The 144,179-nt window shown below is 36.5% G+C and overlaps 1 protein-coding gene and 1 pseudogene across 2 annotated transcripts; one reads left to right on the top strand and one right to left on the bottom strand.

The window, feature by feature from the left end:
• Positions 1-34,225: 34,225 nt before the first annotated feature.
• LOC141515236 (small ribosomal subunit protein uS5m pseudogene) lies at positions 34,226-35,714 on the bottom strand (annotated as a pseudogene).
• An 11,186-nt stretch (positions 35,715-46,900) lies between these two features.
• XDH (xanthine dehydrogenase) lies at positions 46,901-123,534 on the top strand. Of its 2 annotated transcripts, XM_074209664.1 has the most exons (37): positions 46,901-46,977; positions 47,069-47,220; positions 54,288-54,345; positions 56,307-56,403; positions 57,756-57,864; positions 60,255-60,381; positions 62,417-62,478; positions 70,610-70,678; positions 71,227-71,313; positions 72,903-73,044; positions 75,035-75,127; positions 76,520-76,671; positions 77,993-78,086; positions 79,283-79,392; positions 84,846-85,030; positions 85,171-85,342; positions 87,269-87,352; positions 88,100-88,269; positions 89,438-89,561; positions 90,151-90,270; positions 90,621-90,717; positions 95,918-96,042; positions 98,235-98,368; positions 98,494-98,581; positions 100,095-100,181; positions 101,352-101,543; positions 101,687-101,832; positions 102,200-102,281; positions 103,619-103,714; positions 104,981-105,109; positions 106,015-106,089; positions 108,531-108,583; positions 110,685-110,799; positions 112,683-112,748; positions 115,192-115,380; positions 116,883-117,059; positions 119,250-123,534. In XM_074209664.1, exons 2-37 carry the CDS (start codon positions 47,179-47,181, stop codon positions 119,301-119,303), a joined length of 4,002 nt encoding a protein of 1,333 aa, XP_074065765.1. In that variant the 5' UTR covers positions 46,901-46,977; positions 47,069-47,178; the 3' UTR covers positions 119,304-123,534. The 2 variants fall into 2 exon arrangements, with proteins under 2 accessions (XP_074065765.1, XP_074065764.1); XM_074209663.1 differs by having other exon boundaries at positions 46,917-47,220.
• Positions 123,535-144,179: the final 20,645 nt, after the last annotated feature.

Below are 144,179 nucleotides of genomic sequence, written 5' to 3'. Positions count from 1 at the left end.
CCTCCCTAGCTGAAGTTCCAACTGAAGAAGAAGTTTTGGATGCCATTATGCTCCTTTAGTGTGACAAAGCACCTGATGCTGATTTTATTTCAGTTGAGACTTACAAGGTGGAAGGTCCATTGCTCATACAAAAGCTGACTGAAATTTTCTGGGTCATATGTCAAGAAGAAGTTATTTCACAGAAATTCAGTGATGACTACATTGTCCAACTTTATAAAGGGAAAAGGAATAGGTTGTCCAACACAATCCCAGAGGGGTTTCTCTCTTGCAAGATTCTTAATAGATTGATCCTTCACCTGCAAGATAGTCATTTATTTGAGAGTCAGTGTAGAAAAGGGCCAAGGAATGCTTGCTGTACTATTAGGCTTCCCAACAACTCCAAGAGAAATGACAGGAGCAGAACAGTGGTCTGTATACAATGTTTTTAGATCTGACCAAGATCTATAAAACTGTTAATTATGAGGACTTATGGAAAATTATGTCAAAATTTGATTACTCAGAGAAGTTCATCTGCATTGTACATCAATTTTATGACATCATACTTTCCCAGGTTCTGGGTAGTGGATGATGCTCTTGTGCTTTCTTAGTCACCAGTGGACTGATTCAAGGTTGAATCTTTGCTTTCAAGCTTTTTAGCATGATGTTTTCAGTCATGTTGTCAAATGCCTTCAATGAGAATGAACTTGACATCAAGGTCAGCTACTGCACTGATGGCAAATTCTTCAACTTGAAAAGTCTACAAGTCAATATCTAAGTGGAGGGAGTATTGGTGCATGATCTTCTGTTTGTACATGATGGTACACTCAATGCAGCCTCTGAAGCTGAGATGCAACAAAATATGGATCCCTTCTCTGCTGCTTGTATTAATTTTGGTCTAATAATTAAAACCAAGAAAACACAGGTGCTCCCTCAGCCTGGACCACACCATCCATATGTGGAACTATCAATTATAGCAAATGGAGATGTTTTGAATACTTTGGGTAAGTTTACTTACCTTGACATCATTTACATATTGATAGTGAAGTACATATTGCCAGAGCTATCTCAATATTTGGGAGACTCTGAGAGAAAGTGTAAGAGAGAAGTAGTATTATACTGCCTACCAAACTAAAGGTTTGCAGAGCCATTGTGCTGATCTCATTGCTATATATACCTGTGAAACCAGGACAGTGTACCAATGCCATGTAAGGAAACTGAATTGCTTCTATTTGAATTATATTAGGAAGATTCTGAAGATCACCTGACAGAAGATACCAGAAACCAAGGTCCTTTCTTGAACTAACCTGCCAAGCATTTAAACTCTAACACAGAGAATGCAACTTTGATGTGCTTGCCTTGTTGTTTGAATTACAAATTTTCACTTGCCAAAAAAGACTATTTTGTGGAGAACTCACACAGGGAAAGTGCTCACCTGGTGGTTAGAAAAAGTGAAACAAAGACACTTTCAAAGCTTCTCTTAAGAAATTTGGAATTGATTGCATGACATGAGAGTCACTGGCACAGGATCATCCTCATCCAAGAAGGTACTGTGCTCTTTGAGAAAAGCAGAATTGCAATACTGAATAGAAATGCAAGATATGCAAAGTTATGGAATCCATTACAAATGTTCACATGACCTATTTGTGCGGGGGCTGTGGTATAGCATTCTAAGTTCATATTAATTTGTCTGCTCAGTCACAGTTGGAACCACTCTAATTTGATTTTTACATGGTGATGTCATTTTAGCCCTCTTTGAGAACAAAGGATAGTTATTCAACTTATTCAATTTCTGTGTTAAATGGAGATGAATTTGAGTTTGGAGCATTAGGAATACTTGCATGATCTTACAAGTTTATTGGGAGACTCAAAAGAAGAGGCATTTGAAAAGTATATTTTCATCTGAAACTCTGGCTAAGTGAACCCCAGTTCTTATTCAGCCAGATGTAAAACCTATAATTGCCTCATCCTAATACACTTGACCTGCAGTGGAGGAAGGCTGCTTGGGAGTTGCTTTGGAAGCCCTGCCCAGACCTGTTCCCTGAGGGGAGCTTCTGGTTGCTAATTGTAGGGTGTTTTAACAGTTCCCATGTCATTAAGACAGATGCCAGGGCGGCCACAGGCACCAGAGTCTCAGACAGGTGCCACCCACTCTTTCCAGCTGTCCTCAAACTCAGCCATCATGAGGCAGCTTTGCTGGATAGTTGCTATTGCTATGAAATTTGTACAATTGATCTTTGTTGAAGTTTTTTTCTTTCCTGACTCCCCCTCCCCTAATATATCCTATAAATCCTACCCTTTCCTGAACCCATGAAAGACTGCCATAATGGCCTTATGCAACATTGGAGAATCAGTGTAGTTTTAGTGGAAAATATGATGGATTTCTTTGTGGCAGCAAAGAACTGGGTTCAAATCCCCTCTGAAGATACTCCCTATGTGATCATGGTCAAGTCACTCAACTTTTCTGAGGTTCATTTTCCTGCCAAGAGGATGTTGAAGAAATTTCAACATCCTTTTCTACTCCTCATTCTTGTTCAACCCAGTTTTCTGCCAAATCTTGTTTCTACATTTACGGTATGTATGACATAGTTGTCCTTTTCTCTCTGCCCTCTACCTGTGTCAGCACCAATTCAGGCCCTTGTTACCTCTTTCAGACTTTTGCAAAAAGGCTTCTAACATGTCTCTGCCTTTAGTTTGTTTGTTTGTTTGTTTGTTTGTTTTGATTTTTCCAAGGCAATGGGGTTAAGTGATTTGTCCAAGATCACACAATTAGGTAATTATTAAGTGTCTGAGGCCAGATTTGAATTCAGAGCTTTCTGACTCCACAGCCAGTGCTCTATCCACTACACCACCTAGCTGCCCCTCTGCCTTTAGTTTTTCCTCATTTCAATTTATCATCTACATGTCTGAAAGTAGTGTTTCTAAAGTGTAATTGTGATCAGGTCATGACCCCCTTTCCACTTCCACTCAATAAACTCTAGTAGTTTCCTATTATTTCCAGGATTAAATATAAAGTCTTTTCTTGATCATATAAAGCTCTTTATAATCTCTCCACTTTCCTATCATTGCAATCTTCAAATTTTACTCCTCTTCACCAACTCTATGATCAATTTTATTGACCTGCTTTCTTTCTCATAGATTCCATTCCATTTCTCTTCTTCTTGCCCTTAGAAGGCTTCCATGTTTGGAATGCTTTTTCTCCTCACTATTCTCTCTTGCCATCTCTCCTTTTCTCATTCTCCCTCACCTCCTCCTTTTCTTCTTCTCTTCTTCACTTCTTTTCTCTTCTCTTCCTCCTTCTTTTACAAAATTTATTGACTGAGAGTTTTAGATGGATACTATGTAGAGAGGAGATGGGGAAAGATCTGCTTCTTAATTTCTTTCATATTGGATAAATGCTGTACGATTTTTCCTTTTCTTCATATAGATGCATCTGTGCTTCCTTACAATCTTGAACCTACAAGTCTCAACTTGCTCATCCGGAAGTTTCTTGAAGGCATTCTCTGACTTCAACTTATAAATATGTTCCCTAAGGACTGAATACATCTTACTTCATTTTAAGTACAGGTTATGGCACATATAGCAGTCCTAGTATCTGCAGAGTATATAGTTCAGAATTCTCATTCGCCTCCTCTAAGTTATCTTCTCAGATATAAGAACATTGACCTCATCATTTCCCCAACTAGTGTCCACATTCCTACTTTTATGATAAACCAGAATTTTCTATAACATTAGGCACAAGAGTGGGCAATCATAAACTTGTATATTAGCTGTCTTTAAATAATTGCCTCTTCCAGATCTCTGTTGGGAGTTGGTATTGATGGTTTATGGGTTTCTTTGGGTTCAGGCAATACTATTTTTTCAGTATCAAAGAACACTGGGGCACATCTCTTCTGAAGCTTTAGCCTAATCATGGTCAGCACTAAAGCACAGAAAAGGAACATATTCCTTCTTAGAGGGTTTAAATTTTAGCATAAAGATGACAGATCCTTTATGTTGTGATTGTTAGGAAACACTCAAAGAAGTACCAAAAAAAGGATATGAAATGAGAGAAACAGTCAAGCAAAACAAATCAAACAAACTGGACATGTTTGAAAATGTTTGTTTTATTCTGCAATTCTGGTCTATCACCATTCTGCCAAGAGGTGAGAGACATGCTTTTTCATCAGTTTTCTAAGGTCTCAATTAGTCATTACATTATTTGGAGTTCTGCATCAATTTCTTAATCCTGAAAATGCAGACCAAAATAGCATCTGACTCCTAGAAAACTTTAAATTACTATTTTAATATTAACTATTATTATTTCTGTATATCCTTTAAATTTTATTTATTTTTTAACTATTACTTTCCATAAATCTTTTCCAACAGGATAAATTTGTCCCTGAATCTGCTTTGGATGATTATCTAAATGCTTCAGTACATTTAGTAATTACTGAATGTCTTATTTTCCAAATCCACTAAACTGTGTGGGAAGGTGTGTCAAGTTCTTCCCTTTGTTTCTTTCATGCTTTGAGTTTTTGGACTTTCTTCCTTATGTTTTGAATAAACCTGTTTTCTGATTTATACTTTATTTTCTTTCCCCTTCTTCCTTTATTCTAGCTTTCTACCTACCCCCTCCATCTCATTTTAGGAGGATCTTATAAATTTCTACCCATTAAACCAAATCCTTTTCAAAACTCTTCAAAAGCATTAAAAAATACAAAGTCTAAAAAAATTTTCTAGTAATACTATTCTGCTATAAGGGTTTACCATAGGAAATCTTTATCTTTTGATAGAGTCTTTTACAAAACTCACTTCTTCTGGGAGAAGGTATTCTGCAAATCTTAAGGTGGTCTGCAAACTTTTCATCTCTCTTAGAATTTATTATTATTACAATCTATTCTCTTTTTGGAAATGGGCAGTTAAGTGGCACAGTGGATAGTGCTCTGGACTTGGAATTTATTTTCATGAGTTCAAATCTGGTCTCAGACACTTACTAGTTGTGAAACTCTTGGAAAGTCACTTAACTCAGTTTCCTCATCTATAAAATGAGCTGGAGAAGGAAATGTCAAGCCATTTCAATATTTTTTCAAAAAAAGACAAGCAAAAAAGTGAACCACAATAGTGTAAATGGGGTCATGAAGAGTCAGACATGACAGAAATGACTGAATAACAACAAATTATTTCAGAGGATGTTCACAGATTTGGAAATAAAAGACAGCACAAAGACTGTCTAGTCCAATCACCTAATTTTACAATTGATGAAATTGAAGCCCTGAGATGTTAAATTACTTATCCAAAGACCCATTGATAGTAAGAAAAAGTGTACATTTAACCCCAGCTCTTCTGATTCCAAATCTATTACTTTCCCAAATATGTCACATTATATCATTGGTGACTTCAGAATTTTTTTGAGGGGAGTAAACTTCTAATGTGTTTTCTGGTTCCTTACTGGTAAATTTTGCTGTTGCTATTAAATGTTGATTGTGAGTTTCTAACTTGATTTTTAACTATACAAATCTGGACAAGTTAATTAATCAGGGAAACCTCAGTTTCTTCAGTTGTAATATAGGAATAATAATAGCCCCTATTTCCCAGGGTTGCTATAAAGATCAAATGAGATAGTATTTGGAAACCACTTAGCAAGTACCTGACACATATTAAATTAAGAATGCATATTCCTTCACTCTGTTTAAGGTTTATTACTAGAATCTTAGTTCTGTTCAGCACATAGAATTTTATTAATTATTATTTTTATTATTATTAATTATTAATGAAAGAATATTAGACTTAGGGCTATAAGACCTTGGTTCAAGTCCTGAATGTATGATTTTATTCACTCTTGGAAGTTGAGTAAATCACTTTCTGCTTTGGATGATTATTTTAATGCTTCAGTACATTTAGTAATTACTGAATGTCTTATTTTCCAAATCCACTTCATGTGTAAAATGAAGAAGTTCTTTGCCTGTTGTAGAAAGGTAAGCTGATTCTGTACTTGGTTCTATGTTACAATAGAGCATGTGAAGCCACAGAAAGAAAAGAGATAGGGGGATAAGTCACATTTTTCCTCTAATTATTCCCTTGTAATTTTCTACTCTTTATGTTCCAAAATATTAAGGCCATTGGAAAAATCTATGAGCATTGTTATTTTTGTTTTCCTTAGTTTCATTTCCTGTGCCACTCAGTTGCCTCTAGTTTGTTATTAGAAATAGAGAATGTTATTTAGCCTCAAAGTTAACCTCTAAGACCTAAGTTTCTTCATCTTTAAAATAGGGAAGTTGCACTAGATGATCTCTGAGGTCCCTCCCAGTTCTGAAATAATGATTTCCTCCTTTGATGAGATAAATGTTCTAGTAAGCAAAAAGATTATGCTACATTTGTATATCTCCCAAGGTCAGCTAATAATTACATGGATATTAAATGAAGTTTGGTCTTCATGCTAGAGGAAAAAGTGAAAGGAATGAAGAAATATCTCAGTTATACTTTGTTATAGATAAAATAAAGAAAAGAAATTATTAAAAAGGGAAAAAAGAATCCTAGGATACAAAGAGGAATTTGAGTCTATGTCAAAAGGTAGAAAACTTCAGCAAAGAGGAGAAAAGGAATCACAAAAATCATTGGAATATAGGTTGGGATTAAGTCTCTTCCCATCAAGGATAGAGTTTGATGCTCTGAAGAGGAAATGTTATAGACTCTATGTTATAGACTGATGATGATAATGATGATGGCTACAGCTCATATGAAGTTAGTACATTTAGGACTGGTAACAAAAAGAAAGGAATGATGAGGGAATTGGCTATTCACTGCTAAAGGGTGGTGAGGTGGCCATTTGTTGGCCTAATGTGTATAACTGGAAAGTAACTATCTTCTCTTGGTTGTCCATCTTGCCATTTTTTGGACAGGAAGTCCTGACAGAGAAGCTTCTAATACTTGGATTATTTTGTGATGAATATCTAACTCTGGTGGGTCATGTGTGGCCACATCTAGAGGGTAGAAGACATTAAGGATTAGGATACTAGAATTAGAATCCAGGAATTATGGTGTTCTGAGTAAAAAACTAGGTGGCACAGTGGGTAGAATTCTGGACTTAGAATCATGAAGACCTCAATTCAAATCTGGCCTCAGACACGTATAAACTGTGTGACTTTTGGCAAGTTACTTAAATCCTCTTTGCCTTGGTTTCCTCATCTGCAAAGTGAGCTGGAAAAGGAAATGACAAACTACCCTGGTATCTTTGCCAGGACAACCCAAAAAGGGGTCATAAAGAGTCAGACATGACTGAAAATGACTTGAAGATGCTATATAATTGTTAAATTGTTATTGGCATATTCATGTAAAGAAATCCAGGAAGCAGATGAAGGAAGGATGGTGGAAAACATTTGAATGATAGTCAGTTGTGGGAGAAATAGAAGTGATTTTGTCATTAGAATATACAACAGACCACTTGTACAGAAAGAAGAAATAGATGAATTCATGGAATAGATTGCAAATCTTACACATAGCTTCTTAGTGTGACCTATATATTAGGCTACATTTATACATTAGGTGGACTATAGAGAATTTCTATTACTTAGAGGCCTGCTTGACTTCTTTGCCAAAAAAAAGAGCAGCTAATAATTTCTTGACTTCCCTTAATGATAATTTCATCACTTCATAGATGAAGAACCAAGGGGAAATTTTACTCTAATCTAATCCTCACCTAATCCTCACTGATTTAAGGAGAAGCTAATTGTTGGGGTGTAAATTATGGCAACCTTGAATGAAAGTGATCATTCCCTTTCATTGATAGAATAAGGGAAATCTGGCTTAGTTTCAAATGTACCCTAGACTTTTAGAGGCACAGATTTCAAAGTATTCACAGAAAGGTTAAATAATATTCCATGGATTAAATCCCACAGGTGAAATCAAGCCAGGAAGGATGGAAAAACAGGAGTTTTCTAAAGAGTGATATAGATCACAGAGAACTCATTAATGAACTTACATGTTTCAAAGATATGCACAAAAGATGGAAGCAAGGAAGAGAACAAGATGACAAAAGCATGGCTTTCAAGGATTAGGATTGCCAAAATGAGAATGAGTTTAGTCTGATGAGAAAATCAGAGTTATAACAGAATGTTTTTAAAGCTTTATTGGGGGGAAATTGATGAAATTAGGGAATAAGGGAAAAAAGAGAGTTGTATAAAAAGGGCAGTATGCCTTTCAGAGTACTCCCCAGTTCCTTTTAAAAAGACAATTCCATAAGATAGGAGCAAGGGAAAGTAACTGAAGAGGAATATAAAAAAATGGCCATCTTGTAAAAATGGCAGGACTCTGAAGTCCAGAATTAACTAAGGCTTAGATCAAATATAAACTTCCACAGGAAAAAGAGGAGAGAGATCACTTTTTTGACTATGAAAAGCAATGGTAAAGTTTGAGAGAAGGCAGAATGACTGAACATTTTTTTTTTGCAAATATTCTCTACTAAGCAGAATCATCCTCAGATCATTAAAATATGGAACAGAAATTGACACTCCCAATAAGTGAGGAGACAATAAAAATAATATTTAACTTTTCTCAATGAGTTTAAGTCACCAGACCTGATTAAAATCATTTCAGGCTGCCAATGAATTTATTGAATGATTGAAACTGGGGGGACATCTTTGAAAAGTTGTGGTAAATGGAAAGATTATCGTCCAGCTGAAAATAGGATGTTCAGTTCCAGCTTTCCAAAAGAGGAATAAAGTAGATTCTTCATACCCATTGTAGAAAGCTTGAATTATGTTCCTAGTGGAATGTGAAAACCCAATTCTCAAAATTATGATTTAGTGGACAATTAGAATACAAGGTCATCCAGAGTAGTTACATTAGGTGAAGTGAATTTCCTTTTTGGGACAGGATTACTAGACTGGTAGAACAGGGGAATACTGGACTTCAGTCAAGAATTTTACATATTCTTTCATGGAATCTTTATGGGTGATAGAAATGTAGACTATATAATAATAAAGTTATTGAACTAACTGACTCAGAGCATTGATTAATAATTGATCAATATCACCCTGGATAGATGTCAAGAAGAGAGCCATAGAGCTGTCTCTTTATCCATCATAATAGCAATAACTAGTATTTATATAGCCTCTAGACTCATTTTGTTCATGAAGAATCCAAAGCAAATTGATTTAATGACTTGCCCAGGGTAACACATTTAGCAAGAGTTTGAAGTCTGAGCTTGGTTTATGAATTTAGTTCTTCCTGACTCTAGGTTCATTATTCTAACCAATTCATCATTTGTTCAATAAAATATCTAGAGAAAATTGGGATTCTTGGAATTAGGTAATTCTGCCACATTTATAGACAAGTAAAGTGAGATTGGGACAGTTAGGACAGTTAGGATAGAGTCTGGAGTCAGAAAGACCTGATCTCAAATCCAGCCTCAGACACTTACTAGCTATGTGATCCCGGGCAAGTCATGTAATCCTGTTTGCTTCAGTTTCGTCATCTGTAAAATAAGATGGAAAAGGAAATGCCAAACCACTCTTATCTTTGCCAACAAAATTTCAAATGGGGTCACATAATGTGGGACATGACTGAAAACAATGAAAGTGAAGCTGAGGATGGAGAAATCACTTTTCTCCACACAACTAGCAGAGGCAAAATTAAAACCTAGATCATGCTAAACTGAGTGATCACTTCACTGCAATACACTGCCTTAGTAAAGATCTTTTTCAATGATTTAACTGAAAGTTCACATACCATGCTGATCCAATTCCAAGGAAGACACACATCTTAGCGCTTTAGTTAAATGTATAAGACAATAGAAGTGATTGTCAACAAGATATTGACAGAGAGAAATGTTGTAATAAATTTAATCAGATGAAATTTGGCATTGATAAATGCAAAAGTCTACATTTGGATTAAAAAAATGCTATCTATACAAGTACAAAATAGGTGGTATGTGTCTAGACAATGGCTTGTGTGAAAATTACATTTAGAGAGATCATTACAAGCTATATAATTCAGTCTTTCATTTTATAAAAAGAAGACCTGAGACTGAGAGTTTAAGTGACTTAACCGAAGTCACATAGATAAAAAGGAAAAGAGGTGAGATTTGAAAACAAAAAAAAATTAATGAATTAATAATAGCTTGCATTTAGAGAGTACTTTAAGGTTTGCAAAGAATATTTTACAAATCTTACTTAATCTTCACTACAACTCAGTGTGATAGAAGCTATTAGTAATTTGATTTTGTAAAAGAAAAAACAGTCTAAGGAACTCATAAAGGGACATACTGAGACATAGATTAAGTGACATTAACTAGGAAGTTTCTGAATCAGGTTTCACATTCAGGTATTTATGATTCTAAATCTAAATTTCTATCTATTGTAGCACCACGCTACCTTGAATTTCATATACATACATATATATGTATACATATACATGTATATGTACATGGAAGTAGATAGATAAATAGATAGATAGGTGACCCCCTGACAATGCGTATTCCTGATAATGATGTTTTCATTTGAATTTCCATTTATTTGAAATAATAGTTCTCTTGTGGCTGGTGCCAGATATAACTGATTTCAACCCAGGTCTTCTTTAAGAACTTTTGAATTAAGCAAATAATGACTGCTGGAGGATCTGGAAGTATTTAGCCAAAAATAGACTTGGGTGTTTGTGTGTGCATGTGTGCGTGTGTGTGTGTGTGTGTGTGTGTGTGTGTGTGTGTGTGTGTGTGTGGTGGCATAGTAGTGTACTAGGCCTGGCTTTAGGAAAGCTCTGAGTTCAAATACAATTAGAATTTTTCAATTTTAAAATAGGGATAACACTAGCACATACCTGCCATGACTACTGTAGAGGATCAAATGAGATTTTATTTTAGAAGTGTTTAACCATTGCTGAGCACATAGTAGGAACTTAGTTTGAACTAGTCTTACTTTGGTCCAAAATATTGAGTGGGGAGTTACTTAGATTTTGACTCTATTATGAAAGAACTTCCTAACAATTAAACCTCCCTCCACCACTTCCCCACTGGCAGTAGCCTTTCTGGGTTATAAGGGTAGAGCTTAGAAAAGTCTGAAGAAACAGAAACATTTTTATTTTCTCTGACTATAGAAGCCTCTCTCCATTTGTGAGAAACAGTTTTGACCCCAGCAAAGGAAGACTCAGACTTGCTTAAACCTTCACAATGCCACAAAGATGTGATGAAAAATTGTTTCTGAGAGTTACTAACAGTAGAATTGCTTGTAAAGGGGTTTCTTCACAGGAAGAATTGGCCAATACAAGTGTATAGGTTCAACAAATAAAGAATGATACAACTGAAAAAATCTCCTCCAATGTGCATCTTTTGGAGCACTTTTAACTTTTTGGATTATCTCATTTAGTCATTTTATTTTTTAAACTGATGTTTTTTTACAACAGTCATTTTCCTATTTGCCATACATATCCTCATTCCAGAGGCCTTAGTTAAACAAATCTTGTTATTAATAATGTACTGTATTTAACTTGCACAAGAGGAAATCCCTTTCAATTGATTCTGATTGGCACCTTCCCTGAAAGGTAGAGACTTAGTGATTTACTTAGAACCCAAAGAGATTAAGGGCTCAGGGGTCACATAGTCAGCATTGTCCTTGGTGGGACTTAAATGAAGGTTCTCCTGGCTCTAGGATCATCTCATTATCCATTATGTTACATTGCCTCTATCTATTACTAAATTGACTATAAACATTAAAAGAGCAACTATACTTAAAATAAATTTACATTCCATATACAATCAATATTTTTATTTATATCTTGAAATGATATTTATTGATAACCAAATGTATGCTTCATCATCTGGTCTCTGAGAATGACTGATGACTTGATTTAACAAATTCAATTGCCTTTGAATATTATTTTCACTTATTTTAATTAGCATATATTTTGTCTTCCTGATTCTTTAGTATGCATCTGTTCATTTACTTCTTTTTATATTCCTATGAACTCCTTATATTTATTAATGTTTAAAGCATTGTAATATTCCATTGGTCATCTAGGTAATATGGTGGATAGAGTGCTGGATCTGGGTTAGGAAGACCTTAGTTAAAATTTGACCTCAGACACTTCCTAACTGTGTGATCTTGGGCAAGTCACCTAACCCTGTTTGCTTCAGTTTCCTCATCTTTCAAATGAGCTGAAGAGGGCAATGGCAAATTACTCTAGTATCTTTGCCAAGAAAACTCCAAATGGGGTCACTACTGAAATGACTGAACCAAAAAAATTATCCAATACATTCGCATACTGCATCTCATACATTTCTTTGATGATATTCTACCCTGGTTCTCTTTATTTGGAATGTGTTGCAACCTATCCCTCTTTCTTCCATTACCCTCTTCATTGCCTTTGGTATGATATTCATTTTTATTTTTTTAGTGATTACAATGTTCCTTGATTTACAACCATACAATAGTACTGGTTAAATAATGGTCATGTAAAAGAGTCACTAAAAATCTTTACCAAGTTAGTTTGTCAACATGCATTTATTAAGCTGTTATTTTATTAAACTAAGCACTGGGAATATGAAGAAAGGCAAAAGTGCAGTTTATGCTCTCATTCCAATAAAGTAGATAACATGTAAACAATTAGGTCCATGCAAATACACGGACAAAATAAATGGGAGGCAATCTCAGAAGGATGGTGCTAGAAGAAATGGGTCCAGAAGAAACCTCTTGCAGAAGAGTCTGGAAGGCAGTCAGGGAAGCCAAGAGAAGGAAATGAGAAAAGATCACAATACACACAAATGGTATTCCAATGACAAATCAAGGAGTTGGGAGATGGAGTATCTTGTGCAAAGGGACAGAAAGAATGCCAGTATCAGTGGGTGATAGGGTACATCGAGAGGAGTAAGGTGTAAGAATGGAAAGGTAGAAAGACCCCAGGTTATAAAATTCTTTAAAGGGAATATGGAATTTTATATTGGAAGTCATAAGGAGTTTCTTGAGTAGGGAAGTGCTACAGATCACACCTGTGATTTATGGTTGGGTGGATGAACTTGGGAGATATTTGAAAGCAGGAACACCAACCAGTAGGCTATTGCCCAGTCTAGGCTTGTGGTGATGAGGGTGCTGGCTCAGAGAATGCAGAGATGAGAACAAAAATGATATTGGCCTTATCATATGATAAGGCCAATAATTACATGTGTTTGGTAACTGAATGAAAATCAAGGATGGCATCAAGATCTTAAGCTTGAGCTGCTAGAAGGATATAATAATAGAGAAATTAGGAATAGAGTAGGGTTTTGGAAAGATAATGAATTATGTTTTGGACATGTTGAATTTGAGATGTGAATAGAGCCTTGAAGGAAGCCGGGGAAGTCAGAAGGTGGAAGTGAGGAGAGAAAGTGTTCCAGGAAAAGGAAGATTTGGAGTGTCTTGTGGGAGAGATAGCAACACTATTCTTATCAGAACAAAGAGTATATAGAGGGGTATAAAGTAAGAAGACTGGAAATGTAGGAGTCTTAAAACTGGTCATCTGAGAAAAAACATGGATAGACTAGCATGAAATAATGAAGAACAAAATTTGAAAAACCAAGAAAATATTGTATATAGTAAAAGCAATGCTATTTTAAGAACAAATTTGAGTGAATAAGTAATTTTGATTATTATAAATATCCAAATTAATTAAAAAGGACATATAAAGGAAGAGGCTATCTGCATCTAGAGAGAGAGAGAGAAATGATAAATACAAGTATGTATAGAATGATTTTATATATTTAATATATATACATATACACACAGATGCACAAATGCATTTATACACACATTATATATGTATATATGTATGTATTTATGTATTATATGTATGTATACATTATTTGTTTTTAATGCTAGCCAACTCTAGGATGGAGAGAGGAAGGAGAAAAAAAGGGAAAAATTTCCATAATAACTTTATTATATATTTAAAAGAAATAGCAAGTTATAAATAACATTTTTGCAGTTTCATGTACAATCATCTTTTTTATTATACTATATTTGGAAATGCTCATTTTATTCTGTAAATTAAAAATAAAATGAATAAAATTTTAAGAAGATAGAATCAAACTTGAGATTTAGGAAAATCACTTTGACAGCTGGTTAGAGGTAACTATGTGGTGAAAGACTTGAAGTACTCTTGCAGTAGTCTAGGTGAGAGGTGATGAAGGCCTATTCTTTCTCTGCAACTGGAATGTAGTCACTACCTACCTCTCAGAGATGTAGTGAAGATCAAATAAGAAAAGGTTATGTGAAGCCTTCTTTTATAAACCCTAAAATGTTGAATAATTATAATCTATTATTATTATAATGATGCTATAACAATAACTTTATAGGTTTAAAGCAATAAAATAGTGACATAATGAAAGAAACAATAATGAGAGGCACTGTTTTGTAATGAATAAACAGTTGGCCTCAGGAACAAGATGATCTGGATTCAACTCCAGCCTATGACACATATTGGCTCTGTGTCCCTGGACAAATCACTTAAACTTTCATGCCCCACCTTTTTCTCTCTCTCAGACAATGACTTCTCATTCAATAATAACAATACCAATATTGATCCACATAATAGTAATGTTCTCCTATGAAGCTTCTTTGGCCCTGATGTGCTTAAAGTCTCAAAAACTATGCTAGAGGAACCCAAGCCCCAGCAGTCTTCTGTTAGTTCAAAGTGTAAAGATTTTGTTTGCTGAGATTCAGGGTGCCCTGGAGAGATCCCTGGGCTAGGAGTCAAGAACAGCTTAGTTATGTCCCTAACTTTATTACCTTAGTCAGATCCCTTCTTCTTTCTTTGAATAGAGCAGTGGAACTAGAGGCAAGAAGTCCTTCACAGCTGTATGACTTTGGAGAAGTCACTTCATCAGTCTGCCTTAATTTCCTCACTGGTAAAATGAGGATTATATATATATATATCTATATATCTATATCTATCTATCTATCTATATATATATATATAGATATGTATATATATATACATATATATATACATATCACCTTCCCAGAGTTGTGAGAGTTAAATGAGAAAATATCTGTAAAGTCCTTTGCAAAACTTAAATCTAGCTCCATAAATTATTATATTATTGTTATTAATTCTATTTTAAAAAGCATATACTTAAGCACCTACTATTTTCAAAGCATTGTGCCAAGCTTTTGGTATAAAGACAAAAAGAATCCACCTTTGCCCTCAAGAAGCTAACATCTTATTCAAGAGAAAAAACATATACCCATAAAAAGTAAATACAGTATGTGTAGTCATTTTGGAGTGGAATATATGGTTCAGCTATTAATGATATTTCCTTAAAATAGATCTAATTATAATCATTATAATCATACTTCAAGAATAATATTCCAAGAATACTTCTGAACCAATATATAATTTTTGGATCTGACTGATAAATCATCATCATCTTTAGTCAATCAATAAGGGTTTAGTAATCACTGCATACAAATACAGTACTCTGGATACATATATGAAGAATGGAATGTTCCATCTCTCAAGAACTTACATTTATGAAGAAGATGGCAGGTTTGTGCATAAGTAAACATAGAATAAATAAAAAAGAATCAATACAAATAAATCCATACCAGTAAAATATAGGAAAGTTTTGGAGGGAAGTCTCTAGCCATGGATGAGTGGGTTCTTAGAGTTAAGGCTTCAGTTTGAAGGAATGGAAGTAAATGACTTGGGAGACAGTTAATCCAAAGGTTCCCAGATGGTAATGTCCTTGTATCAAACAGATAATGGCCCTCCTGTAAGCAAAGGTTGGGGACATCTCTAATATAAACTTAATCTTAACCGAAGGTTTTGGTTATTATTCTCTGTTCTACCAGAGATTGGCAAAGGGAGTTCTCACTCTCTAGAGCAAAACCAGTAATTAGGATTTACATTGTTATCTCTCAGTGTTCTGGAGTGCTTGAAATGGGTCTCTTAGGGACCTAGTCTGGTTTGAGATAAAAAAAAACATATTAATAGAATCCATTCCCAGTTGCCCCATAGAAGGGTGCAGGAGGAGTGAAAGAAACTGACTGGACTTTCCAAATTAGCTGCATAAGAGTAGAGAAACTACTCCCTGCCAAAAATTCCCTTGGAGCCCTTGGTTATAAAAACCTGTGCTTTCAAAAAGTAAAATAGATGCTTCTAAGGGTAAGAGAAATCATTGATCACAGATGACATCTCCAATACAAAGTTACCAAGGGACAGGGTTATGGGAAAGCTAACTGATTTGAAACTGGAAAGAATTTTTTTTCCTTTTTACATTTTCCTCTTAGACCTCTTATTGAAAGATTCCTATTTTGCCACTGGGCAGAAGCTCAAGGAAGCTGCCTCTTTGAAACACTTGATGTTACCAGTGGGCTATCTGACTCACCTACCTGAGGCTGTGCCCAGATTCTTTTCAGTCCTTGTTTTCTCAGAATGATGCTATGATAAGCTAGAGAAGATGAATAAAGAGAAGGAACCATAGACTCTAGGAATGATAGCAATCAAACCTAGAAAATTACAGACTTCGTGTTGACAATGATGACTATTATTCTCGTCTGGGCAGGAGATGGAAAATAATAATGTATGTTTCTTCTGTAGCATGCTGACATTTATGGAATGTTCCCCTCTCAAAAGCCCTCCTGTTCACAACAAGTAGGTAGGATATTAATATTCCATTTTACAGGTGAGGAAACTGATGCCCACAGAGGCAGAGCCTTGCCTGTGTATTTACAAAGCTGTTAGGACAGCAACACAAATCCAGGACTTCTTGTTTAGGGTTTTCCCTAGATCATGGATGATGAACCCAAAGCCTCAGTTCCATTAAATAATTCTCTTAAGATATCATTGTTGTTGCTCTCTACCATTTGTATCTTTCCCTCCATTTTCCATCTGCAAGATGGGGATAATAATATCATGTACTTTCCAGAGTTGTTGTGAGGATCAAATGTAATCGTATTTGTAAAGGACTTGGCATTATGCCTGGGACACAGTAGGTCCTTAATAAATGCATGTTCCCTCCCCTCCGTCCTCTTTTTTCCCCATTTGTCTCATCTTATATTCTTCCTTATATCACTCCTGTTTCCTGTCCCCTTCCTTAGCCCTAAATCTTTCACCACTAATCATAGCAAGTGGCACAGTGGAAGAGGTTGCTCATCCTTGGCATAATGGAGAAAGTGCTGGTCTTGGAGTCAGGATAATTTGGATTCAAAGTGTACCATTAAAATGTATTAGCTGTATAACCATGGACAAGATAATTACCTTATTTAGGTCTCAAGTTCCTAATATGTGAAATAGACAAAGAATTATCAATAGTTCCACAACCTCATAAGTTGTGAGAAATTAATGAGACTGATCAATCAATCATTGAGCTCTTATTAAATATCTACTGTGTTAGAGATCAAACCCAGTTCTTCCTAATTCAAAATGCTCACTCTTTTTATTTATTTATTTTCATCCATATGAGCTTGTATATTTTTAAGTTACGAAATTTCCTTCCAACCTCCTCTCCCAACCCATCCCCTCAGTAGAGAACAATCAGGTTAGCATTATACATACATATTTTTGATAAACATGTTAACAGATGAGTTATTTTCAGTATGAGGAATTAAGAATAAGGGAAAGAGATACCTAAGAGATATTTTGGATAAAGTGTTCATCAAATTCTGAAGGGTTGCTTTGTGTGTGTGTGTGTGTGTGTGTGTGTGTGTGTGTGTGTGTGTGTGTGTGTGTGATTTGTTTTGTTTTGTTTTCTTTCTCTGTATGGGGATAATATTGTCCATAGCCAATCTAATACAGATGTCATAACTACTGAGAGGAGTTGCTTCCATTAAGGTTGATCATCTCACAATGCTGTTGTTAATGTGTACATTGTTCTCTTGATTCTGCTCCCTTTGCTCAGCATCAGATCCCGTTAAGTCATTCTATGCTTCTCTAGAGTCTGACCATTTATGAATTCTTATAGAACAATAATAGTCCATAGTATTCATGAATAATAACTTGTTTAGTCATTCCCCAATTGATGGGCATCCCCTCAATGTCCAATTCTTTGCCACTACAAAAAGAGCTGCTATGAATATTTTGGAACATGTAGGATTTTCCCCCTTTTTTATATAATTTCTTCTGGATATAGACCTAGAATTGGAATTGCTGGGCCAACAGGTATGAAAAAGTTTTATTGCTCTTTGGGCATAGTTTCATATTGCTCTCCAGAAAGGCTGGATTCGTTCACAACTCCACCAGCAATGTGTCAATGTCCCAGTCCTCCCACAACCTCTCATAACCTGATCCAACATTGATCATTTTCCCTTTTTCTTATCTTGGCCAATCTGATAGGTGTGAGGTGATACATTATTGTTGTTTTAATTTATGTTTCTCTAATAAATTATGATTTGGAGCATTTTTATATGATTATATATATATATATATATATATATATATAGCTTTAATTTCTTCATTTAAAAACTGTATGTTCATATCCTTTGATCATTTATCAATTGAGGAATGACTTATAACCTTACAAATTTGATACAGTTCTCTATATATTTTAGAAATATATTTCAGAACTCCTGGTTATGAAGATTTTTCCCAGCTTTCTGTTTTCCTTCTAATTTTGGCAGCATTGATTTTATTAGTTCAAAAACTTTTTAAATTGGGGTGGCTAGGTGGCGCAGTGGATAAAGCACCAGCCCTGGAGTCAGGAGTACCTGGGTTCAAATCCAGTCTCCGACACTGAATAATCACCTAGCTGTGTGGCCTTGGGCAAGCCACTTAACTCCATTTGCCTTGCAAAAACCAAAAAAAAAAAACCAAACCAAAAGTCAAAAATCATTCCTTTTGCAGTATGTAATGTGCTCTAATCCTGGTTTGATCATAAAGTTATGCCCCTTTCCATAGATCTGATAGAGTATTTTTTGGTCTATTAATATATCTATGATATCGCTCTTTATATCTAAATCCTGTACCCATTTTGACCTTATTTTGGTATAGGGTGTGAAATGTGGATCTCTGCCTAGTTTATGCCATACTATTTACCAGTTTTCTCAAAAATTTTTGTCAAATGATGAGTTCTTATCCCAGAAGCTGATGTCTTTGGGTTTGTCAAAAAAGCAGATTGCTGTAGTCATTCACTGTGGTTTCTTTAGAAACTATCCTACTCCACTGATCCATTACTCTATTTCTTAACCAATACCAGGCAGTTTTGATGACTGCTGCTTTATAGTATAGTTTTAGATCTTGAAAAGCTAGGCCACCCATTTTTTTCATCAGTTCCCTTGCTATTCGATTTTTTTAGGTTTTGGTTTTTTTTTTTTTTTTTTTGCAAGGCAAATGGGTTAAGTGGCTTGCCCAAGGCCACACAGCTAGGTGATTATTCAGTGTCTGAGACTGGATTTGAACCCAGGTACTCCTGACTCCAGGGCTGATGCTTTATCCACTGCACCACCTAGCTGCCCTTCCCTTGCTATTCTTGATCATTTGTTGCTCCAGATGAATTTTGTTACTAATTTTTCTAGCCCAATAAAAGTAGTTATTTGCTAGTTTGATTGCTATGGCCCTAAATAAGTAATTCAATTTGGGTAGAATTGTCATTTTTATTATATTAGTTTTACCTAACAAAGAGCATTTGACATTTTCCCAGTTATTTAGATCTGACTTTATTTGGGTGAGAAGGTTTTATAATTGTGTTCATACAGTTTCTGGGTTTGTCTTGGGAGGTAGATTCTCAAGTATTTAATGTTGTCTATAGTAATTTTAAATGGAATTTCTCTTTCTATCTCTCACTCTTGAGATTTCTTGTTCATATATAGAAATGTTGATGGTTTATATGGGTTTATTTTATATCCTGCTACTTTGCTGAATTTGTTAATTGTTTCAAGGAGTTTTTTAGATGATTTTCTTGGGTTCTCTAAGTATACCATCATATCATCTGCAAAGAATGAAAGCTTTACTTCCTCATTGCCAATTATGATTTCTTCAATTTCTTTTTCTTCTCTTAATGCTACAGTTGGCATTTCTAATACTATATGGAATAGTAATTGTGATAATGGACATCCTTGTTTTGCTGCTGATTTTATTGGAAATTCCATTACATATAATCTTTGTTGATGGTTTTAGATAGATACTATTTATTATTTTAAGGAAAATTCCATTTATTTGTAAATTTTCTAGTGTTTTTATTAGGAATGATATTGCATTTTATCAAAGGCTTTTTCAGCATCTATTGAGATAATCATACTATTTCTGTTGGTTTTGCTATTGATATGCTTAATTGTATTAAGTGTTTTCCTAATGTTGAACCATCCCTGCCTACTAGGTATTATCCTGACCATGGTATTATACTAGTAATAACTTGCTGTAGTTGCATTGCTAAAATTTTATTTAAGATTTTTGCATCAACATTCATTAAGGAGATTGGTCTATAATTTTCTTTGTCTGTTTTGGTTCTTCCTGGTTTAGGTATCAGCACCATGTTGGTATCATAAAAGGAGTTTGGCAGGGGTGGCTAGCTGATGCAATGGATAGAGCACCAGCCCTGGAGTCAAGAGTACCTGAGTTCAAATCCCTCAGACACTTAATAATTACCTAGCTGTGTGGCCTTGGGCAAGCCACTTAACCCCATTTGCCTTCCCAGATACTTCTGACTCCAAGGTTGATGCTTTATCCACTAAGCCACCTAGCCACCCCTTCTTCTATTTTTAATTCTAATACTATTAATCAAGCATCATCAATGAGAGTTTCATTATTTGATTGCTTGATAAACTCATATTGTTTTCAAAGTATCATCACAGATTGTTTGCTTGATTGCTTGATAAGCAGCATTGTCTCAAAATACATCAAATTTAATTATAATCATTTTTACCATACCCCCTTTTTCCTGTATCTTTCAGGTATACACAATCCTTCTCATGAGCCAAGTATCATGCAAAGCCCTATCATTTCTTGAACTATTTCCTCCAGGTCTATTTTATCTCAACTTTACTTTACCCTTTGTTAAGTGAAGCAAATCCTATTTTCTCTCCCTATTTTCCTCTCCACCTTTTTAAGTAAAGCATGGTTTGAGTCAAACCCTCATCTAATTAACTGCAAGAATCTTAAAGATCTTTAAATACAGGGAGGCTCTGATGGTCTCACTTGAGAACTTTAGAAATGATTGTAAGTTAAGGGAGACACTGACTTAGGACCTTACAGTTAATAATGCCCTCACTAGATAAAGTGCTAAGCACAGTAGAATTAAAGTGGGTCAAAGGATATGAGAGACACTGAAGTTTAAAGTTAAAATCCCTGTTTTTCTTCAGGGTTTTTTGTCTCAAACATAGTGATGTCATCTTGGACCTCTTCAATGGACAGATAAAACCCAACTATACCCATATCCTTTAAATCCATTCTCTTCAATTATATTTGACCCTTTAATTATCCTAAGAGAAGCAAACTTCTAAAGAATTAGAAGTATTTTATCTTCTAGAGTTGTATATAATTTGATGGTCTTGACCAACATTTGTTTTGTTTTGTTTTTTCTTTCCCCTTTTCATTTACCATTTTATGAAACTTTTGAGTCATGTGTTTGGTGAGTGAATTCTCTGTTCACTGCTGGTCTTTGTGTCAAGAAATTCTGGAAGTCCTCTATTTTGTTGGACATTCATCTTTTCCCCTGACAGTATACACTGAATTTTGCAGAGTAATACATTCTGGATTGCAACCCCAGGTTGCTCTCCAATATATGGTATTCCAGATCTTCCTATCCTTTAATGTTGAGGCTGATAGTGTCTTATTGTGTTTCCTTTGTATTTGAATTGTTTCCCTTTGCTGCTTGCAATATTCTCTACTTTATTTGAGAGTTCTGGAAATTGGCTATAACAGCCCTTGAAATTTTTATCCTGGGGTCTCTTTCTGGAGGGGTTCTGTGGATTCTTTCAATGGTCATATTGTTTTCTTGTTTTAGTTCATTTGGACAGTTTTCCCTTATAATTTCCTACATGATGTTTTCCAGGTTCTTTTTTTGATCTAGGCTTTCTGGTAGTTCAATGATTCGTATATTGTCTCTTCTGAATCTATTTTCTAGGTCATTTGTTTTCCTTAAAAGGTAATTTGTCTTCAAATTTTTCACCCTTTTTATTCTGATTGATGAAATCTTGTAGTCTTACAGATTCATCAGTTTCTATTTGTTCAATTATAATTTTTAGGGTTTTCTTTTCTTCAGTTAGCTTTTGTGTTTCCTTTTCCAGTTGGTTATTTTTACTTTATAATGGGGTTGATTTCTTTGGTCAATTTTTCATGATCTTCTGCATGGCTCCCATTTCTTTTTGCCATTTTTCTTCTTCCTTTCTTCTTTGCTTTTTAAATTCTTTTTTAAGCTTTTCAATGGGTTTTTGTATTTGAGTCCAGTTTATAGAATGTTTTGATACTTCCCCTATGAGTGATTTTTTCACTTCTTTCTTTTTCAGACATGACATTGTTATCATCTTTGTTTGTAAAGTAATTTTCTATAGTGAGCACTCTTTTAGCTTTTTTCTCATCTTTTTTGTTTTTAGCTCTACCTCTGGGGTGCAGGCAGTATAGATCCAAGATCTTTATGCTGGGACTGGAGTCTGATCCCTTGCTTGTCATTGGTCAAGATGTTGCCTATACAGTTCAGGCCTTGCTTTTGAAGAGGCTTGTTTCTTCCTTTATGTCCAGGTTCTGATTTAGCAGTCCAGTCTTTTCTTTTGCCCCAATGATCCCAGGATTCAGACTTTGTTTGGGGTTGGGATCCTCCCTGCTGGCTTGCTATCTAGCTGCCAGGACCTCTGCTGTTGTTAAGCTGCTGTATTGTACTGTTGTCTATAAGCCTCTTGTTGGCTTTCCCTGCTCTCCAGCCTCCTGGACTTTACTTCCCCATTCCCCCCAAAGAGATAGACCATCCTGAAGATCTTCCACAATTTCTATAGTTGAAAACTTCTTTGAATCTTCTTTATTTCCCTTGATGGGATCTGTAGTATGAATGTTAGAATAGAGACTTCATTTATCTTTGGTGGGGAAAAGTTCTGGGAGCATGTTAGCTTCAGCCCACCATCGTGGCTCCACCCCAAAAGATGCTCACTCTTTTTTTGAAAGCTATTAAAATACTTCCAGCAATATAGGGTTTCACATTCATTCATTCATCTAGCAAACATTTATTAAGTGACTACTGTGAACAGAGATCTATGTTAGAATCTGAAAAAACTGTTAAATTTACATAAGACAAATGTGATGGAGTAATATTTTCTATAAGAAATCATGAGAGACAGAACTTTAGAAAAGCTTGGAAAGACTTGCATGAACTGATGTTTAGTGAAGTGAGTTGAACCAGAAGAACATTGTACACACTAACAACACTGTGTGATGTTCATCTCAACAGTATAATAATGGAAGACAATTCTAAAGGACTTGGATTGGAAATTACCATCCACATCCAGAGAAAGAACTATCTGAATGCAGACTAAAGCATACTACTTTCAATTTAAAAAAATTTTTTTTGTGTGATTTATGTTTTTCCCCATAATTGTTTTTTCTTTTTCTTCTTTTTTTGATTCGATTATTCTTTCACAAGATTTAATGAATATTTTAATTAATTAATATGATATTAACATCATTATACATGTCTAACCTCCATTTAATTGCTTTCACTCAAGAGGAAGAAGAGAAATGAGGGAGGGAGAAAAATGTGAAACTCAATACCTTATTAAAATAATTGTTGAAAACTATCTTTGTATGCAAAGTTGGAAAAATAAATGAAATTTTTAAAAAGCTTACATAAATTCTGCTATATCTCATACTTTATATTTCTTTCTTAAGGATATGATTTCTCTCTCTCATCATTCAACTTAGATCAATGCATATCATGGAAACAAAGTAAAGACTAATAAACTACCTTCTATGGGGGTGGTGGGGAGGAAGCAAGATTAGGGGGAAAATTGTAAAATTCAAAATAAATAGGCAACTAGGTGGAGCAGTGGATAGAGCACCGGCCCTGGAGTCAGGAGTACCTGAGTTCAAATCTGACCTCAGACACTTAATAATTACCTAGCTGTGTGGCCTTGGGCAAGCCACTTAATCCCATTTGCCTTGCAAAAAAAATTAATAAAAAATTCAAAATAAATAAAATATTTCAAAAATATAATTGGGACATGTTTTATAAAATAAATAAAAATACAAAACAACAAAAAAGTTTACATGAAAAGAATCCCTAACATCATGTAGGTAAAAAGATGTAACCCAAACAACTATAATATACAACACTGACCTATAACTTTTATCATTCTGTTATCATTTATACCCGTGCTTTGAAGTTGGTAAAGAACTTTTCACTCTTTACTCTCATTTGATCATCTCAACTCTAGTAAGGGTTCTCTTATGATCCCTATTTTATTGATGAGTAAATGTAGAGAGTTTAAGTGATTTGTCCTAGGTCATACAGCTCTAGTAACTGTCAGAAGTAGGATTTAAACCCAGCTCTTTTTGATTTCAAGTTCAACCTTTTTTCACCTGTTTTTATAAGGAACACATTCAGGTGATATAAAACAAAGTTCTACATGAAGCCTGAAGGGGAAAATTGTCACTGCCTGGGCATCTGGATCTATGTCTGGGTGTGTGTGGGTGAAAATCAAAGAAGATAACATGGAGAAGGCAGTCTTTGAGTTGGGTTTTTTAAAGGGTGCTTAAGAATTCAACCAGCAAGAAAGGGAGAACGAATAATCCAAGCCCAGGGAACAAAGTAAAGGAATGGAAACAGAGGCAAAGATATTGTCTCTATCTCTGTCTCTCTGTGTCACTCTATCTCTGAATGTCTCTGTCTGTCTCTGTATCTTTCTTTGTCTCTTTATATCTCTCTTTGACTCTGTCTCTTTCTCTTCCTCTCTGTCTCTCTTTGACTCTGCTTCTGTCTCTATCTCTGTCTGTGTGTCTCTTGCTCTCTCCTGTTAGGGACTGTTGTGTGTAGGATTACTGTAAATTATCATCATCATCAAAGTATTTTTGAGCATCAGAACTTTGTTTTGCTAAGTGCCAGGGTAGTGGGAGTGGACCAAGGGACTGGAGAGGATATTTAAGCACTAGTATTCTGGTGAAACTCTCAGAGATCTTGAGGGTGAAACTTGTCTCCTTTGTCATCCTCCAATGCTCACCTGAGGAAGACTGAGGGAGTACAGAAGTAGGATTCAACATAGAACTCCTGAAAAGGAACGCCACATAAGAGTCCAGAACTTGGACTCAACACTCTCCCTCTCTGTCTCTGTGTGTCTGTCTCTTTCTCTTTCACTCTCTTTCAGCTCCTCTCACCTTCATCATGCCCCTCCTCTCACCAATCTCAGCTTCCTTCAAGAGCTCAACTGTCCTAGAAACTCCTACCTTGTCAGTAGCTCCGCCCCTGTGGCTCATCTCTCTTTCTGAATGAAAAGCTTGTAAGATAGATGGAGAAAGGAGACCTCTTCCCAGATGCTCCATTTAAGGAGAACATGCAGGAAGACCATCTCTTCCTTTCACATCCCACCATACTCCTCTAGAACCAGCCCCTTTTGTTTTTTTAGATTGTAAGCTCCTTGAAGACAGGGACTGTCTTTTGCCTTTCTTTGTATTTTAAGTGATTAGAACAGTTTCTGTACATAATAGGTAATTTATTGCTTCTGATTGTGTATATATATATATATATATATATATATATATATATATATATATAAAGAGTATGAGGAGGGCCTGGGCAACAATTACTGTTTGATTTGACTGGAGCACTGAGGATGTGGACAGGAGTGATATTAGAGAATTCTGGGAAAGTTGAGCGGTGCCAGAATATGAAAGATCTTGAATTCCAAATGAAGGTGTTTGAATTTTAGGAATTATATGACATGCATAAGAAAGATTAATTTAGTAGACATGCAAAAATCAGATCAGAACGGAAAAGAAAAGCTCGGGATCAAGAGGATACAGAAGGGCTACCACAATATTACACACAAGTTGAAATAAATGGTAGCGGAGGGCAAAGAAGAATAGTCTGGCTCTCTGAATCATCAGTTGAGATCCTATTGCTTCTGGTTTCCTCTGATGTGGAAATCTCTGCATAATTCTTCCCTTCTCAAGTCAGGCCAACTGTGACTCCATAGCCTCAGGGCACAAATTTATGAGGGATGTTGTAGGATTTGGGGTGGACATCAATCTCTTCCCACTCATTTCTTTGGGATTGATTCCCCCAGGTCAGGTAGTGAGAACAGACCTTCCTCTTCTTTAAGGGCATCAAGGTGGCATCATGAAAGGTATTGGGCTTAGAGTCAGTAAGAATTGAATCTAAATTTGGCTTTACACTTAGTCATTTGCCTCAGTTTCTTCCTCTGTAAAATGGGAATAACAATAGCATCTGCCTCCCAGGGTTGTTGCTAGAATGAAATGAGATAATAATTGCAAAGTGTTTAGCACAACACAGCATATAGTAGGTATAAAGATGCTAGCTATTATTTCCTTGTCCCTCAGGAAATCCTGTAGTTAGTTGTACATTATGTGCTTATTTCTTGATTTTTTTTTCTTTTCTTTTTTTTCTAGGTTTTTTGCAAGGTAAATGGGGTTAAGTGGCTTGCCCAAGGCCACACAGCTAGGTAATTATTAAGTGTCTGAGACAGGATTTGAACCCAGGTACTCCTGACTCCAAGGCCGGTGCTTTATCTACTACGCCACCTAGCCGCCCCTTTTCTTTTCTTATCTTTGGCTCTGTGTTCCACCTCCCAAACCCCCATGAACATATTTTGAGGCCTAAACATATGATAGTTCCTCTATATTCTGAAAAGAAAGTAGGTGGTTTATTGGATAGAGTGTTAGACCTGAAATCAGAAAGACTCACCTGCCTGAATTCAAATGCGGACTCAGACACTTTTTAATTGTGTGACCGTGGACAAGTCACTTAACTTTGTTTGCCTCAGTTTCCTCATCTATCAAATGAGCTGGAGAAGAAAATTTGCATATCACTTCAGTATCTTTGTCAAGAAAATTCCAAATGGGGTAATGAGGATTCAGACATAACAAGCAACAGCTCTGCAAAGGTTTCCTACATCTGGAGCATTATATTCAGCTCTGAGCACTTCATTTTAAGAAAGACGTTGATATATTGTTGTATATTCATGGGAGAGTGACTATGGTGGTGTATGGTCTGGAGATTATATTATATGAGAATAGACGGTTGGGGAAGAGAAAGCTTGGAGGAAGAAGAGAAATACATGCTAATTCTCTGAGTATTTGAAGAGCTAACATCTTTTCCTTTACAATATTGTTTTATAGATGCTCTTTTTAATTTTACATTATGGTCCTTTCTTAATGGTTTCCCATCTTTGAAATAATAACAAAAACTGCTCCACAAATCAATCAGGTGCTTATTATATGTCAATCATGTATGCACCAAGGATAGAAAGAAAGGAAAAGACTATCCATGCCCACAAGTACTTCACTTTTGAATAAGGGACAGCATGCAAATAACTATGCATACATATGATATACATACATGAAACATACTATGGAATAAAAGGGAAGCACCAGCATCTAGGAAACCAGCTTCCTTCAAAAGTTGGGTTATGAACTGAAAGAAGCCAGAGAAGCTAAGAGGAAGAGAAGAAGAGGGAGAGGTGTGAGTCACAGTCATTGCAAAGACTAAGAGTTGGAAAATGGAAGGTCTTGTTTGTGAACAAGTGAAGCCAGATTACTTCGTAAATGGGGCCAGATTCTAAAAACTTTTAAATGCCAGAAAATTTACTCTTTGACCTAAGAAATAATAGGGAGTTGTTGGTGATATGGTCTCACTTGTCCTTTATAAAAATCTCTTTGGAAGGTGAGTGGAGTAAAGATTGGAGTGAGGAGGGGTTTGAGGCAAAGCTAAGAGAGGAGATAGTCTATGCAAGAGATATGGTAAAGGTAGAAATAGCAACATTTGACTGCAGGTTGGATATGTTGGGCGGGGTAGATGGATGAGTATGCAAATAAAGAATGGAGGAACAATGAGGTTGTGAGAATGAAGGGAAGAGGGGAGAGTTTGGGGGAAAAGATAATGAATTCAGTTTTGAACATACTGAGTTTGAGATGCTTACAGAACATTCAATTTAAGTTGGCAATATGGAAATGGACTCAGAAGAGAGATCAGGACAGGATGTGTAGAATTAGAATTTTCTATTAGAACTAATTCATAATTTAACCCATGGGAGACTCTGAGATCACTAAGCAGGCTTATATAAAGAGCCTTGAGGGACTACCTCAGTTAAGTGGGTATGCCCTGATAGCAGATTTAGCAATGGGGACAAAGAAGGGGTTTTCTGACATGTAGAAAGAGGACCAGAAGAGAAAAAGTCATGTAAATCTAGAGAGAAGAGAGCCTCTAGAAGAAGGTGAGTTACAGAGTCAAATGCTGCAAGAAGGATGAAGATTGAGAAAAGGTCACTGGATTTGGGGATTAAGAGATTCACTTTAAGTGGATGATTAAATGGTAACTTTGGAGAAAGCAGTTTTTGTTGAATGATAAAGTCAGAAGTGCAGTTGTGGAGGGTTTAGGAGCAAGAGTAAAGAGAAGAAATCGAAGCAAATCAATACAATATATCCACTAGCTATGTCTGACAATGTATTTCTTATTCCATAAAAATAGTCCACTACCTGCCCTTTGAGAAGAAAGAGGAAGACTTGAGAGTCAGGTCTTTCGCTTTTTTTCTCTTTTTAATTCATTAATTATTCTATCCAATTATAGATAGGGATTATTTTCAAGATTCATTTTTGTAAAGTTTTCTCTCTTCAAGCCTTCCTTCCCCCACACTCTAGAATAACAAGTAATTTGATATAGGTTCTATGCATACAATCATGTTACATAGATTTCCATATTGTTTACACTGTGAAGGAAGAATTAGAATAAAACAACACTGTTAGATCTCTGAAGCCACCCTTTGGTTGCTACATTCAAATATAATTTTCCTTGATGTTATAGTGATCATTGTAGAAACTGTTCCTTTGGTCTGCATAAATGTCAACAAATTTTCCTAACTTTCCCAAAATTCTTTTTATTTGAAATTATTTGTGATTCATATATAGTCAGATGAGAGTATAAAATAGTGGAAAGAGCACTTCACTTGGAGTCAGGAAGAGCTGAGCTTGAACACCACCTTAGACATATAATAATCCTAGACAAGTAATTTAACTTTTCTGTATCTCAGTTTCCTCATCTGTAAAATGAAGACATTAGACTAGATTACTTTTAAAATTACTTCCAACTCTAAATCTATGATTCAATATATCACAAATTATTCAGCTTCTCCTCAGTTGTTGGGTACCCCATTCTTAATAATCACAACAAGATGCTTATTTTTTTTATTTATGTGTGATCATTTCTTGATTTCTGACATCCTTGGTGATATATATATATATATACCTCCTAGAATGGCTGGGCTACTTCATAGCTCCTTAGTGAGTTTGTCTTCTCCAAGAAAGAAGTTTTTACGAGGTTATTGGGCATAGGGCTGGGCTTGGAGTTGAAAGATCTGGGTCAAAATCCAATTTCAGAAACTTTCTTCCTGTGTGGCAATGACAACTTCTCTGAGCTTCAGTCCCTTCATCTGTAAAATGTAGATAATAATAGTTACACTATCTGACACATAGTTGTCACTTTTGCTGTACTACATGAAACAAAGAAAACCTTCAACTGCCCTTCTCACACATATACACATACAATAAACCTGACAGAAGGCAGTTCAGGCAATGGGACTAAGTGGCTTACCCAAGGTCACACAGCTTTGTAATTATTAAGTTTCTGAGGTCAAATTTGAACTCACTTTATTCCTGACTCCAGGGACAGTGTTCTATCCACTCTACCACCTAGCTGCCCCTTCAGATTTCATTTTTAAGAAAAATGTACAAGGATTTCTTTAAAAGTTCACCACCCCAAAACTGTATTTAATTCCTTCCCTCCATACAATATGCATGTGAGGTGATCTTGTCTTGCATTTTCTTCTCTTCCTCTCCCAACCCCTGCCCCTTAGTGTCCTCAGAAAGGGTTGAGTAGCCCACAAATTAGCAATGTATATTTTTCTAGGACACTGTTCTTTACAAATGAATTTGCTCCATGTGATATAAAGTACCTCCCCAAGGCATTCTTTGTCTTTAATTCTCTTTGGGAGGAAAAGTAAAAATAAAGTAATAAAAAAGGAAAAACTGTTAAGAAAGCATTTTTGCAAATTTTATGTGCTAAACTCTGTAAATGATGATTATACTTGGTAAGTGCATAATAATAATTTGTTGAATTCAATTATAATACAGAAATGTCATTACATTAGATTTGCTTGGGCTTGTGAGGATAGAATTTGAAGAAATATATACTAGTTGGAGAAGAGCAGATGTAGACTTCATAGATTTTAGGGTCATCTGGTCCATCTTTATTTTACAGATGAGAAAACTTGAGTGCTAGGCATATAGGCAGAAGTGGCAGAGGTTTCTTCCAGTATTTAACCTTCTATGAGCCTGTGACAATTTTGGTCCTAAGGTGGACCAGAAAGCTTCACATTACCCTCTCATTACTTAAAACCAACATCAGGGTCAAGTCCAGAATACTCAATTCTATTTTTTTCTCAATTCTATTTTTATGATAATAAATCTATTTGTGCTTAATAGTGTATTAGTTTTTTAATACATATGGGCTAAATTGAATAGAGTAGGCATCTGGGCAAAGTATGCTAATACAAATTATAAGAATCAAGACATATGGTATATTTATTTTTAATTTTTTTTTATTTATTTAAGGCAATGGGGTTAAATCACTTGCCCAAGGTCTTACAGCTAGGTAATTATTATATCTGAGGTCAGATTTGAACTCAGATCCTCTTGACTCCAGGGCTAGTGCCCTATCCACTGTGCCACCTAGCTGCCCCCATATTAATTTTTTAAAAACAATTTCCTAAATAATTTTTGGTCCAGTTTTATTTTAAGTTATTTACTAATCCTATGGATAATATTTATGCAGCAAAGATGCTTATGTTATCAGTTCTTAGTCCAGACTGGACTTATTTTTTAAAATTAAATATACTTTAAAAATAAAATATACTTAATTTTTAATATATATTTTATTGGTTTTCCTTCCTTCTTTCTTTTTCTTCTTTCCTTTATTCCTTCCTTTCCCTTCTTATCTTCCTTCTTTTCTTTCCTTTCCCTTCCTTCATTCTTTCTTTTCTTCTCTCTCTCTCTCTCTCTCTCTCTCTCTCTCTCTCTCTCTTTTTCTTTTCTTTTCTTTCTTGCCACTTCCCATCTATATCCTCTTAGTCTTTTTTTCCCTTTGACAATAGAACTTTCCTTTTTAGTTTTATAATTCAGACAGATGAATATATGGGCCATGCATGAAAATGTATGTTCTGTTCATTATTAATAGCCCCCACCCCCCTCCCTTTTTATTTTTTTGGACAAGGTTTCACTGTCAGTTCATCATCTGAAGCTATGATTAGTACATTGATAATAATTTTTAAATATTTTAATATTGTTTTCCTTTATATTACTGCGGTCACTATAGAAATTGTTCTACCTATGTTTACTTCTCCAGAATGAAGATTCTGCCCCCTCCTGCTCCCTGCCAGAGGCATTTCACTATAGCCCATATAGATCTGAAATACAGGACATGAGGAAGTAGCCTGAGGTGATTAGTCCAATCCTATCTACCTTCCCAGGGAGAAGATGATTGAATGTGCCCCTCACCCCCATTTTCAAGCAGGAAATATCAATCAGGCAAAAGACATTTCATCTGAGCCCTGGCTAAGAAAGGTTACTGTAATCATCAACATTGAGCCAATAGGAAATTGGCTAGAAAGTCATGGGCAAAGGAGAAAGTTTCCTCTAGCCCTTGGGATATATCTTTGCATGATGCATGGGGTGCTGGCAATACAATAAACTTATAATTAAGTCACTTGTATCTGGAGAGGATTTTCTTCACCTTTTTAAAACTGTGAATGCATTTTGGCAAGTTGAAGATGACTAGTGTTCTTCTCCTTGAGACTAAAGTGAATTTTATTAGGATATAAGGGACAAGATTATAATGGAGAACCATCTGACCATGATTTTCTAGAGGTTGGGGAAAACACAAAGCGAGACAGTTGGAATGAAGAGAAGTTTAATAGCTTTGCTGAGAGTCTAAAATTTTGCTGAATCTAATCAAAGAAAATTTATTAGGGGTAAATATAAAGTCATGTAATTGGTTTCAAGAGATCAATTTCATAAGTACAAGATTAGGAAGATATGGTTATAATATAGTTTCTCTGAAAAATGTTTGGGGATTTTAGTGAACTTCAGGATAAATATGAATCAAAAATCAAAGGACTGAGGTTAAATTTCCATTTTTTTCCTGCTTTTTGCCTATATGACCTTGGCAAGTCATATAAACTCCCTGAGCCTCAGTTTCTCATTTGTAAAATAGATTGGACTAAATGGTCTTTACAATTCTAAATCTTTGAACAACAGAAAAAATAATTCAAAGCTAATGGGACCTTGGACTGTATCAAGATAGGGGATAGTGTCCAGTAATAAAGAGGTGATAACTCTGATATACTCTGACCTTATCAATCTCATCTGTGTGTCCAAAGATATATTGTGTCTAGCTGTGGGAATAACATTTTAGAAAGAATGTTGATGAGTTGGAAAATGTCCAGAAGAAAGCAGCAAGGATAGTGGAAGGCCTCCAGTGCATGCCATATGAATAGAGTGAAATAGAGGTGGTCAGTGTGACCTTTATAGGAGACACTTAAGTAGTACAATGAATAAAGCACTGAGCCTAGAATCAAAAGAGATCTGAGTTCAAACCAAGCCTGATATACTTTCCAGCTATATGACCCTGGGAATGTCATTTAATCATTGTCTGCTTCAGTTTTCTCAACTATAAAACATGATAATAATAATTATAATAATAATAAATAATACCCACCCCTTAAGTTGTCATAAATATTAAATGAGATAATATTTGTAAAGCATTTAGCACAGAGACTAACTCACCAAAGGTATTTAATAATTGCTTGTTTCCTTTTTTCCTTCCTCTAGTTATCACAATGGAGAACATATAGGCTTAGGAAAGCTTTTTCTACCCCTACAACTCTGGGAGTGAAAAGACTAAATTCTTTCAGAACATGGCTATTTGCTTATTGTGCTTGACTTGGTGTGGAGTCTTCCATTTGGCCACTTCCTATTTCCCTGACTTCTCCTGTTCCTTTGGGAAGGGGTAGAGAATATTTTTTTTCAGTGATCCCCGGTGCCACACTCTCTTCATTACCTTCTCTCAATCTAGATAGAGGCAGAGTTGGAGATATTTACTGAAACCACATCTAGATTCTACACTAGGTGGACTTTCTTATGTCCATAGGTAATATGTCAGATCCATATGGGATATTTTCTTTTGTCTTTTAAGGAATTTACAGAGTAATTAATTAAAAAAAGAAAAAAATCAGCTTTGCTTACCAAGCCATCAGTCAAAAATCCTTTTATAATTGATAAGAAATTATGATCTCTTCTTTGAGCAAGAAAGGGAATTTCCTAGCAACTTAAGTTCTCTGACATCAGTCACTGTAGCCACAACTCTACTTGTAATTCCTGACTCCAATTAAAGTTTACACAGGAGAATGCTTATTTCTGGGTTAACCATAGATACATTTACATGAAGAGAAAGAGAATCAGTTAGGATATAACAAAGGGACAAATCATAATGGATGCCTATAAAACAATAAGCAAATAGAAAACAATTCTCAAAAAGGAATGGTCATACCTCCCAACAAACATGATCAGCACTTCTCTCTCTCTGCATCTCTTAAGTCTCTGTATCTGTCTTTCGGACTCCCTATATAGAGCAGTGTGTGTGTGTGTGTGTGTGTGTGTGTGTGTGTGTGTGTGTGTATACACACATATATATGGAGAAAGAAATATATATATATATATATATATATATACATATGAGAGAGGTAATATTTAGAGAGATAATTGTATCTGTCTATATCTATCATCTATCTATCTATCTATCTATCTATCTATCTATCTATCTATCTATCTATTTATCTATCTATCTATCTCTCCTCAATGGAGATCTTCCAGAGAGCTTGCATGAACATTTGTTCAGGCATACTACAGAGGTAATCCATTGCATCCAGTTCTAAGATTCTGTGAAAAGACAGGGAGATGGGAGTATGGATCTTTTTTTTTAATTTTCTAAATGTCAGAATCAGGTTTATTTGGATAATTAATTACATGGAGTTTACACTGAACTCATGAGTCTCACATCCTTTAAAAAGGGTGCTTCTGATTGTAATATTAAAAATACCCAGAATTTAAAACTCAGCTTGCCAGCAAATTAAGTCATACACTGAGAATTCCACATACAGTAATAACAAAGAATTGTATTCATTCAAATGATAGCTGTGCTGTCCCCACCTGGGACACTTACCTTTCCTGAAAAGTGATTTTCATGGCATAAGATATGAGTCTTTTCTGTTATCCCTCTTTATGATTTAATTCAACAAGAGGGAAATGAAAGTTCAGGATGCAGCTCTCTTTAAGTTTGCCCAAACTGACTTTTTCAGTCCCTGACTCATCTTCACTTCCTTCCAGTCTAATTTGGTATCTGGCACCTCATCTTCGAGCTCAGGTTCTTTTCTAACTGCTCCTTGAGGAGAGGCAACCACTATGGGCAGAGGGCCACATTCCTCCCTGAATTCAAGGACGTGAAGGCTATGCTTCTCTGCTAGCTGCTGATGAGTTTCCTGTCTTGATAAGGCATCGAAGACTCCTCTGGTTATATTAATTAAATTGACAGATCCATTAACTTTGCATATAAGTCTTTAATTCCAATTAGTCTACAAATTGTAATAATGGCTCGATGACAATGAAGACCATGACCTCTAGGTTGCTTCTTCATCTTGATATGTGTTTTCTTAAATGTTAAAGAAATATCATGGTAAATTGTGTGGTCTTCATATCTTTCTATGTAATGCAAATAATGAATTGCTCTATTCTTTGCTTTTCTAAAAGCATTGATCCCATCAGGGGCTTTCCCCACAGCAAAACCTGCAGCTCCTTTTCCATTTCCAACTACCATGAGCACCCGCACTGACTTCTTCCTTCTTTTGCAGTCATGTTAAAAACACTTCTTACCTCAAGTATTCTGGTATCAAAATCTTCATAAGTTTCTCCATTAGGACCAGGATCTGGAGGACCTAAACTGACTCCTCCCCAAGAGTTTCCAGTCCAACCTCTCTCCCGTTTAATCTTCTTTTTTCTCTTTTTGTCCCACTCATCTCTTTGCTGGATCATTTCAAGCCTGTATCCTTTCCTGTTCTTCTTTGCCTCTTTGGCCAATTCCTTGAATTACCCCATGTTTTAAAATAGGGGCATTCAAACCAGGCCAGAGAAAACCAGAACGTCCCTCCCCAATAATTTGGCCCCTGTTTAGGTCTCTTTTCCTTTTTTTTCTTGATCCTTTTTCCTCTTCCTTTCCTTGCTCCAGCACCAGACTCAGCTAAGACCCCGTTCCACAGCTCCTCTGCTGTCAATTTGGTGAAGAAACTGTAGGGTCTATATTGTTGTCCTATCAATCTGCTAGGAGCAGAAAGACAACACTGAGTCTGAAGCACATGGGTCAAGCTGGTAAAATGATGATGAGTTCCGACTTTTTGAGATGCAAAACTACCATTGCAAGGGGGGGGACCCTGGATGTAGAAATGGAAATTGAAGGTAAAGTAGTTGAGTGAAGTTACCTTGTCCATAAAGAGCCTGTCCCCGCGGCCCAAGACCCTGGAAGCCGGCTGCCGGCTCGCAGCACCGCGGTCGCCGCCCGGGAGTATGGATCTTGGGCAGTCCTAAGAGAACAAGACCATAGCAAAAGTGAAAACTTATCTTATGTTTATTTTGTATATACATGGTGTCTCAAAAACCTTAAAGTAGTTTGAAAGCTTAATATCACTCTGCCTTTTGTACATACTTTTATATACATATTGTCTCTCTTGATAGAATATAAGCTCCTTGAGAACAAGGACTATTTCATTTTTATCTTTGAGTTCCCAAACCCCAGCATAGCAGTTGACCTAAAGTAGAGCTTCATAAAGGCTTGGTTGATTTTTTTTTTTTATTGTTTGAGATTACTGAAGGAAAAAAAAATACTCCTTATTTTCTGTCTACTTTGCTATGAATCCTTTTAAAATGTTTTCCTTATCTTGCAATTAAAACTGTGTTTTTGAACCTTGAGAGTCTGAATTGAAGACTGGAGAATAGGATTCAAATTCTTAAATAATCTTCTTGAGAACAAAGAGCAAGAGAAGTGAAAGATCTCCCAAAGTGACTGTTGAACCTTTGCAGCAAGGAATCTCACATAAAGGTTATATAAAAGGTTCCCTTTGGCTGTAGATCTTGCTGATTGCATCAGCTTCTTTGGACTGCAGTTTCTTCTTGGAAATGATGAGAGTAAACTGCCCTTTGTTCATAGCTTTCAATTTTAACTATTTCCGAAATATTTCTGATTTCTAACTTTTTCTTAAAGCATAACCTTTTGAATTTTTTAAAAAAACTCCAAGAACCCAGCAGCAACCTTATTTTTATCTCATTTTTACATAACATTCAGTGTTAAATATTTCTGAATGTATTCTCCCTTCCTTCCTTTTTAAAATCCTTTACAGCTTTTTTTTTTTTTGCAAATAATCAGCAACATTAAATTCGTTGATAAATAACAGGTTTTTAGGATACTTGCCCCTCCTCATATCTGGTTCTTCATCATTATAAATATTTTCAGTCATTTGCTATATTTGCATGATTTTATCCTCAGAAACAGAACAAATTACCTGAGGTTCATTGGGGGTTCCAGCTGAAATCTGATATCTTGGCAGTGTGATTAAACTCCATGAATAAACATAAGTTCTAGAGGTCCATCTTCAGCTGACTGTTCTTCATTTTTACTTAAGGTCCATATGTTAGAATGTTGATCAAACCACTTGAAGCCAAAATAATTTCATTATATAGAGATATGTGTCTCACTGCAAAGATTTAAAAAGAAAATTCAGAAAAATCAACTAATGCATTAATAAAATCTTATAGCATATGCATTATTCCAGACTTATATTCCCCAGTCCCACTTTTTCTCAATTCTTTTTCAAGGGTCAAGTTTGGTAATTGTAAGTACAGGGTGTTTCTTTTCATTATTTTCCTGAATTTGCTTAACTTTACTCTGAATCAGTTTATAGAAAGTTTCTCATGTTTCTCTGAATTTTTCATTTTTATTGTTTCTTACAGTGCAGTAATATCACTTTTATATACCACAATTTGTTTAGTCATTCCCTAATTCATCTGCTTTGTTTCCAGTTCTTTGCTTTCACAAAAAGTGCTGCTAGTAATATTTTGTTGTATTTATTCCCTTAACTTTCTTGGTCTCTGGACCTGTTTTACTTTCTGGACTCATAAAAGTTCCATTTTCCTATATGCCTTTCTCTCTGATTTTGGTCATGATTAACATGATTTGGGGGCTTCAATATAACACTCAATTTTTCTTTATTTTATTACTATGCACTCCAGACTACAGAAAAATCTTTTCTAAGATATATAGTCATCTGGAGAATTCCTTGGCCATGATCTTGCTTCTATGCCTCATTATTTCAGAGACTGAATTTTCAGGGGTTGTGCTTATAGAATTCAAACTGTGATTGACTCACAGGCTTTTAGCATAGGCCTGGCAATGGGCTGTCATCTGAGAACCAGTATTCATTATCTAATTAGAGAAAGTTCATCTCTAATTTGGCTAGATGTTGATGAATTTTTCAGGCATAGCATAAAAGTGGCACAGAATTGAAATGTACACTGGGGGAAACAGGACCCAGACCAAAGAAATGGAATTCTGGAGTATTGAAATAATTCCAAAAGGAAAGGATATGTGCAGAAATGACAAGGATAGGGTTGTATAATATCAGAAATATATGTACAAGATTTTATACAGATTAGGCACAAGTCTTGATTTGTAACTGTCAATCTTTAACACTAATTGTTGATGTTAGCCTGAAGAAACCCCTTTATTTTATAGATGAAGAAAATGAGACACTGGTAGGATAAGTGACTTGTGCAAGATTATGGTTTTAATAAACTAGATTGTAAACTCCTTGAGGGCAGGGATTGTCTTTTGCCTCTTTTTGTATCTCAATGCCTAGCGCAGTGCTTATTGACTGACTAAATATAACTGCCTGAAGGATTCGAATCCAGAACTTCCTGACTCCAATTGCAATATCCATGATTTTACAGGTTTTCCCTAAGCCATCTGACTTTCTTGTGGCCTCCAACTGACCATACCAATTAATTGACAAGTCTATTAATAGCCCTGTGCTAAGTACTTTACAAATATTATCTCATTTGATTCTTATAACAAGGAGGTAGGTACAATTATTATCCCCATTTGATAATAGAGGAAACTGAGGCAGAGAAGTTAAGCAACTTGTCCAAGGTCATACAGATAACAAATGTCTGAAGCAGAACTTGTACTCAGATTGTCCTGACTCCAAGTCCAAAACTCTATATTCTACACCAATGAGCGGCTGATGGTTTTTTTCTCATGCTTTTCTTATGCTTTTCTCTCTGCTATATTTGACATTATTGATCAACCTCTTTTCTTGTATTCTGTCTTCTCTGGGTTTTCATGACACTCCACTCTCCTGATTTTCTTACCTGCTTGACTGCTTATTCTCAGTCTCCTTTGCTGACTCATCATCCAGTTTTTAATCTCTGAATTGGGAGTATTCTCAAAGGTCTTGTCCTGGGCCCTCTTCTCTTTTCTTTATATATACTCTTGGTGATATCATTAAATAAGTGCCCATCAAAACAACACCATTTTGCATTCTACATGAAGACTTTCCCAGATCATTCCCAAACTACTTTGAAGTTAACTATTTTTATTTATTAATTTTTTTATATTTATTCTCTATCTACTTGGATAAATACTTCTTATCTCCCTTGTTACAATATAAGGTCCTCATGAATAGGAATTATTTAATTTTTTGTACTTGATTCCTCATTGTCCAACATGATAGATAGAATGCTTGTTTGATTCACTGATTGTTGTAGCAATCATAAGATAGAGGTAAGATTTGAAACTGAGTATTCTGACTCCAAATCCAGTGCCCATTGGATATTTTAAGAAGCTGAGGGCCAATGGGATTTGTTGGAATGATAAATATATCATTGGAAAGTTTAGAAAAGAGAAATTTTAAGATTGCAAAGTCTGCCTTTTTCTTAACATTCTTTTCTTGATGCTCTCTTTCTAGTTGAGGTGATGATGTGGGCCATGCATCAACATGAGGCAAATGGTGACTAACTTAACTAGTTGGGTAGATGATATCTCCTTTTCGGGATCCTCTCTGTCAGTGGGGTTATAAGGAAGTGACGCCTTTCCACCCAAGTGGTGGCAGACAGGAATGAGTCCGGGAAGCTGTCCAGTTTCCTTTTGGGTGTGGGACCTGAATTTCTAGCTGTTGCTTCTGTTGGTGTTTTTAAGTCTAAGAACATTAATCTTGGACTGCTGCTATAGCAGAGTCATATTGTGTCAAAAATGTTGACTAGGCTATCTTGCTATTTGTAGATATTAGTAAACTTGCTTCTCTTTCCCTTTCCGTGATGAATCATTTAGGGCAAGGACTTCAGTGAATGGATCAACACTGAACTTCATCTTCCATAAAATGAGAAAGGGGGTATGGTTATGGTGTCCAGATTTCTGAGAAACAAATTATTAATTCACTGAACAATTTTAAAGCACCTACATGTGCTATCTTCCATCTGGAAGTTTGCACACTATTTTGAAAAAAAAAAGCAACATATACAGAAAAAAAAAATCAAATAAATAAATAATTAAATGATTAAAATATTTCAAAGTAGATACAAAGTATTTCTGATGGAAAGGACAATAATAACTAAGATCAGGACAGATTTCTGTGGGAGGCAGTTCTTGAGTTTTGCAGAAAGCTGGAGATTCCCTAAACAGGAGTTGAGTAGAAAGTTCACTCTAAATATGGAGGACAGTCTGTGCACTGGCCTGGGAACTAGAAATTAAACTTGGAGATAAGGAAAGCAACAGGAAGGTCAGTGTGCGAGGACATAGTGTGCAGTAAATCTGGAGAGGCCAGTCGGATTGTGAAGTACTTTAAAAGTGAAACCAAAAAATTTTCCTTTTATCCCAGACATGAAAGGAAGTCATTGCAGGAATTCGGAGCAGGGGAGTGGCAGAGCCAGATCTCCTGGGAAGGTGAAAGGTTGCTTGAATTTCTCCTGTTAACAATCACAATCAATTACCATGGATCAGATTTCACGTTGGTACCAATTTCTACTTTTTTGGTCTATTTGTTTTGTTTTTGAGTCCTTATTTTTTTTTAAGGAAATGACAACACTTCAGCCCTTCTGAATATTAAACACACATGGAAAAAAACAGCTGGCTTAATAATAATTTCTGATTAAATTGGATTCCCAATCAGGGAATTGTTCCACCAACCAAAGAAAGTGTCTAAGCCTAGAGGGTGTGGTGTCTTCAGTGTTCTTTCTATCCAGTAAAATATAGTATTATGAAATCCAGGGACTACCAGTAACCAAGTTGTTGCCATAGACACTTTCAAACTCATGCTATCCGCCCTATTGTGCAAGACTTTTGTCTTTTATTTTCAAATTTTTCTGACTTCTCTTCATTTGGGAATCCTCATCTAGAATATTGTTCTTTAGAGAGGAAGTGGATATGAAGGAATAGAGGAAGACTCTATCCTTCCTGTTCTCCATCTTCATAAGATGTTCTGGACTGTTTTGTGGAAGAACTTCCCAAATCTCTGTGCCAAGTTCCCCACTGTGACCCCATCTATCTTCTATTTCTGAACACATTTCTCCTACTCACCAACTTAAACTCCTTAAACTTTTCATATCTGGGAGAATCTTTTTGCTCTAGTTGTCATTAGGCCTGAAAAAAATAGGTCCTGAAATCAAGTTTAAACTGGTCTTCTTCCCCTTCTCCCCTTGTCTAGATAATCTCTTAATCCTTCTATTTGCCTTTGAAATTATTCTAGAGCTCTAGGAGCTTTCTCTGTAGAACTTCAGATTCTCCCTGGAATTGCTGTAATTCTTGTATTTTATCAACTTTTTACAGAATTTCCAGAGACAACATTTTTTTGGAGGATTATTGAACTATGCCCATATGGTAAATTCTATAACTTTGAAATTATAACTTTCTTTTCTTGAGCACTGTATACTTGTATACTTTTTCATAATTAGTAAAATCTATTAATGTAAGTGGAGAATGTATCTACAATGAAACATTTTAGCTGTATAATCAATATGTGCCCTCATGTTATCAAAGAAGACAATTTTTTTTTTTTTACTGATCAGTACCATATGCTATTTCTTATTTCATTAGAACTCTCATTACAGGTCATTCTGCTGAAAGGGTACAAGATGCCCTTTTACCAAATAGGAATCAATTATTCCAATTCAGTATGCTAGGCTAGGAGACACCAAAGCCTTTTCTCCCTGCCAAATTTACAGGGAAAAAACCCCCAAGAATTCAACTGTTTTACATATTTCCTTATGTTACAGGCTTTCCCAGAAGCAGAGATAGTCCATAACTCCTATGCCCTACCCTTAAGCTCTAGCAAAACCTTGTAGAGGTGAAAGCAAGGAGGTGATACTGGGGAAAACTGTAAGGTATTTCTTAACTCACATATCTTATTGCAATCTTCATACTTTCCTCAAAACATCTCATATTATTTTCCTAAAGTCCTCTCACCCAGGTTTCCTAATCTGGGACAAATCAAGAGATAAATGAGAGAAGAAAAAGAACTTGTATTAAGAGTCAGAAGATCTGGGATATAGATCTGAGTGTGTTGCTATTTAATGGTGTGATCTTTGGCAAGTTATTTAATTTTCTGGACCACTTCCCTAATTAATAAATTAAGGGATATAAATAAAAGGTCCCTAAGGTCCATAACAACCCAATAAATTTCATTTACTGTTCAATAAATGTCATTTTTAGGACTAGTAAAAGTCTCATTCATCTCAGTTTTGTTTTTTGATGTGGCCTCTTTATCTTTGAAGGATGGTCTTTCATTTTTATTAATTTGTATATGAAAATGTAAGCTCTTTGAGGGCAGGAACTATTTCACTTTTATCTTTATATCCCCAGCACTTAGCATACTGCTTAGTATAAAGTTGGAGATTAGTAAATTGGTGATTGATTCACTGGACTACTATTACTCATTATGCACTGCTAGCTGTGTGGTACAATAATTAGAGCACTTGAACTGGAGTCGGGAAGATGAGCTCAAATATGTGCTCATACACTCATTAACTGTGTGACACTGGGCAAGTCACTTAACCTCTATTTGCTCAGTTTTCTCTTCTGTAAAATTGCTATACTAAGGACACCTACCTCCTGGGGGTGATGAGGAACAAATGAGATAATAATTGTAAAGTGCTTAGTACAGTTTGAAGAACATAGTAAGAAATATATATATATATATATATATATATATATATATATATACACATATATACACCTTTAGTTATTTTATTATTATTATTCTATTTAGTATATAAGAGGTTAACTATTATCAGAGTTTACTTATTAAATTTCCACTGGAAAAAACAGTGGGGTATCTTGAAAGAGTCCCTGTTGCCTTAACTTTGAAATAAGGATAATTAGAACAGTAGAGATACTGTATGCATACCATTTTGTAAATGCTAAATATATGTGTGTATGTTTATGTCAGTAACCATAACTACACCTATTTAAAATTTTTTAACATTTTTATTTAAAGATTTGAGTTCTAAATTTTATTCCTCCATACATGCATCCCTCCCTCCTCCCTGAGATAGTAAGCAATTTTCACATAAAACATTTGCATGTTAGTCATTTTGTATAAGAAGACTTGAATAAAGGAAAAAAATGAAAGTGAAAATAGCATGTTTCAGTTTGTATTCAATCATTATCAGTTCTTTCTCTGGAGGAAGGTTGTATGCTTCATCAATTGTCCTTTAAGATTGTCTTGGATATTGTACTGCTTCAAATGGCTAAGTCATTAATTTTTCATCAAACAATATTACTGTTATTATGTATAACTTTTTTTGGTTCTATTCACTTCTCTATGCATCAGTTCATGTAAGTCTTTTTCATGTTTTCCTGAAACCTCTCTGTTCATCATTTCTTACAGCACAATAATATTCCATTACACTTATATAGCACAGCTTGTTTAGCCATTCCTCAATTGAAGAGCATTTCTTTGATTTTTCTATTCTTAAACACCTCAAAAAAGAGTGGCTATAAATATTTTTATACAATAAGTTCTTTTCCATTTTTTGATGTCTGGGATATAGACTTAACAGTAGTATTGCTGGATCAATGAGTATGCAGCTTTTTTTCAAATTGCTCTCCAGAAGGGCTAGATCAGAACTGATCTAATTCATGCATTAGTGTCCTGGTTTTTCCACATCCCCTCCAACATGCAACATTTTTCTTTTTTGTCACAATTGTCAATCTGATAGGTATGAGGTGGTACTTCAGAATTGTTTTAATTTACATTTCTCTGATCAATAATGATTTAGAGCATTTTTTCATAAGACTATAGATAACTTTAATTTTTGTCTGAAAACTGCCTGCTCATATCCTTTGACTATTTACCAATTGGAGAATGATTTGTATTTGATTTTGTATATTTGTGAAATGAGGCCTATATCAGAGAAATCTGTTGCAAAACTTCCCTCCAGCTTTCTGCTTTCCTTATAATTTTGGCTACATTAGTTTTGTTTGTACAAAACTTTTTAATTTTATATAAATAAAATTCTTAACTCTCTGCTTGATACTGCTAACATCCAAGCAACTACCAAGGTTTGAAGTTATTGGGTTCCAGAACTGTGTGCAAATCATTTCAGAACTATCCATATGGACAAATTTCAATGCATCCAAAATTTATTGAATTTAATTAAATGAGTATTTATTATATGAGCATCTTCTAGGTATGAGGCATTAATATTGCAAACACAAAAGCAAACCCATTTTTGTCCTCAAGAAGTTTACGTTCTACTGATCACATTAGTGTACTATTTTACTCAATAAAGACAACATAGTTGTTATCAGAACTATTACAAGTTCCCAAGCATCAAATTGGCAATTGATGATTTGTGAAGTGAATATGAGTGAACCCTGATTGGAATTCAATTATTCCCCAATAATAGAGAGTGCTATGGGTCCAGAGTATCAAAAAAATGGTCTTTCTCCTCTATTGCCACAGCTTTGTGGGCCTTTAATCAGGGAGAAATTAAGTATCAGTAGAAACCTTAGGAAGTTTGAGAGTGACAACTCCTCAGAGAACTATATGAGTCAAAGTCCCTTAGTTTCTAATTTCCCCATTTGTTAAAGAGAGATAATAATAACAATTCCCTTTCATACTTAAAGAGGGTTGTTGAGAGGATCACATGAGATATATGTTGATGAGTTTAGGAAACCTCAAAGTTCTATGCAAATGAAAGGCCCTACTTTGTTGTTTAATAATAATGATGATGTAGAAATGGCTCAGAGAGGAAATAACATACACACTTAATAGTGTAAGGAAATCTATCTTACCCTAGAGAAAAATGAGAAGAAAGGGATGGGATAAGGAGGAATAGAGGGAGGGAAGGGGGGCAAATAGATGATAAAAGAGAGGGAAGATCGAGGGAGAGGATATTCAGATTCAACTTTTGGACAGGGCCAGGATGAAAGGAGAGAGAGGATAGAATAAATGAGAGTGGGGAGGAATAGAGTGAAGGTACAGTTAGTAATAGCAACTATGGGGAAAAATATTGAAACAACTTCTCTGGTGGACTTATGATAAAGAAAGCAACTCACCCCAGAGACAGAGCCACTGGAATCTGAACACAGACTGAAGTACATTTCTCTCTCTCTCTCTCTCTCTCTCTCTCTCTCTCTCTCTCTCTCTCTCTGTTCTTGAGATTTCTCATCTTCTTGGGGGGGTTATGTTTACTCTTAAAACACATTCAATTTACATCAATGTATAGCATGGAAGCAATGTAAAGACTATCAGACAACCTTCTGTGGGGGGGAAGGTAGGGTGAGGGAAAAATTGTAAAATTCAAAACCTTACAAAAATGATAGCTAGATACTACTACTGTATATAATTGGAAAACAAATAAAAAGTTAATTTAAAAAATAATAATGATGATGATAATAAAGTCCTATCTCTATTCCTGTACTAGTCTCATGATTCATCCTGGCAAGGATATGAGCTTAAATTCTTGGAAGTTATGACAGTGGAATACAAGTTTGGGCAGGTTGTAAAAAATTGGAAAGGGTAAAACTCAAAATAAATAAAATCTTTTTAAAAAAAATCGGAAAAGCTTTAAATATAGGCCACATTATGGGTGATCACCTGTCTATTAAATGAAGTCAGACCTAGCTAAGTTCAGAAAGTCTTATTGTCTGAAGATTGGCCATCAATGAATTATTGAAGAGATCTCAGAGAGATCTTAAAGGACCCCCTTGATGGCTAATCTTTCTCTACTCTCCTTATATGATTCCTTTATATATATATATATGTATGTTAATATCTATATCTGTAATATATGAATATGTGCATATAATAATTATTATATTAGGTATAATATTAATGAGTGTAACTACAATATCAATAGTATAAGTTCATGCATAGTGTCTGTTGTTCAGAGATATATTATAATTATTTCTTCTTTCCTAATCTCAACACTTACAGCTTTTGATTTCTGGCTTATTCAGAATGATTTCACATTAGTCTCCTTCATATACTTTCTGTTCCAGTCAAACTGGTCTATTTGACATTCCCCAAGTTTGGATAGAGTGCCAGTCTGCACTGAAAGCACCCTACACAGATAAAATCATGGGTTCAGACTTAATAACATAGTAATAATAATGATGATGATAAATTATTTACTGTGATTTTATCTATGAAAAGAGAGAGAGCTCAGTAAGGAAATTTGCCTTAACAGTGCAGATTGACACCTACTCCGAGAATAGTTCTTTGTGTCCTAGTGAGTGTTCCTTCTGTATATGTATGTATCTGTATGTTATGAAGCTCTCACCCAAGCAGACCATGGTAGAGGAGACCTCTGCTACATATGGAAGGATATGTGATGCCTTACTGAGTGAATTTCTCCTTGTATGTGCTATGGGTAACATAGCACAATGGATACTATTCTAGCCTTAGAGTTAGGAAGAACTGTTCAAATCTTGCCTCTGACACATTTGCTGGTAAGATGCTCCAGTTCTCCAAGCCACATGATAAGATTCAAGTAGTTGCCAATCTATATTGGCAAAAGGAACTTCCACATGAAGGAATTCTCAACAGGACATATTTGTGGGTCCAGATGAGGGGAAAAAATTCCTAGTTGTTGAGATTTGTTTTTGTGTTTTTGGAATTTTTTGCTGTTACATTTAAACTATGTGGCACCTTGAAAAAATGATCAAAACAATATTTCTCATGAATAGGTCAAAATACCTTTCATTCATCTCATTTGTTTCTCATATTTCTATGAGATTTTTATTGAAATTATTTTTATTATTCCTTATTTTATAAATGAGACTGAAATCCAAGAGAGTTTAAGTAATTATTCAAGGTCATGCAACTAGTAATGGCAGGACTTAGCTTTTTAATTCAGTTCTTCAGATTCTGGGGGCTTCTTGGTTTCCAATTCCCCTCATGATACCTTTTAAATTTAGAGGAACAACTAGTTTAAAAACGTTTAGATTGTCTAGTTTTACCTCTTTAATTAACACTCTCAGGAACTGTTTAATAAGCACCTATTTTATGTTTGAGAATAAAAGAATAAAGAAGAGCTCTGGTTGAAGTTGGAGTGAAGTTTGTGTTTCTGGAGGCTAGAAGAAGCTGGCAGTTACATGCCTTCCTCTGTCGGGTGAAGTCTCCCTGGCCCCACCTTCAATTCCACCCTCCAATAGCAAGAGGTGAGGAAACATAAAGCAGAGTAGGTGTGGGCAAAGGATAAGAAATCCAGCCCTGTCCGGGGGTTAGGACACACAAGTGGATTGGTCATTGGAGGGTAGGATTGGTGGAAATTATGTAAATAGTTGAGACTTTTGCCAAGGACTTTGTGTGCCTGTTTGTCAGTGGCTGATTTAGTTTCATTTTAGGATTAAATTGCATCTGGAGACAACTCTTTCTGCTGGAACAGAGCAGAGACAGCTGGGAGAGGTGACTCTAGGGTGAGGTGTGAGTAGCAGGAGGACCTCAACCCGTGATCATGGCACCTGACAAGTTGGTTTTTTTTGTCAATGGCAAAAAGGTAAGCAAGGCCTTTTCTATTGGTTGTTTTTCATCAGGAAAGTGTTTTGTCGTGTGTATGTGTGTGTGTGTGTGTGTGTGTGTGTGTGTGTGTGTGTGTGTTCGATTGTACTTTTTCTTTCTCTTTGCAATCTCACAGAACTGATGCTAAGTTTTTATAAGAAGTTTAACTTTTTCTGGACTAGATTACAGGGAAAACATTCAGGAGACAAGAGAGTCTTGTGGAGGGGAAATAAAAATGTAGAAGGGAAACTGGTCTGGGAGGAATAATAATATAATAACTAAATCTGCTGTACAGATCAGCATAGTGGAAAAGGATGTTGACTTGGAACTCAGAAGACCATGGTTTGAATTCTGATTCTACCACTCATTGCTGGTGAGATTTTGGGCAATTTTCATCACCCCCCTGAAACCTTTGCATCTTCATCTGTAAGATGAGGGAATTTAAATAGTGATTTCTAAGGGTCCATCTACTTCTAAATCCTACAAGTTCCTAAGAGGTCCTGGATTTCTGTGGTGGGTGACTGAAGAGATTCTTATGTGTGAATACATGTGAATGTGTATATGTATATAGATAATGTATGTTTTTATATATGTGCATTGGATGTATTATGGATGCATTAAATAAAGATAAAGCAGAGAAATATCTTGTTTGATTTGAGAATACTGTCCTTGCTTTCAAAAAATCAAAGGGACTAGGTAGCCTTACATTCTATGGACCATATAGGGTCCTAGCCTATCACTAAACAAAGCTTCTTAGATTATTGGAAGCCTGCTTGGCTAGGAACTTTTCTTTTGGTAGTGGAGAATCACCATCAATTACAAACTTCTTGCTATCTCTGCACTTATATAGTCAGTCAAAGAATGCAATGCAGTCACCTCCTCTCCTTGGTCTCTTCTTACTATGGAGAGAGAGAAGAAAGTACAAGTGATTTTTCTCTCTAGTTTGGATAGGTTCAAAATTAGAACTAGACAATGACCCAGGAAAACTCAGCAAGTTTGGGGACAGACTGAGTGGTCGTACAGTTGAAAGATCATGGACCATTTGCTTGAAATTGAATCTGCTCTCTTTGAAGGGGTAAGGGGTGGAAAGAAAAAAAAATCATAGAATTTAGAGCTAGAAGGTACATTAGAAATAATCTAGTCCAAGGGGCAGCTAGGTGGCACAATGAATAGAGCACTGGCCCTGGAGTCAGTAGTACCTCAGTTCAAATCTGACCTCAGACATTTAATAATAATTACCTAGCTGTGTGGCCTTGGGCAAAGCCACTTAACCCCGTTTGCCTTGCAAAAACCTAACAGGAAAAAAGAAAAAAGAAAAAGAAAAAGAAATCATCTAGTCCGGCACCTTAACAGAAGTTACTTGTCTAAGGTCACCCAGTTAATCAGTGCCAGAGGTGGGAAATGAAGCCAATTCCTCTGACTCTAAAATCTGGGTTCTTTCTGTAACTTAACAATGCCTTTCATAGAGTAGATATTCCCTATTTTCTTTCATGCCCAGATAAGAACATCCGCTAGAAAATGTCTGTTTTGTTGAAATAGTTCCCTATTTACATCTACTTATGTTCCGCATCTAAAACTTTTGGGAACAACAAGTATATTTTAGTTTTTATTTGAAAATATTCAAATATTGGAAGGAATTGGATATAATTATCTGTGTGACCCTGGGCAAGTCACTTAACCTCTGTTGACCTCAGTTGCCTCACTGGTAAAGTGGGAATAATAATAGCACCTACTATTGTGAAGATTGTGGTATTTTTTAATAGCAGTCAAATGCTTATTTTAGTATCTACTATGTGCAAGAAATACAAAGAAAAGAATATGATAGTATTTTACTTAAGGACCTTATGACCCTATTATAAAAGTTACCACATACATATGAAGACTATAAAGAATAATTACAAGTTAAATGTCAAGTTTTAGGAAGGAGGAGAAACTTTTGACATAGAAAGTAATACATGTGTTAGAGTAAAAAGGAAAAGAAGGAATGGGGAAAAGGAGAGGGGGCGCTCCAAGCACATCTGCCTACTTGGCTGCCTTTGCCACGAAAAGAAATGGACTGTCTTGCTAACATACACAAACACATCCATGTATGTGTGGAAATGTTTACATTTACAGAAACATCTATGTTTATATTCATCTACATGTGTACCTGTACAGATGCTAGTATAATAAAATAATATATTGTATAATAAACATGTTATAACATATTAGCTATAGATAATTATCAAGTAAATATATGTGTACACATATGCATATGTATTTGTACATATAAATGAAAATATATAGTGTAATAATATATAATTGATACATTCTAATACATTCTATACAAATTTATAGCAAGAAATGTATTGTTTTGCATAATATATACCTACATACATACACATATTTTTGTTTTATTATCATTTTACAATTCTAAAATATCCTCAACAGTCTTGGCTCTAATCACACATACAAAGGTGAAGAAAGAATCTTGCCTGAGGTGGCAGATATGCTCTGTTACTCCATGGCAAATAAGGATATTTCTTCTGAGGGCACATAGATTTCTGGATTCCCCATTTGTCCCCAAATAAATCAAGATTGCAAGTGAGTTTAGACATCACATAGATGGAAGGAACTTCTCAGATCATCTAGTTAAATTTATCCTGGATCAGAAACCACCTCAGTACCATTCTAGATGAGTGATCCTCCCAGTTTTGTTTGAAAAGACTTTCAGTATTCGAGAATTTGCTGTGTCCATTCTGATTTGGGACAGTGTTTAATATTTTATTTATTTTTTTCTTTTCATTGATCCCCAAATCTGTCTCTCTGGTATTTACATCCATTACATCCTCCAGTTCTGCTCTCCAGTCTAAATCAGTGAAATCTAATCCATCTTCATAGTGATTCATCAGATAATAGAAAAAAATGGAAAAAAATCACTGAAATTTCTTGCTTCAATATCCTTATGTTATAGATGGGGAAACCAAGACCCAGGGGGATTAAGTAATCTAAGAAAGATTACATAAATTGCAAATCCAAGATATGAACCCAAGCCCTTTGACTCCCAGTCATACAAATAATATAACATACACAAACACATACATGTATGTATGGAAATGTGTACATTTGGGTACACTGTAGCTAGGTGTGCAAAGGATATGGTTTGCTGAGTCTGGCGATAGAAAGCTGTGTGACATGGAGCAAATCAATTTGACCTCCACCTGCTTCAGTTTTCTCATCTATCAAATGGGGGCAATAATAGTATTGTGAAGGTCAAATGAGATATTTGTAAAGCAATTAACATAGTCTTTGGAATAACTCAATAAAAGATTTCCCATACTATATTTTCCAGGATAGATTTTCATGTCTTCCCTTAAGCTCTCTCTTTTCTGGGCTCTAAATATCTAAACATTTAAGTAATCCTTGCATGGCACAGTCTCTTTTCCCCATAAACACCCTGGTTATTCTACTCTGAGCATCTTTTAGGTTGCCATTGTTAAAATAAAGCACAAAGAGATGAACACAACATTCCAGGAATGATCTGACCAGGGCAATTAATTTAACATTTCTTTTTAATCTAAATTTTTTAAAAATTCTGAATGTAACATGCATCACATGAACCAAACATTTCTATATGTGAAATAAAATTATATGATATTGATTTTTCCTTTTAAGAATGTAGTAAATTCAATTTCAAATCTGTCCTCTTTACTTTTAGCTTTCCTTCTGTTCTCTCTAGGACATTTGAAAAAAGGAAAGAAGTTAGATTTTAAAAATCTGTACTTAAAGAGCACCAAAGAAGGAAACATTTCTATATGGCATGTAGAACAGAAAGGGAGGATATATGAAGTTGTAAATCTATTGCATACAGTTTACCTTTAGAAAAGTACATAATAATTTTAACAAGCTACTTTCGCACTTATCCTGCTTATCTGTTAACAAGAATGTCTTAAGAGTCTGCACCTTTATTCTTCAACAAAAGCCTTTGGGGCATAGAGGATAATTTAGGACCCTGTCCTAAGTTTTTAAGTTTGATTTTTTTGATGAAGGGTCCCTTTGGCTGTCTGATGGAGCCTATAGACATTTTTCAAAAAGGAGGTTTTAAGAATATTAAATAAAATGCATTGATAAAAAAAGAAAACCAATTATATTGAAATAAGAATTATCAACATAAAATAATTCCTGGATCCTAGGTTAAGAAACCTTGTCAAGCTCTGAATCATATCAAGTATGTCTCTGAAGCTTACAAAATGTCTGGTCCTACAAAACTGGAAATATTTCAAGTATAGATTTGGGGATAGACAGTCACTCATCATGTTAAGTTCTGAGAAGTAACATGGGGTTTGCTGCAAGGGGGTGAGATATTTTTGGCCCCAACAATTTTCAATGATTGCCAGATCAGAATGAGGTCATGATCTGTCTCCTTAAAAGAGGATACCCACAATGACAAAAAAAGTATGTAATAATTTTAACAAACTAGTCTTGTCAACAAGCATGTCTTAAGAGTCTATATTTATTTTATTCTTGCAATTTCAGGACAAATATACTTCAAAGCAATCAGTATTTCTCCTTAATGGAGTTGTAGATTCCCCAGAAGGACTCATGGAGCTAGAAATGTTTTCTATCAATCATAGTGTAATGGGTTCAGATTGACTGAGGCTCCAACGACTTGTCCAGTGTCTGAGACAGGATTTGAATTCAGCTTCAGCCTTCATTAATCCACCAGCTGAGTCTTTATTCTGTTGCAACACTGTGCTAGTTATTGTGGAATCTAGAGAAGTATAAAAGATATAAAGTTTCCAGTCTAGTTGAGGACTATACAGAGAGACAGATCTCCACAGCAAAAGTAGTCTATGATAAATGTTACAGAATGATACAGTGTATTTTTTTCAGAGGAGGGAGAGAATATTTCTAGCTGGAGAAATAAATCAAGAAAGGTATAAAAGAAGAGGGACAACTTGAGTTGAGCAGTGAACAATAAGTGGACATTTAGTTGGTGGGAGAACCACATGAATAAAGGCATGGAGGTAGGAAAGTGTGAATTGTGCTTGGCCAATGGTGAACCATTTGAGTAGAGTTCCATGTAGGCAAGTAATGGGAAATGAAGTAAGACAGGATGGATTGTAGAGGGCCTTGAATGTTAGACTAAGAAATTTGGATGTTTTTACAGAGAAAATGGGGAACAATTAAAAGCTTTTGAGCAGGGAATGATGATCATGTTTTAGGAAGATTAATCTGAGGAGACTGGATAAGAGTAGGTAGAGAATGGATCACTATTCAGGAGATTATTGATATAGGCCAGGAGTTAGCTTATAAGGACTATGCATGGGGCTTCCTAATGCTCTAGCCCAGGACAAACCAAGTTGTTCTCTCAGAATGAGGTTATTAAGCTTCCCTACCACATGCCTTCCATGAAACTCTAGACTTGAAATTTTTTACCTAAAAAACTAGCAAATTTTGCTGTCTAACAACTAATAATCAATAAAACTATATGTCTTCTATAGACCAGAAGTCTGGCTGTCCCCTACAGAGATGGAGGTTATTAAATTCATATTATAAAGGAGTTGTAGGTAACTTCTAAGATCCTTTTCATCTCTAATTCCATGATTTTATAATTATGCTGGGCTGGCATCCTTCCCAATTTGCTATCTGACATCACTGTAACTTATAGGTGTGGCCTAATAGGGACTTTGACTTTAAGCAAAACAGAAAGTATAGGGCATATTATAATGTTAATATGCTATAGAACGTTCAGTACCCTGGTCCAATTTGGCGTTAAGATTTTAAGACTGAGAATATTTCATTATACTTATTTACTAAGCTAATTCTTCCATAACCTTTAGAGTTATCCTCCTAGCTTTAACTTGACTTCTTATACCCCAATGATCCTAACAAACTCTTGTGAGTGATATCCCAGCTCTTACCTTTACTCTCACATGTCCCATAAACAGTCAAAGATCAAGCCTTGTACATGTCACATGCATATCTCTCCCATCATTCTCCCTCCCCCTCCTCACAAATCTACTACCATAGTTCAATCCTCATCATTACTCACCAGGCTATTGCAGTTGAACTGGTCTCCCTGCATCCCATCTCTCACCTTTGCAATCTACCCTTCTTGCTCACAATTGCCCCAAGGGTGTGATGGTAATTGTTTAACACGAGGCTCTCTGATACAATTTTCAATTTAATCTGAATAATTATAATTTTATTCATCCCTTTCTTAAATCTATGAAATCAAGAGAGCAATAAATCAAGCCCTGAAATGCAGCTGACATTCTCACACTGAAACTTAACAATCAGTATGAGCTAGTCTGGTTGGCTCCTGGATACTGCTTACCCCTATAATTTCCCTAAAGGTGTCACAGATCTAGCCAGGTCATTCTCTTCACTAAAAATTTTCAGATGCTCTCCATATTCTAGAGGCTTAAAGTACAGTTTCAGTCTGACATTATTTTTTTAGATTTTTCAAGGCAATGGGGTTAATTGGCTTGCCCAAGGCCACACGGCTAGGTAATTATTAAGTGTCTGAGGTCGGATTTGAACCTGACTCCAAGGCCAGTGCTCTATCCACTGCGCCACCTAGCCACCCCCTTCAGTCTGACATTTTAAGATCCTACATATTATAATTCCATTTAAAACTTTAATTCACACTATTCTACTAGCTGCTTCCCAAATCAGGACCTTATATTATACCTCAGAACAAGAAGAACTCCATGCCTGTAATGCTCACCTCATCCTGTCCCTCAAAGTCCTAGTCTTTTTTTAAGGTTTGGTTCTGTTTCCACCTCCTCCTTGAAGCCTTCCCAGACTCCTTCTCTCCTCCTTCTCCCACATGTTGTTAGCATACCCACTCACTTTAATTCCCCTCTTAGTTATACATGCATGTTATATTCTGCCAATAGAATATATCATTCTTGGAAGCAAGAGATACTTTATTTTTGCCATTCTATCCCTAATGGCCTGTACAGTTGCTTACACGTGGTAGGAAATTAATAAATAATGAATTGCTGATGAATTCCAACAAAATATTTCAAGCTGCCTGAGTGCTCAATGTGATGTATTTTTTCTTTTCTCCTTTTATAGGTGGTGGAGAAGAATGCAGATCCAGAAACAACACTCTTGGTCTATCTGAGAAGAAAATGTATCCTTGAAACTTGAGAAAGAAAAGGTTTAGCCTTCAGAGGATGAAGTCAGAATTCTGAGGGGAAAGAGCTGGGCCAGGGATGATACCTAAATTCTAGTCCCAGTTGTGTTGTTGATAAGCTATCTGTTTTATTTTTTCCCTGTGGAAAAATAGTCAAATGTGGTACTGGTTGGAGAATGCTGGGGTAGGAGAGGAGTTTGAACTGGAAATCCACAAAAATCCCAATTGTCCATGATTCTATAGATATAAAACTTTAATTTTGGGGCTTTCAAGTCAATAGATCAGAAAGGGTGTCCCATTTAGCTTTTGTTCACTTTTGTCACAAATAAAACATCTCCAGGCAAGAGAAGGGCTGTTTTTGGTGAACCATGATCTAGCAATATTCACTTAACCCAACCTATGTTAGTTCAGAGAGATAGAACTTCTCTGATGACTGACTTGGGTTGGGGGCTGTCATTTGTCTAATGGACAGAAGCCAGGAGAGCAAGGCATTATGTTACAGGCTTGGGTTACCCCAGGAAACAGCCCAGGTGGGGATGTGGATTAATCTGTGTCCTTTGCTTTTTAAAAAATGGAAGCAGAGAAGGAAAGAGTAGTAGCTGTTCTGATTCCAGTTGCCATCAGCCATCCTGGGTCTTATTCTGTCTATTTTATAGACTTCCTTTGATTGCCACTCCATACCATCTCCTTCCTTCTTTGCTCCCCACCCCCCAATTCATATAGCAGACTCAGATGGAATTAAGAGTTGTTATGAGAAGGGGTGGCTAAGTGTCATAGTGGATAAAGCACCGACCCTGGAGTCAGGAGTACCTGGGTTCAAATTCAGTCTCAGACACTTAATAATTACCTAGCTGTGTGGCCTTGGGCAAGTCACTTAACCCTGTTTGCCTTGCAAAAACCTGAAAAAAAAGAGTTGTTATGAGGGTGGCTAGGTGGCACAGTGGAGAGTACCAGCCCTGGAGTCAGGAGAACCTGAGTTTAAATCTGGCCTTGGACACTTAATAATTACCTAGCTGTGTGGCCTTGGACAAGCCACTTAACCCCATTGTCTTGCAAATTTTTTAAAAACCTAAAAAAAAGAGTTGTTATGAAGATCAAATGAAATAATATTTACAAAGTACTCAGTATAAACTCAGGAAGACTCCAGGCCCAGCACTCCAACCATTGTGCCACCTAGCTGCCCCAGCACATAATAAGCAATAAGCACTGCATAGAAATTAGCTATGAATATTGTTATGTAAATACAAAACATATCTTTTTTTTAGCCGGAACTATGATTATATCAGTGTAGGTATTTCCACATGAGGAACTTCATTTATCCATTCAGACCACAGCACTTCTTGGAGGAAGGACATTGGCAACTGGGTAGGAAGATGATTGGCCTATGCCTTTTGTAGGCTACAACTCAAGTCTACAGCTAAAGATCATCCAGCCTTCTTATTGGTCTATGCCAGGTAGACACACTACCCTGGGTTTTGACTTGAGATGGGCACAGGTCAAAGACTCAATGACTACTAAAGTCCCTTCTAGCTCTAAAACTGTGATCCTATGATGTTTATTATTTGGACCTTTCAAGTTTCATGTGAAGAAGAGTTGTAGGACTGCCCACTTCTAGTAATGGGTTTGGAAAGATTGCATCTGTGTCCCACAGAACTGGCTGGGGACATTTTCTCTTTCAGTTTCCTCCTTTATAAAAATGGGGACAGCCCTTTCCCTGCTATGTTCTAGAAATAGTGAGTCATCTCTAATTAACAGTGGGAATATTAACAAGGAGCATTGGTTCTCTCCCTTGCCTATAATGAGGAAAAATAGGGCATGTATAAATGTAGTGTCCCAGCACTGTTACCTGGGTGGGAGACTCCTCAGGTGCCTCTTCTGTTCAAGCATATCCAGTAGATGAGCGGCAAAAAAAGATAATCTTGTAGTGGGTCCCTTTTCCTTAATTCTTGTTCTCCCAGTGGGGTTAAGTGGGACCAAGCTTGGCTGTGGAGAAGGTGGCTGTGGGGCCTGCACAGTGATGCTATCCAAGTTTGATCGGCTCCAGAACAAAGTTGTGTATCCTTTACCTGTTGATGTGACTGCCAGGACTCAAGTATGATCACATGTGTTTGTATTTCCAAGAAAGAAAAGAACAACAAGGATGATAATGAAGGGTCTCAAGACACTGATATTACACATACATGAGGACTGATTGAAGGAACTCAGGATGTTTGACCTGGAAATGAGAACATAGAGTATAAGTGTGTGTGTGTGTGTGTGTGTGTGTGTGTGTGTGTGTGTGTGTGTATGTGTGTGTGTGTGTGTGTATCTGTATTTTAGGAATAGGGGCAGAAATGAAAGCTATCTTCAAAAATTGGAAGTACAGTCATAAGAAAGAAGAGTTATTCTGACGACTCAGAATAGAGCTAGGAGCAATGGGTAGAAGATGCAAATTAACACATTTGTTGGTCAATCATTTCCAGCTCTGTGACCCCATCTGGGATTTTCTTGGTAGATACACTGGAGTGGTTCACCGTTCCTTTCTCCAGTTCATTTTACAAATGAGAAAAATGAGGCAAATAAGGTTAGGTGACACAGCTAGAAAGTGCCTGGGGCACTTAAACTTTCAGATAGTTAGAGCTGTCCCAAAATGAAAGGAGTTATCTCTGGAGACATAGGTTCCCCCCCCCACACACACACACACATAAGATGATTGTTGAGGGCACTTTCAAACTGAGATTTTGTGACTATGATCGGCTATTTCTGGGCTACCTCTGATCTTAAGAAGGAAGGAAGGAAGGAAGGAAGTAAGGAAGGAAGGAAGGAAGGAAGGGAAGAAGGAGGGAAGGAAGAAGGTAAAAGCTGATGGGGCAAGAGACATAAAAATGGAGAGAAAGGTGGAGAGAGGAGAAATATAGGAGAGATTAAGAGAGAGGGGGAGAGAGACAAAGAAAGAAATAGCAAGAAATGAGGATGGAGAGGAGAAAGAAGAGAAGAAAGAAGAGAGAGAGGAAAGAAAAAATATGAGAGAGACAGAGAGAGAGAGAGAGAGAATATGCAATGTGATCCTCATAAAGAGAATCTATGCAAAGGGTGGCTAGGTAGCACAATGGATAGAGCATTGGCCCTGGAATCAGGAGTACCTGAGTTCAAATCCGGCCTTAGACACTTAATAATTACCTAGCTGTGTGGCCTTGGGCAAGCCACTTAACCCCATTGCCTTACAAAAAAAAAAACTAAAAAAAAAGAGGATCTATGCTCTGTGTTCAAGTCTTACATTAAACTCTTTATTAATCTGTGTGATCTTTGGTAAATCATATAATGACCTTGGTCTCAGTTTCCACATGTGTACAATGAGAGAGTTGCATTATGTGGTCTTTGAGGTCCTTTCCAGGGTTAAATCTATTATCCTTTACTTGGGTTTCCAGCCACTTTTCTGCCAATGCCTGTCTGGCCCCCATTTGCTCCCTCCATCACATTGCTGTGACTACTGTGGAAGGAATAGGAAGCACCAAGACCAGGCTGCATCCTGTACAGGTGAGTTAGGCTGATTCTGAGACTGGTAAACCAGAGAAGAAGAAGAAGCAGGCTCTTTGGCACCAGCAAGTCTACAGAGACTCTCCCCTAGACACCACCAAGGGAAATATTTTTACTGACACCAGGCCCAACTGTTTTACAAATATTGGGTTTGTACGTAATTCTGATTTCTGATGTTTATACCACTGGACTGAGTTTATAAAATAGAGAAAGTAGACCATGTAATTTTTTATGGGTTCTAAGAAACTGAAGGAAGTGATATTTGAGTCCAGTATTTCCTGTGGAACAGATTATTGCAAAATATTGACTGCCCTATATTTTGATTCGAGGAAGAAGCTAGAAGTTAAGAAAAGAGAGGAAATCAGTTAATCAAACAATATCAAATGCCTATTGTATAGGTACTGTGGTCAGTACTGGAAATGACATCTTTTTTCTACTCATGATAGTTATGAATGGTGAGGCTTCCTGTTAAAATAGCATTATTTTCTGAATCAAAAATGAGGACACATGATCTGACAAAGGATATTATTTTTGCAAATTCTTGGTCATTCATTCAGCAAACATTCAGCTAGGCAATGGGGTGAGGCACAGAGAAATTACAGGTCTTGTCCTCATGGGTTATTAGATAAACATAAATAAATGTGCTACACTGTATGGTACAGTGGAAAGCTTGATGAATTTGTAGACACAGGATGACTGCCACTTATTAATCTGCCTTTGAATAAGCCCCTTAATTTCTCTTGGTCTCAGTTTCCATATATGTAAAAATGAGAGATTTGGATGACTTAAATGAATTTAAAGATCTTTTTCGATTTCAAGTCTATGATTCTGTCAGTCAAAATCATTCAATGAGTGCTTACTGCATGTCAGACACTGTGCTAAGTACTAGAAATATAAAGGCCAAAATAGTTCCTGCCCTCAAGAAATATATATTTTAATTAAATTTATTTATTTTTCCAAGTGCATGTAAAGATAGTTTTCAGCAATCACTTTTTGCAAATTTTTGAGTTCCACATTTTTCTCCCTTCCTCCCCCTTGACAGAAAACAATCTAATATAGATTATACATTTATAACTATATAACTATTTTGAGTATGTTTCCATATTAATCATGTTGTAAAAGAAGAATCAGAACAAAAAGAAAAAAAACCTGAGAGGAGTAAAGACAGCATAATATTTATTTATTTAACTTGTGGAAATGATGTAAGGATTAATGAATACTTCTACTTGCTTTGAAACAAAGGATGAAAGGCAGAATGAAATGTTTTAACCTGATAATCTGCCTAACAATCATTCTCACACATGGAAACAGGTTATTCCTAAAAGTCTGACAATCTCAACTACTTAAATGAGCCCAAATAAGGTGTTTGGTTAAATCCTTTCTTTACCCACCCTTACCAAGAATGTTGCCTCTATTGGTCATAGAGAACTAATATTTATTTCCTAAATAATAATTTCCAAAAAAGTTGCACTTCTTTGTATCTGGCCCTTTATGACTCCCCTCCAATTTTCTCCAACCAGGAGCTAAAAGGGACCAGTAAAACCATCAGTTTCTTAGCTATTCCTATTAAAGATCATAGAATCACAGTCTTAGAACTAGGAGGGAAATAAATTAAATCCAGCCCTTGTATTTTATAAATAAGAAACTGAAGTGGAGATGTTGAGCATTTTACATAAGGTCACACAGGTTCTAAGGGACAGAATGGGGATTCAAACCTATATTCAAATCTTAGGTTCTCTGACAACAAATCTAGTGGTTTTTCCAACTTGGATTGGACCTGTATATTAGAGAGCTCCTTTAATGTAGAAAAAGTTCCTAACTTGACTCAAAAGACAGGGTAGTCTTGTCACATCACAACTATTATTGACAAAAATTCCCAACTGGTCTAGGATATGTGGTCCCTTTAAGTAGAGAGACCATCGTAAAGTTCACTGATACATTTTCCTCATGCCTTAATTAATAATGACCTTCCCATTGGACTGAATCAAAATTGGAAGGGACCTAAATGACTAGCTTAATCATGTTTGAAAAAAAAACTTTCATTATAATATTCTGACAAATGATTATACAGCCTTCACTTGAAGACCTCCAGAGATGGAATCCAACTATCCTGAGACAGTCCATGCAACTTTTAGTCTTTAATTCTGCTTTGAATCTCTCATGCATTTAAGATGTAGCATTTTATATCATAGTTAACTGTATTTGTATCTTATTCCCATAGTGGGCTTCATGTAATCTCGAGGGCAGGGCCTCCATTTTATCTAAACTTTATATTCTGCCAGGTCTCTGCACATAATAAACTCTAATATTGAATGAGTAACTTTGCTAGAGCAGTGGTCAAAGCCTTGGGATGGGGCAGCTGGTTCAACAATTTGTACCTTCTATTTTAGGAAAGAATAGCCAAAAGTCATGGCTCCCAGTGTGGCTTCTGCACCCCTGGAATTGTCATGAGTATGTATACCTTGCTTCGGAACAACCCTGAACCTACAATAGAAGAGATTGAGAATGCTTTCCAAGGTTGGTGTCCCATCCCCACCCTGACCCCTACAGCAGTCCAGGGAGGTAACCTAGAGAATTTCTTGGAACTGGGGATACTGCAGGGGGGAAAAAAAGGACAGTAGTTAGAGTTAAGACTTGAGCTGGTCCCTTAAAATGAGGAGTACTGGGAGAAATAAAACAGTTAATTCCACTATTTGAAAGAGGGAGAAGATTTAGGCAGGTGCAGAGCTGTCTTCAAGAATTTGAAAGTCTTTTATGATAAGGGGAATTAGCCTTCTTCTTAGTCCTGGAAGGCAAAACTAGGAACAGTGGGCAGAAGCTGCAAAAGGAGGAAATTTAGGTTTGATGTAGTAGAGTAGGGAAAACTTAGAAGAAATTAGTGTTATCCAAAACTGGAATATACAACTTCAGGAAATGAGAGGTTCCTCCAGACTTGGAGATCCTCAAAGACTGACGTGTTCCTTATTGGTCTTTAGAATAAATACCATGTGATCTCATGATACTAGGAGCAATCATCAGAGTTGTCAAAGAATGCATTCTTGTCAACTATGGACTGAACCAGTTGACCTTTGAGGTTTCTTGTAAGATTCTGTGATTCCTGTAACAGGGAATTTCTTAAATCCATAGAATAAGGATTAAGACCTGGTAGAAAATGGAAACCTTTTCCTATTGGGGAGACTTTTTATGCTACTGAGCCCAAGCTAAAAATTCTACCTCAAACACTGATTAATGTCTGTTAAGAATCAAAAATCTCTGGGGCAGCTAGGTGGCACAGTAGATAAAGCACCGGCCCTGGAGTCAGGAGTACCTGGGTTCACATCTGGCCTCAGACACTTTAATAATTACCTAGCTGTGTGGCCTTGGGCAAGCCACTTAACCCCCTTTGCCTTGCAAAAACCTAAAAAAAAAATCAAAAATCTCTTTCCTCACAACTTAATATTGATTACTGCCCTGAAGTAGCAACCCACTCCCCCACCATCACTTACACAACATGCATACTTAAAATAAACATTTAAACATTCATAGATTGACCGCTACAGAGTTTTGCAAAACTCTAGCTCACAAAATGGGAGGGAGAAGGAGTGAAGGTTAAGGACCCATGGAAAGTCTATTTGAGGAACTCTGTAAGAGCCAGTCTACAATTGTTCAAATGTCTCTTTTCCTCCATATATATGTGTGTGTATATATATATATATATATATATATATATATATATATATATATATATATGTGTGTGTGTGTGTGTGTGTGTGTGTGTGTATATATATATATATATATATATATATATATATATATATATACATATGGTATAAGTGTGAATGTGTGGAAATCTGCTACTTTAGGACAGCAATAAAGACAGAGATCAATACTAAGTTGTGAGGAAAGAGACTTGTTTCTTAGCAGACAGTAGGCAACAAGCATTTAGGGTTGTCTTCTTCAATGGCAATAAGTACCTGAATAAGAATAATAAATAATAAATGATAATAATAAACATATATGTTTATATAATGCTTACTATGTATCAGCCACTGTGCTAAATATTTTAACAATTAATATCTAATTGATTCTTATAAGAACCCTGGAAGGTTGATGTTATTATTATTATTATTATTATTATTATTATTATTATTATTATTCCCACAGGATCATATAGGTACTAAGTGTTTGAGGCTGGATTTGAATTCTGAATCCTTCCCATTTCTAGGCACAGCACTCTTATTCACTGGAACACACCCCAATATAGTCTTGCCCCTATCTTGCTGAGGGGAGGGCTATTTGCCCCTATGAATTTATCAAATAGTGACTCCTGGGCAACTAAGTAATACAATAGATAGATGCATCCTGACTCAAATACTTATTAACTCTGGGACACAGCTTAATAGTTTTGAGCCTCAATTTCCTCATCTGTAAAATGAAATGTTGGGCTTGGTGCCATCTAAAGTCTCTTTTAACTATAAACCAACCTAATCCTCAAATCCATTCTCTATAATTCTTTGCTCTACTGAGAATCACCACTGACAGACATCTTTGCATTTTTGCTTCAATTCCACAGGGAACCTGTGCCGTTGTACAGGCTACAGACCCATCCTTCAAGGCTATAGGACATTTGCGAGGGTAAGTGCCATTGGTCAGCTATTACCCTAGCTCTTGTCATGGGGAGGGGAGAGCTGACATAAATTCAAAGTATCAAAAGTATTGCCTGGTTTAAATAAACTACTGTTTCCACAGTCTGCCTGGAATTGTCTTAATTTCAGTTCTGCTTATTGGAAACTTTGTTTCTTTCTAGATTCAGCTCAAGCCACCTTTGTCACGAAATTTTTTCCTCTTTTTCTCTCTGTTGTGGGTCTTCTTCCTCTCCCCAATTCCTTTCTATTTATTTTTATATCCACATATTTTATTTACTGACCAGTTTTCATATTATCTCTTCCCCCTTGACCCTTCCAAGTAGAAAGGAAGTTTCACAAGATCAGGGACTGTTTCATTTGTGTTTTTCTTTCTCTGGTGCTTACCATGATATCTGGTACTTGATAAGTACTTGGAAATGCTTTAGGAATTGAATAAAATTGAATTGTTGACCATGGAAAAAGTCTTTTAACTTTTGCAAGTCTCAGTTTTCTTACCTACAAAATTGAGATGAATAATACTCTTTATGACATAGAGTTGTTATGAGGAAAGTGTTTTGTATTTCCCAATATAGAAAGTATTGTTCATTGCAATAAACACCTACATCTGCTGAATCCAATGCCATAACTAAGAATTTGGGTGCCTGGGAGCAAGTTTAATTAAGTGAGGTAGAGTGGGTGGGTAAGAGAGGAGGCTTTGTAAGCATTTTTGTAGATGGCTCAGATAGACTAGAGATAGAAGTAGAGGCATGTTGGAGTCAAGTTGTGTTGACTCACAAAACCCTATTGTTAAATTTTCAGTTTGATTATTTACATATTAGAACCTGCAAACACTATACACAGCAGGGTTTGATTGATAATTTTCTTGATTGTCTAGACTTAAGTAATGGGGAAAATATTAATAGTGAAGATTAAACTTAAAAGTGAAAATTTTTCAGAGCTGGTTGTTAAATATTTACCAACAGTCATCATAGGAGTTAAGGAGATTGAAAAACAGGGAGGTAAGGATATAATAAAGAATAAGGAACTATGATGGAGAAGATTACAAGACAGGTAGTGCATTTATTAGAAAGGAGGGAGAGTGAGTGAGTGATCTAGAGGTCCACAAAGAAAAGGAATAAGTTGGACAGGATAGCATGAACTCTATCTATCTGTCTGTCTTCCTGTCTGTCTTCCTGTCTGTCTTCCTGTCTGTCTGACTGTCTACTTTTTTGCATGAACCTTGATAGCCATTGCTTTTATTTACTTTAATAATATTTTCCCCAATTATGTGTTAGAATAATTTATAATTTTTTTAAAAATGAGTTTCAATTTCTAACCTTCCCTCTTTCCCTTTTCCCTAAGACTATAAGTAATCTGATAGATGATAGATATCTGATATATAAACATTTCTATATTATTAATTTTGTACAAGAAGATTAGAAAAGAAAGAAAGAATGAATGAATGAATGATAGAAAAAGTAAAAAATACTTTGCTTTAATCTGTATTCAGGTCTTGAATATGAACTTTATGGAAGAAGTGGTTGCTGAATAATGGTGGCAGAGAGAGAGAGAGAGTCTGAAGGGCTATGGGGAGTAAGAATTACTTCAGCTCCTCTTCTTCCTCCTGGACCAGCATTTTAGGGAGTACAGGAGAAAGAATATCATATCTTAGGGTGAGTCCCTAAGAGACGTGGTTTCTTCAGGAAGAAACTAGTTTGGGGGTATTGAAGGAATGTGCAAGGAAGGCTAATCTAGGTTGGAGGAGAGTTTGTTAACTATGAGGGAAGTTTTTCAAGGGATCTTTGGAAAAGTGTCATAGATAAAGAATTAAAAAGAGATCTCAGAGGCCATCTAGTTCAATCTCCTCATTTTACAGATGAGGAAACTGAGGTATAGGCAAGTTAGGTGATTTGCCTGTAAATGGTAAGTCACAGAGGCATGTATCGAACTGTTGGCAACCAAATGAGATTTTCCCATCATACTACAATGGCAGATAGAGAAGCATAGGTTTCAGGGAGAGTTAGGACTTTTTACTATGTGCAGTTGGAGTTAAGACTGTTTCTTTGTGGAGTGATTGCTTTTCTGGCTTATCTTCCCCATTTATCCCAACTGCATTTCCCTCTCATTGAACTTGGAAATCTTCTAGGGCCATTATTAGTCCCTAGCTCAGATTCCATATAAGAGCTCTTCAACCCCTGATAAAATAGCCTATGGAGGGAATTAGGGAACATGGACATGGGGAGAATGGTATAAATACTCTTGGATCAGAGTAAGGAATTATCTTCAAACCTACTTATTAGTTAGTAGTTTATCTAGGTACTATGAGGTATAACAGATCATATCTTATTCCCCCTCAAGGAATATTTTCTTATTTTTTATAATTATTTATTTTATATTTATAATAATGTTCCTTCCACTGGTCCACCCCCTTTCTTTTAAAAAAAATTTTTTTATTTATTTGTTTTTCTAATTACATGCAACAGTAGTTTTCACCAACCATTTTTTTGCAGGGTTTTGAGTTTTACATTTTTCTTCCCCCCTCCCCCCTGAGGGGAGTAACCTAAATATAAATATAACCTAAATATAAACAAATCTAAATATAAAGCAACCTAATGTATGTTTCTATATGTATAATTCTGCTGAACAGATTAATCATGTTGCTCTACCTCCTTTCTTAAAAAAACATTATCAACACCCAAATTAAATACAAAACTCTCATCATAAACACGCATAGTCCAGTAAAACAAATTCACACATTGGTCAGGCCTCCAAAATCTATATCTTTCTCTTTTTTAAATCCATCACACCTCTGGTATGTGAATGTTTCAACCTTGGTCCTCTGTAATATTGGTTCATCATTGGACCAATGTTGTTTTTCTCTATAATGTCATAAAAAAGATTATTTTCTCAGTTTGACTCACTCAAAAAGTATTTTCCACTTCTACCTGAGTTTTACTGGGTCCAGGATCTTAGAAATGGGTTAGAAGGGGCCTTAGAGACCTTATAGTCCATCCTTTTCAGTTTACAGATGAGGAAATTAAGTGTTGACATAATCTCCAACTGACAAAGGTGGCAAGGTGAGAGTCAAGCTTCAAAACCCTAGGGCTGTTTTCAGTGCATCACACTGGGCTGTTCTGTTGTCATTCAATTTAAGGAAGTGTTCCTGTTTGAGAACAGAGATTTTTCCATTCCTATGTGCTACTTAGGGTTTGTTCTGAACTGGTTCCTGGAAGAGGAAGATTGTGTAAGAAGTTAATCCTTTAAAGAAATGCAAGATCTAGCTTTATTTAGAACTCTGCAAGACCAGCCAGGCTTACAGGTACTGCAAATGATACATGACCAATTCAGCTCAATTTAACATGTGTGTACGAAAGCATGTGTGTATTAAAGCATGTATATGTGGAATTCATAAGACTGGTTATTAAGAGATTCCCCCCCCCCAAGGTAGTGGCTCTTGTATGCTTATGGGGTTATATACTACTGTCAGGAAACATGGAGTATTTGGATTAAATTCTTATAAACTTCTCCCCCGCAAACAAAAAACCAAAACCTATAGAGCAGGTGTGTCTAACCTGTGGCTTGTGGGTTGTATGTGATCCTCAAAGTTCATTCATGTGGAATTATTATTTTATCATTATTATACTCATTGGTAATAGTCATAAATGAATATTGAATTCTTTATGTGGCCCTTTACAAGATTTTGTAGGGCAATGCTACCCGGAAGAACTGAAAGGCTGGACACCCTTGCTGTAGAGCATAACAAAGATGAGGCTGAACTGCTGGTAGTAATTCTAGCAGCCAGGAAAAATTGGAGATGGGGGGATGGGGGAGACTGCTTATAGAGATTAGCTTACCCCGGTTCAGTGCAGTAGCACTAGTAAAGTAGTTTCCCCTTCAGAAAATCCAGCCACAGAACCAGTAGCCCAACAGAGATGGTTAGCATTGGCAAATAGATGTTTATGTGTGTGTGTTGGTATGAGGACAGTGGGAAAAGGTGAGGCATGATCATTGAAGTGATTTTAAATAGTGGTTCAGGACAGTGAACTGGTCACATGCTGAAATTCTGGGGAGAAGTCCCCCCCCCCCCAGTTACTCATCCTAGTTATAGCTCTGAGACTAGGGCTAAATTGAATTTTCTTGTCTTAATTCCCAGATAGTTTACCCAATTTCCAAAATTTTTGTATGCTTGAGTTGATTCTGATTCTAAAACAAAGTCCTATATCAATCTCAGGAGTTTTGAATCTACAGGGAGGTGATAATTTTAAAAGTTGGCAATCATGAAATGTCAGAACTAGAAGAGATCTTTGGTCCCTTATTCTCACACTTATCCCTGATCCCACCCCATAACCTTTAAAAATAAATAAATAAACAAATAAACAAATAAATAAATAATTAAATGGATGAATAAATGAATGAATGAATGAATGAATGAGCCCAGATTGGTGCAGGGACTCGGAAAAAAGTCACAAGATGGATTTGAGACTGGAATCCTGGTCTTTTCACTCTGAGGTCAGATATGATAATATGATGCCTCTCCCTCCCCTCTACCCTGTTGACCACTATTGAGATATTTCAGGGCTTGATCAAGTGTCTTGTTTAATCTCTGATCAGGAGCAAAGTTTTAACCATTCTTGTTCCTCAGTATAAACCCCATTACTCCTGAGCCCTTTAAATGTTGTCCCTCTAGGGAAGACCAGTCAAACCAAGCCTTAGGGGTGAGTACACTCATTTTTCTTCCTATACCTTGCCCCTATATTAGAGGATATGGGTAGTGTGGTGGACATGGAATCAAATCTTACTTCTAACAAGTACTAACTCTATAACCAGCATCAAGCTACATGACCACTCTGAGACTGGTTCCTCATCTGTAAAATAAGGAGACCTTCCCCCATTTATGTGGCATGAATGTTGTGACACTCAAATGAGATAATGTATATAAAGAGCTTTGCCATTAAGCATTAGAAAAATGTTTTATTTATAATAAAGCTGGTAGAGTATATAGAACTGGACCTAGCACAAGGGAAGGCCTGAGTTCAAATCTTGTTTCAGACATTTACTAGATGTATGACCCTTGGAAAGCTAAACTTCAATTTCCTCAATTGTAAAATGGAAATAATAATAATACTTATTATCAATGGTTATTGTGAGAATCAAATGAATAATACTTGTGAAGTGCTTTGTAAACCTTTAAAGTGGTGTTATATTATTATAAGCCATCTGCTCTGGTAACCAAGGTTTCTCAGTTCTATTCCTAGAGTTAGTCACAGAGAATGATCTTGACAGACAGGATTTATTAATGGCAGGCAATAAGTATTTATTAAGTGATTCCTCTGTGCAGACATTGTGCTAAGAGTTGGAGATAAAAAAATTAATTTAAAAAGATAGTTTCTAAAAACAAACAAACAAACAAAAAGATAGTTTCTGCCTTCAAGGAGCTTACATTCTAATTGGGCAAGATAATATATGTTGTTGCCTTAGAAATGCTAGACAGAAAGCAAATAGTTAAATTCTGTTGCTCCTGAATACCCTGATGCAATCCTCTTCATTACTTGACCCTTAGGCCTTTCCCAGAACACAGCCCATCCCCTTGTATCTATATTAGCTCCCCCCCCCCCCCCCCCCCCCCGCTAGCTGCCTATCCATTAGGGAGAAAGCCCAAATGCAATGACCTTGTACCTATGAAATAAAACTTATCTGTCCCTTATCACTCTGAGTCCTAAGTCATTGTAAAATTCTTTCCTAGTCGAACCCTATCACTAGTGCCCCAAATTGCATCAAGGCTATTTTTCCTTTAAAATTCAATAAAAACACAGTCCTTGACACCATATAAAGTGCTGACTACTACCCAGAAGCAGGATAGTAAAAGGGAAATCCTCTCCAACCTCGAATCACAGATCTACAGCTGCAAAGGATCTCAGAGGTCATCTACTCCACCCTCATTTTACAAATATGAAAATAGAGACTCAACTAACTTGCCCAAGATCATCCAAGAAGCAGATGTGAGGAGAGGAATTTGAATCTACATCCTATGATTACACTTTTTCTACCATACCAAGAGAGCTTGGTTCTGCCCCTTACTAGCTGTATAACAAACAATTCATTTCACCTTTCCAAATCTTGGTCCTTTCATCTTCAAAATGAGTATAACTTGTCTTATGAGGCTGTTGTAAAGAAGCTCTTTGTAAACCTTTCAAAAAAAAATTTTTTTTCCAATTGTGAACCCTCACCATGTGATGATTGGGTCATCTGTTTTGGAGTGTTTCAGAGGAAGCTATTTAACAACTCAGTGGTCATCTCCCAACATTTTGTTGGAAGAGGACAGGATGACATCTCAATGTCCTTAAATTTAGAGGAAGTTTAGCAACAGGATCCTGTGCCAACACTATGCAATGTTGGTCTTCTAATTGAGGAAGTGCTTGTTATTTTAACAGTTGAGAGAATTGTTACAGATAAGACCACCCAAGAGGCTGGCATAGAAGAAAGAAAATGGGGCTACAGTAGGGAAGACAAAATTTTGTAGAAGAGGGGCTTGCTTTTTTCCAGAAAAGCTATCCAGACCCCTAAATCCTCCCTGATTCTTCAAAGAGAAGGAATATCTGCTCATGAAAAAAATAGATGAAATTTCCTATAACTCTCTTGACTCTTATTTCCTGACAGAATATAAATTTCTGTTCCCAACTTTAAGGCCCTATACAATCTTGCTTCAAACTACCTAGCCAAATTTTTCACATGCTTCTTAGTTCCCTTCATCCATACTATATTTTAGTCAAATTGGACTCCTGCCTATCTTTCTGTTTTTCTCTTCTCATTCTATTTCTCATCTCTATGACATTGTTGCAATGCTTGGAATATACTTGTATCTCCTCTCCTCCTCAATGTCCCTCTTTCTTACAAGAAATAACTTGTGTGCCATCTCCTTCTTGAAGCTTTTCTTGCCCCACTTCCCCAAATAGCAATGATCTCTCTCTCCCCCTCCTTAAATTTGTCATAACATTTTCTTCTTCCCTTTATCCTTATTTTTCTTGTAACATAACTATTTGCATAAAGATCTTTCCTCCATTAGAATGATGTTCCTTGAGAACATATTTTTGATATCCATTTTTGAATCTTCTCTTCATATGCCTTGTCATAACAAACATCAACAACAGTGTCTGGGTGCTACATATATAATAGGAATTATTGTTGTTGTTAAAAATCAAATATCAATCAGTTAATCAGCCAATAAGCATCTATTATGGGCTAAGCATGGGAATACAAAGGCAGAAATGAAGCAGTCCCTGCCCTCAAGGAGGTTACATTCTTTTGAGAGAGACAACTTGTACATATATAAATATATATGTAAAAAATATATATGCAAAAAAGGCAACTTGTTGATGGAGAGGCTATCCTAGAAGGTGAGGGCATTAGAAATGCTCCATGTCTTGTGATTAGATTAAACCAAGCAACAGAAAAATCTAATACAGACACCAAATATGGTTTGGAGAGACAAATGAGGTGGGAGGTGCATTGGAACTGAGGTTTGAAGAGAACAAAGGGTTCTAAAGCATGTTGTTGAGAAGGAAATACATAATAGGTATGAAATTGGAGATGAGATGTTGACTGAGGATGGGCAAAGTCAGGTTGGTCATACTAAAGCACAAATGAGGGGAGTGGTGCATAATGAGAATGGAAAGAGAGGTTAGAACACTAAGTTGTGAAGGATTTTCAACTCCCAAAAAGAAGAGTTTCTATTTGAGGCTAGAGGTTCATGGGTAGATTTATGGGCAAGGTTTTTTTTTTTTTGTATGGACAAAGCATGGTCCATTCTTTGCTTAAGGAAAATCATGTGGAGTAGAGGTTGGAGTAGAGAGACTCAAGTCAAGATATGAACTTTGTATCATCTCTACCTGGAAGTAAACTATGACTATAACAAGTAGCTTATAAATATTGATTTAAAAATGCCTTGTGATTAGATTAGACCAAGCAACAGAAAATCTAATGCAGACACCAACTCTTGTTCGGGGAAACAAATGAGATGGAAGATCTCTTTTAAACTCATTGCTCCAGGGAGAGGAAACAAGGCCTGCAGTTTTCTGAAAGATAATCTATTTTCTTTAACCTCGAAGAAATTTGAGTAAATGTGAATGTTCCTTGTTCTTTAGGATGGGGGATGCTGTGGAGGAAAGGGAGAAAATCCAAACTGCTGCATGAATCAAAAGGAAAACATCCAGGTCAGCCCTGCCTTTGACCCTCACCTTCAGTCCCAACCCCACCCCAACCAAAGCCTGTGCTGCTCAAAACTGATAAGGGGCTGCCATTTGGGCAAGGGAGGGAGAAGGTTTGATGCTTCTTGTGGGCCACTGCCCTACATATCCCTGAGTTTATTTCAAAACTCATTCCAAAGACATTTCTCATCTTTACTCTGCTACTTCTCTGCCAGTAGGTAAGGGAAGGGAACCCTGCAAGAGTCTTCCTATTATTGCTCCTTTTTTCCCCTTTATTCTTGTCTTCCAACTTTCTTCCATATATTCTTCTCTTACTCTTTTTCCTTCTTCCTCTTCTTCTTCTTTTTCCTACTTTTTCTCCTCTTTCCTAATCTTCCTTTTTCTTTATTGCCTCCTTCTCTCTCCTCCTTTCAACTAATTTCTTTCTCTATTTCTTTCTTTCTCCTCTTCCCCTCTTCTTCCTCCTCCTCCTCCTCCTCATTCTCCTTTTCTTACTCTTCTTCCTCCTCTCATCTTATTCATCTCTACTTCTTCTTCCCTGTTTTTTTTTGCAGTTAAATCTCTCACCATCTTTGTTCAATCCAGAGGAATTCCAGCCATTAGATCCTACCCAGGAGCCTATTTTCCCACCAGAGTTAATGGTATGTGATTCCCGAAAGGGGTAACTGAACATTTATAACTTGAATGTATGAGCCACCCTGGATACTTAGGTGAGGTGACTCTATGACCATATAACTCATATCATTGTTTCTTCCAACTGTCACAATCACTTTGGAAGAAAGAGTTTCTTATTAAAAGAAAAAAGTTACCTGACCATTCAACTCAGTTTTATATCTTATAAATCTGTTCTCTCAGTTTTATCACCAAAGTAGTTTCATTCTTATATTTGTAATAGCAAGTACTGATTACAAGTCATAACTAAGTCACTATGAGGAAAAGAAACTAAATATACATTTTTGTACTATTTCTACCAGAACCAGCTAATTGGCAGAAACTCAGTAGTCATGGGTTTGAACACCATTCTTGATATTTACTAAGAATGTAATAATAATACCTATTGCACTGAACTCAGGGCAGTTCTAGGGTAATATGTGCAAAGTACTTCATAAATGTTACCTCTTATTTAGTTAAGAAACAGTGTGATGTAGTATATCTGAGGTCAGGAAGCACTGACTGCTTCATTAAAAGAAAAAAGTGGTTTCCTTAAAAATTCAGTTCCTCAGTCCAATAAAAGTACTTTAACTTTCAAAATCTGATTCATTCTCAATGTGACTTGAGGGTCATCTTTTAGTCTTTAATTTTTTGTCTCATAAAAAACATAGTGTACTTCCTTCTATTGATAGCATCTCTGTATTCTCTCTATTTTGCTACCCAATGCCAAATCAAAATAATTTATCCAAGGATTGTTTGTCTCACTTGAATTCCTAGTTACAGAATGCCAGAGTTGGAAGGGAACTTAGAAATGAGAACATTAAATACCAGAGCTAGAAAAAACCTTGGAAAATATGCCAGAACTGAGAAGGCCCATAAAAAAAAATAGGACAGTATAACAGTAAAATAGGGAAAGATCTTAAAACTACTGAAGAATATAGAATATTAGAGCTGAAAGAGACCTCAGATGGAATATCATAGCTAGATTGGAACATCTTAGAACATGAGATCTGAGAGGGGCATAAGAATATAGAACACAGATTCAGAATTGAAAGGGAGATAATAATAGAATCACAGAATACCAGAGATAGAAGTGACTTCAGAATATAGAAACATGATATCATAACTGAAAGACATGAATTTAGGACCTGTGGAATAACCAAGTTGGAAAGGGCCTTAGAATATTGAACCATAAATGGAAGGGAAGTAGCAAAGTGTTGTAGAGAAAAAGATTAGCTCAGAACCAGTTGGGTCCAACTCTTGCTTCTGCCACACAGTGGCTGTGTGATCCTGGGTAAGTTATATAACTCTTGATACTCTGGGTAGACTACTCCGAAATAGCCGCAGAGAGGTTCATTGGTACCTGCACTGCTAGAGAAGGTTTCTTCACCTGAGGATTCCCTGTATCAGGGGAATTATAGGTCTAGTAGTTCTTATTTCTAAAAGAACATAGAACAATTAACGAGCTCCCCTAGTGGATTCAAGAATGATTTGTTAGGAAAACAAGAAAAGGGAAGAGATGAGGAGCATTATGTTTTTCCCCAATCCAGGGAGAAATAATTGAAACATTTGTTCTTAGAGACTGAAAGATGAGCCCCTGAAGCAGCTGTGTTTTGAAGGGGAGCGGGTAAAATGGATCCAGACTGCCACCCTGAAGGAACTGCTGGAGCTGAAGGCTCAACACCCAGATGCCAAGCTGGTGGTGGGAAACACTGAGATCGGTAAAAGTGGATGCCATGGAACAGTGGCTGCAGAGTTAGGGACATATTGTATTGCTTTTGACAAAGTCCCAAACTGGTGTTTGTTCCCCTTTTATAAGGTTCCACCTTTTGGATGCCTCAGAGAAATGTCATTTCCCAGACTATTTCCTGATTGTGTCAAGGAGAACCTAACATTGGATGGGTCAGATATTCTCTAGTGTCCCACACCTAGGGAGATGCTCTTATAGGAAGGAAAGGAAATACCCAAATGAGACTCTAGCTTGTCTCTCTTGGTCCTACTGCCCAGACCTTTGTTACCCTTGAAATAGACTGGACAAAAACTCGGGAGGCAGTGGTTAGATTTGAGATCAGAGGAACTGAGTTTAATCCCCTCTGCCTCTCCTCTCCCATTACTTAATTTCTGTAGAGTGTCATGTAAAATGAAAGGTTTTGACTAGATGAACTCTAAAGACCCTTTTCACTTATATCCCATGATCCCCTCCTGTCTCTGGGATCTCAGGTCCTTCACATGACCTTGACTTGCACAAGTCATACATGCCCAGTCCTCTTTCAGACTTTTTCAGTTTTTAAAGCTCTAGAATCACTTATTGGAGCAATAAGTAACAACTGGTTTCAGATAGTAACAGTAACTATACCTGATGTTCCCTTTCATCAATTAATTCCACCTATTGACAAAATGGCATATAGGAAAACAACTGAATAGATAAGCTGCCCTAGCAAAAACTACGTTTCAGGTCTGGGAGAGTGATTGGTCAGTGGTCATTGATCCTTTTCCCTGATGTATAGATGCTGGAGAGGATCCCTGTTTGTGACCACCTCTTCCAACACCACTTAGTCTCCCAATGGAAATTGCTTTAAATTTAGCGAATTAAAGCTTGCCAAGAGGAGTAATGTCCTATCTTCCCAAATAAAACATAAACTCCTTGAGGATAGGAACAGCATCATTTTTTTATAATTATTTTCCCTAGCCCTTTGTTTGGGTTTGGCACATTGTAGGTACTAATTTTTGTTGAATTAATAGTGAATTATTATTAAGAGGCAATATTTTGTGGTCTCAGTATCAGAGCCTGGCATCTGAAACATACTGGCAAATCTCAACCTCTCAGCGCCCTGTTTAAAATTTTATTATAAATGGCAAATGCATTGATAGAAGAAATTTTCTCACTTAGAGTTCTCTAGATCAGTGAAAGCATAGGTTCATATCTACCCCTATTATTATGTTTAATAAGTGTCTACTGTGAAGACGCAGCCTGGTTTCCAGCTGTCAGATCATGTCAGTGCTAAGTGAAACATTTATTCCATACCTACTATATATCAAGTACTTTTCTAAGCCTTGGGAAAACAAACAATGCTTATCCTCAAGGAGTTTACATTTTATTTTTTTAATTATAAAGATTTTATTTATTTTGTGTTTTACAATTTTCCCCCTAATCTTACTTCCCTCCCCCCACCCCCCAGGGGACAATTTGCTAGTCTTTACATTGTTTCCATGGTATACATTGATCTAAGCTGAATGTGATGAGAGAGAAATCATATGCTTAAGGAAGAAACATAAAGTATAAGAGACAGCAAGATCAGACAATAAGATATCAGTTTTTTCCTAAATTAAAGGGAATAGTCCTTGGTCTTTGTTCAAACTCTACAGTTCTTTATCTGGATACAGATGATATTCTCCATTGCAGAGAGCCCAAAATTGTCGCTGATTGTTGCAATGATAGAATGAGCAAGCCGAGTTCTTCAAAGTTGATCATGTTAGGGTATACAATGTTTTTCTGGTTCTGCTCATTTTGGAGTTTACATTTGAAAAGAAGGATCCAAAATCTATCAAAGAATGGTAACCTGGGAAGGGAGTTTTAGTTTAGCTAGGCACAAGAGTTGTCAGTAAAATGGGTAGGGCAGTTGTAGTTGTTTCCCCCGATTTTTCTGTAAGTGATATTAGTCATTATGAAGATAATCATGACTGATCTCTAACTCTAACTTTTTTTTAAAGGTATTGAGATGAAATTTAAGAACAAGCTATTTCCTCTAATAGTCTGCCCAGCTTGGATTCCTGAGCTGAATTCTGTGGAGCATGGCCCAGAGGGTAAGTGGGAGATCCTTACTAAGGAGGAATCAAGACATCACATATGTATTAAGTACTATTATGCTAAACCCTGTATATACAAAGCAAAGCATGACTCCTGACCTTAAGTAGCTTACATTTTAATGGTGGATACATGTTAAAAAGTACATAAAAGATGCCTAGGGTATGAATGAAAGGAAATCTCAGAGGGCAGGAAGCAGCATTAAGGGAAACTGGGAATAGTCTTGTGCAAAAGATATGAGTTTATCTGAGTCTTGAAGAAAGCCAAGACAACTAGGATATGGTCAGACTTGAGGAGGGAATAATAATGGATCACTACTAAAAAACGGAGTCAAGAGGTGAAGTGCTGTATATATGAGGAAATGGGAATAGATTGGATTGTAGAATGTATGGAGCAAAACAAATGTAAGAATACTGAATAGGTAAGAAGAAATCACTTTGTAAGGGTCTTTAAATGCTCAACAGGATTTTCTATTTGATTTTGAAGGTACTAGAGAACTATTGGAATTTATTGACTGGGGCACAGAAATAGCTAATATAGTCAGAACTGTGTTTTAAGAAAGCACTTTTTCAGCAGCTAAGCAGAGGATGGATTGAATTGAGGAGAGATTTCAAATCAGGGAGATCATTTAGGAGCTATCACTGTAGATTGCCTGCTGGTGGTGGCTGTGTGAGTGGAGAGAAGAGGGTCATATAGAAATAGAAGAATTAATTTCTTAACAACTAATACTGTCCAAAAATGTAAAGAACTGAATAGAGGTAATGAGTTCCTCCTCCCCGGTCTCCAAGCAAAGATGGGTGGCTCCTTTTGGATATACATGATTCTGGGGAAAATATTTAGAGGATACTCATGATTTTGACAAAGATAGGGAGGGTATTCTTGGGTAAGAAAGAGTAAGAGCAGAGATATAGTGGTTGGAAACGGTAGGATTTATGCATTCAAAATAGTCTAATTTGGCTACTGTATAGTAGTAAAAGTTAAGGTTGGAAAAATAGGCTCAAGAAAAATCATGGAGGACATTGAATGCTAGCATAAAGAATTCAACAGCTGTCTGGGAACAGTCTATAGAATGTTTTGAGTTTTGAGAGGGTATATGACAAGAGTAATGTTGTGCTGTCTGTTAAAAGTATGAGGGAGGAGAGGCTAGAGGTGTTCAGATCATTTTGGAGGCTGTTGACTGGAGGCCAGAATTTGTAGCAGTTAGAATGAAAAGGAGGGTACCTAATATTCTGAATGAATGCTTGAATACAATGAGGGGCATTGCAAAGGAAGAATTTACAAGGCTTGACCATTGTCTATGACAAATGCATGAATGTCTATGTATTTGAGTGTTGGGGGTATGGTGATATTGTTAAAGTTGATAGGGAGGATGACAGTGACTTCCTTCCCAGGCATCTCCTTCGGGGCAGCCTGCCCTTTGAGTGTTGTGGAGAAAGTCTTAGTGGCTGCCATAGCTGATCTCCCATCCTACCAGACTGAAGTGTTCAAAGGGGTCCTGGAGCAGCTGCGGTGGTTTGCTGGAAAGCAGGTCAAATCTGTGGCGGTGAGTCCCTGGGTCAGAGATTCAATCAGGTGGAATAGAAAGGGCTTATCCTCTGGGGGCTCAGGTTCCTTATCTGAAAAATGAGGAAATCAGATTAACTGACCTGCAGGGTCCTTTCTAGCTCTAAATATATATGATCTTGAATAAGACAAATAATTCATTTCACTCTTTCCCTAATGTGGATGTAGAAAGGATGAACAAGAAAATTAAGGATCCCAGAAACAGATCCATAAAGAATCTTGATAGGATGGAACATTAGGATGAATCTAGTGAGATTAAATATACAGAGATAATTAGAAATACTACACTTAAAAAGACAACTTCACAATTAATTGATTAGGGAGGCATGGTTAGAAAATTTTGAAAAAGAAAAAGGAATCTCCACAGTCCAACAGTGGAATTTTGAAGACCAAAAATACCCAAAACATCTTAGACTCTATCAAGACTTCTAGGAGAAAGGAAGTATCATTTCCCTTAAACTTTGCCCTGTTCAAATCACATTTGGAGTTTTGTGTCCAGTTCTGGGTATCATATTTTTGGAAAAGCTCTGATAGGCTGGAGAGTATCCAAAGGAGGGCTGAATAATGAAAGGCCTTGAGTATGTATGAAGAGGTGCTGTCTGAAGAGGGTTGAAGCAAACTGGGGATACATAGATTGAAGAACAGAAGACTTACAGAGGATAAGGTAGCTATGCCCAAGTATTTGGAGGGTTATCGTGTAGAAAAGAGATGGGGCTGTAGAGGGGAAAATTAGGAGCAATGGATGGAAGTCATAAAAAGGTAAGTTTAAGTTTGTTATCAAGAAAACTTCCTGAAAATTTAGATCTAAAAATGGAAAGGCCTGTTTCAGTGTCCTCTCCCCACCATCCACTGGAGGTCTTCAAGTAAAATATTTATCGGATATGTTGTAATAAGGATTATTTGGGAATATGGTTGGAACAGATGACCATTGATCTAGCTCTCAAATTTGATCATTCAGAGTAGTCAGTCATTGGTGATTCAAATAAAGGTGATTGTTGTACCTACGTTGCCCATTTTTAAAGTCAGGGTGATATTCAATGGAAGGATAGCCGAAAAAATGGGGAAGGTGCAGCCATTGTAGAAAATTAGGGTGAAACTCATTGGAAGGATAGGCCAAGAAATAGGGATGGTACAACTATTGTGGATAGAGATGGGGTAAATCATGAGAACCTCCTGTCTCTATTGGCTCTGTTTTCAAATATCAAGAATTATAAAATTATCAAGAATTAGTGAGCAAAGGTTTCCTAGGAGTGGGCCAAGTCTAATCACATGTCTAATCACATCTATGTCTCTGTTTTCAGTCCATTGGAGGAAACATCATTAATGCCAGCCCAATTTCTGACCTCAACCCTGTGTTCATGGCTAGTGGTACCAAACTGACTCTGGTATCCAAGGGTGAGTTGATGTAGATGAATCCACAAAATGAATAGAGGTTGAACCTGAGTTAAAAAAAAACCCAGGTTCAAATCTTGCATCTGACAATAATTAGCTGTGGGATATATGGGCAATCATGTCACTTCTCTGACTTCAGTTTCTTAGAATTATATCCATCTGCAATACCTATTTCTGCCACTAGGTAGTGCAGTGGATAGAGAGCTGGCAGGGAAGACTCCTAATCCTGAGTTCAAATTTGACCTCAGATAATTTACTAGCTGTGTGACCGAGGCAAGTCACTAACCTTATTTGCCTCAGTTTCCTCATCTGTAAAATCAGTTGGAGAAGGAAATGGCAAACAACTCTAGTATCTTTAACAAGAAAACACCAAATGGGATCTCTGAGTGTCAGAAGTGACTAAAAGGACTGAAGAACACAGTGCCTATCTCATATGGTTGTTCTGAGCCTCAGAGATAAGTCAAGGACCATGCAAATCTTGAAGTGCAATTCAGATTAAAGCTGTCATTGCTATCATTATGATAAAGAAGGCACTAGAAAGGGATATTTTCCCAGATAGTCTGTTTCCTAGGAAAACAGAACCAGGGTAAGGGGTGATTGGGCAGGGGGTAACTTAGAAACCCTGATATCCAGCCTGATTAATGTTGGAGATCAAGGGGATTACTTTGATAAAAGATAATATTGGAATTATAGAGGAACTTCACTCTTCTCATTTTGAAAAGGCATAGATAGATAAATGCAAAAATTGAATGAATGAATAATTTTTTAAAAAGATGGCATTGTACAGTAGAAAGAATGCTAAATCTAAAATCACAAGACCTTGAGTTCAAGTCCCAGTTCTCCCACACCAGCTGTTTGACTTGGGATAATTACTTAACCTCAATGATCTTCCTCTGTAAAATAGAGTTAGACTGCATGGTCTCTAAGGCCTCTTCAACTCCTCAGTCCATGAACCTATCTATGAATTCTTAACAAATTAATAGAAATTTTTTGAGATAGAGGATACAGGACTAAATTCTCTGAGTTTTACTTTTTTCTCCATGCCAACTCTTTCCTTTAAATTCAAGATCTCATGATAAAATTGAACTGATGAAGAAGAGATCCAATGCCCAGGTGTTTCTATGCTGGACTGGGTGGTAGGCTCTGACATGGTTCTCCAAGCTTACACCTCCTGAGGCTCCTAACTTATCTCCATACAGGGACCAAGAGGACTGTTAGAGTGGACCACATGTTTTTTCCTGGCTACAGAAAGACACTCCTAAGTCCAGGGGAGATACTGCTTTCAATTGAGGTTCCCTACAGCCGGAAGGTGAGATGTTGTTTGAAGCTGACCTTGGAATCTTGTCTAAGTGTGACTCCCATATTGAGAGATATATACACTCCTGGGAAAAGGGTTCTGTCTGCCCAAGTGGAGGACCTGAGTTCCAATACTAACTGTGACTCCCTCTGTGATCTCATGCAAATGACTTTACCTCCCTGTACATTAATTTCTTCAACTGTAAAGTAAAAGGGTTGGACCAGTGATGGTCTCTGGAGTTCTTTCTCAGCTCTAAATCTAAAATCCTGTGATGTCCAAGCAGAGTGCACAACCTACTTCAGAACTCCTGACACCTGGAATTTATTTCCTTCCTTGCTTCTTTCTCTCTCCCTCCCTCCGTCTATTTCCCCCCTCCCTCCCTCAGTTCCTCTTTCTTTCTTTTCTTTCTGTTTTTTTCCCCCAATAACTAATCTAAATTGGTTTCTTTGTATTTTCCAAGTGTATTGGTTCTTGTTCTGATCTCTGGAGTCAGATCAAACAAGACTGGTCCCTCTTTTACAAAAATTCTCACATGCTTGAAGACAACTATTATATCCTGACAGGATCTTCCCTTCTCTACACTAAATAGTCCTTCACCATTCTGATTGTCCTCCTTTGGACGTTCTTTAGCTTATCAATGTCTTTCTGAAATCATGGTATCCAGAATGAACACAGTCCTCCAGATATAGTCTGATGAGTGGATAGTACTATGGGATTATCACCTCTCTGTTCCTGGAAGTTATGCTTCTCTTAATGCAGACCAAGATTTCATTATCTATTTTGGCTGACACATCACACTATTATTTATTAATGAGTTTGCCATCCTCCAGATCTTTATCTCCCCCAGAACAAATGATATCTAACCAGGCCTTTCCCATGTTTTCTTTGTTACAGTTTATCTTTGGAACTCACAGGAAAGACTTTATACACACACACACACACACACACACACACACACACACACACAACACACACGTAAATTTCAACTGGACTTTACCTTAGAGTATTTTGGCTCCTGACTCTGTCATTCACTGAATCAGCTATACCTCTTTGGTCTTCAATTTAATTTTTTAAATTAGGGAGAGATGGATGAAATGGACCACCGGAGTTTCTGTAAATCTAAATGTATGTTCCTATGATCCTATGACTTGGTTTCATGGAGCATAGTGCAGTAGATAGAGAGCTAGCCTTGGAGTCAGAAAGATTAGGTTTAAATCCCACCTCTGAGTATACTGGCTATGACAGCATCCTGGGCAAGCACTTACCCTCTCAGTACTTGAGACTGGGCTGGCAAACCTGTGGCAAGGTTTCTGGTAAATCAGAAAATGCAATTAGGAAATGTTAGCAAAACAAACAAAAATATAATACAAGTAGGTAATGTTAATTTGTGGTTTTCAATGTCAATTTGCTTGTCAGAGATTAGTTTCTATTTGAATCAGATACCATTACTCTAGACTTTCTAAGACTATAAAAGTGCCAATTTGCATTAGTAGAGGGAATTTCCTTATTTCCTTTAGCAATGAAATGATAAGTCTAATATTTATCTAATCTACTTATCTAATACTTAAATGGGAAAACGCCATTCAGTCCATTCCCAGTCAAGTGTTTGGGAATTCCTTGATTTCATAATTTTCTATTCCCTATTTGAATTCATTTTTCATACAGTTGGTTCATTTCCTGGAATATTTCTATAGTTCAAAAAGCTTGGTGTTGCTTTTTCCTCATCTTTATGACAATCACTGAATGTAAAAGTGCTCCAGAATAGTGTAACACCCTTTCTTTCCATTTCTTACCTACTCAAGAGATAGTACTGAACCTCTCCCTCTTAAGGAATATTTGAAGGCTAATTTCTTAGGTGGAGCCTTAGGCACTAGTGGCTGTGAGGGATGGGAGGCAATATGGCAGAGGTGATAGATTTGGAGTCAATTTCTTTATTTTTAAAATGGAGACTTGATGACTTAGAAATTCCCTTCCAACTCAAAATTTATGATCCTGTGAAGTTTGTTATTATTGTTGTTGATTTTCGCAAAAGTAATGGGGTTAAGGAACTTGCCCTAGGTCCCACAGCTAGATAACTATTAAATGTCTGAGGTTGAATTTGAACTCAGGTCTTCTTGACTCCAGGGCCAGTATTCTATCTTCTATCCACTGCAGCACATAGCTGCCCCTTCTATGAAGTTTTAAAGAAGAATTGCCACCTTTCAAAATGAATGTTGTATTGTAAGTGGTGTAATGAATAAAGCTCTAGTCCTGGAGTCAGTAAGACCTGAGTTCAAATCTAGCCTCAAACGTAATAGTTGTATGACCCTGGGCGAGTCCCTTAACCCTATTTGCTTCAATTTTTTCATTTGCAAAATGAGCTGGGGAAGAAAATGGCGAACCATTGCCAAGAAAATCTCAAATGGAGACACAAAGAGTCAGATATGACTGAAATGACTGAACAATGATATGGTTTAGATAGACAGTTTATGTCTATAAAGTATTTAAAAATATATAATACACTCTCATTTCTGAATATAAGATTTTATATCTGTATTTATTTCTAACTGGCACTTTTAGACCCTATAATTAGAAATTATAAAACTAGATCTATTTTTCCATGTATTTTTAACACAGGGTGATCTAAATGTGTATCCTAGCAGCTGGAATCTAGTAATCTTTCCCAGAATAGACTGAAGTCATCTCTGAGTTGGAAGGAGAGTGTCATCAATAGAAGATCTCATTGTGCTGCACTCCAGTGTTTGTTAGCCTTGGCTTCATTAATTCTCCTGGGGGTGTATTGTTTTTACCCAGAATCTGGCCTTCATTAGGTGCCAGCACCATCCAAGCCCATAACAGCTCTGTAGCAGATTTTGAGGTTGAAGTGAGAAGCTTTATACCTGGAAAGCATCCTACATTGTGTTCTTGTGTGATGGCCTCTGGGCTTAGCTGCCCAAAAGAAAAACATTTTCAATTTATAAAAACAGCTACTGTTTCAAAAAGGGACCAACTTCCTTTATGAAAGTTGGCATTAAAGTAGACCTAGCAGATGCATTTTCACTTTACTTGGGAACTCATGTCCTTGTCATGCCTGGAGCAGTCTGTTCTTTTCCCATGTAGAGCAGAGAACAGAATGGGTTACTTTGAAAGGATAGACAGTTTTCCTTTTTTTTTGTTTTTCCCCTTTTAAATGTATTATTGATTATGTTTGTTTAGTTGTTTCATTTGTTTCTGACTCTTCATGACCCTATTTGGAGTTATCTTGGCAAAGATATAGGGTTTGCTATGTCCTTTAACAAAAAGAATTTATTTTAATTTGTAAATTTTAAATTGATTGATTTTATATTACTTTTATTTATAAATATTTCCCTCCCTACCCCCCCTTCTGTAATAAAGATTTAAAAGGAAAAAGGGGGGGAGCAGATCAACAAAAGTATCCAACACATCAACTGAATTTGACAGTATATTCAAGACTCCATATCCAGAGCCTTTCACCTCTAAAAAGAAGGGAGGGTGATGCCTTTTGATATAATGCATTAGATGGAAGAAACCCCATCTCATGATTTAGTACTGAATGCCTGCAATATACTTCCTTTCTCCCTCTACATCTCCCACCATTTGGTTTGTTTCAAAGTTCAATTCAGGTGACACTTTCTACCAAAAATCTTTCCTGATGGCCCTAATTTTTAGTGTTCTCTCCCTTTTCTAATCATATTGCATTTATATACTTTTTATTTCTCTACTCTATTTTCATCCTTCTATTCTCTGGTTTAGCATGTCTCAATGGCAGGAAGATATTTCAATTTGCCTATCCAAATTTTAACCATTGCCTGAGATTAGAGAATAGAAGAAAATTACCTTATAAAGTATTTTTAAAAGAAATTTCTCTTACAATCAAAGTTTACTTGTTCTATAGGGATCCTGTGCACTTGTTCAGGTTCTGTGCTCCAGTTTTCCAGTTTATAAAGTAATAGATAACTGTCTACTCTTTTCTTGCTCTCAGTCAGTCATCAAGTATTTATTAAACATCTAGAGTGTACCAGGCGCTATAAAGACCAAAATAACCAGCACCTGCCTTCAAGGAAGTTACATGCTGGGAAATGAGAGGTCCTCCAGTTACTTCCCTACCCTGGCATTCACCAAGAGCATTTTAATGCAGTTCTCAGTCTAGCTTCATTCAATTCAATTCAATAAACATTTACCCAGTGCCTACTATAGGCAGTGGGAATACAAAGACAAAAATGAAACATCTCAAGTCCTTAGAAAGTTATATTCTATTGGGGTAGGGATGGGAAGGAAACATATACATATAAGAATATATGTTGTTGTGCAGTCTTTTTTCCATTATGTCTGACCATTTGTGACCCCAATTGCTTGGCAAAGACACTGGAGTAGTTTACTATTTCCTTCTCTCACTCATTTTTATAGATGAGGAAACTGAGACAAATAGAATTAAGTGATTTACCCAGTGTCGCCCAGGCAATAAGTGTCTGAAGCTAGAATTAAACTCAGGAAAAGGAGTTTTCCTGACTTGAGCCCTGGCATTCTGTCCATTTACACCACTAGACTGCCCATATGTTTCATATGTGTGTATGAATGTGTATACAAATATATATATATATATATATATATATATATATATTTATATGTGTGTGTGTGTGTGTGTGTGTGTGTGTGTTTTTGCAAGACAGTGGGGCTAAGTGACTTGCCCAAGGTCACACTGCTGTTACTATTAAGTGTCTGAAGTCAAATTTGAACTCAGGTCCTCCTGACCCCAGGGCCCATGCTCTGTCCACTGCACCACCTAGCTGCCCCCCTAAACATATATCATATAATAAATAACAACTTCAGCATCATTTTGGTGACAAATTACTAGCATGTGTTTGGGGGGAGGGGAGTGAGTCAGCTCAGAATAGAATTGGTTTTCCAGGATATGGTACTTGAGCTGAGCATTGATATTTACTAAATCCTGGTAGACTTCACAAGTTAATATATGTAAACAGCTTTACAAACCTCAAAGCACTATATAGATTATAGCCAACATGAATATTATGGATAAATGTCTTGGAGTCAGGAATATCTGTGACTCCAAATAGGGTCACAAAAAATGGACAAGACTGAACAATTAATAATATATTTCTAAAAGGTGGTAGTTAGGATAATTATTCCAGACAAAAAGGATAATCCATGCACAGCCATAAGGGTAGGAGTTGTAATGGCTCGTGGGTGTGATAGCAGGACAATCTTAGGATATCTTTCAGACTTTCTCAGGAAAGGGGGACAGGCATTCTATAGCAAACCAGTGATTTCTATTTTGTCACCTCTTCTGATTTCCTGCGGGTTCCCTTCTGGGCCAGCTAGCGCTCTAGCCGCTTCACCTCCAAATTCTTTCCTATCATCCCATTGTTCTGCCTATAAAGTAGGGACCATAATCCTCCTCTAGCCAGCTCGAGAAACAGAAGCTCACCACCCTGTGCTTCTTTCAGGGGGAATATTTCTCAGCATTCAAACAGGCCTCCAGGCGGGAGGACGACATCGCTAAAGTCACCTGCGGAATGAGGGTCTTATTCAAACCAGAAAGCGATCAAGTCCAGGAGCTGGATATCAGCTTTGGAGGCATGGCTGATAGAACCATACCAGCCCTGAAGACCACCAGGAAGCAGCAGGGAAAGTGAGAGAATATGAACAGGAGGGGCTCAGTGGACCAGCCAGGGGCGGGAGGGATGGAGGGGAGGAGGGCGGACAGAGGGAGGGGAGGGGAGGGGAGGAGAGGGGCGCCGGGTCTCAGGTTTGCTCTTCTTCTCTGATCAGAGTCTGGAACGAGGAGCTGCTTCAGGAAGTCTGTGCCGGCCTTGCCGAGGAGCTGAGCTTGGAGCCGGATGCCCCCGGTGGCATGATAGAGTTCCGACGGACGCTCACCCTCAGTTTCTTCTTTAAGTTTTACTTGACAGTGCTTCAGAAACTGGGCAAAGACAGTGCAGAGGTGAGTGGGGGCGAGGTGCATCCAAGCAAGAATGATCCGGGAGAGCGCATCACAACCCAACAATAAGGGCCTCTTCTGGCTGCATAGTGATTTCCAAACCCATTTATCAACATTATCTGTGTTCGACTGTATTTTTTAATTATTTTGTTAAATATTTCCCAATTACAATAATTTAATCTGGTTCTGGGAGTGTTGTTGGGGGGCTTCTTGTTTGACACATCTGGTCTGGGAGAAAAATCTTGTCTTCAGTCTTCTGAAAAGTTCCTCTTTGGAAATGCAAAGACCAATGGAAGAAAGAGTATTACCACAGGGTTTTGAAACTGTATGAGGGGAAGCATCAGATATTAGAGAGAGAGAGAGAGAGAGAGAGAGAGAGAGAGAGAGAGAGAGAGAGAGTAATGAACTATACAAACCTGTGATATACATTTATGGACATTTGGAGCAGTTGGTTGGTGCACTTCCTGGCATCAGGAAGATCTGAGTTCTAATTCAGTTCCATACTCTGGACCCTGGGCAAGTCACTTAACACTGTTTGCCTCAGTTTCCTCTATTATAAAATGAACTGGAGAAAATGACAAACCACTCTTGTGTCTTTGCCAAGAAAAGCCCAAAAGGAGGCGCATGGCTGTCAGACATGGCTGAACAGCAACATGCAGATATGTTTAGACAGATCTGGGTAATTGTGCATGATCTTGTCCTGCCAAATGGACCATTAGAGGTAGCATGGAATAGTTGCTGGTATGTTGAGTTTAAGCCAGGAAGACCTGAACCCAAATCACATAATTTCTCTGAACCTCATTATTTAATTAACAACCATTTATTAAGTACCAGGCCCTGGGGACTTGGTTTTCTCATCTGTGAAATGCAGATCCTAATAACAACTACCTTACAGGACTGCTGTGAAGATCAAATGAGATAATGTGTCAAGAATTTTTGTAAACCTTTAGAATTCTGAGTAAATATGTTGGAAAGGAAGAACTGTGGAAGGTAGAACTGCTGCTGTGATAACTAGGTAGAGAATATAGATCATCAATTTTTTTTGTGGGGATGGAGAGGGACAAGATCTGTGATTTCATCAGGACAGTAAGTGCCTGGTGAAGTAATATCCTCTACCCAGCAAGAATGAATTTTCTTCTGCAACTTAAGAGTCTGGAAAAAAATGCCTGGAGTCACTGAGAAGTTAAAAAATTTGTCCAGGATTATTCAGTTAATATGTGTCTGACCCTTCATGACCCCATTTGAGATTTTCTTGGAAAAGGTACAGGACTGCTTCTCCAGCTCATTTTGCAAATGAGAAAACTGAGGTAAATAGGGTTAAGTGATTTTCCTAGGGTCCCAAAGCTAAGAAGAGTCTGAGGTCATATTTGAACTCAGGAAGATGAGTTCCTGACCCCAGACCCAGTGCCCTATCCACTGTCTGACCTAGCTGCCCTAATAAATGTCAGACAAAACTTTAATCTATATTTTCCTGGTACCCAGCCAGGTCCCTTCCCATTATGCTTCTCAGAATGCAAGCATAATTAGTATATGTAGCAAAACTATTCCTCTGTGGTCCCCCCAAGATCCTTCATCACCCTAACTCTTTCTGAACATTGTCCTATCAAAAAGATATTCTTAAATAGCCTGTATTCAAGTGCTATCTATGTCTGTATAGCATATAGGAGAATATAAAATGAGATGAGCTCCTTAGTAGAAAAATCTTCACCTAGGGATAGGTTAAGATCAATGTTGGACATTTCCAATAAAATCCTATCCAACAGGAAGCCTTTCTCAACCTCTCTTATTTGTCTTATATATACCTTGCTTGTAGATATTTGTATATTTCTTATCTCTCCCATTCAATTGTAAGGTCCTTGAGGGGAATCTAACTGAAATATCATGAACATGTTCTCAGTCAGGCTTATTTTTGTCTTTTCTCTTTTACAGAAATGTGATAAACTGGATTCAACCTATGTCAGTGCCACTTTACTCTTTCAAAAAGAGCCCCCTGCTAATGTCCAGCTCTACCAAGTAAGAGACCCCCCCTAACTTTATTTTTCTGAACTGATGTGGGCCAGAAATAGGAAGCCCGTTGAATGCATTTGGGACAATGATCTTTAGATACTTTTGAGTAAAAAGTCAAAAAATAATTTCAGAAAATATTTACAGGTAAAGAAACCCAGAATTATATTCAGACTAATATTACATTCTTTTTCTTTTTATTCCTCCTAATGGAGCTTCAATTTTGACTTTTTTATCTATTCCTTAAATAATGGTCAAATCCTCCCCATTCTCTTATCTCTTCTATCCCTCTCCAGGGCTGATGGACTTGACTGGGATTAATCATGCTCACCTTTGCTTTCCCTTCTCATCAAAAACTGCTTCTTCTACCTCCTTCTGTATTGCACTCAATCTTGAGGTCTCCCTGTCTTCTCCAGTCTTGCTATCAGGCAATATTATAAAGTGGAGAATAACCTGGGTTCAAAACCTTCCTCTGATGTCTACTATCTGTGTGACTGTAGGTGAGTTATTTAATCTACTTAGACCTCAATTTGCTCACAAAGAATGAAGGGGTTGAATTAAAAGCCTTCCGAGGTTCCCTTTACTTCTAAGATGCTATGGCTTCTAGATTTTTTTTTTTGCTTCCTTGTATTTCCCAGTTTGATTTCTTCTACCTCCTTTGCCTCCCTAGCTCTAACTTTTTTCCTCTTTCCCTTAGTAGTTGGAGACATACCCCCATCAGAAGCTTAGCCTGACTGACCCCTCCTATTGTTCTAGGAAGTTCCCAAGGGACAAGCTGAAGATGACATGGTGGGCCGGCCCATTCCCCACCTTTCTGCTTTTATGCAGGCCTCAGGGGAGGCAATGTACTGTGATGACATCCCCCTCTATTCCAATGAACTCTGCCTTCGATTAGTCACCAGCACCAAGGCTCATGCCAAAATCAAGTGAGTTGTAGTTGTGGATATGATAGAACAAAATGACCCTTGGACCTAGACATTGGGAATTAGGTGGATCTTCCTAGGACTGCCCACCGAAATTCTTATTACATGTACATTTTTAGATGTAAGATTCCTGGAGGATTCTGATTGATCAATTGAGGTCTCAGCTCACATTTGTGTATTCATCATATTTTCTTTCACAATCTGAAGGGCATCAGTTGTTTGTTAATTAGCTGATCTCCATTTCTAATCATTCAGTTCTCTACCTAAATGTAGGGAAAACTTAAAAAAAACCAAACCTGACCTACACTTTGAGGAAGGTGATCTGAAGTTATAGGATCCATTATTTTGTTGTTCCTAGAAACCTAGACTAATTGACTAAGATTACTTATACAGCATAGGAGACTACAGGGGCATTTTGTCAATGTCATCTCAGATATTCTTTAGCTAAATAACATCTGGATGGAGATGAGGATGTTGAAGGAACAGAAGCATCTTATATGTGATCATTTTTTCCATGGAGGAGATGGTCAGAAGGACCAGAGAATTTCTGCAGTTTATTTATATCTCCCTTTCCATAGTATCCTGGACCATTTGAGATCCAAACACTGTAACTTTCCCTCTGGTACTGTGGAAAATGGGTGAGCATTTTTTCCCTAGCTTTTGCCTCAGGATTGTATCAGTAAATTCAGTGCTTAGCACAGACTTCTACATATCATGGGGAAGAATAAAAATAACTCACTTTTAAAAAATATTATAAAGATTAGCTATTATGATAATGGTGCAAGAAAGGGCATCATCATTATTGTTTTGTGGATGATCTGAGAGCCTTAGAGAGGTGATGGAACAGGTCACATAACTGGTAAGTGACAGAACCATATCTTCAAATTCCAATTTATGGGACTTTGTACTCCCCGGTTCTATGTCTCTGTGATTTTCTATTCCCTTGATATCAGGGTAGGGTTGAAGAGGAGAACTGGGCCAGTAATCACAATTTAAAGTGTAGAATGGAGGACTCTAGACAAAAAGACTTCTTGAAATGGAAGAAAAGACTGGTGATTGAATTCACTGTCTAATTATTTCTCCTTTTCATTTTACCTGTGGAGATCTTGCCTGAGTAATAGAGCTTGCCACAGTTTCCTTGCCTTCTTACACATGATGCTCATTCTTTTAGGTCTATAGATATTTCAGAAGCTCAGAAAGTTCCTGGATTTGAGTGTTTCCTCTCAGCTGATGATATTCCTGGAAGTAATGAAACTGGACTGTTTAATGATGAAACTGTCTTTGCTCAGCATAAGGTATGACTTGTTCCTTGTGAAGTAATTAGAGACTGTTTTTATGTCCTTAATTTTTTTGTCATGTCTCCTCAAATATTCAAGTTTCCATATTTTCCATACTTGCATGGGCAGCCAACATCCATTTACCACCAGAAAGCATGGATTAGTTATATGTAGAGCTATCTTAATTACACTTCTACTCTCATCATACTATTAATTTAGTTTATGAATTACTGATCTGCTCCTTAGCTGAAAATTCTACACCAAAAAGAAATCTATTTAATTTAGCAAACGATTGTGTTTCTAGTTACACTTTTGTTCCTAGAGATAGTAATGATAGTTTCAAAATTGTCCTCTTTGCTGTTCTGAATTCTCTATTTAGAGCAGGAGTCATCATTCAAGTAATAATAATGATGATAAAGTTAGTAAGAGCTGTAAAGTGCTTTACAAATATCTCATTTTATCTTATTCTCTCAACAACCTTGGGAGATAGTTATTATCATCATTTTACAGATGGAGAAAATGAGATCAAGAAAGTTTTGCCAATATCGTGGAGTAGAGTTGTTGATTCACTAAGACCATCTAGATTCAACATGTTTCTTGCTCCTAGGTCACTTGTGTGGGACACATCATTGGGGCTGTGGTCTCAGATACCCCAGAACATGCACAGAGGGCAGCTCAAGCTGTGAAAATTTCCTATGAGGAACTTCCAGCCATTATCTCAATTGAGGTGACAGATACGAGACCCTGCTCTTCCCTACCCTAATACTCTCCCTCCCCTTGCCCAAACCTTTATTAATCACAGCTACCCTCAGCTCTGACTTGTAGAGTTATTTGTTGTCTTTGATAAAGTGTCTAAACACAGTCCTTCTGCCAAGGTATATAGCTTACTTTGAAGAAATATAGTCCTTGACCCCTGTTCTAATTTTTATGGTCACATATCTCCCCACCTCTACCTACGTCCTGGGAAAGAAAAACAACCATCACCCCCTAGAACTTGACCCTCAAGTCTGAAATACCCCTCTGCTCTCTTCTCTTTCTTCGGTTAACTCCCTGAAGATTTATTTTTTTATTATTCAGGAAGCAATAAAAAACAATTCCTTCTATGGTCCAGAGATCAAGATTGAGAAAGGAGACCTCAAAAAGGGATTTGCTGAAGCTGATAATGTTGTTTCAGGTACAGTCAGCTAATTTTTCTCTTTATGGTTCTTGGGGAGGGTTGGGTGGCAGGTCTCATTTGGAAAAAAGTCAAATGTCAGTTTATCATAAAAGATACTAGTCCTTTCTGTTATTTCTAAATATCATAGACATTTATAGTTCGAATGGAGCTTATCAATCATTCTACTCATAAAACCCTTTATAAAAATGAATAAACCAAAGGGAAGATTGGGAATGGAAGGAGGGTTTAAACATCATTAAATGCCTCTTATAATATTGGCACTTAGCTAAACACCTTATATCATGTCATTTGATTCTCAAAACAACTTGGTGAGGTAGTTGCTACTACTACCACCATTTTATAGTTGAGGAAACTGAGACAGAGTTTAAGTGACTTTCTCAGGGTCACATAGATATTAAATTCAGATTTTCCTGACTTCAGGTCCAGCACTCAGTTGCCTCTAGATTTATTAAATATTTGGTTTCCACTTAAGTCATACAGGATGATTTGCTATGTCTAGAATCTTGGGATATTCTGATTCCAGGGAAACATTAACTTGCTTTAATCTTGACCCATATGTTTTTTTTTTAAGACTCAAGACAATAATAATTAATAATAACAACAACTTGTATTTACAAAGTGCTTTACAAGTATTAATTATTTTGTTTTCATGACAACTCTTGAAGATGGGGCTATTATAATCCCTATCTTGCAGATGAGGAAACTGAGATAGATAAAAGTTAACTGACTTCTCCAGGATCATACAACTGGTGTCTGATGCTGGATTTAAACTCAGATCTTTTTCACTTCATAAATAGTGGTCTATCTACTGTCACTTAGTCATCTCTGCCAGAACTCAAGTCAGAGTGATGCCAGGTAAGCATCAAGAAAGCTAACATCTCAAGCTTTACTAAGAAAGGCATTATGTTCCTAAAATAAAGGAATGATAATCCAGCTGGTCAACCACATTTGGAATATGTTGTTCAACTTTTAGGTCAAGCGTTAATAAATTTGAGTTTTTGGAGTAAAGTACCCAGGATGGTGAAGATTCTCACGCCCATAACATAAAAGGATGGATAGAAGACATTGAGGATGGTTTAAAAATGGAGAAAGGGGGGGCGGATAGGTGGCGTAGTGGATAAAGCACTGGCCCTGGAGTCAGGAGTACCTGGGTTCAAACCCGGTCTCAGACACTTAATAATTATCTAGCTGTGTGGCCTTGGGCAAGCCACTTAACCTTGTTTGCCTTGCAAAAACCTAAAAAAAGTGGAGAAAGGAAAACTCTAAGACATTTTGTGTTCAGATGTTATGAGGGCCATCATATGGAAAAGGGATTAGATTTTTCTGATTTTGAAAGTTTTATTATATTCTTCTTATTACATTCTTCAATTTGAACATTTTTCTGTTTTTCCTACTGTACTTATAAAGTCTGAGATAATTAGGAGTGAGCTATTTCATTGTCCTTCCGACTCATCAGAAATTATTTTCTTCCAATTTTTTCTCCTTTCTCTCCTATATCAAGACTTCCTTTATACTATACTATTCTCTCTGTTCTAATTCATCTCACCTTATCTCTAATTTTTGTTTCTTCAAACAAATCTCCCTCCAATATCTTTACTTTTTCCTAACTGAATTCCTCTCTCCTGCCTTTAAACATGTACTTCAGAATCAACTGCTTGGTATTCAAGCCCCTCCACTCTGGTCCCAATTTATCATTACAGTTTTATCTCTATGCTCCTTTATAAAATGTTCACATCTTACTGGTCTATTCATTGTATTCCAGATAGAATGTGTATGGTCCCACTTTGTACCTTCATTTTCTCTACTATCTATTTCTCGCACATCCTTTCTCTACCTATTCAATCATCTATCCTTAACACTTCCTAGGATTACATTATCTTTCTTTGCTGTCCAGTTTCACCATTAATTCACGTTTAGTTTGGAATCTAAGACCCCTGGGTGATTTTTTTTTAGATTTTTTTTTTTTGCAAGGCAAACAGGGTTAAGTGGCTTGTCCAAGGCCACACAGCTAGGTAATTATTAAGTGTCTGAGGCTGGATTTGAACTCAGGTACTGTTGACTCCAAGGCCAGTGCTCTATCTACTATGCCACCTAGCCGCCCCCACTGTACCACCTAGCCACCCCCAGGTCATTTTTAAAGAAAAATAACTATCCAGCTATGTTTTATTTATTTACTTTTGAAGTGCATTTTTTTGAAGCTAACTTGCCATGCCAAGGCACTAGATGGCACAATAGGGTCAGGAAAACCTGAATTCAAAGTCAGCCTTTGACACTGTATGACCCTGGCAAGTAATTTAACCTCTCTTTGTCTCAATTTCCTCAAGGATAGCATGGAGAGATAATAGCACCTATTTTCCAGGCTTAGTGAGAAGACAGAATGGAATAATAATTGTTAAGTGCTTAGCACTTAATAGGTCACATTGTGTCAGGTTCATTAATGTTTCCCTTATTCCTTTTAATTTTTTTCATATGTGATCCAGCCAATTCTATCTACCCTATTAAAAGATTGTTGAATCCTGATTCTTTCATTCATTACCTTATTTACCTTTTTTTTTTCCAGAGGCAATTGGAGTTAAGGCCAGGATCACACAGCTAATAAGTGTCAAATGTCAGAGACTGGATTTGAATTCAGGTCTTCCCAACTCAAGGGCCAGCACTCACTCCACTGCACCATCTAGTTATCCCATCTTATTTAATCTAATGACTTTTGTATTGTTGGCAAATTTGCTAAGTTGGGCTGCTATACCCTTATTCTAGTTATTGCTTTTAAAGCACTGAACAACACAGGGCTCCACACAGATCTTTGGGGTCTTCTTCAGAAGACCATAGAAGCCTTCACTTTTGGTCCTGCTATTCAACCAGTTTTGTCTCCATCAAATCGTGCCATTATCATACTCCTAGCTTTCTTTCATGAGAACAGCAAGAAAGAAAGTTTAAATGCTTTGCTAAAATCTAGGCAAATGGGGAAGCTAGGAGGCACAATGGATAGAACACTGGCCCTGGAGTCAGGAAGACCTGAGTTCAAATCTGGTCTCAAACACTTAATAATTGCCTAGCTATATGACCTTGGGCAAGTCACTTAATCCCATTGCCTTAAATAAATAAAAAAAATTTTAAATCTAGGCAAATTCTATCTGTAGCATTTCCCCATTCTCTTATATGAAATAGAGGATATAGTGCTGAGTTTTGGAAAGAAAGATACTGGTTTATATCTTGCACCAAATACTTTCTAATTAGGTATAAACTAGTTCTCTTTGATCTTCAGTTTCCTCATCTATCTCATGAGGCATTGTGGCAATTGTTGACAAACCTCAAGGAGTCATCAATATGAAAAATTATTAGTATTCTCAGTTTAAGAAGCATTCCTAAAAGTAAATAGATTTACTCTGGCCTCACCTGTTACTGAGGTATAGATTAGGGGACAAGCAGGCCAAAGTTCAATCACACCTCCTTATATACTAATTGTGTTATCTTGGGCAAGACATTTCAGATTTCTATGTCAAAGTTTACCCAGTTTTTAAAAGGAAGATCTTAGTGACATCTATTCTACAATTTGTGAGTCTCAAATGAGATAATATCTGTAAAATGCTCTGGTAACCTGAAAGCACTATAGAAAGTTGAGCCAACTATGTTGTCACTTTGTGATCATTGCCTGCTTTCTTAAGCATTCTTAAGCATGTCTTTTATGACACATCCTAGAAATTCTCTCTGTCCTTTCAGAAATGTAAAACTTCCATGCTTTTGGTTAATTTGATATTTGTTAGCTGACCTTGGGCATATGTTAAAATGGGGCAGATTTTCATTGTGTTTAACCTAAATTTCTCTTATTGCAATTGTAGCCCTTTTCCAACTAATAAGCAATACATTTTTATAGCATTTTAAACATCTTAGAAGAACGGTTTATACAATACTATTTGATCTTCCCAATGAGCATATAACATTAAAGTAGGAGATTATTATTCTCATTCTACACATTTGCTTAAGGTCACATACTGGGGAATAGAATACATGATTCGTTACACTTGGACAGCACTGCTTACTTTTCATGTTCTCATGGCATCATGAGACAGTGGGAAGGACACAAGATACTGGATCCAAATTCTACTTATGAGAATTACTCCTTCAATAACCTTCTTCAAATAACTTAATCTTCAGTTTCTCATCTGTAAAATGAAGAAATTGAATTAGAAGGACTTAGTTCCCTTCCCACACTAGATTTATGTTTCTTCTGTTTTCTATAACTAATATATTAGACTGATATATATTATAGTATGAATTAGTTGTCTCTTTTTTCAAGTTTTGTAATTTCCTCATTTAAAAAACACTACTTTCTTCATATGTGATAGAATTACTGAATGTTACAAATAAAGAGAATTTCCCTTCTTTTGATAAGTTAAGGGAAAAAAGGAAAAGATTCAGGGAGGGGAAGTATTTGGGCAAGGTTACATAGCTACTGACAAAACAAGGAGTAGAATTCAGTTCATTTGACAAATATTGTTTATTGGTTTCCCTTGGTCCTTTTTCAGATTTTTTTTCAGAATTTTTAGCAAAGACTGCAACATTTTTGACTGCAGTAGCAGTATTCATATTCCTCTTAAATTTTTGCAATGTCATTTTTATGAGTTCACCTTGCATTCAACTGTCAAATTAATTTTCCCTAAAAAAGAAGACTGACCATGTTACCTCCCTATTCAGTCTTCTCCAGTGACTTGAGCAGTGTGCTGGGTAAATATTTAACAAACCATCTCTTTGGGGAAAAATGCATGCACCAACACACTTTTAAATTTAATCTAAATTATTAATATTTTCCCATCACTTTGCAAAATAATAAATCTAGTTCTGATTTGTAGCATTTTCTGATTTCTGAGGTATGAACTTTCACAGTGAAAATTTAACAATTATCTCCTCATTAAACTGTGAGTTCCTTGAAAGGAAGGACTACTTTTTGCCTTCTCTTTGAATATCTTAACACAATTTCTAAAATATAGAAGATTCTTAATAATACTTGCTGATTTCCTTGATTTGACAGTACCACTGCTTCATTTTCAATTCATGGGATTCTATGACTCAGATCTTTTTCTGTTTTTCTGGTTTATATACAGTCACCCCACATTAGGAACCTGAACTTATTTCCTCCTTATACCAGATTCTATTCTTCCCTGCCCTACTAACATTCAACTTTCTATGGTCTTTCAAGGAGAACTATATATTGGTGGGCAGGATCACTTCTACCTAGAGACTCACTGCACCATCGCTGTCCCGAAGGGTGAATCAGGAGAGATGGAGCTCTTTGTGTCCACACAGAACACGATGAAGACTCAGGTAAGCAACTAATAAATTAATGGACTAAGAGAATTTGGGTTGATATTCTTGTTTGCAGAGATACTATAGAGAGTCAACACTGAACTAAAAATAAGGACCATCAATTTAGAGCTGAAAAGAACCATTAAGGCCATCAAGTCCCCTTCCCTTCTTTTTGAGAAGAAGGAAAATGGAGACAAATAGAAATGACTTGCTTTGGGCTACATAGCTTTTAAGTGTCTGCTAGGGGATTTGAATCCAGGTCTTCCTGATTGCATTTTCACATACCTATTCACTATACCTGGGATCTTGACGTGGATCTTCTTCTTAATCTCTGTGTGACTGTGAGGCAAGTAATTTGGAGAAGGCATTATTATTCAAGTATTGGTCAGACCAAATATCTCTTGTATTCTTCTAGATTCTGATATTTTCTGATCAGCCTCTTTTTGGTGAAGAGTAACCATGGTGGGGTTAGATGCAGTGGTGGATACTGGTAAATGTTTAACAACTCTCTCTAGGGGAAAAATGTATATGCAACACACACATCTAAATTTATGCTGTCTTATTACTATTTTCTCCATCACTTTCTTAAGTCTTAACAATCATCAAATCAATAAATTAAGCCCTGATTTATAGCTTTTGAGAATTTCTAAGATGTAAATGTGCACACTGAAAATCCAAAAGCTGGCTCCACCACAACATTGTCTTGTTTTTAGTCTCTGCCTATAATCCTGAACAACAGGGGAGGTTAAGGCTAGTGGATCATTTGTGTTAGGAAGTTCTGAGCAGCAGTGGGGTTAAAGTTGATTGATCAAATGATGGCTGAGAGTTCAGCACAAATATGGGAGTGAGGGATAGGGAACCGGGCTGCCCAGGGAGGTTATAAACAGAAAAATCAGCTGTGGGATTGGGTGAAAGGTGAAGAAGAAGAAAGAAGAAGAAGAAGAAGAAGAAGAAGAAGAAGAAGAAGAAGAAGAAGAAGAAGATGAAGAAGAAGAAGAAGATGAAGAAGAAGAAGAAGAAGAAGAAGAAGAAGAAGAAGGAGGAGGAGGAGGAGGAGGAGGAGGAGGAGGAGGAGGTGGAGGAGGAGGAGAAGAAGAAGAAGAAGAAGAAGAAGAAGAAGAAGAAGAAGAAGAAGAAGAAGAAGAAGAAGGAGAAGGAGAAGAAGAAATAGGAGGAAGAAAGAAAGGAAGGAAGGAAGGAAAGTATAAGTTTGGAAATAGTGGGGGAGCACCATGACAATGAAAGCCATGATTTAGTAGCAAAAACAATTTTATTAAAACCATAGGAAAGATAAATGATGTATAAAAATTTATGCTTCTAACAGCAAGGGGAGATCCTCCCTCTCCAATAACATTCCTGATGATAAGGCTGGTTGTATGAGGGAGTTCCCAGCATCATCCCAGCTGATAAAAAAGTCTCACTTGTTAGGACAGAGCAATACTTCTTATATAAAGTCTTTTTCTGGGAATGAACTCACCAACTGAGTCTTATAGAATAGATGTCACTTAGTGGTATAGTCTTGACTATGATACAATGATGATGTTCAGCTGTTTTTCATTTGTGTCAGACTCTTCACAACCAATTTTTTTGGCAAAGATACTGGAGTGGTTTGCCATTTTCTTTTCCAGCTCATTTTACAGATGAGGAAACTAAAGCAAACAGGACTACATGACTTGCCCAAGATCACATAGCTAGGAAATGATTGAGGCCAGTTTTGAACTCAGGAAGATAAGATTCCTGAATTTAGGCTCAGAACCCTATCCACTGCACCATTTAGTGTGTTTTTATATTACATATGAAGAAATAAATAAATTCTAGTGCCTGAGCTTAGTCAGGGGTCACTATTTGTCTGAAACCATGATATACCTTTTGATTGACTTCTTTTTACATAAATAGACTTTTCTGCAGAGTTACCCATATGCTCCAGTGGGAGTGTGTGTCATATTAATTTGGAGTGAGCACTCCCCTTTTTCTTTGCTGACAGTCCATTAGACATAAAATAGCCTAAGTTAAATCTATTGTACTGGAGCTGGGCCCAGGGCAAAGTGTAATGTAACTGAACTAGACTTCAGCTATAGATATTTCTCACCTTTCTCCTTGAAAATTAATAGACTATTGTCACCAGAATTGCTACCTATAAGTTTTGAGTCTATTGGAACTACATAAACTTGAATAAAAACCACTGAAGCACGTTCTCATTTTCATTCTAGGATTTTGTCGCCAAAGTCTTGGGGGTTCCATCAAATAGAATTGTGGTTCGAGTGAAAAGAATGGGAGGAGGTTTTGGAGGGAAGGAGACCCGGAGCACAGTCTTATCTACAGCAGTTGCTGTGGCTGCATTCAAGTAAGTTATAAAGTCAAGAATTTGAAAGTAGGGTTTTGAGGAGAAGGAGGCTTCTTGTTTTTGTTTGGGACTCTAGTTTCCTGAAATGGTTGGTATGTTTATAAAGGTAATGGTCTCTCTCCCAGGACTGGCCGCCCTGTTCGTTGCATGCTGGATCGGGATGAAGACATGTTGATAAGTGGTGGGAGACACCCATTTATGGCCAGATATAAGGTACTAGATTTAAAAGAACAAAGTCAGTTCCAGTCACACTGTCTAATGATAGAATTGTAAGACAGAAGTTCAGGGATATAGGTTATATTACATGAATTAAATTAGATTCTTTTGCTTCAGTTTTTTCCTATATGTTTGAGGAAACATGGTGTACAATAAATTAGAACTGTATGGGAATTTTGGAGTCTAGGGCAAACATCACAAAACATATCCATGGTTAACCACAAGAAACAAGTCTCACTTTAACATTTTAAGAAAAAATCAGTTGGTTAGAAGAGACCCCATGTATAGTGTTGTATGGTTTTTTGTATTACCAAGATATAAACCCTTTAATATGGAGGTGGTAAGGAGGAATTAATAAGGTCATAGATAGAGATGACATTATACCCTTTGATACATCCTATTCTCATTTATTATTCTTGCTGATTAACTCTAATCTGAGTTGTTTCTATATTGCTAAGTGCTAGCACCCTCTAAATTTTAGTGCCCTAGGTATAAACCTAGATTACCCTGCCCTAGTTACAGTTATGGTAGATATAGCACTGGATTAGGAATGAGGTGATCTTTTTTCAATCCTATCTCTTAATCTATCCACTTTAATTCAGTTCAATAAACATTTTAAGACCTTATTATGTAATCAAACACTATGCCAGATTCTCAGGATACAAAGGTAAAAATGAATTAGGTCCTACTATCAAGGTGCTCACAAGCTAAGTTGTGTGACTATATACACATGCCATACTTTAGTTTCCTCATCTGTAAAATGAGGAAAATAGTAATTAGAGGATGGGAGGATGAAATATTGAAATGGGTATGGTTGTGCTTTGAAAAGGATTGAGCATTGCATATATGAGAAATTTAGCTATAAAGAAAATTCATAGTATAACAGATTACATGCTGCTATTTTGATCTTTATTTGTATACTTAGAAGAGTAGTTAGTTGCCCTTACATTAAGACCTTTTCCTATATACCTCAAACTGACAGAACTGGGAAAGCAGGGTATGTTTTTCTCTTTTTAGTGTATTGAATTTGATGACCCTCACTTCCTGTGTACTGAAGTCTTTTGTGAAGCATTAAGTCCAACCTTGCTCCTCTTCTCTTCCCCACTGTTCTCTCCTCTCCTCATTCTTCTTTCTTCTCTTCCACTTCTCCTTTTCAATCCCTTCCAGAAAAATAATTCAATTCTATTCAATAAATATTCTATTAAGTATCTACTATATAGAAATCACTGTGCTAATGCTAGAGATAAAAAAGACAAAATCAAAAACAATCTTGGATCTTGAACGTGGGTATAGTTAGGGTTAAGAATAGTCTTCTGATCCCTGGTTACCCTTTAAAACAATGCATTATTTTTTTTTGAAGAAAGTTACTACTGTTAGGTTTCTTCTTCTTATGATATACTGTTGCCTTTCTTTTTCTCCTATCAGGCTAAAGAGAGGGAAAGGGAAACAATGGATAGAGAGTCAGGTTACTGAAACATACTTTGACTGAAGAAATCTGCTTTGTGATTAGGTTGGTTTCATGAAGACTGGGAAGATTGTGGCCCTAGAAGTTGAACACTACAGCAATGCAGGAAATACTTTAGATCTCTCTGGGAGTGTAAGTAAGACTCAGTGTCTAGAGTCCACCATCCTCTCCAACCCCACTTCCCTCTCTCCCCTAATTGCATGTTTAATGGTGAATATTACTTAGCACAATGCTCTTGAGCTTAAGACGCATAGGGGTGGCCTTCCCACATTGTATAGCTTGCATTGGAGAGCTATCCTTGTCCTGATGCAAGTGACCTAGGGTATGACTTAGTTTTTGAGACACCCTAAGCATTCCAACAAGTCAACATTGATAATATGGTGGCTGGTTAACAACCTTTAAGTGAACTGATCTTCTCAGAAGAAAGATACCCTGAGGGATATATCTATTTTTATTGATTTGACTTATGTTATTCTGACCACATCTTGAATTATTTCATGAATAGACATGAGTAAGCAAAGAAACCATAGACTTGGCAGGAGAATTCAAGAATTAGGTTAATAAGTGAGTGGAAAAGTGAAAGAAACTGAGTCAGGGAAGAATAGCAAAATAAGCATTATTGTTAAACATTTACTTTGAACTAGTTAAGATCAAAAATAGTGGGCAATTCTTTGGAGGTGGTATGGGCATTTATAGAAGGACATAATTCTCTACTTGAGTCCTACTATAATACCTCATCCTGAAAAGCAAAATGATTTTTAGGTTCTTGAAGGTAATTTGAGGAGAATACAAGCTCTGACAAGTCTTAATGAGCTGGAAAGGTTTTAACTATGAACCTAATGACAAACTGCATACCTCTTGCCTGAAGATCAGCCTAATTAAATTCAGATCATCAGGTTGACCTCAGGGTGATTTTTGTTTGTTTTTTAACCACACCAGCTCTCACATGTCATCTACTAGTTAGGTAGTAGATGTGTTGGGACTGAAATCAGGAAAAACAAAGTTCTAATCTTGCCTCAGACACTTACTAGCTGTATAATCTGGGGCAAGTCTCTAATTTTTGTCAACCTCAGCTTCCTCATCTGTTATAAGGGGGGAGAGGGAATTGGATTTGATGACCCCTAAGATTGCTTTGAACTTTAAATCTGTGATCCTATAATCTCATGAACACTAAACTCAAGGTTCTTGAAGAAGTAAGGACCCCTCATATTTAAAGGATTGACTGTTTGATGGATAAATCTTTAGAGAAAGCCAGAGAAAGTGATAGATTAACAGTTTCTTTTTGTACCTCCTTCTCCTCAGATCATGGAGAGGGCTTTATTCCATATGGACAACAGCTATAAGATCCCCAACATCCGGGGTACTGGCCGACTATGCAAGACTAACCTACCTTCCAACACAGCCTTCAGGGGCTTTGGAGGGCCTCAAGGGATGCTCATTGCTGAGTATTGGATGAGTGAAGTTGCCCTGACGTGTGGACTTCCAGCAGAGAAAGTAAGAACCAAGATTAGCATTGCTGGCTAAAATATTGAGTTTCCCTATTCAAGATACATAAACTTGTCTCCAGGAGTAGTGTTAAATTTGGGATGGAACCTCTAAATACCTCACCACTCACAAACTCTCATTCTGTTGGGTAGGTTCGAAGGCTGAACATGTACAAGGAAGGAGACCTGACTCACTTTAACCAGAGGCTGGAGGGGTTCACTTTGCCCAGGTGCTGGGATGAGTGCCTGGAAAGTTCACAGTATGATATCAGGAGGAAAGAGGTCGAGAAGTTTAACAAGTAAGACCAAGAAAGAAAAGGTTACCAAGAACTTGTTGCATTCAAAAGCAGGGATGGGGGAAAGGGCATTGATTGGAATCTTTCCATTTCTATCATAGTCATCTTTGAAATTTTCTTTAGTAATCTGACTTTTGTAACTTTCATAGATATTTATCAAGCACATTCTGGGTACAGAACAGTATACCAATTTTTTTGGGGGGGGTGGATACAGTGACTAAATGAATCCATGTGGTGGTTCATAAATATACAGCCCCTGTCCTCAAGAAGCTTACAGTCTAATAAGGGAGATAAGACATTTATACAAAGAGGGTCAAGACCTATATAGGTAGATATGGCCTTAGGAAAATATCATTCTCCTTTTTTCCAGGGAGAACTGTTGGAAGAAGAGAGGTTTATGTATAATTCCTACCAAGTTTGGAATCAGCTTCACAGTTCCCTTTCTGAATCAGGTAATTAAGTACCTTGTGTCTTCTCTTTCATCTCCACTAGACTGGGACTCTTGCCTTTTTATCGTTCTAGAAGCTGCTTCAGAAGGGATATCTATTTTTATTGGTGGTAGATTTTATAGGAGACAGCAGCCTGGAGTTGTTAGGCTTTTGTTCCATGTGATTGATTAGCTGAGTTTTAGCACCTTTTTCTTAGCTGGGGATGCAACCATCATTCATCAAATATCTTTAATGTCTATGACATTGTTTGAGGTACTGAGGATACCATGATGAAAACTGTAAATAAGGTACAAGGTAAAATGTAGCAAGGGCAGTTGAAGGAGCCAGACTGAAGACTCTAAAGATATATGAGGAAGCAGTGTTATGTTTTATCTGAAGGAAAAAGAAATGACTTCCCAGATGATGGAACCAATGAACTGAGCCTTGAAGACAAAGGAGGTTTTTCAGTATATAGAAATGTGAAGGATGTAGTAGAATGGAATGATGAAATGAGTAATACAAATGTACAGAGGCCAGAGTGGGCAATACAAAATTGAGGAGTGCCTAGTGGGTCTAGTCTGACTGAAAGTTAGATGATATGGGAGGGGAAAGAATTAACTAAGGCTGGAAAGGTAGGTTAGAAGCCCGATTTTCAAGAACCCTAAATACCAGAGTGAGACTTTATCCTTACATTAGATATGGAGAGTGACTTAGTCAGTCCGATGCATTAGAAATATTATTTTCATAGTGGTGTGAAGGATTTGAGAGGAAAAAGACTGGAGATAGGGAGACCACATTGTCCAAGAGAAAGGTATCGAGAGTCACAGTTAGAATGATGGCAGTGGAAAGTGGAAAGGAAGGGACAAATGTGAGATGTTATGGTATAACTTGTCAAGACTTGAAAACTTATTTGATATGAAGGCTCAGGGAGAGGAAATAATCAAAGATGAATCTAATAATTTGAAGCCAGGGGACTTGGAGAATGATATTGACAAATAGTGGGAAGTTTGGGCAAGGGGGAGTAGATGAATTCAATCTGGGATACTCTGAGTTTGAGGTCCCAGCAGGATCTCAAGGTAGAGACATACAGGAGGATGTTGGAGATGCTGAAATAGAGCTCAGGGAAGAGACTGGTCTTGGATATGTGATCATCTGCAGTGATGCCTGAAGTCATGAAAAAGAATGAGATTTTTAAGGAAGAGAGTATAAACAGAGGAGAAAAGAAGGCCCAGGACATAACATTTAACGTTCTGGTGCTTAATATACTTGAAAGTATTTTCTTGGGCACCACTACCTTCAGTCTAAGACTAAAGAAAACTTGAAACTGAATAGTTTTCAATAGTAGTATCTTCTTCCCACAGGCTGGAGCTCTGATCCATGTGTACACAGATGGCTCAGTTCTTCTTACCCATGGTGGTACTGAGATGGGCCAAGGTCTTCACACCAAGATGATCCAAGTAAGTAAGCAGCCTAAGTAAGCACAACAAAAACAGGAGAATACTTTGCAGGGTTCATCATCTCAGCACAAGGAATTACCTGAGTTGGCACGCAGAAGACCTTCAAAATCTTCCTCTGATGTTAAATAGCTGTATAACCCTGAGAAAGTAATTTCAAATCTTTGAAGCTTAGTTTTCTCATCCATAAAAAGGGGATTCATATCAGTATTGAGACTATATATCAGTATTGAGAGAGACATACTAGAGGGTAAGAAGACCAAGATTCATGACCCCATCCTCTGACACATATAATTGTTATCTGATCTTTGATAACCTCTCACTGCATCCAAATAATTCTTTAACACTAAAAATTGAAGAAAATATCAGATTTTCAAAGAGAGTGTATCCTCCCTGGTAGTTTCCTACACTGATGAAATCACAAGTCCAGATATGCCCCTCTAACTTTCTTCCTCAACAGACAAATCTCACAAAGAATTGTTATGAGGTTTAAATGGGAAGAAAATCATATTGTGCTCTAAAAATATTAGTTGTTATAATAATTATTAGTATTCTCTAGATGATAATGAGGCTATTCAATGAATATACAAGAGGTCTACTTCATCATAGATTATCATAACTCATTTTATACACCTCCTTAAATTTCAGATGAGTAAATGGAGATCTGGTAAACTAGGACAAATCATTTTATTTTTCTAAGCCTCAATTTCATCATCTGAATAAATGAAAGGATTGGCTTAAATAATTTTAAGGACTTTTGAGACCCATTGAAGTTTAAATGAATAGAGAGCTAGCCTCAGTGTCAGGAAAACCTGGGTTTACATTTAGGCTTTTACACTTATGACTATCACACCTATTGACTGTGTGACCCCAGCCAAGTCACTTAAACTTTCAGGTGATTCTCTAAAATCCTATGATGGAGAAAAAGCAGGTGTCTCATTGTATTTGAAGAAGGTACTTCCTCATTGGAATTCTTTATACCAATGGAATCATGAATCCAAACTTTAAAAAGTTCTTTCATCTAATGACCTTTCCACAAGAGCTGATTATGTTGACCATAGGAAAGGCTTACCAGAAAGAATACGTTCTAATGAGATAGCAAAGATGAATTGAATCTCAGAACTATTATCAAACTGCTTGGTATGGAAGATTGGACCAGATAGATTCTAAATTCCTTCTCAATGTTAATGTTTCAAAAATTCTAAGCATTTCTAGCAATACTTTATAAAAATAAATATACCTTTTAGCTATGGACTCCTCATTTTACAGGTGGCCAGCAGAGCGTTGAAGATTCCCACTTCCAAGATTTTTATCAGTGAAACAAGTACTTCTACAGTGCCCAATACTTCTCCTACAGCGGCTTCTGTCAGTGCGGACATCAATGGACAGGCTGTCTATGTAAGGTTCTTGTCGGACTCTATAGGTCTTTGGGATGATCTATTATTGAGGTCTAAAGCAGTCTCTTTGGGATGTCTGTGGCAGTGATCTACTAAGGCTATTTGGTCATGAACTATTCTTGTTTCTCTGATGCTATGATTAAGGAGGACCCTTTTTCTTCAGACTCAAGGACACAAGAAAAGTCACAAATTCATAATTACATGCTTTAACATCTTTGTATTCAGTTGGCAAGGCTGAAGACTGATAAGTGGACAGGCCAGGGCAGTGGAGAGAATATGAGGTGAGATGTCTGTTCCTTGAGAGGGCATCCTTTTCATAAGAGACTTGACTGAAATGAGGAGCTTATCATCCCAGACACAGCCTTAATAATGCCCTTAAATATGCAGCTGTGAAAGTATATTTCAAATCATGCAAGAAGTTTGCTATGGCAGTGAATAAGGAATCATGATGAAGCCTTTCTAAGTAACATCTACTTTCTTAGCCTTTCCTCTGTGCATTGCCCACTTCAGCTAGAATCCTTGGATTATAGGTATCCCCTCAAAGACAAAGTCAGTCATTGTCTTTGTTCTTCAGGCAACTACTCTAGCATTCTAGGACATTTCTGAAGCTTCTGTGAAGAGGGGAGGGGCAGAATAATAAAATTTATGTACCATTATTAGGGCTTTGGAGAAAGTTGAGACGGAGCTGGACCTGGAGTCAGGAAGACCTTAGTTCAAATTTGGTTTCAGACAATTACTAGCTATGTGACCCTGGGCAAATCATTTTACCTCTGTTTACCTCAGTTTTCTTACTGTAAAATGAAAGGCTTGAATTTGGTAACCTGTAGGACCCTTTCTAGCTCTAAATCTATGATCAATAACCAAAAGTTTTGGGGGCTTGATTTATGTGTGCTTTTTTCCCTTTAGGAAGCATGTAAAACCATCTTAGAAAGGCTGAAACCCTTTAAAAATGAAAAACCCAATGGTTCCTGGGAAGATTGGGTAAGTCTGAGTTTATTAAAGATAAACATGGTAGAAACTTAGGTCCTGCCAATATGTGTAGGACAAAATGATTAGGTTCTATGATTTCCTGGGTTTGGGATATAGTTGCCTCTTATGTTTTTGTAATTATGTTTCATCCCTGGATCAATTCTCTAGTGAAGAATTTTGATGCTCTGACCAAGACTAGCCCTCATCAATGCAAATTCAGTCACTGGGGTTATACTCAGAGACTTTCCAGTTTGGTAGGACCTACCAGAGCTTATGCCCTACTGGCATGACTTTTGTGAAAACCTGGATCACCTGTATACCATAAAGAGCCACTAGAAGATATCTATGATAGAGATTTTGCATAATAGTAGGCACTAACTAGGGCAGCTAGCTGGCCTAGGGAATAGGAGACAAGGCCTGGAGTCCTGTACTCCTCCTGAATACAAATCTGACCTCAGACACTTACTAGTTGTATGACCCTCAGAAGTCAATTAACCCCATTTGCCTCAGTTTCTTCCTCTATAAAATGAGCTGGAAAAGGAAATGGCAAACTATTTCAGTTCTTTTCCATGAAAACCCAAATGAAGTAAAAAAGAGTCAGACAGACATGATCAAAACTACTGAATAATGACAGAGGGACTTGTATAACCTGCCTGATATTTGGGCACATCACTTTATCACTTAATTTTCTGCATTTTTCAAATGAAGAGTTTGTATTGATTGATCTCTGAGATTTCTTCTGGCTGGGGAGCTCTGATATAATGATAAATTTGCTACTGGAATTGAACTGGATTTTGTCAATGAATGGAAAACTAATAGAGATAAAAAAATAATTAGGGAACAAAAAGACTTCTTTCCTTTGTTTTTGATAAATTTCCCAGTGAAGAGGGGTCCTAAGAAGATAGTGACTAACACATGGATAGGGAATGTTAGTTTGGTTTTGTTTTCATTATATAAAGCTTGTGGAAATATTGTCACTTCCAAGACCTTTGGGCTCCCTCCCCAAGAAATTAATTAAATAAATCATGTTTGGGTTTTTTTTCCCCTCTCTTATGTCATTCCTTAACAGCTTTCCCCTCCAAAAAAACAAAAACAAAAAAAAATAGTGTTCCTCTTAGGAGTATCTGCATTTTAAGAGAAGATACTGGAGGATATAAATAAAGTGATTTATAAATCCAGAACAAGCCATATATATGTTAGATATTGTAATTATGATTGTTGGCCAGTATTATTTCCATTTCTTTTTTAGGGAAATTTCTCAATTTTTTGTAATGAAAATGGAAATATTGAATAAATTATAAGCAAACATTTAAAGAACACCATGTTGAAAAGAAATATGCATATAGCTCAATTTAAAGAAACACCAATTCCTACTCACCATGTAGAAAACTTATCAAAAGCATTTGATTTTACCTCTAGAGACCTCTAAAAATGCACCAAAGGAAAATCTCAGTCCTCCTTTCTTCCCAGTCACTACATTCCTTAGGTATCAGATACAGAAAAAAAAAGAAATATGAGCAAATGTTACATGACAGGAAATGTTTTTCTCTACTTGTTTCTAGTTTTTTGAGGGAAAAATTACTGCTCTCCCCCTCGATGCAAATATTAGCTTGCCCAGAGAAAATGGGTCACTTTATCATAAACTTCCAACTCCCACAATTAAAAAAAAGGAACTGATTAGAAAAAAGAAACTGTAATTTCCATTTCTGACTTGGATCAAGAATGTTTTATAGTAGAATAAATGGATAAAGCATTGTGGCATAATGAATCCTCAGAGTTATAAAGCCTTGGGCACAAATTCCACCTTTGATCCACATGGTCTATATGGCCTGGTCAAGGCACCTTAAGTCTCCTATGAACCTTTCTAAGACTAAAACCAATCAGAGCAGTTTCTGATTTTCATTGATAGAGTTTTCTCACCAGGAATTCCCCATCTCAGTGGGTTGTACTCCAACCCCACTGCCAACAGCAAAAATTGGTGACTAGAATTATGTGAAGGGATTGATAACTGTGGTGCTTTGAGGGAAGTGGGAGTTTTAGTTTGGAAAAAAGAACCTTTGACATGGGATTAGGAGAGGAAAGAGATGATGATTTTTTTTAAGTACATGAAAGAATCATATGAAAGAAAAATTTATCTTGTTCTGTTTGAGCTAAGAGGGCAGAATTGGGAGCAATGGATGGCATGTATGGGGGGAATGGATTTAGGTTTGACGTAATTATACTCTGAAATAGAGTGGCAGCAACATTATAAAAGGAAACTCAGAAGGACTTGGTGACAGAAAGAGAAAAGAGGCAGTGATGTATGGTTGGAGTTTGAAGCTTGGGTGACTGGGAAATTGGCTATATTGGAATCTAGAATAGCTGATCTAGCTGTCTCTTAATGGTTCTCTCCAAGACTGGAGGTTGGATATGAAACATCCCCATATCTCTCATAATCATTTTCTCTTCCTCAGATCAATGCTGCCTACATGGCACGAGTGAGCTTGTCTGCCACAGGATTTTATAGGTAACTGCTCATTCTTTTCTAGTTCATCATATATGATTACTACGGCACTTTTGGAAAGACTTCACCATCATGAATGTTGATTCTGTGGTCAGGTACAGGTAGAGACTGCTACCCCTTCTCTCCATCTGGGTTTTTTCATTAACAACATAGACAAAAATACTTGTACAATGGTGGGAGTAGAGTTCTCACTCTACTTGTTTTTCATGAAACATTAGACTTTGATACAAAGTGATAAACTCAATGGAGATGTTGAACTGAAATTTATAAGAGATGCTGCTGCTCTTAATAACTGCCTTTTTTAGACCAGACCTGTGATTTCACTGGTATAGAGAACTCCTTATGAAAAATTTTCCTTTTCTAAATTATGATCATTTAATGATAAATATTAGTATTTATGTAGTATCTAGTATGTGCCAGCCTTATTATATAGGTGTTATTATTGTCCTCTTCTCACAGATGAGGAAATTGAAGCAAATAGAGGTTACATGTGCATTGCAAGTTATAACTTTAGGGAGTTACTTGGGGTCATTAAATAGTTAACATTTTCTCAGTCTCATATGCTGACAATTTTATAGACTTTAAACTTTGCAAAGTGCATTATCATACAGTATCCTACTTGTGCCCCACAACTACTCTGTGAAGTAGGTACTATAAGTCTTATTATTCCCATTTCACAGATGAAGAAACTGAGGCTTAGAGAAGTCAAATGACTTGTCCATACAGCTAGAACTATCAGAAGCTGTATGTGAATCTACTTTCTTGATCCTTGTGTCCAGAACACTATTTATTACACCATATTGCCTCTTTGAAATATATTAGCAATCAAAGACCCTGTGGACAGAAGGTCTGCCCACTAGATTTAGAAATCCAGAAAGTGATGAGCATACAATTACCATTGGGTTCATTTTATAGCACCTTTCCTTGTGAAGTTATAACTAGAAAAACTTCTGTTTCTCATTCACAGAAATTTAAATCAAAATAACATGGTTTAATTTCCTTTTAACAGTCTTCTTAGGGCATGAAACCTGTTGGTATAAATGTATATGTATAGACTTTTCAAAAATATTTTTACGAAGGTTGTCAGCAGAAGAGATAGAAAAACAAAATCATTTAAAAATAAATTGAGGTTGTCTAGACTTTCTGAATAATTGACTGAGTGATCATCTTTTACTTAGAGTTTACTGAAGACTTCTATGAGGCTCTAGCTAGATTTTTTCAGGTAATCAAACATTCAACAAACATTTACTAGACTCTTACTCTGTGCAAAGCAGAAAGATCCTACTATCCCTGAGGATGGCTTATGTTCACCTACTGTTTTAATAATAAGGTAGACTCAGCAATGATATGACCCAAAGACTCCTTGCATACAGAACTTTCTAATTGAGAAAACTGTGGATTAAAATGTAATCCTGTTTGTTTTGACATGAACCAATCCATGACTGTGACTCTCCTGAGGCTCTCATTTCCTGTCTAGAAAAAAGGAGTGGAACTCTGATTTACAAAACAACTTGAGTCATTAATATCTATTGATTAATTATAATAAGTTCATAAAATATATGATTACAATAGCAAGGAGTGGATATCCTATATTATAAAATAACTCATTTCCTTACAAATGTTCTATCTTAATGACATTTGGACTTTGTTAGTGAATAGTTGGAAAATGAAAAATGAAAACCTGGAGATCTCAAAAAGATGAGATTTCTTTGAAAGGCAGTGTGGTGCAACTGAGAGGATTTTACATCAGAGAATTAAATTTCCCATACCAATTTTACTAATTACTACATGAGTAACTTTGGGGAAAACTCTATTTTCTGGGGTTGAGTATCAGCTCTCTAACGTCTGTAAGTTTTCTCCCCTGTGAAATGAGATTGGCTTAGATGGCTGATTCTGAGATTCTAATTCTCTATCTATGGTCCTGTGACTTCTCCTAAACTCAGTTTAGGGAACAGTTATAACACTTGTACTAGCTATTTCATGAGGTTATTATGAAGGAAGTGCTTTGTGTGCCTTAATGTGCTGTAGTCATTGATTCCTATTGTAGGGAAGTCTGTTTTTTCCTACTGTTCATCTGGAAATGAATAATCTCTTTTCTCTTCAGAACACCCAACCTGGGCTATAACTTTGAGACCAATTCTGGAAATCCCTTCCACTACTTCTCCTATGGTGTGGCTTGCTCTGAGGTTGAGATAGACTGTTTAACAGGTGATCATAAGGTAAGAAGCTTGGAACTGTCTTATTCCAAAGTCATGCTAACCAGTAATACTATGGGATATTAGAAAGAAAATCCCTGGCTTAAGAAAAGTATAGGATGCCTAGGATTGAAAGCTTTAAGGGGGGGTTAGGTGGCACAGTCAATAGAATCAGGAGTCAGGCCCTGAAATCAGGAGTACCTGAGTTCAAATCTGGCCTCAGACACTTAATAATCACTTAGCTGTGTGACCTTGGGCAAGCCACTTAACCCCATTGCCTTGCAAAAACTAAAAAAAGAAACTTCAAAAGGCCAAGGACATGATGATTCATCACAGAATCATATACCTAGAAATAGAAAGGACCTTAGAGAGAATCAAATTCAACCATCCTCCTCCATTTTGTAGATGAAGAAACTGAGACTCAGAGAAGATAAATGATTTCTTGAGATTACAGAAAAATAACATTCTAATACGGATCTTCTAACTCAAAATCTGTTAGTTTACATAATTTCAGCACACTCAGAAACTGTTGAGCTACACCATGGGACACTAGGAACTTTCAATTAATACAATGATGCTTGGTGAATGCTAAGTACATAGGCTAGTAGAAAGAACATTTTATATGGAGTCAGAAAATCTGGGTTTGAAACTGAGCTCTCCTACTTTCTACCTATTGGCCTTGAACAAATTACTTCTATGGGTTTCATTTCTGTCATTTATAAAATGAAGTTTGACTAGTTGATTTTTAAGACTTCTTTTGGATAACCCTCAAAAAATACAACTTAATAACTAAGGTTTCTGTCTTCTAAAAACTTCCTCCTCGCTTGATATCTGCAGGGTGTAGAGGATTAATTAATTAATTAATCTATCAATTATTGAACACCTACTGTAGACCAGCTTGGCATCATATAAGTCAGCAAAGACAGGTAGAATGGATAGAATGTTAAATTTGGAAAAACAAAAATCTGAGTTCAAATCCTAATTCTGAGTAGGCAAGTAATAGGTAAAAGAGGTAGATCAGATCAGACTGTTGTGAGGATGATTTTTCAGTCACACTTTTCTTGCCTCCTCTATTCATGTGGTTTTCATGTACATGTGCATTTATCCACATATGAAGGTTTAAAAACTATCTAGGAAATCCATTTGGGGTTGTTGGTTTTAATCACTGTGTACTGATATTGATAGAAACTTAATGGTGGTCTCCAAAGCCTTGACCCATAGATCTAAATGGTGATACCACATTCATGTTTGCACATCAGTTTTGTAATTAACATATTCAGAAGACAGAAAACTACTTCTTTGATATGTTTTTCTATGTTTTCTATTTTATGGAAGAGATTAGAATTGAAGACTACCTTGGTTTCCTAATACATTATTTTGATGGTATCAATTTTTGAGATCATATATATTTATTTTTGGGGATGCTCATTTTTTATAGGTGTTTTTTGCAAGGCAAATGGGGTTAAGTGGCTTGCCCAAGGCCACACAGCTAGGTGATTATTAAGTGTCTGAGACCAGATTTGAACCCAGGTCCTCCTGACTCCAGGGCCGGTGCTCTATCCACTATGCCACCTAGCCACCCTGGAAACTCTTTTTGATTGCTTCAATAGCTTCACTATTGGTGATCTATTGATAACTGTAGATTGGAAATATAGCTGGACTTTCTGAAGAGGATGGTATGAATCAAGCAATTGCTTCTGATTCCTATGATCTGCTTGATGGTTGTAATAGAGAGACTTGAGCCAGAACGGAAGATTCAGAGATCAATTAGTCTTATGGATTAAGTGGGTCTAATACACTATAAGTACAAAAATGGAAGTATGGCAAGGCAGTGTTCATTATAGTATTCTAGAAATCCTGGCAGTTATTTCTGATATTTATTTTCCTTTATTTTCCTTCCTTTGAAGAACATTCGCACAGACATTGTCATGGATGTTGGCTCCAGCCTGAATCCAGCTATAGATATTGGACAGGTAAGAATCTCATGAAAACCTAGAATTAAAACAGATTTGGGTACTGGTTTTTCCCATATTGATTTTTCTGGTTCAATTTCTATAATCTGTGGTTACCTTCAAGCCCTCCCTCCCCTTGAACTAGATAGATAATTGATGAATGAATTCAGAATGTAGAATGAGAGAGGATATGGTCAGTGCAGGGATGTGTTTTATTTGATATGCATATTTGTTACAAAGATTTTTCCCTCCCTCTTTTTCTTTGGAGAGGCAGGAGAGAGGAAAAAGCATTTTTATCAATTGAAAAAATTTAATTTAAAAAATTTTACTTATTAACCACATTTACCCATAGCATAGACTGAAGCTCTGTACAGTGGTTTTGGGTCAACAGAATCCTTGCTGAAGGGCATTTATAATTTGACAAACAACACTAACACAAATTACCTTTAAAAGATGGTACAAACAATCAAATATAATAAGTATAGTAAAAGTATTAGGTGAGAAATAGTATGGCCTAATGAATAGAGAGTTGGCCTCAGAGTCAGGAAAACAGATTTAAATGCTCCCTCTGGCATATATTGGCTACATGATTCTGAGCAAGCTACTTAAAATGCCTCAGGCAGTTTTAAGACTGTACATAGGAGGATTGATGATCTGCATTGGTAGAGGAAGTTTTCTCCTAATGTTTCTTACATCATTGGACTCACAGGTCTGGACCAACATCTATCCCCCTACCACAAATAAAACATATTGTATATATCCAGTCTTAGCAAAAATAGAGCCTTCTTGTAGTTGATAGTATAGACATTGGGAAGAAGTCATCAGATCTATTCCAAGAGAGAGAGTGGGAATTTAGAAGTAATTCCTTTCTCCCTCAATAAGTGCTAAAAGATTTTATGGTAGAAATTAGATTTGAAAAATTGAAACTTGTGTCAGAGGTCATTGAGAGGGCTAGGGGTGGAGAGTGCCAGAGGATTGTGGAACTGTGACAGACTAAGGACAAAACTTAGGAGATAACTATTCAGAATTGAAAAGATAAACAAATGATCTGCCCAACATATGTAGAAGGCATAAACTTGGGATTAGGAAAAGGTAGTGACAAGATGGAAATACTGAGCAGGCAAGCCTAGAAGTGAAATCATATTTTTTAAACCAGAACTATGATGACAAACATGCAGAAATTCAACAATCTAAGAAGCAGATCATTTCTCCTTATGCTGTTGTGGATTTATTGAATTCATAGGGACTCTTTTTATATTAACAGGATACTAGTGCTAAAGAAGCCTTGGAGGATGGTTAGAGTAATCCTCTGACTGTCATGTCACAGAAAGTCTGGGGTGGGGGGGGAGATTTGCTTTTTCAAGCTGAGAGAGCTATTTCTCTCTCACCACTCCTAAAAATAAAGAAGAGGTCTCTTTACTTCTTCCTATCTTCCTTCTTCACATTTTGGAGAAGACTAAAAAGATGAAGCATGGTAAAGTTCAATGGTGTTGAACTCAAATAGAAACAGGCTACTGAACCTTACAAAACCATACAAAAGGATCTCTGTGGGACATATATTCTATCTAGAAAACCACATATTAGCATTATCTATGCCCATTTGTATTTTTGTTTACTTTGTTAACTATTTCCCACATACACACCCATATATATATATATATATATATATATATATATATATATATATTTGTATATATGTAATGTGATATTGTAATGCAATATATAATAAGGAATAATAATATAATAAGTAATATTTGGGCTCATGCAAAAAGAGAACTATATACTCTCTCTCTCTCACTCTCTCTCTCTCTCTATCTATCTATATATGTATAATATCTCTGATGTAGCTGAGGGAGAGCTGGCCACAGAATTAACAAGAACTAGGTTCAAATCTCACCTCTGGTGAAGTAAACTCACCCATTAGCTGCATGAACCTTGGACAAATCATTTAAACCCCGAGTTTCCCAAACAACTTTCCACAACTGAAAGATGGACAAAGTTGTCACAGATCTGAGTGGCAGAGAGAATTTTCTCATAGAGCATTTCATATACCAATGAAAGTAAAAGTCTGATTCCCATAAAAAATTGATCACTGTATGAAACTCTTCCCCTATCAAAACTTTTATTAGAATCTTCATTAATGTAATAACTGGGTAATCTTCTATGCACTTTATCTGGATTAAACTCTTGGTGGAAGTGCCAACAACCAGTAATCACCAATAAGGACTGGAAAAGGGAGGTAAATGAAGGGGATGAAATAGATTCACCATTGTTTAATTAGACTCTGAATGCTTTAGATATGCTACAAAAATAATCAATGATCTCTCCCTCCCTTCATTCATCTTTTAGATTATTTCTCAGATCTCTTGGGTTCTCTATTAAGGGAAGAGGAGGACCTTTGAGAAAAGTCCAATATTTGATGTTCAAAGCCAGAGTAACAAGTTTTTCTTGTTTTTCCTTGCAGGTGGAAGGAGCATTTGTTCAAGGTCTTGGCCTCTTTACTCTCGAGGAACTCCATTACTCTCCTGAAGGGAGTCTGCATACTCGAGGACCCAGCACATACAAGATCCCTGCCTTTGGCAACATTCCTATTGAGTTGAGGGTGTCTCTTCTCCGAGACTGTCCTAATAAAAAAGCCATCTATGCCTCTAAGGTATCACTATGGGGGTCTGCATATTTGGGCTTAATAAAATGCATCTTTCAGATTCAGGGTAAAAGGCATTGCCTAGATCTAAAAATTGTCCTGTTTTCTTATAAACAAGTGATGTTGGATGCTAGCCCTAAAGTGTCCTGCCCAAAGTTTCTATTTGACTCTGGGTTTGAAGGCATATCTTGAAGGAACCCTCTTCATCTAGAATCAGTTTTTCAGATTAGTCTAGTTGAATTAGGCTAGCTCTCTGAGTGTCAAGCAAAGATAGACTCAACTTTACCAGGGATTATCTTTGGTCTTGGACAAGTCTCAGTCTTCTCATTTGTTAATGATGTGGATAACCTATGGCACTTTCCTTCTAGTGATATTGTAAGAATTGATTGAGATATAAGCGAAGATCCAGCATTGTAATGAATAGAATGCTGATCTTGGATTCAGGAGTGTATGGGCTCCAGTGAAGCCTCAAATATCTGCTATTACCATAAATGATTCCCATGGTCAAGTGGCTTAATCTCTTGGATTTTTGCTTTCCATATCTATAAAATGGAGATATTAATAGCACCTCTCTTACAGGATTTTTGTGATGTTGAAATGAGATGATTTATATAAAATGATATATAAATATGAGCTATTAGTATTTAAAATGAATATAATTTGTTATTATAGAGCCTTGATTTGCACTATATCCTTTCTTCACTCCCCTCTTAGAGAGCCATTTCTTTTGACAAAGACTTTTATAAAAATAAAAATAAGAAGAAAAGAAATTCAGCAAAACCAGTCAGTTCATTGAAAAAAATTTCACAGCTTATTTGGTGTTTCACACTTCTTATCCCTGTCCTCCAAGCAAAAATGTAGGGAAAGTTGTATTCTTATAATTTATCTTTGAGATCAAGCTTTGTTCTTTGTAATTTTACAACAGTTGTGTTTTATTGTTTTCTGCTAGTATTCCATATCTAATGTTGTAGTCATTGTGTATATTGTTTTCTTGGCTCTGCCAACTTCATTTGTCATCAGTTCAGATCTTTCTATGTTTTATTCTTCTTATCCTTTGTTTCTTTCAGTACAGTAATATTCCATCACATTCTTGTACCATAATTTTTGTCATTTCCCAAACTCTATTATCTTTAATACAGTTTGACATTCACCTATTTTCTTTACCCACAAAGGAATGGAAATGTTTTCTCTAACATATAGACCTTTCAAGGGGAGGAGGTTGATTCTAAAAACTATATATATATATGAAGAAGAAACAGATAAATGAGGAATTGGGTCAATGGGACTCCAAAGGCAAATTAAGATTCTACTTCATTCTTTGCACATTTTTCTTATGATAGTCTTATGATAGTCTAGTTCCAGATTTTGTTCTTATTTTTCACTAATTGAGTAAGATTTCCCATTTGTAGCTCATGCTCTATTGCTATATATTCATACCATCCAGGTTCTTGAACAATAAATAGAACTTGGGACTCAGTTTGACTCCTTTCTTCTGCTTCCTGTTTACACAGGCTGTTGGAGAGCCCCCCCTCTTCCTGGCTTCCTCCATTTTCTTTGCCATCAAGGATGCTATATCTGCAGCTCGTGCTCAGAATGCAGTTGGTAAGATAAATGAGCTTTTCCGACTGGACAGTCCTGCTACCCCAGAGAAGATCCGCAATGCCTGTGTGGACAAGTTCACCACTTTGGTATGATTCCCACAGCCTTAATGACAACTCTTCTAGAATTGAAGGGGTTTTAAAAGAAGCTTTGTTTATGAATTATTGTGAAAACTAAGGTTGAAGAGCTAAGGAGAGGGACTTATGAGGCTCTTTCTCTTTTGGATAACATAAATTCATTGATTAACCATTAGCAAGATAATAAATTTACAACCAATAGGGAATCCTCAGAAAGTTAGAAATCACCTTGAAATAAGTAAAAAAGATATCAATGAGAGCTGACCTACAGTAGAATTGGTTGGTTTATTGGGTAGGATGTTCCCTACCACTGGAAGTATTCAAAAGATTAGATAACACTTGGGGAGACAATAGAAGGGATTCCTTCATTGAGCTAAGATTCTTTACAACTCTAAAATTCTATATTTATAGAGTACAAAAAGAGCCAAAACAACCAATATTTTCACTTGAGTTAAAGTTAAGGGGTAACAAGAAGACTTACCAGGGTTGTAGTCTTAGGGAGGGAGGAAGCCTTGGGAATTCTTGTGGTTTGGATAGAGCATACTGATTTTAGAGTTCAAATCTTACCTCTGATATTTGATAATTAAGTGCCTTTGGGCAAGTTACCCTAAATTTCCCTAGGTCTTATTTTCCTCTTCTTCAAAATTAGAAGATAAAAACAGATGAATTCTGAACTCCTTTTCAGTTTTAGGACTATAGCTACTATGGTGGGGAAAAAGCCTGACCTACCATTATTGGAGGAAAAGCTTTTCAGAGGAGTACTCTCCTATAGTGCTTATTGACACTCTTGTGGTTTCCTATCCTGAAGCAAACCTCTATATACCTCACCAAGTTACACCTCTGATGGCTTGGCCTCTCTGAAGGAGCAATGAAATGATAAGAAAACTCTCAAAACAGCAATTTGTAGCAGTGACCACCTTAGAGCTTAAAAAAATGTCCCAGTGGATAAATGTCATCTATGTTTTTCATAAATATGAATAAAGGAGATTGTATTATAGATCTATAGAAAAGTCATGTCTTCAAAATTGGCCACTAACATTTATAGAAACCCAAATATAGGGCAGCCAGGCCGCACAGTGCATAAAGCACTGGCCCTGGATTCAGGAGTACCTGGGTTCAAATCCAGTCTCAGACACTTAATAATTACCTAACTGTGTGGCCTTGGGTAAGCCACTTAACCCCATTTGCCTTGCAAAAAAACCTAAAAAAAAATAAACCCAAATATGTCATGATTCTATGAGAAGAGACAAATGATGTACAGAGGACTCTTAATTTGCAACCCTTTGGGAAATATTGATTTGATTCTATTTGTGTACTGGTTCATTTGAAAAAGAACCTACAGGGGTGGTTAGGTAGCACAGTGGATAGAACACCGGCCCTGGAGTCAGGAGTACCTGAGTTCAAATCTGGCCTCAGACACTTAATAATTACCTAGCTGTGTGGCCTTGGGCAAGCCATTTAACCCCATTTGCCTTGAAAAAAACCTAATAAAAAAAAGAACCTACAAAAATTGGTTGTGGAGGGCTTCTTCCTTGATCTAAAATTCAGAATTAATGTTTTACTTCAGGGTTTATCTGTAATTACATATACGAAAAGCCCTCTGAATGTTATCAGTAAATTATAAGTATATTTCATCATTAATAAGAGGAATTATAAAATGGGTTTATATTCTGATACTTTTGTTCAATTAAAAAATATACTTATTTTGTCCACCTGCACATTAGTTCTTAAACATTGCATAAAAAAAATAGGAATCTATTGACATGAGCTAGTGCCATCTATCTGAAATCCATCAAAAAGATAAAAAATGATGATGATATTGACAATGATGATAATGAAGATGATGACAATAACACTCCATGGATAGCGATTGTAAGACCTTCCTACTTTCTTATTTTATATGATTTTCATCTGTGGCCTCCCATAAATTCTCAATAAAAGATTCATTTTTATTTAGTTATTTTAAGATGTTAATGGAGGTAGCCATACAACACAATGTATAGATTTTCCCATTCCAATTCAAATGAATAATTGCTGAGTTTAACCAGAAGTTCTATGAAGAACATTCTGTTCTAGAAGCATTGGGATGTGACCTATATTTGTTCCAAAGGGAATGTGTTTAATTGTGGAGAGTGTGATGATAAGTGGAAGGAGGCACCACAAGGATCCTGCCAGTCAACAATTGTTTTCTTTCCTCTTCAGTGTGTTACAGAAGAAGCATCAGCAAATTGCAAGCCATGGGCTATGAGAGTCTGAGAAGAAAGTCCATAGAACAAATTCCCTGTTGAGAAGAAAGTGCCTGGAAGAGAAAAGGAAACACCTCTGATGGAATCCAAGATTCTAAATGCATAACAAAAAAATTTCTGAGTCATCTCACTTTCTCTGGATTAAGGAAATTGAACATTTAGAAAGATTTTGATCTGTAATGTGATTTACAAGAGATGTGATATGAAAATTCAGAACTTTAAGGTCTTAATAGAAGTAATTGAATTGTTACTGCTTATTTAAATCAGATTTAATTTTAAAAATCCATAGCTTCCTTTACAAGATTAGCTACACATTAAGTGCTATTGCTTAGCATATCATCAGAACCAAAATCAAAATATCTCTAAACAATCTTAAAAGTTAGGGTCCACCTCTTTGTTTTGTTTTTTTTTTTAGGTTTTTGCAAGGCAAATGGGGTTAACTGGCTTGCCCAAGGCCACACAGCTAGGTAATTATTAAGTGTCTGAGACCTGATTTGAACCCAGGTACTCCTGACTCCAAGGCCAGTGCTTTATTCACTACACCACCTAGCCACCCCTGGGGTCCACCTCTTTGGAATTCTTCCATTCAAGACTTAAAATCCCCAGAAGCTTAGACCAAAGTTCCTTGGAATTCATTTACATTGCCTTAAGCCTTTTAAGGAGTTCTCCTTATAACAACAGAACTTGAAATTCTGAGCTATCCCCTTTGTAATTAAGAATAGATATCTGAGATCTGAAAGAGGAAAAAAAAGCCAATCCCAATCTTCCCTTTACTGATAAAAAAGAAGAAAATAAAATTCATGTTGATTTGACCTCATTTGTATAGCTACTTGGATCAAGAAAGATAGTATAGTATAGTTGATAAAATGCTGGACTTGGAGGTAGGAAAACAATTTAAAATCTAGACTCTGACAATTACTAGTTGTAGTTCTTTGGGCAGATCACTCCCTGGGCCTTATTTACTAAGTTATATATGAGTCAGTAGATAAAGCTCTTAAACTTGAGAAACATCATAGATGTTTTTCATAAAAACAAAGTCCAGACTCATATCATTCAAGAAACCAACCAGCAAATCTTTATTGAATCCCTACTAGGTCCTATCAAGCTAAAAAGGCTATGGAGTAGGGGCCCATACAGGGAAGGAATTGAATGTTAACTGAGGAATATCTTGGCAACGTTGCAAGAAGTTCCTACTAAGGTTGGCCATGGGGCATTTTTCAGCCATAACACCTCCCAAAGACCTGCCACAGTTGTAGAAGGTATGTGACCTGTGTTAGTGGAATGAGTAACTAACTAGATAGATCTTTTAATATCCTTAAAGAAAGGATAAAGATGGTCTCACTAATTAGTCATTAAATTTCATTTCAACCCCATTTAAAATAGAAAGTGAATTTGGAAGCATCTGGGTTATATTTATTAGTGTTGAGAAAGTCACACATTATGTACTGTGATGACTGAGAGCCAAAACTAAAGTTTATAGTTCTCAGTTCAATGGTCCAGAGAGAGGACGTAGGAAGGGCATCTTAACCAAGGTTTTCCCAGGAGTCATGACAGAGAGCAAAATCCTGCCCTGGATTTCAAACTTTGAACTTCAATGCCTTGATTTCCTTAAGCAAAAAAGGGAAAAGAAGTAGCAGGGTTCCTTGTGAAGGGGTGGCCATTGGCAATATTGTCTAATGAGACGTCTTCAGATTCATAGTGAATGTAAACTCATAATACTTTGGTCTTTCCTTATGTAAACGCTTTTTAAAAATATGCAGTGCAATATAAATGTAAGATTATTATTGTTATGAAAATACTTTCATGCAGCTTTTTCAAATGAAACCATATTAAGTCACCCTAACCTAATGTCATTTGTAGAATGTGAATTTTTGGGGGCAGGGACTGTTAAATTTTTATTTTGTACCTTTAGAACTTAGAATAGTTCCTGATATATCCTAGGTTCTTTATAAATGCTTGGTGATTCATAAGGAACAAGAAGAAAAAAAAACTTGCAGAATCCCAGAATTAGAAGAAATATCAGAGATTATATGGTCTAACCTAAACATTTCCAAGGGATCAACCAGGTGATTCCATTCAAATATCTTTAGTGAAGATGAGTCTCCCACCTCCCAGATAACATCTTACCCCTCTCTTGAATAGTTCTAATTGGAGGAAGTTTTTCTTTATATGGAGCTTAAACCTGTCTCTCTGAAACTTTCATTCATTGCTCTTAGTTCTGTTCTGTAGGGAATCAAGCCGCATGCATCTAGTCCCTATTCCATGTTACAGTCTTTCCATGACTCATGGTACCCTGGATCTTATCCTGACTTTCCTACCTGCTACTTGGCCTAACTTTGGGCAATCTATTTCATCATCTCTCTCTAGATCTAATTTTTCTCATCTGTAAAGTGGGACAATTAGATAATGAACTCTTAAAGTCCTTTTCTGGATATGACAGTTTTGTCCTTCTATTACCTCCAAGCATAATAATATCAGAGATTCACTACAGTTATTATTATTATTATTATAGACTAATAGGGTGTGAAGACATCTCTCTGCTTCCTGTTCCCTAATATTCCCCTCATTCATGAGACAGATGAAGAGATCAAGGGAGGAGAACACATTCTCAGCTCTGGCAACTATGAAATAAAGAATGATGCCATCTCTTCCAGATTCTAATTTTGATAAAAGGTTTTCCTCCTCTGACTAGCCAATCTTTATTAAGCATACTAACACATAGCCTGATTATGAGAACAGAAGTTCCCAAGAGACAGCTTGGTTGAATGTTTGATGTGAGAAATAATTGAAACTGTCAACTGTTTTAGAGAAGGAGTATCAGAAGGGTCAGATCTACTACTGGCAAATGATAAATGCTAGTAAATTATCATCACTTGTCCTTGATGATGATGGAGGTGCTGATAGGGCTGTTTTCTGTTTTATGAAGGAAAAACATTTATGAAATGTTTATTGTTTGTACAGCACTACTATACAAATAGAAAAGTAACATAGACCTTGGCTCTCAAGGAGCTCACATTCTAATTGTGGAGGAACTACATAAAGAAGGTTTTAGTTGCAGTCAGATGGAAAGATCCCATACTCCTTAAAGTGCAGCTGCAAAGCAGATGGTAATATATCCTCTTTAATGATATTCTTGATGGTAAAATCCCATCACTTCTCATAATTTTTTTTTTATTTTTAGGGTACTGGATAAGTTATTTATAGTTTGATTAAAGTTGTAGATTATCCAAAAATTGTATTCAATTTTTACCTGGAGATCCACATGGAAAAATTACAGCCTTAGAAAATTTCAAGTTAAAATTCTTGACCAGCAGACAAGCAATGACTTAGACTTCCCCTTATTTGAGTTATATTTTAGGCTCAGGACTGAACAGATCCTTCATTGTAAGGGTGAGGCAAAGACAGAAAGGACAGTATTTTTCCACTGGAGTTTAAAGAGCATTTAAAAGACTCAGGGGTCTGCTTACCCCAGGGTTGGGACAATATGATCTTGCAATAGGAAATAAAGAAGGCATGCCTTCAAAAAGGGTTTTTGTTTTGTTTTATTTTGTTTGCTTAAATTAAATTTAATCATGCCTTTCACTATCATTTCAAATAGGCTAAATAAATAAGTTCATGGTGAAGTATAACATCTTGACTTCTGAGGTATTTGCCTATCCTAGATCTATGATCTTATGATCACAAGCTTTTGAGGAAGAAATATTTCAGAAATAAACCAAACTAAAACCTTCTTTTGTGCTCAGACCTGTTCCATGTCTTTCATTTTTCAATCTATCAGAGCTGAGCATGATTTTCATTCATACTGACTAGGATAGACAATATGTGCCCAACTTGTTGGTTGATTTGATTAAGATAAAATTTATGTGTTTTGATTCTTTTGGTAGGAAAAATGATTTATATAAAGGTTCCTAATCATTTCATATTGTTACCACCAAGAAAAAAAATCAAGATTTTTTTAAGGCACGTTAATTGAAATTAAGATGCTTTTTTATTAATTTTGTGTTGTCACTTAAAAAAAATCACCTCTTGCTCCCTTTAACTGACCTTCCCCTCCTTGTTTTAATAAGGGAATAATGCCCTTGTGTTCAAAATGGGGCTTGAGTGTTGAAGATGGGGGGAGTTTCCCACAGGCAGAATCAGATATCACATTGCAATATTACTGTACTAAAGAAAGAATTTGGTTGATTATTCAACAACTAAACTTGTTGACTAGAGTTTAAATAAAGTGTAAGTTCTATGAATTAACCTAGTATAATTTTTGTCTGATTTCCCTTTTGTGAAGGACTAAAGAAATTGACCCTATGCTAATTTTGAAATGATGTATGTGAGGGAGAATACAGAATGGGAGAAAAGAATGATGGCAGAAACAATTATGAATCACCCATTAACCTAATGTTGAAATTCACTGTTGGAAACACCATTGATGGAGTTTTACTGGAGTTTTCAAAACAGAATTTCATTGCCTTATGTAGACTGAGTAAGGACAGTTACTAATATAGTTGGATTATAAGACAACACTTTGTTGAGTGTTGGCAGAATTGACTTTTCAACAAAAAGAAAAACAGGCAAAATAAATGACCTTTCAAAGTTTAGGGAAGCGTATGACTCTGATTGTATAGAGAGAACAGGCAGTTTTCCCTTTATAAGATCATTTTCTGAAGGGTCCTCTAGGATACTGAACCAAGCAGTCAGAAAAACAGCTATTTGTCTCTTAATCCTAGTGGTGGTGCAATGGCCTGACCTTAAGTCAAGAAGACTTGAGTTCCAATCTGTGCTCAGATACTTATTAGTTGTATGACCTTAGACAAGTTACTTAAACCCTGCTTACTTCAACTTCCTCATCCATAAGATGGGGATCATCATAGCACCTTCCTTTCAGAGTTGTTATGAGGATCAAATGAGATAAAAATTATAAAATGCTTAGCATATGTGGGTACTATGTAAATGTTAGCTATTATTATTTTTTTTATGTATTTACAATGAACTTGGTTACTTTGCCAAAGTAGGGACACTCTTCTCTGGAAGGGAAAATTTGTGAGAAAACACAATTCAAAAAGAATTCAGGTTTCATAACTGATAAGGCTATTGTCTAAAACTCAACTTCATCACCCTAGGGTATTTTGAGGGTCCAAGATTTAATACAAATTAAAAAAAGGGGGAAAGCTAAACCATATACATATATACATATGGCAAATGATAAAAGCTAGTAAATTATCACTTGCCCTTAATGATAATATATAACAATACATTATATGTATATGTATATGTATATGTATACATACATATATATATATATATATATATATATATATATATATATATATATATATATATATATGAAAGAGGAAAACCTTCATAAGGATGTCCTGGAGTATAGCCCTGAGTGTTGTCTCATAAGTACTTGGGCTAATTTATTAATAGAAACAAGAGAATCTTTCACCCTGCCAGACCAATGGTATCATTCATGAATCTTCAACATGAGGCTTCTCTTCTCTTCCCTCCTTGCCTGGCTTCTGCAATGTGGTCAAATCTAAGGGCTGTCATTTTTTATTGGTGTGACTGTGCAAATCTATAAGTCCTTGGATCTATTTGTTTTTTTGAGGGATGATCTCCAAGATCCCATTCACTTCTAAATCTATGAGCCTATATGTTTTTTGATTATCATGAAGATGTTCTATTCCTATGTCTCTTGGGAGTCAGTACAGAGAGGAAAAGATGGTAAAAAAGATCTGAGTTCATGTCCTGTCTCCACCATTTGCTAGTTATATAATCACTGCTAACTCACTTAATATTTAGACTCAATTTCTTCATCTATAAAATGGGGATCCTAATAGAGCACCTAATTCACAAATCTGAGGAGGTGCTCAAATTAGATAATACTTGTAAGGCATGAAATAACCATAAAGCATGGTATATGGGAAACAATATTCTTTTGGTACTCAAATTCAATATTTTAATATGAGTGGTTTTAAATAGAGGGTTGAGAAATTTGTGTTTTTGTCCTAAATTTCATCTTAAAGACAATAAAGAACAGCTGAATATTTTTGAAACAGGCATTAAGACAGCCTGACCACTGTTTTAAGAATATTAATTTGGTGCCATCCACATTCATAGTAAGGACTACAGAGTTTGAATGCAAATCAAAGAATACAATTTTCACTTTTTTAAAATTTGTTTTTTGTTTCGTCTGCCTTGTGATTTTTCTCTTTTGTTCTAATTCTTTCTTAACATAGAAATATGCTTAACATAATTGTGTATATGTAATCTATATCAGATTGTTTGCTGTCTTGGGGGCAGGAAAGGGAGAGAGGGGGAATAATTTACAGAAATGAATGCTGAAAACTATTTCTCCATGTAATCATTCATTATTATTAAAACACCATTTTGGAAATCAAGAGATCCAAATTCTAGTCTCCACTCTGCCACTAACTAACCATATGACCTCCCACAAGTCACCCTGAGCCTTGGTTTTCTGATCTATAAATTAAAGTAATTTGACTAAATAATCTATAAAGTACTTTATCTCTGAAAATCTATGATAACTTGAAAGATGTCAATTTTAAGGGCTATGAACTTGAGATTGATAGTTTAAAGTTACAGGAATAGATGAAATTAATGGGAGAGAGAGAGGATAGAAAGGAAAGGGCCAAGGACCAAATATTAGGAAGAATGATCCACACAGGAATGTGTTGGAGCCAGCTACACCTGACTTTGGAGTCAATTGTTAAAATTTCAGTGTGAGTGTTTACAACTTGGAAACTAGTGAATGCTATAACTCAAGACTTGATTTATTGTTTTTTGATTGTCAGCATAAAGTTATGGACAATATGTTAAGGCAGATTAAATTTAAAAGTGGGTTCATTCCCCTCCACCTTGCTCCAAAGCTGAATGTTATACATATATCATCATACCCCCTCTGGACAGACAAGAAGTTGCTTCAGATGCAAATGTCACAAATATTAAATGAACAAATATTAAATTAAACCTGGACCATTTCTTTGATACTTCTGGATTCTGATGAAATTGATATTCTTTGCAGTTCTGCTTTTTAGACATTAGATGGTGCCAGAAGATTGAATTTAAAACATCTGAGCCCCTTAGATGAAACTCATAAGAGTGGTTTGTCTTTAATGATAATAAGAACATTAAGTCTTTGACAAACTGACAGTGACTACATTAATGGAAAAAATGTCCTGGGAAGTTAGTGATCAACCAGTCTGAAGAAGATACTACTAGCCTGAGAAGCAAGGCTAGACCTCACTATTTGCTTTGTGTTTGACTTTGAGTAAAAAGTGCCTACCTCCTAATTTGCCCAATCCTGATCTCCCTCTTCTGTAAAATAAAGGGATTGGACTAGATTGTCGCTAACACAGTCCTCTCACCCCTGATTTAATAACCTACAATTCTATAAATTCTGATTGAGGAGGGAGCAGGTTACCTTTGGAATTTTTTTACACGCTATATTAAAAATATAAGGCAGTTAGTTGGTACCAGACCTGGAGTCAGAAAGACATTTTTCTGAGTTTAGTTTTGGCCTCAGACACTTACTAGCTGTATAACCCTGGGCAAGTCATTTAATCCAGTTTGTTTCAGTTTTCTCATCTGCAAAATGAGCTGGAGAAAGAAATGGCAGACCATTCTAGTATCTTTGCCAAGAAAACAACAAAAAACTCAAAACAAAAGCCCAAAACAAATGGAGTCATGTTGAGCAAGTCAATTTGCTCCAGGCTAAGTTTGTAAATGGCAGATGAATGCTTACCTGCAATAAAGTAGGAAATCTCCACACTTTGAGTTTCCAATCATATGTACATATAATATGTATATATAATGTATATATATATATAATGTATTACATATTTATATCATATAGAAAGAAGTGCTTGAGCTGAGTCTTCTGACGAACCAGGATTACAAGATGTGAAGGGGAGGATGGAGAATATTCAAAGCATGGAAGACAATCCCTCTTACAATTTATGTTGGAATCAAATGGATATTTTGCCATGCCCTCTCTGTATTATTTGAATTCCAACTTTGGGGCTTTCATACCAGACCCCATGCCTGGAGGCCATTCCTTAGGTCCTTCTGTAATCTTCATTCAGCTCAAATTTCATCTCCTTGAACAGTCTTTTCTAATTCCCTCCTATCCTTTTTTCAGGGAATAGTTGTATAAACTGATGCAGAGTGAATCAAGTAGTACCAAGAAAATACAAAAATGACACTGTAAAAATAGACAACTTTGAAACCTTAAGAATTCTTATTAACACAATGACCAACCATGTTTCCATAAGATTAATGATGAGAGAAATATCAATGCTTGACATAGAAATGGTAATGGACTCATTATATAGAATGAGATATATTTTTTAGACATGACTGATGTAGGAATTTGGCTTGATTATGCACATTTGTTATAATATTTTTGTTTTCTTATTTTCTTTCTCACTTGGTTGTGGAGGAAAGAAAGAAAAGAATGTTCAATTACTAAAAATTAATAAAAGCATCTTTCAAGAACCTATAAAGTATTAGACATTATATAAAATTCTAGAGATACAAAAGTGAAAATGAATCAAGGATCACTTATTGGAAGGAAACAACATGTACATTGGCCCAAAAATAGATAGAAAATTAAATGCAATATAGATGTTCCCAGTGACCCTGCCCAAAAAAAATTATAAGAGAAAAGTTCTAGAAACTGGGTTGGGGAGAGTGGAATATTAAGATAGCTTGAAGGGAGTGGCAATGGAACTGAGCTTTGAAGCAATGCAGATATTCTCTTAGGCAGATGTGATAAAAGAGGCATTCCAGACATAGGAAACCACCTTTGAAAAAGCAGAGAGAGGGGAAATTGTATGTGTGTGTGTGTGTGTGTGTGTGTGTGTGTGTGTGTGTGTGTGTGCAAAAGAAAATCACTAAGCAGGCTAGTCTGACTAGAATGTAGAGTTGAAGGGGAAGGAGTGATCCATATTGAGTGTGGAAAAGTAGTCCCAATTATGAAAGGCTCTGAAAGTTAAACAGATTGAGTTTTATCCTAAAGGTGAGAAGGAGTCACCCAATTTTCTTGAACAGAAGAGTACTATGATCAAATCTCTGCTTTAGGAATATTACTGTGGTGACTGGCATGAAGGATGGTTTGCAAAATGGTTACCACTTTGTTGTATAGTTTAGGAGCAGCTAGGGGACACAGTGCATAGAGACTTGAATTTAAATCCAAGCTCAGAAAGTTGCTAGACTTAAGATCCTGGATAGGTCATTTAACTTTACTTATCTCAGTTTCCTTATCTAATATGAGCTGGAGAAGAAAATGGCAAATCATTCCAATATCTTTGCTAAGACAACCCCAAATGGACTCATAAAGAGTCAGATATGACTGAAACAACTGAAGAACAATACAGTTTGAAATTTGGTACTGTCAAGTTCCCTTCTTTCATATTTTTCTTTTCATTGACTTCCTTGGTACTCTTGACCTTTTGTTCTTCCAAATGAATTTTGTTATTTTTTTAGTTCTCTAAAGTAATTCTTTGGTAGTTTTATTGGTGCCAAATACATAAATTAATTTAGGGAGTATTGTTCTTTTTATTAGATTGTCTTAGCCTACTCATGAACAATTTGTCGATCTCCAATTATTTAGATCCATCTTTATTTGGGTGAAAAGGATTTTGTAATTGTGTTCATATAGTTCCTGTGTCTGTGTCTTGGCAGGTAGACTCCCAAATATTTCATACTGTCATATTTTCTATCTTTCTCTTCCTTTTGGATTTTGTTAGTAATATATAGAAATATATTGATTTTATGTCCTGCATTAGCTGAATGGGTGGAGAGAATGAGGCAGAGAGATCAATTAGGAGGCTTTTAAAATTACCTAGAAAGAGGTATGAGGTAAGCCCTGCTACTACTAAGATGGTAGCAGTGTGAATGGAGAGGAAGGGAAGAGGCAAGATATATTGTAGGGTAGAATCCACTAGACTTTGCAATTGTTGAGATGGGAGGGTAAGAAAGAGGCAAGAGAAAAGAATGACTCCTAGCTTATGAATCTGGATGATAAGAAGATGCCAGTACCCTTAACAGAAATAGTGAATTCAGGAAAATGGAAGGAAAAGTGGGAATGGTAATGAGTTCTCTATTGGCCATGTTGGGTTTTCAGTACCTATGTAACAATGTGGAATCATCCAGGTAGGGATACTATATTGGTTCACTTTATATATGCATGTGGATATAAATTATTTATCTGAATCAACCAATCATATGTACATATACCAACCCAGTAGAATATAAGCTTTTTGAGGGCAGGGATTTTTCCTCCCTTTGTCTTTTATCTTTAGCACCTAACTAACCCAGTGCTTAAGAAAGATAGAGAGGAATACTTGTGGATATTAATTCATTTTAAATCAGGAAATATTTATTAAGTACTTACTATGTGTTAGGCCCTCCAGTCTAAGTCTGAAGATACAAATAAGAAAAAAAAAAGAGACCCTGATCTTGAGAAGCTTACATTCTAATGGGGTAAGGCAAGCACATACAAAGAAGCTAGAAAGGGGTGGAGAAGGGGGGGGGAGAGGTATTAAATCATGTACCTTACAAAAGGGGAAAACAGTTTTTGAAAATTTGGGTTGAAGATGGTACCATTCTTAAATATAGCAAACACTGCCTATCCATTTTCAGCTAAGCTGATGGGGCTGAATGGGTCACTGTGGAGTCATTGACATTAGAGAAGGTATTAGGGACAATTTTGGGGGCTTCCATTGTAGTTTCTGGAAATGTCCCAGGTTCTGCCTCAAATTCTTCTTTGAGTTGGCAGCCAAAAAAGTAAAACAACATCCAGTCTATTGTTTCACTTCTAGCCAGAGAGATGGAGTGACTTCAGGAGCTGGGTGTGGGAGGGAAAGGAAAGGGAAGAAAGAAGACTGTAGGAGGAAGCCAGAGTTTAGAAGAAAACCAAAATAATCTCACATAATGGATGGCTAGCAACAACCCCCCCCTTTTCTCTTGATATTTTTATCCCCATCTGAGGGGGAGCCCGGAAATAGCCAGATCATTATTCGGTTAGGTCCCACTAGAAGACTATTCAGAACAATCAACTTCCTTCTGAATCAAGAGATGACCTTGAGACTCATAGGTCCTGTGACCTTTCCTTTTGTTTAGTCCCTTTCCCAAATGGGGGAGTAATAGCTGCCTGGTCAGAGCCAGAACTGGTCAGAGACACCACTATTCCCTGGAACAAAATGAACCAATATTGGGAAGTAGAATGCCAGCTCATAACTTGGAGGATATTCTACCCTGATTACCAACTCCACCAATGAGTGAAAGCCTTGGCTCTAGAACTCTAATGTCATTGGAGCCTGAGATGTACAGTGGTATTTCCCTCTTTGCTTTTTAAACTTTCAAATGGAAATAAAATAGCCTCACAAATTGACAAGAACTTGTCTGCCTAAAAGAGGATTAACTACAATATAGCAGAAAGAAATTTGATTTTTTAAAAAAAAGTTAACAAATGGAAAGAACACTAGGTTGGGAGTGAGGAAACTTTGACTCTAGTCCTGGGTCTGCCACATCTGACTAACTGTCTGACTTTGAACAAATTACTTAGCCTCTTGGTTTAGTTTCTTTCTCTAGAAAATAAAGGAAAGGGACTAGATGGCGTATAAGATTCTATGTAGTGCTATTTTGATTCTGTTTTATTCTAAATCAAGGCATTATACCAACAGGTTAATTGCAGTAAGCACAAAGACTATAGTGTTTCATGGAGGAGATGACCAACAGCTTTGGAAAGAGCCAAATCATTCTAGACTGCAATGAGTGTGGAATGTTTCCCAGACCATAGGCAAGGGCATTCAGATGGGAGAGGCCAATTTGAGTGGAAGGTAGATGGTAGTCATGAAAAATATCCAGGAATGGTCCCATATATCTCCAGAGACAAAGATATCCTTTCTCTTATGCTCTTCCTGTTCTGAGTCTAATCACTGCTCTAACTCTTTAATTCAAATAATAATCATATGTGCTGACATTATATAGTGCTTTAAAACATTCTTCATACATTATATCATTTTTTACTCTTGACATCTTTGCATGGCAGGTATGACAGATATTGATGTCTTCATTCTATAGTTGAAGAAGCTGAATTTCAGAGGTTAAGTCATATGCAATAGTAAATATTGGAATACTTTGTTTGAAGCCAGGTCTTTCTGACAAGTCCATCCTTCTCTACAATCATTAAGCTAGAACATGGTAAGGTAATTGGTATTCTAGCTCTGAAATTTCTAGAATGGGATTTGTAGTTTTCTTTCCCAAGGGACTATAGCCTTGTGAATGTTCAGTCATTTCAGTCATGTATCATTCATTGTGATCCTATTTGAGATTTTCTTGGCAGAAACTGGAAGTTTGCCATCTCTTTCTCCAGCTTATTTTACAGATGAGGAAACTGAAGCAAAAAAGGGTGAGGTGACTTGACTTTCTCGGGGTCATCCATCCAGTCTGTCTCTGTCTCTATGTTTCTGTTTCTCTCTCTCTCTCTCTCTCTCTCTCTCTCTCTCTCTCTCTCTCTCTCTCTCTCTCTCTCTGTCTTTCAGTCTCTATTTCTGTCTGTCTTTCTCTGTCTCTCTCCCTCTTTCTCTCTCTTTCAGTCTCTTTCTGTCTGTCTCTTTCTCTGTCTCTCTCTGTACCTCTGTTTATCTGTCTATCTCTCTCACACACTCTCTTTCTCTCCCTTTGTCCCTTTTTGCCACTTCCCCTTCAGAAGATAGTATCTTTATTTCTCTGCAACTGTAAATTTAATATGTGACTTTTCACATAAATGCTACAGTGGAGAAGGACAAGCGCCTGTCCGTCAGTGAAGAGTATATCAATTAAAATTGTGAGAGAGATCAAAATTGGTCAGCTCAAGCCCATCACTTTAATGAGCCTTTGTCAAGAATTCAAGCAAGTAAAAAGTTGATAAATGGGATTTAACACTGGGACTAGGAGACAATCAAGTCCAGTGATTCCCAATGGGGGTGCTAACACAGAGGTTTTGCTGGGGTGCCAGGATTGCTTGAGTCTTGCAATCCCGGGTATATGGAAGAGTGTCAGACTCTCTGTGAGAGCCCCCTCCCCTCCTCCACCTTATTCTCTATGCATACTAAGAAAACTCATTTTTCCAGGTAGGAAATATAGATTGGTTGCAGAATTTGCCTGACCTCACACAACTATTAAGTTACAAAGTTAGGATTTGCAGTCATTTTCTTACTATAGTCCACCGATTCCTTCTCCACAAACTTTTCAATCAGAATCTGACCCATTTGATCCCTTTTCCTCACTAACTAGCTATTTTGTCTTGTATGTTCAGGGCCTGAGGTTCTCACGTGCTACATGGCAACTAACTATATTGACCTAACTATACCAGCCTCACCAGTCAGACACTCAGTGAGGGAAGAAAGGCTCAGTTCCTGAAAGCAGTATTAAAAGTAGTGCATGGGACACCATGGCTGCCCTCCCAAAAGCTAGTTCAAAACTAGGTTGCACTATTGGAACTGAGGGTTTAGGAGCAACCAGGTGGCACAGTGGACAGAGCATCAGCCCTGGAGTCAGCAAGACCTGAGTTCAGACACTTAATATTAACTGAGCTATGTGACCATGGGCAAGCACTTAACCCCATTGCCTTGCTAAAAAAAAAAACCAAAAAAAAAGAACTGAGGTTTGGATCAAGGGAGAGCATTAACCTGCCTCCCTTGTCACTGGAGTATCATTGCATTCCTTTCTGGGTACCAGTTTAGAAAGGATATTGATACCCTAGGATACATAGAAAGGAGAATGGCTAGGACAGTAGAGGTAGTCCCATGACATAGGAAGGTGACTTGAAGAAAATCAGGAGATTCTTTTTAAAGAAGAAAATGCTTCAGGAAGGTCCTGGTCAAATATTTGAAGACTCATCATCTTAAAAGGATTACACTGATTTCATGTGGCTCCCCATGAAATTACCAAGGCAAAAAGAGACAGTTTTTTTTAGTTCAGTACAATATTCCCTCACCTTATCAGGGTAATTCATTGTTGCAAAATTTACCCTCATAGGGGTAATCATTTACCCTCATAGGGTAAATTTTCCTCCTAAGTCAAAAATGAAATCAATTCATTTTAACAGGACAAAATTTTGTACATTTGTGAGTCTTGAAATTCATAATCATTTAACACTTATTTAAGACAGTAATGTCTGTGTATTTGAACTTTTAATGAAAAAAGAGTGGCAAATATTAATAGCTAGCAGTTGTTTGCTCTTTAAAGTTTATAAAGCACTTTACATATATTTGATTCTCAAAATAATCCTACAGAGTTGATACTGTTATTTTTCCATTTTATAGTTGAGGAAGATGAGGCAAATGCACAGGGTCACACAGTTCATAAATGTCTGAGGCCATATTTGAGCTCACATTTTCCTGACCCCCAACTCACAACAACTGCTTGCCTTTTGGTAAGCCAGGATGTGATTTAAAATGAAAAACTTTTAATTCATTATCAAAAAACAGTCACAGTATACTAGGGCAAGCTCTAAAAGCAGAGCACATACTCCTCCATTCCATGTCATCATGGATATTGAGGGTTAGACTTGTCAAATATCCATGTGAAACCTTTGTGCATGTTTCTAAGACTCGGCCTTCATTGGACAGTCTACCATTACATTTTAGTTATAATGATGACAATGAATCAAAGTAGGTTCTTAAAGCCCATATATAAATTCAGTTTCTATATAGGTCTCTTCCCTTCCAAGCAGAGACTGCAGGGCAAATCTCTCTAACTACCAAGGGTTCAGACTCTATCATGTCTAACTGAATGTGACCAGCAGTTATAAAAGGTCACCAATAGCTTTTTTACTTATAAAATTCTCTGTAGTACAGCAATTTTACAGAGCTGCCTAAAAGATCTCTATTGGTCTTTCCCAATTGACCTTGGCCTTGTACCTAATGTTCTGCCTTTCCACTTCCTGTTGCCCAGTTCTACTTACCCATGTGATCTCAAGTGCATAGATTTGATTTTGTCTCTGTCTTTAATACTAGGAGGTTTCAGTCTATCTAGATATAAACTACCTCTAAACCAGGCAATCAGAGAGAAGAAAGTCACTGGTTCCTCTCAGTTGGGCTATTTCCCCCAATTGCCTCCCCCAATTGTTCAGCTCATTTAAATTTGAGATATTCAGATCAGTTTTGTAGACATTTTTATTATAGTTTTATTTTGATGAGAAACCATTTATTCCAAAGAAATGGCCTCCAAATCCCCTTACAGGTTTCCCTTATTTTTTCCAATTGGTACCTTTTCTTGCCTGAATACAACAATCTATCTTTCCATCCTACACTAAGTCTTGGAGCAGAGCCTGCATTCCTGCAGGTCCCTTACAGAGCTAAGTATATGTCTGCACTCAGTACACAATAATTTATAATAATGATAACCATAAACTCATGCAGTACTTGTCCTAACATAATCATTTGCTAACATAAAATGGCCCACCACCTGCCTAGAAGCTCTCGGTAAAATCAGTTCTAGAATGTTAGAATTGGAAGTAGTCATTTCTTGAATATATCCTCCTATGTGTTTGTATTGGTCCTCTTATCCTCTGACTTTGTGATTTAACTTGGTAGATGCACATATGCAACTCATATGTGTATATTTACTATTCTTATTAATATATATTTATCCCTATCCAAGAGCTCACTGTTCCTGTACCTTAATTCATGTTCCTGAAATTTAAATTCTATTTTTAAACACTATATTCTTTCTTCAAATAGATTTTTATTGATATCTATTGTTTTATCATCTACATATCCCTCTCAATTTTTTCAAAAGCCCCTCCAGAAAACTATTTTTCATAATAAAGAATTAAAAAAATAAAGAGAAAAAATAAGCAATCAACACATTGAAAAAAATGTTGTTACATGTAATGCTCCACTCTTATCATGAACCTTGACCTCTGCAAAGGAAGATAGGTGAGGGGAAGGAAAGAGAAAATTATCATAACTCTTCTTTGGGACCAGGCTTATTTATTATCATTTCACCATTGTTTCAATTGTTTTACTTCTGAATCCTTCCCTTTTTACTCTCCCCCTCTGAAATCTCCCTCTCCAGCTATACACAGGGTTTGATTTTGATTATACACAGTGTTTAGGTGAAATGGGATTCAAAAGTTCATTCCTTTATATAAGTTGGAGGACCACCAGGATTTTCCACCTGACCTGCCACTGACTCTCAAAGTCTTCCAGGACTTACTATCTTCCCTCTTCTCATCTCTGCAGTTCTCTGGTATTGCTACCTGCATTTATACCCTGCTGCACTTAGGACTTCTAGGGATCTTTGAGGACAGAGACTTTCTTTCTTTTTATATTCTTAGTGTTTAGTACATTGCTAAAATTATAAACACTTAATAAATCCATTTACAGCCATCCATTCATTTTTTTCCATTTACAAAATAGTCATTATGTACCTTGTTTTTCTGGTTCTACTTCACTTTGTATGAGTTAATGTCATTTGTTTCGTGATTTTCCGTATTCATCATTTTGGTCATTTTTTTAAAAGGACAATTATATACTATTACTTTCATGTTCTATTGTCCAGCCATTCCATAACTGAGGGACATTTTGTTTTCAAGTCTTGTTATCACAAAAAGTTCTGTTATAAATATTTTGGTATACATAGAATCTTTATTTTTTAATCAATGGTCTTTTTTAAATATATGTATAACTTTATTTGCATAAGTCTAAAATGCTTTCCAGAATGTTTGCTATCAGTACAGTAAATAATGCCTTATGTGTTTTTACAACTTCTGCCAACATTACCTATTACTTTTTTATGTTTTGATTGGCATTTCTCATATTGTTAGTGAATTTAAACCTTTTTATTCATATGATTGTTAATAGTACACTACTTCTTTTGTTAATTGTTCATAGTGTTTGGTTACTTTTTACTAGAAAATAACATTTTATGTAGTTCTGTTAGGTTGTATATATAGATATAGATAATCTTGTATATCAAACCTTTATTAGAGATATTTGATATTCTTTATCTTAAATGCAGTAATTTTGCTTGTGCAAAATGTTTCAATTTCATGTTTTTAAAATTATCCGCATCTTTCATAATTGCTTCCATTCCCTTACTTGGTGAAGAATTCCTCTACTTCCTATGACAACTAAATATATATAATATGCTTCTTTTCTAATTTTTATGGAATGATATTTAATAGTTAAGTCACATATCTATTTTGAATTTATTGTGGAATATGGTGTGAGATATTGCTCTAAACCCAATATCTGCTAGACTGCTTTCTAGTTTTCCAAGTAGTTTTTATCAAATGGGAATCCTTAATTTTTGTTTGGGAGTTTATCAAATATTGGGTTTTTAATTCAATTATTTCAGATTCTTAATAGTTTAGTCTATTCTACAGATCTTCTTTTCTACTTTTTTGTTGTTCAATAATTTCAGTATTGTCTGACTCTTCAGGACCCAATCTGGGATTTTCTTGGCAAAGATACTGGGGTGGTTTGCCATTTTCTTCTCTAGATCATTTTACAGATTAGGAAATCAAGGCAAACCAGGTTAAGTGACTTATCTACAGTCACACAGTTAGTATCTAAGACCAGGTTTTAACCCATGCCTTTCTGATTCCAGACCCTGCATTTTATCCACAATGCCATCTAGTTGCTAAATTACTTTAATGATGCTGCCTTATGATATAGACTACAGGTTCTCAAATTATGGTCCAGGGACCACTTAAACCTAGAAATTCTTTCAGTGGTTCCAAACGTTCAAAACTATTTGCATGGAATACTTAGATGTTTTAATTTTTAATATAATAAAGTATTACTAGGTACACCACACATAAACAAAGCTCTTTCAGGAGTATCCTTGATAATTTTAGAAAGTGTAAAAGGGCCATAAGGTCAAAATTTTAAGAACCACTGATATAGACTGATCAAACACTATTTTATTAAAAGCTACTCATTTCTCAAATCTGCCCTTTTTCTAAAGTCTCTACCTGACAACTGTAATGAAAACAGCACCCATGTCCTTGAGATCTTTAATTTCTTGCCCAGGACTTTGAAATCCTTAGCAATCCTTTTTTTGTATCCTGTTCTGGTTCTTATATTCTTTAAAAGTTCAAGAAATGACTCTCTGGGCCACAATTTCTTTATGTGCACATCAACATTAGAGTTTTGATCATATTAATCAATGAAACAATAAACAAACATTTATTAAGATTCTCTTGGTGCCATGCATTATATTAGTTGCCAGGGATACACATTTCTTCCTTTATAAAGAAAGGATAATCCTTAGTAGCAAGGGGAATTTACATTTAATACCTTATCTTTTCAATGACGTCTTAGTCTCCATTTTTCCAAATCATAGGAACAATACCCATCTCAGAAAGCTAGATTAATTTTTCTCCAAAAGGTGTTGAAACCATCCTTAAGATTTAAGAACTAGAGGATTAACACTGAAACCACTGAAACATGGTCACTAAGTATAAAATTCATTATGGAGTCCAGTGGTTTCATACTCTCAGGTTTGATACAAACTCAAGCCAGAATTGCCAGTGAAGACAGAGGGAAGATACACTCATCTGAATAAGTGTTATGTTCTTGCTGAATATTTTTTCTATATCATTGCTAAATAAATTTTCTTTTGCTAACTTCTACGTGGTTACAAATCCTGAATGGGAGCTTCTAGACTGGTCTGAGTTGGACCTGGACTAGAACAATGTTGTTGTTAATATGTCAGAAAAATATAATCTATATCTAATTACAATAAACTAGAATAATAAAAATAATAAATGGTTATTGTTATGTTTTCCCCAAAACTTAAATTGTTGTCCAATTAGGAGAGATAGACAATAGTAGACCAATAGCTCTGGTCACCCAATCATAAGATCAAAACTAAAATGAAGAATTGAGGGCATTATCTCATTTAGGAATACCTTATTCTTCATTGAGGAACTGTCCCCCAAGCAGTTTATGTTTCTAAATTTCCCCTCCTCCATAACTATTTCCATGGCATTGCAGATCCTGGAACTAGTACTGGCTAGCTGTTGAGAATTGCTAGAAAAACATAAATCCAATAAGATGGAACAGTTTGATCCATCATGACTGAAGGAAGTGAATAAATGCAGTGAAAATGCCCTTTCAGTATATTATATGTACAGGAGATGAAATGGAATGGTATGTATTATTTCAAATCCACTTAATTAAAAATAGACATAACATCAACAAATAAATCAACAATATATCTGCATTTGCTCACTGTTTCCTAGGAAGTCAGTCAAACTGAGTTTTCTATCTTGCATTCTTGATGGATTGTTTGTCAATCAATAGCTAATATACTATGATTGAATGGTGGTCATAGTACTGATTGAATCTTCATGGAATAGGGGATTAGGAGAAAAGAGATAAGATATAAGAGTTAAGAGATATAAGATCTCTTCTCTAATTAAGTATGGCATCCCTTGTGTTACTCTCATTGGTTTCCTTGTCTTTCCCTTTTGTTGACTTTCATACACACACACACACACACACACACACACACACACACACACACACTACTTTCTTTTTTCTTCTTTCCATAAGCCATTTTCAAGTCCAAGTTCAGCACAAACTCCTCAGACTTGGGGAGTGAAGGCAAAATTCAACTCCACCAAGAAGGCAAGAATTTGAGACCCAATCCTCTCAAGTTACCTCTCCCCCCAGTGGGTGGTGACCCAAGACTGAACTACATATATAAGCACATAATAAATGCCTTTTAATTTAGTCAGCAAATTCTTTTTTGATTAGATTGGATTAGACCAGATGGGATTAAGTTAGACTGAATGATTCTTATGACCCCCAACTTGAATATGAAGGCTGAAAACTAGAACAACTAAAAAAAGCCACTCTCTCCCTTTGCAGGTGCAGTGAATTGTGATAGTTCCAAAACATTCCCAGCCAGAATGATTTGCTAAAACTTCTTGGCAATAACCTGACTCAGAACACAGGAAATTGTTAGTATCCCAGAGAGACTCTTCAGAGGCACCACTTGTTCCTCTATCTCCCTCCCAAGGGAACCAGGAAAAGAGCACCTAGCCTCATTCTTGACTTCAGACATCCTGCTGCCTTGGTCCAACCCAATATCACCTTCCTTACCGGATGAGAAGCATAATAATATGACAATCACAACCCAAGTGGAAGCTCAAAGGAAGTAGCTGAGTACCAGGACACTGCTTACAACCTCCGCCTCACTTGCCTTCTCAATTCAATTATAAATTTCCTTCCTTTTCTTGAGTGGTTGTTCCCACTGTGGCAAGTCATTTCATATGAGATTGCTCCCCAGCTGCTGTAACAGGATCATTCCTTCAGGCAATAGGCCAAGTCACCAGCCTTCTTCACCCCCTCCAGGTGAGAAGTTCTTAACCTAGAATCTGTTCTATTTCATATATTTTGAAAACCATATTTCAATATAATTGGTTTCTGGTGTAATCCTATGCTTAAAAAAATTCTTCTGGGAAGGATTTAGGTTTCACCAGCAGACCAACAGGATCTATGATATAAAAATTTGTTAAGTACTCCTGTACTCTATCTTCTCAATTTGGATCAGCTCTTCTCCTGTGGGAGGATTTATATTTGTAGGTGTTAGAAATGCAGCATAATTTATGATCCAAGAGAGCTAGATATTTGCAACACACTTTGTTCTTATTGGGATCTAGTCATTATCTACAATGGCTCTAGAGATTTTAAGGTCAAGATATACTTTAGAAATATATCTCAGTTTTACTTTTCTTTGATTCAATATTAGACATATTTAGAACTGGAAGTGACTTTAGCGATGATCTAATCCAATCTTTTTGTTTTACAGATGATGAAATTGCAACCTAGAGAGAGATGAAGTGACTTCTCTACAGTCATTCAAATAGTAACATGATGGACACAATCTGAACCCAGAATATCACACCTGGAGTCAGGAAAACTGATCTTCCTGAGTCCAAATGTCCAAATCTAACCTCAGACACTTTCCATTCTGTGACCCTGGACAAGTCATTTAATTCTGTTTGCCTCGGTTTCCTCATCTGTAAAATGAAGTGGAAAAGGAAATGGAAAACTACTCCAGTATCTTTTCCAAGAAAACTCCTAGAGGGGTCACAAATGGTTGGACATGACTGAAGCCACTGAATAACAATAACTGGTCCACTCCTTTGCTACTCTCTAGCTTTCCATCTTTAGGTCATATGGAAATACGATCCTCTTTAGGGATCAAGGTAGGATGCCAAGCGCTACTAATGAGAGGCAGTGTGGTATAGGTAAAAGAACACTGGTTTAGAAATAGAAGAATGCATTCTGACAATTGTTAGCTGTATGACTATGAAAAAAGCCCTAAACCTCTTCCTCATTTATAAAATATAGATAATAAAATTTGTATTATATACCTTATCATTTGTTTTTGAGGAAAATACCTTGTATACTATGGGACATAATATTAAAGATTCAATAAATTCACAACATTTATTAAGCACCTAATATATGAAAGTTACCTTCCTTTGTAATAAAAAGATAAAAGCTAAGATGGTCTAGTAGTGACTCACTTCTGATGCTTGCTGACCCTGCTTCTTGAAATCTATATCCCCAAGGGTCATTTCAGCATAGTCACAAATATTCTGAGGTTGTTTCCAGTCTATAAAGAAAGGGATGCTTTTTTGATATTTATTTCCTATTTTTAAAACCATCTATTAATTGGATTAGAAATAGTCATAGTATACTTAGATTTCTGAAGCTCAGCAATGCCCTTCACCTCCCCTGGCACCATTCTATAGCATCTGTACATTCTCTCACATACATGCTCTCAACACTTGATCCTCATTTGTAATAAAAAAAGGTCCCCAAAATCACATTACAAAACTATTAAACAATATGTCTATTAGCGGCCTTGAATGAGTAACAGCAGTTAGAAGGTGAAAGGGAGAGGTTTCCTAAGTAGTTTGGGGACTTGGGCCTGTGAGATTTGACTGAATTATATAGGCCCAACCTCAAGGAGGAATCCAGTCCCAAAGGAGTGGAGATAGGAGATAAATGGCAATTTGAACAGTATAAAGAGTTTAAGAGTTATCTAAGAATACCAGGATGGTGTGTTTGAGTGACAGTCACACGTCCAGGGTCCTGACTTCTGATGGGGATCAGATGCTGGTCACATTACTCCTTACTCAATAGATGAGGTCCATCACTAGATGTTTTGAGGACAAGAATTCAGAGCTCATCCCTTCTCCTTCTTCCATAAGAAATGCATTGACTTCTTAAACACCTGAAAATAACACAAACTCTTTTATTTTCTTACTGAATAAGCAAAGAAACTTCTATTCAGGATGACCTCTTAAACCTAATCTCTCATTTGTTCCCAAGAGAAATATTTCTAGTTCACAACTTGCAGGCTCTCTGATCCTCAGTGACCTTCTTGACAGGGAAACAGAAATAATAAACTACTTTGACATAGTAATTCTAGGAAGAATGTTGTGATTAGAGCACAAGCTATGAGCTCAAAGGAAGTAGACAAAGAGAGATAGAAGATATAATTCCATCCTCTCCCAGTTCATGATTAGAGAAGAAATGTACTATGTATCGGTCAGTGGAACCTCCTACCTTTACCACAGTCTGGTCAGGAAGAGACATGCAGGAGTGAGAGTTGGGATCAGAGACCAAGAATGTGCTGAAATGACAAGGAAATAATTATGAGTGGATACTTATGTCATAAAGCTGCCCAATTAGATCTATTGTTTGAATGGTTTGGATTCTGTTCTGATTGGACCAAGAATCTTGAAACTGAATACAATGTTCCTGCAAGTTCTCTCTAAATTCATTCTTTGCACCTTCCTGCCATTGAATATAGTCTTGCCTTCTTAGAATCAAATAGAAAAAAAAATCTAGTCCTGTTTCTGAATAACAGTCTTTCAAATAGTTGAAGACAGAATCTTCCAGTCCCTTCTCATGCCCACTACCATATTAAACATATCCAATCATCACTAGAGTTAATCTTAGGGAATGAACTGAATGTGCTTTAGCATTCTGGTTTCCCTCCTCTAGAGGGTTTCCAGTCTCTCTTAAAGGATGATGTTCATAAATATACATAGTACTCCAGATGAGGTCCGACCAGGGCAGAGTACAGTGGGACTAGCATTATTTTAGTCCTAGAAGTTGTACCTTTCAACGTGGCCCAATGGTACATTAGTTTTCTTATATTTAGCTTCCAAACCATGAAAACTACCTTTTTTCAAACAAACTTATTTCTAAATATGCTTTCTTTCTCTTATACTTTGTAGAGCTGATTATTTTAATCCTAATTCAAGATTTTATATTCCCCCCCCTTTAAAATTCATGTTGTTAGATTTGGCACTGTGTTCTAGACCTCAGGACCTTTTTGATGCTTACTCTATACCATGTTCTAGCTAGCTATCTCCACTTTGTGTACACTAAAAATTTGGTAAAGATGCTAGGAGGCCTTTATCTAAATCATAGATAATAATGTTAAATAACATAATCACTGGTGTTCTCTACTACAGACTTCCTGCTAATATAATCAGTTAATGACTATGCTTTTGGAAAAAACATTCAATTAGTTCTGGATATATCTAATTGTGTTGTTATCTAACCCATATTATTCCTTCTTCTCCAGTGAATAAGAGATACTGTATTAAATAGTTCTTATAAATAGCTAGTTCTACAAATAGCTAGTTCTTATAAATATATACTACATCAAGTTTGCAAAACACTTCACAAATATTACCTAGTTTTATTCTCACAACAACTCAGGTTGAGGTTATTATTCCCATTTTAGAGATAAAGAAAGTAAGACAGACAGAAGTTAAATGATTTGTCTAGAATCACACTAGTAAATGTCTGAGACTAGATTTGAACTCTTAGAATCAGAAAAACCTGAATTCAAATTCTGCCTTAGACATTTACTAGCTATGTGACCCTAGACCTTGGAGTCACTGATTCTTTCTTATATATGTATTAATCATCTCTTTAATGGTCATGATATTACTTTCCTGGGGATCAAAGTCCAGTTCATTGCCTATGTTTTAAAGTTGTATTCTCTTTTGTTTTCCCTTCAGAAAATCAGGATATTTGTCTCTTCCAGTCCCATGGCTACTACTTCTGGCACTCCACTACTGTTAGGGACTGTTGTGTGTGGGAGTACTGTAAATTTTCATCACCTGGTGTCCTCAAGCACCAGAGACTTATTTTATTGGTTGATTGGAGAGTGTCACAGGAGTGGGAGTGGACCAGGGCCTCGGGAGGATATTTAAGCACTTGTATTTGGTTTAATAAATGAAGATCTTGGAAATCTAGAAGATCTTGGAGAACTTGTCTTCCTTGTCTCCCACCCCTTCAACGTACACCTGGGTAAGGATAAGGGAGTCCTGAAAGGAACTCAACATAATGGTGCCTGAACAAGGACACAAAGGCAGAGCTATCTGAGTGGAGTCTGGGATAAGGACCAGAAGATACAAGCAACATCAGGCAACATCCCGAAGCAGAAGACTTTGGAAGAGGTAACAAGTTAGTTACCATGGGGCTGATTTTAAGGAAGTTGGAACAAGGAGGTATGGAGGAAAGTAAAGGGAAAGAGAAAGTGTATTCACAAACATGGTCTGAGGCAGAAGAAATAAAGAAGTATTATCAAGAAAGGCCTAGGATCAACCCTACAGCACCTAGGGAAGAAACTTCAGCAATTACAAAAGACCATCAAAAAAGCAACAGATCAGGGAGACAGTTTGATGGATCTAGGAGTTGAGTTTCAGTCACATCCTGTTATTGAGGAGCCAGATCCTTTTTATCCAGGAAACCTTAGGTAAAGACATAAACCACTAGATATAAAAGCAGTCAGAGATTTAAAGAAGACAGTGGGGAAATATGGGGCA

The sequence above is a fragment of the Macrotis lagotis genome, chromosome 1, assembly GCF_037893015.1.
Source record: "Macrotis lagotis isolate mMagLag1 chromosome 1, bilby.v1.9.chrom.fasta, whole genome shotgun sequence".
Lineage (NCBI taxonomy): Eukaryota > Metazoa > Chordata > Mammalia > Peramelemorphia > Peramelidae > Macrotis > Macrotis lagotis.
This window is presented reverse-complemented; position numbering and strand designations above follow the sequence as displayed.

Coding starts and splice junctions, on each gene's coding strand:
- XDH (XM_074209664.1), top strand. CDS start 47,179: ATGGCACCTGACAAGTTGGTTTTTTTTGTCAATGGCAAAAAG. Junction 79,393..84,845: donor AGGTTCCCTACAGCCGGAAG/GTGAGATGTTGT, acceptor TGCTTCTTTCAG/GGGGAATATTTCTCAGCATT. Junction 87,353..88,099: donor CTAATGTCCAGCTCTACCAA/GTAAGAGACCCC, acceptor CTATTGTTCTAG/GAAGTTCCCAAGGGACAAGC.